The following is a 108546-nucleotide window of genomic DNA, read 5'->3' on the forward strand; positions in this document are numbered from 1 at the left end:
TGTGAGTGCTAGTGTGTGTATGGACACAATGGTCATCACCCCTCTTGCTGTACCAAAGTATGAAGCACTTCTCAGAGTCAGAGGTCTTAAACGTTAGGCCCTAATTGGAGCAGAGTGTAGTCCTCTTCCTCCCACCCTATCCTATCCTAGTGTAACAGTATAAGTTTAAACCATCCCCTCGCCCATACCCGGGCGCGAACCAGGGACCCTCTGCACACATCAACAACAGTCACCCTCGAAGCATCGTTACCCATCGCTCCACAAAAGCCGCGGCCCTTGCAGAGCAAGGGGAACTACTACTTCAAGGTCTCAGAGCAAGTGACGTCACCGATTGAAACGCTATTTAGCGCACACCGCTAACTAAGCTAGCCGTTTCACATCCGTTACACTAGCACTGGAGATGCTGTATACAGAGTACAGGGCCGTGGTGTCAGCTTCCAGTCCAACAGGCACATGGCACACTGGCTGCATCTATCGATCTATCAAGGACACACACACACATACACACAATGTTACTTGATTGAAACCTACTGCACTGAAAACCCTGTGTTGTTAGATAATGTGATATAGGATATTGCTGGAGTGTTGCCCAGGCAGGATGTCTGGTTCCCACAAATGCTCCATGTTGCACTTTCTGTCTGAAAGCGAGATCAGTTGTCAGCCTCGGGGTTCGTTTAAGTTCAAGACTCCATTGTGTTTTATAGGAGTCAATGATTCAAATCAAACGTCATTTAAAGTGCATTTAAAATCACAACACGCGTTACAGAAGTAAAAGCAGACAGGAGCAGTGAAAGGGATGCATGAAAGAACATAAAAAACACAAAGGATGTCGAAAACAATCCAATCCAAGGTGTGACAGTGGTGTGAACTACCTTGATTCAACACCTGAGTGAGCCAACTCATCCAGCATGCAACAGTAGATAGGATGGAATGTGATGAAAATGAGTCATCGTTATCAACAAGAAGTGTAGGAAAGTAATCAATACTTCACAGTTTCTGTTGGGCAATCATTTTTGGTAACAGTAGTAGCCCTAACCCTACCTTCATGTCCACATTCTATTTTCACTGGCCACGAGTGTATGGACACAATGGTCATCTCCACTCTTGCCGTGTCAGAGGATGAAGCACTTATCAGACGCCTTGATAGTTAGACCTGAGATGGAGCAGAGTGTGGCCCTCCTCCCGCCCTATCCTATAGAGCTGGGCCTGAGAGTACAGCAGTGGAGGCTGCTGAGGGGAGGACTGCTCGTAATAGTGGCTGGAATGGAGTGGTATCAAATATATTTTGTAGTACCATTCCATGGACTCCATTCCAGCCATTATTATGAGCCATCCTCCCGTCAGCAGCCTCCACTGGAGTACAGGTCCGTGGTGTCAGCTTCCAGTCCAACCAGCACATGGCCTGACTGGCTGAATCTCTCTATCTGTCAAGGACACACAGCACATGGCCTGACTGGCTGCATCTCTCTATCTGTCAAGGACACACACGCACAAAACATTCTACTGTCCAGCAGAAAACAAAATAATCACTCTCTAGGACCTACAGTGTAGACTACCGCTACCCCTGTGTTTTTAGATAATGTGATACAGGATACGGCTTGAGTGTTGCTCAGTCAGGATGTTTGGTTCTTTAATGTTCTGTTGTACTCTGTCTGAGAGAGACATATCCATTGTGATAGGAGCCACTGATTCATAGATGTGACAGTGAACGCCTTGATTCAGCAACCAAATAATCCAGCATGCAGCAGTAGATGTAATGGAAATGAGTCGTCATTATCAACATGAAGTGTAGGAATGTAATTAATACTTACAGTTTCTGTTGGGCAAGAATTTTCAGTAACAGTAGTAACACTAACCCTAGTTAAACCCTAACCCTAGCATCAACCCTAACACTAACCCTAGCTTCATGTCCACATCCCAGTTCAACACTAACCTTAGATTCATGTCCACATCCTAGTTCAACCCTAACCCTAGCTTCATGTCCACATCCCAGTTCAATCCTAACCCTAGCTTCATGTCCACATCCCAGTTCAACCCTAACCCTAGCTTCATGTCCACATCCTAGTTCAACCCTAACCCTAGCTTCATGTCCACATCCCAGTTCAATCCTAACCCTAGCTTCATGTCCACATCCCAGTTCAACCCTAACCCTAGCCTCAACCCTAACACTAACCCTAGCTTCATGTCCACATCCTAGCATCAACCCTAACCCTAGATTCATGTCCACATCCTAGTTCAAACCAAACCCTAGCCTCAACCCTAACACTAACCCTAGTTAAACCCTAACTCTAGCTTCATGTCCACATCCTAGTTAAACCCTAACACTAACCCTAGTTTCATGTCCACATCCCAGTTCAACACTAACCTTAGATTCATGTCCACATCCCAGTTCAACACTAACCTTAGATTCATGTCCACATCCTAGTTCAACCCTAACCCTAGCTTCATGTCCACATCCCAGTTCAATCCTAACCCTAGCTTCATGTCCACATCCCAGTTCAACCCTAACCCTAGCTTCATGTCCACATCCTAGTTCAACCCTAACCCTAGCTTCATGTCCACATCCCAGTTCAATCCTAACCCTAGCTTCATGTCCACATCCCAGTTCAACCTTAACCCTAGCCTCAACCCTAACACTAACCCTAGCTTCATGTCCACATCCTAGTATCAACCCTAACACTAACCCTAGTTAAACCCTAACTCTAGCTTCATGTCCACATCCTAGTTAAACCCTAACACTAACCCTAGTTTCATGTCCACATCCCAGTTCAACACTAACCTTAGATTCATGTCCACATCCCAGTTCAACACTAACCTTAGATTCATGTCCACATCCTAGTTCAACCCTAACCCTAGCTTCATGTCCACATCCCAGTTCAATCCTAACCCTAGCTTCATGTCCACATCCCAGTTCAACCCTAACCCTAGCTTCATGTCCACATCCTAGTTCAACCCTAACCCTAGCTTCATGTCCACATCCCAGTTCAATCCTAACCCTAGCTTCATGTCCACATCCCAGTTCAACCCTAACCCTAGCCTCAACCCTAACACTAACCCTAGCTTCATGTCCACATCCTAGTATCAACCCTAACCCTAGCCTCAACCCTAACACTAACCCTAGTTAAACCCTAACTCTAGCTTCATGTCCACATCCTAGTTAAACCCTAACACTAACCCTAGTTTCATGTCCACATCCCAGTTCAACACTAACCTTAGATTCATGTCCACATCCCAGTTCAACCCTAACCCTAGCATCAACCCTAACACTAACCCTAGATTCATGTCCACATCCCAGTTCAACCCTAACCCTAGCATCAACCCTAACACTAACCCTAGATTCATGTCCACATCCTAGTTCAACACTAACCCTAGCCTCAACCCTAACACTAACCCTAGGTTCATGTCCACATCCTAGTTCAAAACTAACCCTAGCCTCAACCCTAACCCTAGTTAAACCATAACCCTAGCTTCATGTCCACATCCTAGCATCAACCCTAACCCTAGATTCATGTCCACATCCTAGTTCAAACTTAACCCTAGCCTCAACCCTAACACTAACCCTAGGTTCATGTCCACATCCTAGTTCAACACTAACCCTAGCCTCAAACCTAACCCTAGTTAAACCATAACCCTAGCTTCATGTCCACATCCTAGTTAAACCCTAACCCTAGCCTCAACCCTAACACTAACCCTAGTTAAACCCTAACCCTAGCATCAACCCTAACACTAACCCTAGCTTCATGTCCACATCCCAGTTCAACACTAACCTTAGATTCATGTCCACATCCTAGTTCAACCCTAAACCTAGCTTCATGTCCACATCCCAGTTCAATCCTAACCCTAGCTTCATGTCCACATCCCAGTTCAACCCTAACCTCAACCCTAACCCTAACCCTAGCTTCATGTCCACATCCCAGTTCAACCCTAACACTAACCCTAGTTAAACCCTAACCCTAGCCTCAACCCTAACACTAACCCTAGTTCAACCCTAACCCTAGCCTCAACCCTAACCCTAGCTTCATGTCCACATCCTAGTTCAACCTTAACCCTAAGCTTCATGTCCACATCCTAGTTCAACACTAACCCTAGATTCATGTCCACATCCTAATTCAAACCTAACCCTAGCCTCAACCCTAACACTAACCCTAGCTTCATGTCCACATCCCAGTTCAACACTAACCATAGATTAATGTACACATCCCAGTTCAAGCCTAACCGTAGCCTCAACACTAACCCTACAACATAGTTACTATGGATACCTTAACAGGAAGTGTCAGTCAGGGAGTTGACCCACATCCACTTCCTGCTCACCTATGTTCCTTCCAGAAGAAGTCAGAATATAATGTAGTTTACAATGACAGGAAGTCACAACTATCGTAAACCATGTTTAGTTTGATAACTTAAAGGAAGTCAAGGCCATAGAGTACATTGTATAGTGAACATTTCCACTTAATAAGTTACATATTTGACCACCCATATCTAAATTGGAATAGGATGGAAGATAGTTTATTGCCCATGAACAAAAGATGACAGGGATTTGCTCTGACAATGATTAACTCAGTACACAAGTATTTCTGTTACTACTATTTGTTCTTCTTCAGTCATGCCATGCTGTATGTAGGTAGGTAATTAACGTGCCTCTTTCTATGTCAGTCTGTATACATTTATATGTAGGTAAGGAATTAACATACACTAATTCATACACTTGTCTCTGTCATGTTAGTCTTGTGTATTTATGTATGTATTTACACTACATGATCAAATTATGTGGACACCTGCTCATCGAACATCTCATTCCAAAATCATGGGCATTAATATGGAGTTTGTCCCCCCTTTGCTGCTATAACAGCCTCCACTCTTCTGGGAAAGCTTTCCACTAGATGTTGGAACATTGCTGCGGGGACTTGCTTCCATTCAGCCACAAGAGCATTAGTGAGGTCGGGCACTGATGTTGGGCGATTAGGCCTGGCTTGCAGTTGGCACCCCAATTCATCCTAAAGCTGTAGGATGGGGTTGAGGACAGGGCTCTGTGCAGGCCAGTCAAGTTATTCCACATCATTCTCGACAAACCATTTCTGTATGGACCTCGCTTTGTGCACGGGGGCATTGTCATGCTGAAACAGGAAAGGGCTTTCCCAAAACTTTTGCCATAAAGTTGGAAGCACAGAATCGTCTAGAATGTCATTGTATGCTGTAGCGTTAAGATTTTCCTTCACTGGAATTAAAGGGCCTAGCCCTAACCATGAAAAACAGCCCCAGACCATTATTCCTCCTCCACCAAACTTTACAGTTGGCACTAGGCACTGGGGCAGGTAGCGTTCTCCTGGCATCCGCCAAACCCATATTCGTCCGTAACACTGGCAGATGGTGAAGCGTGATTCATCACTCCAGAGAACGCGTTTCCACTGCTCCAGAGTCCAAATTTGGCGGGCTTTACACCACTCCAGTGGACACTTGGCATTGCGCATGGTGATCTTAGGCTTGTGTGTGGCTACTCGGCCATGGAAACCCATTTCATGAAGCTCCAGACGAACAGTTCTTGTGCTGACGTTTCTTCCAGAGGCAGTTTGGAACTCGATAGTGAGTATTGCAACCAAGGACAGATGATTTTTACACGCTTCAGCACTCTGCGGTCCCGTTCTGTGAGCTTGTGTGGCCTACCACTTCGTGGCTGAGCTGTTGTTGCTGCTAGACATTTCCACTTCACAATAACAGGACTTACAGCTGACTGAGGCAGCTCTAGCAGGGCAACAAACTGACTTGTTGGAAAGGTGGCATCCTATGATGGTGCCACGTTGAAAGTCACTGAGCTCTTCAGTAAGGCCATTCTACTGCCAATGTTTGTCTATGAAGATTGCATGACTGTGTGCTTGATTTTATACACCTGTCAGCAACGGGTGTGGCTGAAATAGCAGAATCCACTAATTTGGAGGGGTGTCCACATACAAACATACTTTTGTATATATAATTGTATGTACAGTATGTGTGCGTATGTGTATAAACATATATTTATACACAGTTACACATACACTCGTCTCTGTTTTTCAACAAAAGACGGGCCGCCCCTAGGTGGTAAAGGTAAGCAACAATACATCTGCCATGAGGATCCTCAACACGGGGACCCCTCAAAGGTGCATGCTTAGTCCCCTCCTGTACTCCATGTTCACCCACGACTGCATGGCCAAGCACGACTCCAACACCCTCATTAAGTTTGCGGACGACGCAACGGTGGTACGCCGGATCACCGACAATGATGAGACAGCCTATAGGGAGAAGGTTAGAGACCTAGCAGTGTTGTTCCAGGAAGACAACCTTTCCCTCAACTTGATCAAGACAAAGGAGTTGATTGTGGACTATAGGAAAAGGAGGGCAGAGCTCGCCCCCATTCTCATTGACGGGGCTGTAGTGGAGCAGGTCTCGAGCTTCAAGTTCCTTGGTGTCCACATCACCAACAAACTATCATGACAGTCGTGAAGAGGGCACGACAATGCCTATTCCCCCTCAGGAGACTGAAAAGATTTGGCATGGGTCCTCAGATCCTCAAAAATGTCTACAGCGGCACCATCGAGAGCATCTTGACTGGTTGCATCACCCACCGCCTGGTATGGCAACTGCTTGGCATCTGACTACATGGCGCTACAGAGGGTAGTGCGTAAGGCCCAGTACATCTGCTGAACAGTTAATCAAATGGCTACACGGACTATTTGCATTGACTGGGCTTTTTTTACGCTGCTGCAACTCGCTGTTTGTTATTTATGCAGAGTCACTTTACCCCTACCTACATGTATATATTACCTCAATTACCTTGACTAACCTGTACCCCCGCACATTGACTTGGTACCGGTACCCCTTGTATATAGCCTCGTTATTGATGTTTTATTGTGTTACTTTCTTAAACTTTCATTAAGTAAACATTTTCAAAACTGCATTGTTGGTTAAGGGCTTGCAAGTAAGCAATTCACTAAGGTTGTATTCGGCGCATGCGACAAAACATTTCATATGGTTTTTATGTCAATCTGTCTGTGTATAAGGGATGCATTTATAGGTATAGAAGGAGGAGCATGTCAGTCTTTCAACGTACAGTATGTTGGATGTTGCAGGAGGAGCTACACATGAGAAGAGTAAAATAGGTTAAGATTATGGCTGGGCTCTGTTGGCAACCCACTACTATATGTATGGTGATATACAGTTACAGTGCCTTGCGAAAGTATTCGGCCCCCTTGAACTTTGCGAGCTTTTGCCACATTTCAGGCTTCAAACATAAAGATATAAAACTGTATTTTTTTGTGAAGAATCAACAACAAGTGGGACACAATCATGAAGTGGAACGACATTTATTGGATATTTCAAACTTTTTTAACAAATCAAAAACTGAAAAATTGGGCCTGCAAAATTATTCAGCCCCTTTACTTTCAGTGCAGCAAACTCTCTCCAGAAGTTCAGTGAGGATCTCTGAATGATCCAATGTTGACCTAAATGACTAATGATGATAAATACAATCCACCTGTGTGTAATCAAGTCTCCGTATAAATGCACCTGCACTGTGATAGTCTCAGAGGTCCGTTAAAAGCGCAGAGAGCATCATGAAGAACAAGGAACACACCAGGCAGGTCCGAGATACTGTTGTGAAGAAGTTTAAAGCCGGATTTGGATACAAACAGATTTCCCAAGCTTTAAACATCCCAAGGAGCACTGTGCAAGCGATAATATTGAAATGGAAGGAGTATCAGACCACTGCAAATCTACCAAGACCTGGCCGTCCCTCTAAACGTTCAGCTCATACAAGGAGAAGACTGATCAGAGATGCAGCCAAGAGGCCCATGATCACTCTGGATGAACTGCAGAGATCTACAGCTGAGGTGGGAGACTCTGTCCATAGGACAACAATCAGTCGTATATTGCACAAATCTGGCCTTTATGGAAGAGTGGCAAGAAGAAAGCCATTTCTTAAAGATATCCATAAAAAGTGTCGTTTAAAGTTTGCCACAAGCCACCTGGGAGACACACCAAACATGTGGAAGAAGGTGCTCTGGTCAGATGAAACCAAAATTGAACTTTTTGGCAACAATGCAAAACGTTATGTTTGGCGTAAAAGCAACACAGCTCATCGCCCTGAACACACCATCCCCACTGTCAAACATGGTGGTGGCAGCATCATGGTTTGGGCCTGCTTTTCTTCAGCAGGGACAGGGAAGATGGTTAAAATTGATGGGAAGATGGATGGAGCCAAATACAGGACCATTCTGGAAGAAAACCTGATGGAGTCTGCAAAAGACCTGAGACTGGGACGGAGATTTGTCTTCCAACAAGACAATGATCCAAAACATAAAGCAAAATCTACAATGGAATGGTTCAAAAATAAACATATCCAGGTGTTAACAAGGCTTCCCCCTCTTACACGCACGCACACACGCGCACACACACACACCTCATGGAAAGATTTGCTCTGACACAAACATTCTACTGTATAAACATTAGATCCACCCCACATTCTTAGAATCTCTCTCTCCATTCCAATGGGCTTGCTCACAGACGACCTCTCGGTCTTTCCTTTATCCACTAGGGGTGTGTGGGACATGTCCTCTTGACATGTCATGTTTTTTGTGTTTGAATTCCTGGTGATTTTACAGTGGAGAGTTCCCAGAGTTCCATGTAATATATTCCAGGAAAATGTATGACTTTCCTCTAAACAACTAGAGGGGCTGGATAGAGGAGAGGAGGAGCGGAGAGACTAGGAGAGAGAAAAGGGGGGCAGGATTTCCATCATCCCTCGCTAGTCTTATTCCGGGAATCCCCAACCAGCCTCCAACCGATGATTGTACACCAAACTTGTGCATCAATACAGGCTGAATGGAGGGGACAACATGATGGCAGGAAACATAACATAAACATAATAACATAAAACGATTGTGTCAACAATGATTTTCATTTATTTTGTCCTTTCAGTTACTGAATCTGTGTAATACCAGATTTATATATAAATACCCACTAAATAGAAGAGTGACAACAATGTGGAGAATAGATATTGAATATACAGTGTATACAGTGCCTTGCGAAAGTATTCGGCCCCCTTGAACTTTGCGACCGTTTGCCACATTTCAGGCTTCAAACATAAAGATATAAAACTGTATTTTTTTGTGAAGAATCAACAACAAGTGGGACACAATCATGAAGTGGAACGACATTTATTGGATATTTCAAACTTTTTTAACAAATCAAAAACTGAAAAATTGGGCGTGCAAAATTATTCAGCCCCCTTAAGTTAATACTTTGTAGCGCCACCTTTTGCTGCGATTACAGCTGTAAAACCCATCAGGTTTTCTTCCAGAATGGTCCTGTATTTGGCTCCATCCATCTTCCCATCAATTTTAACCATCTTCCCTGTCCCTGCTGAAGAAAAGCAGGCCCAAACCATGATGCTGCCACCACCATGTTTGACAGTGGGGATGGTGTGTTCAGAGTGATGAGCTGTGTTGCTTTTACGCCAAACATAACATTTTGCATTGTTGCCAAAAAGTTCAATTTTGGTTTCATCTGACCAGAGCACCTTCTTCCACATGTTTGGTGTGTCTCCCAGGTGGCTTGTGGCAAACTTTAAACGACACTTTTTATGGATATCTTTAAGAAATGGCTTTCTTCTTGCCACTCTTCCATAAAGGCCAGATGTGTGCAATATACGACTGATTGTTGTCCTATGGACAGAGTCTCCCACCTCAGCTGTAGATCTCTGCAGTTCATCCAGAGTGATCATGGGCCTCTTGGCTGCATCTCTGATCAGTCTTCTCCTTGTATGAGCTGAAAGTTTAGAGGGACGGCCAGGTCTTGGTAGATTTGCAGTGGTCTGATACTCCTTCCATTTCAATATTATCGCTTGCACAGTGCTCCTTGGGATGTTTAAAGCTTGGGAAATCTTTTTGTATCCAAATCCGGCTTTAAACTTCTTCACAACAGTATCTCGGACCTGCCTGGTGTGTTCCTTGTTCTTCATGATGCTCTCTGCGCTTTTAACGGACCTCTGAGACTATCACAGTGCAGGTGCATTTATACGGAGACTTGATTACACACAGGTGGATTGTATTTATCATCATTAGTCATTTAGGTCAACATTGGATCATTCAGAGATCCTCACTGAACTTCTGGAGAGAGTTTGCTGCACTGAAAGTAAAGGGGCTGAATAATTTTGCACGCCTAATTTTTCAGTTTTTGATTTGTTAAAAAAGTTTGAAATATCCAATAAATGTCGTTCCACTTCATGATTGTGTCCCACTTGTTGTTGATTCTTCACAAAAAGATACAGTTTTATATCTTTATGTTTGAAGCCTGAAATGTGGCAAAAGGTCACAAAGTTCAAGGGGGCCGAATACTTTCGCAAGGCACTGTATACATAGATAGATATGATAGCTAATGAGATTTAAAGGGAGCTTCTACGTGTGATATCCCTCCCACTCTGTCTGCTGGGATCTCCTGTTTGGCAGTCTGCGTGTTGCAGGAGGCCAGTGGGCAGAGCTGGGAAGATCGTCAGCTGATGTGGCGCACCTGGGCAGGCTTGGCCTGCAGGCTATAAATGGTTGACACATCAGCCAACTCTCGGTCTTCCCTGACTGGCAGGCCAAGCCTGCCTTTAGTTTATATTGGTCTGTTTCACTGATCCTACAGACGTCCACAGTATGTTACATTTTTGTATTTCTTATTATTTCGTTGAATAAATGTATTCCTTTTTGCATTTAAGTCCCGTGTGGTCTCCCTTTGTTGTTACGAACTACGAGTCAGGTTGTAATGCAAGTTACTAAATCTGTTTCAAACTGTCTGTCACACCCGTGGGAGTCAAGGCATCTTGCTCAACAACCCAAATACCTCAGTTACATCAGCCAATAGGACTCCTATAAGGAGTAGCCTGTTCACTCTAGTCAAACATCACATAGAGCAAATAATTTATGATCCACAAGACTTATGTTTTGCAATATTTATTAAGCCTTACATTTGTTTTGCAAATCTGCCCACGTTGCTTACTTAGAGAAACTAGGCTACATACAGGATGTGGTAGAAATGATGAACATTTGAATACAGATAGCATGCTGCCATTGGCTCAGGATAGACTTGACAGTATATAAAGTAGTGTCTAGTTGATTTCGATAGTTTAAAATGTTCCATTCATTTAATACATTTTCCAAAACAAAAGTCTGTCTAGGTGAAGTTGAACTTTCTGCTGTGAGAAAGAGCCTTCGATTCAAGGGGGAGCTGCTATTATTTCTATTCAAATTGATTCCAGTGCAAGAGAATGGTTATTGGATTCTCAGACCGGTTTTGATATGGAATAGAATGTGACCGCTTACATCATAACTGTTATCTTGTGTAAATGGCACATTGTTCATGGGAGTAACATTGAAACTGTACAATTGTATTGTGTAACCGTTTTGAAATACTTTTCAATGGCCAAGAACATACCACTGAAGCTTAGATTGACACAGCTGCCGAAGGCTTCTAGTGAGTTTCCTAATATTGGACTTCTTGAAACTATCTTGCAAATTCTCTGCAAAGCATTTGGCAATGATTTCACTACTGAATAGGGCATTTTCTTATGTAAGACTTACAATAGGCTTCATGTATGTTTCAACAAAGACACATTCCTACATGTACAGTAAAATAGCTTATTGTTGTTATTGTATAACACTTAAAAAATGTAATGTGATTTTACCTCCACCAAACTTTACCCAGGTGGTAAATTCTATATCTTGAATTCATCCTGTTTAACTTTATTAAATATTTAACTTCTTGTTTTTAATTCTTCTTCTTCATGAACACAACAGAAAAACACAAGCTTTTCTTTTGCACATGATTTGTGTACATGTGCCAGCCACAAGACCACAACAATAGTGCCCTGCCTCTCACTCCCTGAGTGTAAAACATCAATGGGAACGTCCTAGACTAGAGAGTGGTATTTTATGGGAAGGAATTCTGAAGGCCTCTGTCTCTCCATTTGTCTCAGGGGAGAGATCAGATGACACGCACACAGGAGAGGGGCTGGAGATGCACACTCACCCTGCCCTCGCCCCTCCACACACACCCACCCCTCCAACACACCCGCAGAGAGAGCGAGAGAGAGAGAGAGAGAGAGAGAGAGAGAGAGAGAGAGAGCTTTTGTGAGTGTAATGTTTACTGTTTCTTTTTATAAACTCAGCAAAAAAAGAAATGTCCTCTCATTGTCAACTGCGTTTATTTTCAGAAAACTTAACGTGTTAATATTTGTATGAACATAAGATTCAACAACTGAGACATAAAATGAACAAGTTCCACAGACATATGACTAACAGAAATGGAATATGTGTCCCTGAACAAAGGGGGGTGGGGGTCAAAATCAAAAGTAACAGTCAGTATCTGCTGCATTAAGTACTGCAGTGCAGCTCCTCCTCATGGACTGCACCAGATTTGTCAGTTCTTGCTGTGAGATGTTACCCCACTCTTCCACCAAGGCACCTGCAAGTTCCCAGACATTTCTGGGTGGAACTGCCCTAGCCCTCACCCTCCGAGCCAACATGTCCCAGACATGCTCAATGGGATTGAGACCCAGGCTTTTCACTGACATTCCTGTCTTGCAGGAAATCACGCACAGAACGAGCAGTATGGCTGGTGACATTGTCATGCTGGAGGGTCATGTCAGGATGAGCCTGCAGAAAGGGTACCACATGAGGGAGGAGGATGTCTTCCCTGTAACGCACAGCGTTGAGATTGCCTGCAATGACAACAAGCTGTCCGATGATGCTGTGACACACTGCCCCAGACCATGACGGACCCTCTACCTCCAAATCGATCCCGCTCCAGAGTACAGGCCTCGGTGTAACGCTCATTCCTTCGACGATAAACGCGAGTCCGACAATCACCTCTGGTGAGACAAAACCACGACTTGTCAGTGAAGAGCACTTTTTGCCAGTCCTGTCTGGTCCAGCAACGGTAGGTTTGTGCCCTTTGGGGACGTTGTTGCCGGTGATGTCTGGTGAGGACCTGCCTTACAACAGGCCTACAAGCCCTCAGTCCAGCCTCTCTCAGCCTATTGCAAACAGTCTGAGCACTGATGGAGGGATTGTGCATTCCTGGTGTAACTCGGGCAGTTGTTGTTGCCATCCTGTACCTGTCCCGCAGGTGTGATGTTCGGATGTACCGATCCTGTGCAGGTGTTGTTACACGTGGTCTGCCACTGCGAGGATGATCAGCTGTCCGTCCTGTCTCCCTGTAGTGCTGTCTTAGGCGTCTCACAATACAGACATTGCAATTTATTGCCCTGGCCACATGAGCAGGAACCCTGGGCATCTTTCTTTTGGTGTTTTTCAGAGTCATTAGAAAGGCCTCTTTAGTGTCCTAAGTTTTCCTAACTGTGACCTTAATTGCCTATCGTCTGTAAGCTGTTAGTGCCTTAACGACCGTTCCACAGGTGCATGTTCATTAATTGTTTATGGTTCATTGAACAAGCATGAGAAACAGCCTTTACAATTTATTTTATCTTTATTTAACTAGGCAAGTCAGTTCAGAACAAATTCTTATTTTCAATGACGGCCTAGGAACACTGGGTTGACTGCCTTGTTCAGGGGCAGAACAACAGATTTTTACCTTGTCAGCTCAGGGATTCGATCTTGCAACCAAGATCTAGCCTGGGCTAGCCGCTAGGCTACCTGCCGCCCCGAGCTACAATAAAGATCTGTGAAGTTATTTGGATTTTTACAAATTATCTTTGAAAACAGGGTCCTGAAAAAGGGACGTTTCTTTTTTTGTTGAGTTGAGTTTATTTCACTTTTATCTACTTCACTTGCTTTGGCAATGTTAACATATATTTCCCATGACAATAAAGCCCTTAAATTGAAATTGAAGGTAGGGCCAGGCTAGGCAAGACAGGGAAGCCAGCCCATCCAGATAATGATAACAGTAACATTGTGGTTGGGTGACTCTTTCTTTCTCTTCCTCTCTGTCAGTGACTGCTGTAGCTCCACCCCTGCGGTGCTGATGTCGAATTTCAAATATCACACCACTCTGCTGATCCCGCCCACTTGTAGGACCACATAGAAATAGTCAGAAGTGACTCAAAAAAATCTAATATTTCTCCCTGGCACTAGACCTAGACACAGGCGCACAGTAAATCTTCTCTATATACCCAAACAACAGTCATTCGTTTATCCCAGTTTGTTTTAGCTGTGACTGCAACATCCACAAATATATAGAAGCATCTCTCAGTTGAGTTGAACTAGTGCTGTTCAGTAGGCTAGCTGTCAAACATTTTGCGTGCCGGGTGGTCGATATTAGACCAAGAAGAAACACTTCGAATTGCGTGGAAGCCCAAAGGAGAAAAGATGCTACCGACTCGTGTGGGAATCACCGGGGTGACAGCATGTTGCCTGGTGTTGCTTTCCCACTGTTTTGCTCCTACAGGTAAGGATGTGAAGTCAATTGTATCATGCAAGATGCTTATGATGCGTATTTTTGGGGATGACTCCGGCTGAGTGCAGAGCGGGTTTTGCCCTTGGGATTCTCTGGTCTAAACGATCTGACATGGAATTTGACATCTTTAAATTACTTATAACATGACATAGTTGTCAATTGCCTATATTTCAGTGATCTTTTTATTTTATGTCTGACATGGAATTGCAAATGCAACCGTGCTCCTTACATAGAATAAATGGCTAAATTGACATTTTCTGAATTAATTTCTGTTTTGGTGCTTACAATACCAGTCGAATGTTCAATTAAACCAATGTTTATACCCTCGTGTCCTAGGCTGAACTAATAGTGGGTTTAGTGCGCTGGAAGGGGGCATGTTCTTGACATTGAGAGTCAAGCGCTAACAGCTTTTCAAGACATTTTCCTTTTCAAAGGCGATTAAAGATGAACTTAACCTATAATTTTCGTTGACAATATGTTTATCAATAAAAGTTCAAATGTATCTATTTCGTCCGTATGAACGGAAGCTACGCTCGGGAAGTCGATTGGCTGTTCTTCAAATAGTATGTAGCCGCGAGCCAATCCGAATGAGAAATAGGCTCGTCACATCCGGTAGGTCCATATGTCAAAGCTGTCTGGTTTTACCTGTGGGCTTGACGTGTTGGAGGAAAAAGACGATTGTCACCGAGAAAGGGCGCGGCAAAAGGGCGTCTAGCCCAGCTTCTTTACCGTGTGGCAAGAGGTTATTTAGCCCAGCTTCTGTGCCATGTATGGAGGAAATATAACTTGGTTTTATTTTACACCTGAAGGATAGACTATTTTGCTACAAAATTCTGATTGTTGCAGACCTTCTTGATCACTAATTTTATGCATTTGTAGGTTAGATGTAGCTTAATGTCAAAATACATTCTCAATTGGCATTTAAAATCATAGCTTTTGTCATCAACAATGAAATGTAATAGGCTTATTAATAGATGCATGTTATGAGGATATGTTTATCACCTCAAGCAAAGTCTGCTTCCTTCTTTAGATGTCTTGATATGATAAAAATCCACCAACTTCCTTCACCTTTACTTCTGTGGCCCCCAACCAGCAACCCACAGTAGGAACTAAACACACTATCACACAACTCACATGTCCATTAACTTATTTGCTAACATTATTACAATGTATTACATTGTATTGTATTGCAATGCATTAACAGCAGTCGAGGCAAATTCCTTATTGGTTTCAGTAGGTAGGCTAAGGGTGAACTTACCGGCCTCTAGGTTAATATTGTGTTGTGTATTAGTCTAGTTGTGGCTCCATTCTGCCACCCCGTTCTACTGTTATCCCTCAATTTTTAAGGTTGCATCCCAAATGGCAACATATTTCCTTTAAAGTGCACTACTTTTGACCAGAGCCCTATGGGACTATGCCATTTGCGATGCAGACTAACTCCTGCTCCCAGGGATTTGAAGATTAGAACTTCCATCCAATGTTTATAGTTCAAGGTATTCATTAATGTAGCGATTAAATCTGCTGCTGACATGTGCAGAGTGTGTATGTCCATGTGTGTGTGTGTGTGTGTGTGTGTGTGGGGCCCCCAACAGTAGGTCAGCTGTTACTGTATGTGTGGGGCCCCAGCAGTACTGTAGGTCTGCTGCTACTGTATGTGTGGGGCCCCAGCAGTACTGTAGGTCTGCTGTTACTGTATGTGTGGGGCCCCAACAGTAGATCTGCCGTTACTGTATGTGTGGAGCCCCAACAGTAGGTCTGCCGTTACTGTATGTGTGGGGCCCCAGCAGTAGGTCTGCTGTTACTGTATGTGTGGGGCCCCAACAGTAGGTCTGCCGTTACTGTATGTGTGGGGCCCCAGCAGTAGGTCTGCTGTTACTGTATGTGTGGGGCGCCAGCAGTAGGTCTGCTATTATTGTATGTATGGGGCCCCAACAGTAGGTCTGCCGTTATTGTATGTGTGGGACCTCAGCAGTACTGTAGGTCTGCTGTTACTGTATATATGGGGCCCCAACAGTAGATCTGCCGTTACTGTATGTGTGGAGCCCCAACAGTAGGTCTGCTGTTACTGTATGTGTGGGGCCCTAGCAGTAGGTCTGCTGTTACTGTATGTGTGGAGCCCCAACAGTAGGTCTGCTGTTACTGTATGTGTGGGGCCCCAGCAGTAGGTCTGCTGTTACTGTATGTGTGGGGCCCCAGCAGTAGGTCTGCTGTTACTGTATATGTGGGGCCCCAGCAGTAGGTCTGCTGTTACTGTATATGTGGGGCCCCAACAGTAGATCTGCCGTTACTGTATGTGTGGGGCCCCAGCAGTAGGTCTGCTGTTACTGTATATGTGGGGCCCCAACAGTAGGTCTGCCGTTACTGTATGTGTGGAGCCCCAACAGTAGGTCTGCTGTTACTGTATGTGTGGAGCCCCAACAGTAGGTCTGCTGTTACTGTATATGTGGGGCCCCAACAGTAGGTCTGCCGTTACTGTATGTGTGGGGCCCCAGCAGTAGGTCTGCTGTTACTGTATATGTGGGGCCCCAACAGTAGATCTGCCGTTACTGTATGTGTGGGGCCCTAGCAGTAGGTCTGCTGTTACTGTATGTGTGGGGCCCCAGCAGTAGGTCTGCTGTTACTGTATATGTGGAGCCCCAACAGTAGGTCTGCTGTTACTGTATGTGTGGGGCCCCAGCAGTAGGTCTGCTGTTACTGTATATGTGGGGCCCCAACAGTAGGTCTGCTGTTACTGTATGTGTGGAGCCCCAGCAGTAGGTCTGCTGTTACTGTATATGTGGGGCCCCAACAGTAGGTCTGCTGTTACTGTATGTGTGGAGCCCCAAGGGGCTGTATTAGTTGACACCATGGAGAATAATGGGAAAATCCCTGTAGAGTTGCATCAGTGGTTCTAGAATAGAATAGATTCTAGAATAATCCCCATATGAATCATGCAGCCCCAAGAGCATCTGATAGGAGAATGTACATCATGCGATGCCTAACACACCAGATCTCTCAATCAGTCACCAGTGGCATGCAAAAACACCCTTAATAACCTCACAATGAAGTTCCAAGTGGAATTGGATGAACTAGTATAAACCAAGTGCAGTTAGATGAACTAGTATATGCCCAATGCAGTTAGATTAACTAGTATAAGCCGAATGCAGTTGGATGAACGAGTTTAAACCAAAAATGCAGTTATCTGAACTAGTACAGACTGAGTTCTGTTGGTTTAGCATCTTGACAGATGACCATCAGTGCACATGTCATCTAGTTCTAAATGAATCTGTAGCTATGGAAAGACCAAGCCCTGACCTTTGGCAAGATTTGTGTTTACATACAAACACTTTTCTCGACGTGGGTGTGTGTTTGCCAAAACAAGCAGAAATGCATAGGCAAACTAACTTAAAGAAACAAGCCTGTCACACACAATGACAAGGGCGTTGATGAGGACTCCAATATTAGCCTCAACTTTGACCTATATGGACCGTCCTCCTGTTGTCATCCAGTGTAGCCTTTCATACACTTCAACTAAAGCTGCAGAGACGGTTGGTGTTGCTGTTGACTTACAGTTGGATTCATTCATCTTAAGATAGCTAGGTGGGACAACCACAAATCTCAGTCATAGTAAGTACGTTTTTCTTCAATAAAAGGAGCTATCAGCAAAGTCAGAGCTAGTAAGGCGGAGGAGTTACGTGCTAGTGTTGTTGGATTACTTAAGATACTCTTTGAAGAGGTAGGGTTTCAGATGGTTTTCTGAAGATGGGCAGGGACTCTGATGTCCTAGCTTCAGGGGGAAGATGGTTCCACCATTGGGGTGTTAGGACAGAGAAGAGCTTTGACTGGGCTGAGGGGGAGCTGCCCTCCTGTAGGGGTGGGAGGGCCAAGAGACCAGAGGTGGCAGAACGGAGTACTCGGGTTGGGGTGTAGGGTTTGCGCCTAGCCTGAAGGTAGGGAGGGGCAGTTCCTCTTGCTGCTCCGTAGGAAAGTACCATGGTCTTGTAGTGGATGCGAGCGTCGACTGGAAGCCAGTGTGGAGTGGACTGGAAGTCAGTGTGGAGTGGACTGGAAGTCAGTGTGGAGTGGACTGGAAGCCAGTGTGGAGTGGACTGGAAGCCAGTGTGGAGTGGACTGGAAGCCAGTGTGGAGTGGACTGGAAGCCAGTGTGGAGTGGACTGGAAGCCAGTGTGGAGTGGATTGGAAGCCAGTGTGGAGTGGACTGGAAGCCAGTGTGGAGTGGACTGGAAGTCAGTGTGGAGTGGACTGGAAGCCAGTGTGGAGTGGACTGGAAGCCAGTGTGGAGTGGACTGGAAGCCAGTGTGGAGTGTGCGGAGGAGAAGGGGTGACATGGGAGAACTTGAGAAGGTTGAACACCAGGCAGGCTGCAGCTTTCCAGTTCAAATATATAACAGGTTACATGGAGGACATTTGGGGCTATTGGAAAGTCCATTGCAGACTAGGGGCTGGTGTTTAGTGAGCACGTTCTTTCTCTTCCATCTGTAGCATCAGTGTTGAAGGACCTTACATGGTCAAGTTGTCATCAAGCAGGCAGGCAGTGTTTATTAATAGAACCTGATGGAGATTGGGAGGTGGGGACTCTCTCTATAAAATGTTTCTCACTCTCTTTTTCTCTCTCTCTCTTTTCTCCCGCTCTCTCTTTCTGTCCCTCTAACTTCCTCTCTTTTTCTCTCTCCTTCACTGTCTCTTTCTATCTCTCTCGCTCTGCCTCTCCTCGCTCAGCAGCACGGCTAGATCAAGGTGATTTCCGTTGTATGTAGGAAACCATATGAAGGTCTATTCAGGTCGTGGTGTAACTTGGTCATGATGCTAACCTTTTGAAGACAGTAGGCGTACATTACAAGAAGTGAGCTCAGTCTGTCTGCCAATAGGGCTTCCTGTATTTAACAGTGAGCCAGCAGCAGTGGATAGGTCCTTACGGGAAATTGGCCGCATCCAACAAGCACCTAACTACATTAAGGCCCTGTCCGGATGGCAGCTGTGGTCAGCTGTGTGTCTCTGCTAAAGGTGTGCGGGTCAGCTGTTTATTCACCAACACCCGCCCGCAATTGCTAATAAGCCATCCACAACCGCCAGATCCATTGTAATTCTGAGGCCCACACCCAACCCTAACCCACACAAAATGGAAAATGCCCTATAAGCTACAGTCAAAGACGGCAGAAGATTTTTTGACATCAGTTTGACCAGTTGTAAGGAAAAAGAAAGCTGTGAAAATGACCGGACCCAACGTGTTTCTGATAAAATGTGCATCGAAGCCCAACTGAAATCTTATGTCGTTCAAATCAAATCAAAGTTTATTTGTCACGTGCGCCGAATACAACAGATGTAGACCTTACAGTGAAATTCTAACTTACAGGCTCTAACCAACAGTGCAAAAAAGGTATTAGGTGAACAATGGGTAGATGAAGAAATAAAACAACAGTAAAAAGACAGTGAAAAACAGTGGCGAGGCTACATACAGTGGCGAGGCGAGGCTATAAAAGTAGCGAGGCTACATACAGTGGCGAGGCTATAAAAGTAGCGAGGCTACATACAGTAGTGAGGCTATAAAAGTAGCGAGGCTACATACAGACACCGGTTAGTCAGGCTGATTGAGGTAGTATGTACATGTAGAAATGGTTAAAGTGACTATGCATATATGATGAACAGAGAGTAACAGTAGCATAAAAGAGGGGTTGGCGGGTGGCAGGACACAATGCAGATAGACAGCCCGGTTAGCCAATGTGCGGGAGCACTGGTTAGTCGGGCCAATTGAGGTAGTATGTACATATGTACATGAATGTATAGTTAAAGTGACTGTGCATATATGATAAACAGAGAGTAGCAGCAGTGTAAAGGAGGGGGGGCACACAATGCAAATAGTCTGGGTAGCCATTTGATTACCTGTTCAGGAGTCAAAAAATATTGAAATACTATCAGATTGTATGATAAGGACAGCACCTCTACAGACGGTATCTAACGGAGCAATGCATTCTCAACAAATCATATGTCTCCACTCCTGTTCCCAAGTCTAAGTTTAGCCTACATTTGGTTTATAATTTACCTGCAAGAAAGGCTACATTCTGCAGGAGTTATTATTAAGGCTGTGTGAGAGGTTATAGACCTACAGTCAGTGTCCAGATTTCAGTTTCCATTTAACCCATCTGAACAGTAGGCTACAGTTCCTGTGACATAGGCCTATTTTAAGTCCCGTCTTGTGACGGTCAAATGTGTATAGTGTCTCACAATCACACAGAACATAGCCAGCACTGCTATCCTCCTCTTTCACCACATCTTTCCCAAACATTTCTTTTCAGGCCCTCCCTTCTCTTCATTTTCAACTCTCCTTTTGCAGCTTTTGTCTTATTGAATGAAATTTCAACCATGTCCGTAACTTTTTCTGCCTGATTCCCGAAAGCATTTGGCGATTGGCTGTGTAGGCTATTTGGAGTGCAGCTAGGCCCGAAAGCTTAGCCTTCTGCACTAATGCCAGATAGCCTACAATAATAAAATAAGAAGCCCAAGAAGCCTGTTGATAGAAATTGCACTAGAATTATACATTGATGGATATTTTGAAGGTATTGTTTCTCTTTATTTAACCTGCCTGCCACACACATCCTCCAATATTTAATGACCATGAACCCGTCTGCCCCGCGGATATAACTGTGGGACTGCGGGTTATGAGTCAACCCCCTCATCACTAGTCTCTGCCTCGCTCTGTCTATTAGTCTCTGCCTCACTCTGTCTATTTGTCTCTGCCTCGCTCCGTCTATTTGTCTCTCCCTCTCCTCCCCCGTGGGTCAAATTGTGTGGGGATGGCATCAGGCATAGGAAGGAGAATGGAAATCAGGTGACTTGCCGGTAATTCCATTTGCAAGACAGACATGCGGGCGGGCGGACAGACATGCGGGCGGGCGGACAGACATGCGGGCGGGCAGGCAGGCAGGCAGGCAGAGACACCTAAGAATGTGCTGATTGGTGAATAAGGAAGGTTGCTTATAATGGCTTTTTGGTTCTTAGAATCTGCGATTATTATGCAACAGTTTACAGGCTGCATGCAGAGCTAGTTTGAATGTGATCTGTTGTAACTAATGAAAAGTACCCTGCTGGTAAAACTGTGTAGATTTGTTAAAGTAACGTTAAACTCGAAATACAACAGGATTTCCCCACTCACTTTGTCTGAAGTTGATTCCCCAAGACAATTATTTTCTGGAGTAATTGTGAAGAAAACCAATGCAATACAATACAACTATTATCCCTCAAGGAAACGCGTCAGAGAAATCACCCCATATTTGTTATCTTGATTTAGTTTAGTCACAACCTCAAAGACAAATGAAATGCCCATATGGTGACTCACTGCACATACAGTAACCGTACAGACAGTAGGCGGACTGCATTAAGTGGGCCCATAAGGAAGTTAAGTAGACAGGAACCAAACTTCTATTTTATGATTGTTTGTTTAATAATAATTAACTGTAACATGAACAGTGTGACACAAACAAACTTCCTCCGTCTTCTGTGCTTAGTTACTACGCCAAGTGCATGGCTTAGTTATCGACCAATGATGCGCACGACACGCCCACAAATACACTCTGACTTCACGACACGCCCACAAATACACTCTGACGTCACGACACGCCCACAAATACACTGACGTCACGGCACGCACACAAATACACTCTGACGTCACGACACGCACACAAATACACTCTGACGTCACGACACGCCCACAAATACACTCTGACATCACGACACGCACACAAATACACTCTGACATCACGACACACACACAAATACACTCTGACATCACGACACGCACACAAATACACTGACATCACGACACGCACACAAATACACTCTGACATCACGACACGCCCACAAATACACTCTGACGTCACGACACGCCCACAAATACACTGACGTCACGACACGCCCACAAATACACTCTGACGTCACGACACGCCCACAAATACACTCTGACGTCACGACACTCCCACACTGGGAGAGAGGGCTATGTATAGCTACGGCGTGGCCCAACCTTTCCAGCCAGATGGTTTTGGGTTCAAACGTAAGCTAGACTTGGCCTCTGTCGTTGATAACGTCTCACATTCAAAGCTAGTCAATGGAAAGAGGTTTCCATTCAGAACTGCTGGGCTTTTTTTTTTTAAATGTAAGATAAATGACTTACAACATCCTGGGAAAATAACTCTCACCCACTGCATTTCAATTAGAGACTAAGTTGAATACAGTACAAGTCCTCTATTACCCAATGTATATCTAATCGTATAGGCTACAAAGAGAGAGTGCAGTACAGTATCTTGGGAAGGGAGATTTGTGACCCAGAGAGAGAATAGTAGACATAGTTGTGACGTACAGTCTAACATACTGTACACACAGATGCCTTTTGAGTGAGTACAGTGGGCTATGCTGCTGGAGGTTGAGCGTCTTGTGACCTAGAGAGAGAATGGTAGAGAGAACACAGTATGCAACTTGAGAGGCTTGTGACCCATTTGTAGATGATGGGACAGAAGATTAGCAGGAGAGAAAATTAAAACACAGACAGAGAAATAGGGGAGAGAGGAGATGAGAGGGGAGAGACAGAGAGAGAGAAAGGGGGAGGGGAGACAGAGAGGATCATGGAAAGAGAGAGAGAGAGGCAGAGTGCGTGTCGGGGCCAAGTAACGTCTCCGTTTTCACTTGAGAGTATAAGTCTCAGGGCGGGCTAACAGTCAGCCGGCCTCGTAAATGTATCACCACTCTCTCCAAGAACAGCTGGAATAGGATGGGGGGGAAACTATTCCTGGAACCTCCACATCTGGTAGTGTGTGTGTGGGGGGGGACCGTGTGTGTGGGACTGTGTGTGTGTGTGGGACTGTGTGTGTGTGTGGGACTGTGTGTGTGTGTGGGACTGTGTGTGTGTGGGACTGTGTGTGTGTGTGTGTGTGTGTGTGTGGGACTGTGTGTGTGTGGGGGACTGTGTGTGTGTGTGTGTGTGTGTGTGTGTGTGTGTGAGGGACTGTGTGTGTGTGAGGGACTGTGTGTGTGTGAGGGACTGTGTGTGTGTGTGGGGGGGACTGTGTGTGTGTGGGACTGTGTGTGTGTTGGGTTCACTGGAAACAGCCACAGTCTTGGCGGTTACAGTGCCTGTGTAATTAAGCATTTGAGGCGAGGGGTTCAGCAGTCGTTTTTTTCCATGAAAAGCCCTGATTGATCAAGTCAGGCCAACATTTCTCAATACAAGATCGTCTTATGATATTACAGTCCCACATCTCTACAGGAAGATGTGAGCATTGGTGACATCACATGCCAATAGACGGAGCAAGCAACCTCTATCTTCTGAATCTACTTCACTAACTCTCTGTGTAGCAACCGACTTTACGACTTGAGTCATGCTGGTGTAGCCGCGGTTACTACTACAAGTGTCAACATTTGACAGCTTGAGTTCAGAAGATTCCTGGTGTTGTGTCCGGTTGTGCCCCACCTCCCCCTGTTGCTCTCACTAGTGCTCTTGTTATGAGTATTTTGGAGGAATGTTCCTCAAGGGCCAATCAGCAGCGGGTGGTGTGATTATGACTCCTCCCCCCTTCCATTGTCTTAAAGAGACAGCCTCAGGCTCTGACTCATACTCTGTTGCCTCAGGCACAGTGGAATTTGACAGTGGAGGGAGATAATCTGATTTAGTGACCGAGACCTTGCAGAATATTGAAGGCTCCATGCTAGCTTTACCTGATGGCTCTCACTTCCTTGTTGAAGACAACTTCACTTTGATTGGTCAGATGAGTTCAATGAGGTTGTGACCTCAGCAACCCAAAATAAACTGGGCCGTTTTGGGGTTAAATCTCATTTCACTGCTGAATAGGCTAGTCAAACAGTAACGTGGTATTCATTCATAGGCCTACTGGCAGAAACTATAAGTGAGGAAAAAAATGTATTTCCTTGCTCAAGTCTGTACAGTAGGTCTATAAGTTGTTTAACTTTCCCTTACCGGATGCTGTATATGTGGGCCAATGGTGTGTGCGTGTGAGTTGACACTTGTGTGTGTTCTGTTTCGGCAACATCTTGTCCTACACTAATTTCCTTCATTTGAAGGTTTACATGAGAAACGCACAAACAGTAGTTGCCAAGCAACAGTCTTGAGTACATAACAAAATGGCCGTCAAGTTCTCACTGTCTGCTGAAAGACCATGAGATACAGTAGCTCCAGTGTGTGAACGATAAGAGATATAAGTCTCTCCCATGGGGAAACTCCTTCACTTCCTGTTTAGAAATGCTCCATATTGTAGTCTTTTTTTTACCTCATATCCTGTTCCTTTATCTTTGGACTCTCACTACTGTAGTTCTTATCACACATAATTGCTGGTCCCAGAGGGGCACTACAAAACATTGTAGAGGATGTGTTCTTCTCACCAACAACTAGATATAATCCCAATCTTAATGGCCGTCAGATGACTGCCCTCTGTTGTCAGCGAGCGTTGTTGAACATGAACTAACCGAGGGAAGTTACTTAGTTAAATGTTAGTTAACATCCGTCACTACTACAGACCTATTCTATCCTCTGCGTGAGCCTAATGTTACGTGGTACTAGTGTCGCATGACAGAAAATATGTATAATTAATTATTGCCCTGTATTGTAAAAAGTTACTGAATCTGTATCAAATACACTCTGTTAAACTGTCTACCTTGTATATTATATTTGTACTACCTTGTGTATATTTTAGGCCGACATTGTAAATAAGAATTTGTTCTTGACTGACTTGCCTAATTAAATAAATAAAACAATTAGTTTTTTAAATTACACTAGTATAGATCTATAAAAGATGAAATGTGTCCTGTCTGTCAATCATTTACAGTTATCCTGGGTTTTTCTTCCCCTAGATGCTGCGTATACATGTGGGACAAGTCAGTTCAGGTGTGGCAACGGGAAATGTATCACCAGCCGGTGGGTGTGTGACGGAGGTGATGACTGTGGTGACGGAACTGACGAGCTGCCAGCCGCCTGCGGTGAGTAACTGACTCTTCCTCCTCTTTTACTCTTCTTCTCTCTCCTCTTTCTTTTCATACTCTTCTTCCTCATCCTTCGTCCTCTTCTTCCTCATCCTCGTCCTCCTCCTCTTCAGATAAGATAGAACTGATAAGATGTGTCACACAGACTCTAATGTCTCTATCTGTTCATGTCTCTCTATGTCTCCAGAGGCTAAGACCTGCCTGCCCACTGAGTTCAGCTGCGGAGGCCCACTGAACAAGTGTATCTCCGGAACGTGGCACTGTGATGGCAAAGCTGACTGTGACAATGGAGCTGATGAGAAGAGCTGTGGTAAGATAACAGTACGGATGTAGGATCTTAATTTGACCATCCTGTTGCAGGAGAACTTTCCTGCAATGCAGAACATTTAACATTTGTAGTGTATTTGAAGTTTAAGAAGGCTTATGAAGTTCGTAAATTTCCACTTTGAAATTTGACTCAAAATGTCCATTAATTATAATCCACGTAATAATTCACATTTCCGGTTGCTGCAGGATTATTTTCCTTCTGAAGCAAACTGTCTCAAATGAAGATCCTACATATTTACATTCACTAGTCTAGTCCAATAGTGTATATGCTGTAGCCAACTCTTGTATCGTTGTCATACCTGATTACACTGCAGTCATCACCATACTGAAGACAAACTGTTCTGTTCAACACTGATTACCTCTGTAGTTAGTGCATGATGATGTGATAAGACTCCAGTTTGTAATCACTAACTGGTACTATCACCACATGACTCTGGTCCTTGTGTCTACTCTGCACCCATTGAACCCTTAGACAAAACCCTCTCATTCTTTTAGTGACAACCACATTATTTACAGATATAATAACATCCTAAAGGCACAATAGAGTACAAATACTGTCACCCAGTCCCAAACCTTCCATATCCCTAACCCTCTAGCCCTCGCTCTCCCTTCCTCAATCCAGCCGCAAAGAACTGCACCGACAACGAGTTCCGCTGCTCCAACGGTCAGTGCATCGCCGTCTCCTTCGTGTGCGACAAGGACAACGACTGTTCCGATGGTTCTGACGAGACTTCCTGTCCCACCGCCACCTGCGGTCCCAACGCCTTCCAGTGTAACAACACTGTGTGTGTCCCGCGTCTCTGGGCCTGCGACGGTGACGCCGATTGTGCCGACGGTTCAGACGAGTGGCCCCAGAACTGTGGCGGGAGGGACACCAAACCGACAACAAAGCCCTGTGGGCCACATGAATTCCACTGTGGGAGTGGGGAGTGTATCCATAGGAGTTGGAGCTGTGATGGAGGCAAGGACTGTCAGGATAATTCAGATGAAACCAACTGCAGTGAGTGGAAGGGTTTTTGACAATATTCAACTCTGCTTCTGTCCTTTCTCTCTGAATTTTTTTTTTTTCAAAGACAGAAATATGCTTATTTAGTTAAGCGTTTACAAAAACAAATGTTCATCTTCCAATATATACTGTATGAACAGATACTATACTGTATGAACAGATACTATACTGTATAAACAGATACTAAACTAAGGGACTCCTAAGAGAAAATCCCAATCACTCTTTCTTTATCTGTCCATCTGTCTTGTTGTATTGTTTATCTAACCTCTCTCTCTCTCTCTGTCTCTCTCTCTCTCTCTCTCGGTAGGTCGGCCCACTTGCCAGCCAGATGAGTTTCAGTGTAATGATGGCTCCTGTATCCATGGTAGCCGTCAGTGTGACCGCCAGTTTGACTGCAGGGATCTGAGTGATGAGATTGACTGCAAGAGCGGTGAGGCTCAGCCCTAATGGACACACACACACACACACACACACTCTCCCTATAGCTGTACTATATGTCTAATAATATTCTCTTCTTTCTTATTCTCCCCCCAGTGGATGCGTGTGAGGGCCCGAATAACTTCAGGTGTAAGAGTGGGGAGTGCATCACCGTGGACAAGGTGTGCAACAGGCAGAAAGACTGCCGAGACATGTCCGACGAACCTATCAGAGAGTGTGGTGAGTTGGAACCGTAGAGATATTCTGTGTCCCAAATGGCACCCTAATCCCTGTTTCGCCCACTACTTTTGACCCTGGGCCCATAGGGAACTCCCTTTACACCCACATACCATTCAGTGGAAAACAGAGGAGAGAGACCACATCCCAGCTAGGGAAATATGATGGAGACAGCTAGCCAAGTGGTTCAGGCCAGTCTGGTCTGGCCAAACTAGTTAGTGGTTGTAAAGAGTGAGGTGACTGGTTTAGTCTTGCCTAAGGGAAAAGGCTGTCATCATGGACATTGAGGATGATGGTTGTTCCTTATAGTTTTCTAGATAGATATATTTCTTCTAACTGATTTCCGGTCTGATTCTGCAGGCAACAACGAGTGTTTGACCAATAACGGCGGTTGCTCTCACACCTGTACCGACCTGAAGATTGGCTTCAATTGCTCCTGTCCTGCTGGGTACAGTCTGGGGAAGGACAACAGGAAATGTGAAGGTGTGCGGAAATAAATGTTAATATGGCACTGAGGCTCTGAACTCAGATCAGAAGATTGTAATGGCTGAGCTCTAAGTCACTATAGTGACGAGTGCCAGATAAGATCGCAGGACATTGGATTTGGATCAAATCACACTATGAATTGCCACAACTGACTCCTGACCCTATCTTCTGACCTCTAACTCTGTTTTCCTCCTCCTGTAGACATTGATGAGTGTGCTGACCCAGACACCTGTACCCAGATCTGTGTGAACATCCTGGGAAGTTACAAGTGTGAGTGTGAGGAGGGCTATGAACTGGACCCCAAGACCAAGACCTGCAAGGCTGCCACAGGTACGTGTGAGATGGAGGGTCACACTAGCTAAGCTACATTCCGACAGCCACCCCAGCATACCACTTAGAATGGATGCTTGACAGATTGCTTGCTAGTGTGGATATATGAACAGAGCCTTGGGAGCAATTCTGATATAGTCTGAACAAATCAAAGCAAAGAAGAGGTTTCGGTAGCTTCTCTGAGGCCTCATTATTAAACAACTTTTTAAATGTGATGTAAACAGTTAGGTAAAGTGGCAGACTTGAGGTCGAAATCTAAAACTTTCTAAATCTAATTGTATGTCTTCCAGGTACTGTCCCCTACCTGTTGTTCACCAACCGCCACGAGGTGAGGAAGATGACTCTGGACCGTAGCGAGTACGTCCCTCTCATCCCCAGACTAAAGAACGTGGTGGCCCTGGACATGGACATGCCTGGACACAAGATCTTCTGGTCTGACCTGTACCACAGGAAGATCTACAGGTGAGGACCTGCTGGGGGAAGGTGTGTGTGTGTGTGTAAACAGACAATATACAGTATTTGTTAGTTAACAAACATCTATTTTGTCCTGCACCCTACCCCAGCGCCGACATGAACTTGGCAGGGAACTCCTCCCACCACAACGTGGTGATTGACAGCCAGATGGAGGCGCCGGAGTGCCTGGCCGTCGACTGGATTCACGGTAACATCTATTGGACGGACAGTGTGCTCCAGACCATCTCCGTGGCAACCACGGACGGAACACGGCGAAAGACACTGATCAGCGAAGGACTGGAGAAACCAAGAAGCATCGTGGTGGACCCAGCCAATAAGTAAGAAACTTGGGATTTGATTGATTGATTTTATTAACCTTGTTTGGGTCATAGCCTACTGATCTGTTTATCAGTATCATGCTCAATAGGGCGTTGACTGCCAGGAAAACCAAAAAGATAAATCTTCGACAGGATTCTTTTGTTGTCGAACATATTGGAATAATTGAATGAGTGAGGATCTCTTTCGCAACAAGAAACATGGCAGAAGCTCAACGTGTCCGTGTGTGTGTGTGTGTGTGTGATTTTCTCTAAAGACCTCCAGATGTTGTGCTGAAGTGTGTTCGAGGTAGGAGTTTTGACTGACGGTACTGTGTCTGTTTCCAGCTTCATGTACTGGACTGACTGGGGCGACGAGGCCAAGATCGAGAAGAGTGGGCTGAACGGAGCCGACCGCGTCGCCTTGGTAACGGACAACATCAAGTGGCCTAACGGCATCACTCTTGGTAAGAAGAGTCCACTGATTGGACACTGCAATATAGTGATGTGTGATTGGGCACATTGTAATTTGCTGTCTCGCGTGATTCTTATACTGGTATACAGAACAGTTGAGATGTTGTGATGTGTTATTGTTGGAAGTTCTATCATTCTGTAGGTGTACATTATTTACATTCAAATAATCTGCCTCGTTATCAGGCGTGGAAGCATTGTTTATAAGTGAATGATTACACAGTTGGATTTCTCTAACGCTCCCTGCCTCTGGAACAGACATGGTTAACCAGCGTCTGTACTGGGTGGACTCTAAGATGCACACCGTCTCCAGCATCGGCGTAAACGGAGAAGGACGACACACACTCATCTACAACGAGGACAAGCTGGCTCACCCCCTCTCTCTCGCCGTCTTCGAGGTAAATAGTGATGGAATGTGGACATTAAGGTCTCCCTAACCTGAGTTCCATCTGGGGTATAGTTATGGAGTTATGGACAGGTCCTAGAGGAATTGTAGGAAGGGAAAGGGAGACTTAACTGAACCAGTAGAGTCCAGTCCATGTGGGCAATGGTTACAATCCAACCTCAGAACCTCCTCTAGGTCCCTGGGTCGAGCACCATGGTCTCCCCCCTCTACCCTGGCTGTGGCCCCAGAACCTCCTTTAGGTCCCTGGGTCGAGCACCATGGTCTCCCCCCTCCAGCCCACACCAACCTGACTGTGGTAGCTTTAATTAAAGGGGATTTCCAGGTTGAGTCTTATACACCAGCCCGGTTCATGAGTTTAGCCATGCAGCTAGCCAGCTTTAGCTGTATTACAGAAATCCATCCATGTAGCTGCTGAATGGAGACCAAACTGATCTTACAGTATCCAGGTCATAGGAGGTTAATAAGCCCCATATCTGAAACTGTTGGTTTCCACCAGATACATTAAGTCTTTGTTTGTGGATGGATTTGTAAGTACGCTATGTACTGACTATGATATGCTATGTACTGACTATGTACAGTTGGTTAACATTAAGTACTGTATGTACTGACTATGTACAGTTGGTTAACTTTGTGTACAGTATGTACTGACTATGTACAGTTGGTTAACTTTAAGTACTGTATGTACTGACTATGTACAGTTGGTTAACTTTGTACTGTATGTACTGACTATGTACAGTTGGTTAACTTTAAGTACTGTATGTACTGACTATGCACTGACTATGTACAGTTGGTTAACTTTAAGTACTGTATGTACTGACTATGTACTGACTATGTACAGTTGGTTAACTTTAAGTACTGTATGTACTGACTATGTACAGTTGGTTAACTTTGTACTGTATGTACTGACTATGTACAGTTGGTTAACTTTAAGTACTGTATGTACTGACTATGCACTGACTATGTACAGTTGGTTAACTTTGTGTACTGTATGTACTGACTATGTACAGTTGGTTAACTTTGTGTACTGTATGTACTGACTATGTACAGTTGGTTAACTTTGTGTACTGTATGTACTGACTATGTACAGTTGGTTAACTTTGTGTACTGTATGTACTGACTATGTACAGTTGGTTAACTTTGTGTACAGTATGTACTGACTATGTACAGTTGGTTAACTTTGTACTGTATGTACTGACTATGTACTGACTATGTACAGTTGGTTAACTTTAAGTACTGTATGTACTGACTATGTACTGACTATGTACAGTTGGTTAACTTTAAGTACTGTATGTACTGACTATGCACTGACTATGTACAGTTGGTTAACTTTAAGTACTGTATGTACTGACTATGTACTGACTATGTACAGTTGGTTAACTTTGTGTACTGTATGTACTGACTATGTACAGTTGGTTAACTTTGTGTACTGTATGTACTGACTATGTACAGTTGGTTAACTTTGTGTACTGTATGTACTGACTATGTACAGTTGGTTAACTTTGTGTACTGTATGTACTGACTATGTACAGTTGGTTAACTTTAAGTACTGTATGTACTGACTATGTACTGACTATGTACAGTTGGTTAACTTTGTGTACTGTATGTACTGACTATGTACAGTTGGTTAACTTTGTGTACTGTGTGTACTGACTATGTACAGTTGGTTAACTTTGTATACTGTATGTACTGACTATGTACAGTTGGTTAACTTTGTGTACTGTATGTACTGACTATGTACAGTTGGTTAACTTTAAGTACTGTATGTACTGACTATGTACAGTTGGTTAACTTTGTGTACTGTATGTACTGACTATGTACAGTTGGTTAACTTTGTGTACTGTATGTACTGACTATGTACAGTTGGTTAACTTTAAGTACTGTATGTACTGACTATGTACAGTTGGTTAACTTTGTGTACTGTATGTACTGACTATGTACAGTTGGTTAACTTTAAGTACTGTATGTACTGACTATGTACAGTTGGTTAACTTTGTGGACTGTATGTACTGACTATGTACAGTTGGTTAACATTAAGTACTGTATGTACTGACTATGTACTGACTATGTACAGTTGGTTAACTTTGTGTACTGTATGTACTGACTATGTACAGTTGGTTAACTTTAAGTACTGTATGTACTGACTATGTACAGTTGGTTAACTTTGTGTACTGTATGTACTGACTATGTACAGTTGGTTAACTTTGTGTACTGACTATGTACAGTTGGTTAACATTAAGTACTGTATGTACTGACTATGTACAGTTGGTTAACATTAAGTACTGTATGTACTGACTATGTACAGTTGGTTAACATTAAGTACTGTATGTACTGACTATGTACAGTTGGTTAACTTTGTGTACTGTATGTACTGACTATGTACAGTTGGTTAACTTTGTGTACTGTATGTACTGACTATGTACAGTTGGTTAACATTAAGTACTGTATGTACTGACTATGTACATTTGGTTAACATTAAGTACTGTATGTACTGACTATGTACAGTTGGTTAACATTAAGTACTGTATGTACTGACTATGTACAGTTGGTTAACATTAAGTACTGTATGTACTGACTATGTACAGTTGGTTAACCTAGTTTTTCTTCCTGTCTCTCTTTTTTTCTGGTTTCTCTCATTTGTTTCACAGGAGAAAGTATTCTGGACCGACATGGGCGACAGAGCGGTCATGAGCGCCAACCGCCTGACAGGAAATGACATCACTGTACTGGCGGAGGACCTGATGCAGCCAGAGGACATCATTGTATACCACAACCTCAAGCAGCCCATCGGTATGGCAACGCACGCTTTTTAAAAACATAACAAATCTTACATGAATAACTGTAATTAACTTTAAAAGCTGAATCTAACACTCACTCTCACGCTTCTCTCTCTCTCTCCTATAGGAAAGAACTGGTGCACAGACAAAAACTTTGTGAATGGAGGTTGTGAGTTCCTATGTCTACCTGCTCCCCAGATCAACCAACACTCCCCCAAATACACCTGTGCCTGTCCTGATCACATGACCCTCGGCCTGGACATGAGGAAGTGTGTGGCAGGTATGTGTTTTCCTCTGTCGAACCCTATGGAACTTTAGAGGAGAAGGTGCAACTACTGCCTTTTATACCCCTTTCCTGCAGTCAAATGACCAGATCGCCCACCTCATGGGTGGAATGTTATTCATATTTTCATCATTAAAATCTGTTTAAGACCAAATATTTTGTAGTTAAAAGCTAGTTCAAAAGCCAGTGGATGTCAAAGTGTTAGTGTTTATCCTCATACTCACTGTTCATGGTCATTGAACCTTTTCTCAAACTAACTGACACGTTCTTGTGTGTCTAACCTTTGGTGACCTTTAACCCCGTCTCTTATCTCAACAGCTCCAACAACTACCGCTCCCTCCACCACTCCCAAAATTGCAGCTCCCATCCCTACCAGGGCCCCAACCAAACAGCCAGCTGGCCCCACTTCCACCACAACTACAACTACCACAACTACCTCCTCCGCCCGCCGGGTCCAGCCTCAGGACCCTGATAGGTCCGCGACCACTCACAGTCCACAGGAAACTGCGGTCACAGGTCAAAGTGGCTATGTTGCCATGCCCAAAGTAGCTGAGGCATCACACCATACTGTGCTCTACATTGTCTTACCTATCAGTGAGTATTTTACCTTGTAGTATCAGCATAATGTCTAGTGCACTGATAAATACAGTAGTACTGTAGTAACCTACTCTCTGTTTATGTATTGACTTACGTGTTGATATACACTGAGTGTACAAAACATTAGGAACACCTGCTCTTTCCATGAGACTGACCAGGTGAACGCTATGATCCCTTATTGATGTTGTGTGTTAAATCCACTTCAATCAGTGTAGATGAAGGGGAGGAGACAAGCCTTGAGACATTTGAGACATGGATTGTCTACGTGTGCCATTCAGAGGGTGAATGGGCAAGACAAATGTTTAAGTGCTTTGAACGGGGTATGGTAGTAGGTGCCAGGTGCACCGGTTTGAGTGTGTCAAGAACTGCAACGCTGCTGGGTTTTTGACTCTCAACCGTTTTCCATGTGTATTAAGAATGATCCACTAACCAAAGGACATCCAGCCAACTTGACACAACTGTGGGAAGCATTAGAGTCAACATGGGCCAGCCTCCCTGTGGAACGCTTTCGACACCTTGTAGGGTCAATGCCCGACAAATTGAGGCTGTTCTGAGGGCAAAGGGGGGTGTAACTCAATATTAGGAAGGTGTTTCTAATGTTTTGTACACTCAGTAAAACACATATCATTGTAAAAGTTAAACTGGCTTTACCTACCATACTCTATCAACAACAACAATTACAACAACAAGAACTGAACTTTGACCCACTATCTCCTCTCTCCAGTGATGATGTGCCTGGTGCTGTTTGGTGCAGTGTTACTATGGAGACACTGGAGGCTGAAGAACACCAACACCATCCACTTTGACAACCCCGTGTACCAGAAGACCACAGAGGACGAGTTGCACATCTGTAGAAACCACAGCCAGGACGGATACACCTACCCACAGGTACTGTCACCTAGCAACCCACCAAGCAACCTAGTCACTGTCTTATTACTTATGTAGACTACACGTGTCACCAGGGTTAGAGTTCATTCCATTTAAATTCTCATACTGTGTTAAGATCAATTCCATTTCGATTAAGTGAAATAATGGGATGAATTGCCCATTGTTTTCCTATGTGGAGTTGCAATCCACTTGACCCCAATCCTGCAGGTGTTCTGCAGTGGCTAATAGAAAGCATGTGACCGTTGATTATGGTATAACCTATGAAATACTGCATGTAGTGGTTTTCAGTGTTGTGTGACTTTGTGTTTATGGTTATTTTCTGTCTCCCCTCACAGAGACAGATGGTGAGCCTGGAAGAAGACCTGGCATGACTAGTAGAAGAAGAAGAACAAGTGGATATGAAGAATTGTATTTAAAGAGAGATTTTTTTGTTTGAAAAAGTGACAAACATAAACCGATGGAGGTCATTTTAACCCTAATGCTACTGACACGTCCTTTCCAATCCTATGATGATGACCTCATCTCGATGACCTAAGTTCCTGGCTTCCTGTTCCGAAGATTCCGTTCCGACCTCAACACTGTGCTGCCATCCAAGACGAAGAAGAAGGAAAAAAGAAACTCAGAAAGAATAACTTGGTTGCCATGGAAACCCACCCCCAAAAAAAGGAATGGAAGAAGAAGAAACATAGACAAACGGAATCACACAGAAAATGACTTGGTAGCGTTGTGGTCTCGAACACAACCCTGAAGAGAAAAAAACATCTGGGGGCCATTTTGTCAAACATCGGAAGGACTTGAAAATGAAAGACACAGTAAATGCACAGTTGGACTGTAGTCGTCCGTTCTTTCATAATGTAAGAGTTCTTACCTAGGTGGCCTGGTCCCAAATGTATGTATTTTAGGCTAACTCCTCGTCAGAGAGAAGAATAAATGTCTAAGCACATAATGTACAGATTTGGTACCAGGCCAGGTCCTGGACCTCGGCTCTTTGACACAAGGAAGTTCAAAATGACAACCATCTAACACAGCTTCAACTTTGTTTGTTTTTGTTACATATCACTTAGCAGCTCTTTTGTAAATGAGTGTACATTTGGCTACTTACTGTAAAATAGGCAAACTTTTGTTCTAATGTTGCATAAGATTGTGCATAGCACTGTACAGAAGACGTCCTACACTTCCAACCCATTTGATTCTTGAGTTCAGTTTGATCCCACTTCCTTTGTCAGCCTGACGAAAGCACTAGAAAACACAATTAGCACGACATGAAGGATCTGTTGAAGATTGTGGGTTTAAAACAGGCTGCAGTCAAAAAGCTGTCTTGTCATATCTTTTGAAGGTTGAAAACAGTACCTAGTTTGTATGTTTATGGTGTACTTAACAATGGACATTGAGACCTCTGGATGGCCTTACCATCTGACATTGACACATGCACGTGCCTAGTCACTTAGCACCAAACATCACCACATCTTAAAGTGGAGACTTTCCCAGGGGGGACATTGAACTATGGTGTGACACTACTCTGAGCTGAAACGTGTGAGTTGTCGGCCCTACTCTGAGCTGAAACGTGTGAGTTGTCAGCCCTACTCTGAGCTGAAACGTGTGAGTTGTCGGCCCTACTCTGAGCTGAAACGTGTGAGTTGTCGGCACTAATCAGAGCTGAAACTTTTGAGTTGTCATTGGTCTCTTTACATATTGGTGCCTTTGCTATCATCAATGCAAGCATTTCTATACTCACTCCACTAATGTGTGTAATGTCTAGTGACGTACATGTTCTTACGGTATGTGGTATACAGTGTCTAGAAGAGCCCAAATGCCTTATGACCTCCTTTCACTACAGTCAACTATAGCTGACATGATAGTTCTCTTGCCTTGGCACGTGCAGCAGACATTGTCTCTTGGTAAATATGATCTTATAGCCCCTGTCAACTGTTGCCTTAGACAAGTTAGTGAGTTGAGTTGTTGCCTTATTGCCTTCTATCTGGTTATGGCTTTACACGCCTTGTGCATTTTCGATATATTCCAATTTGTGCATCAACAAGTTACATCCAAATCAATAAATCGATGAGCATTGTTTTTGTGGCCAATTTTAAAGATGTCTGAATGCCTGTAGCTGAAGGCTAGTTGAAGACCAGCAGCTGAAGGCCAGCAGCTGAAGGCCAGCAGCTGAAGGCTAGTTGAAGGCCAGCAGCTGAAGGCCAGCAGCTGAAGACTAGTTGAAGGCCAGCAGCTGAAGGCTAGTTGAAGACCAGCAGCTGAATGCTAGTTGAAGGCCAGCAGCTGAATGCTAGTTGAAGACCAGCAGCTGAAGGCTAGTTGAAGGCCAGTAGTTGAATGCTAGTTGAAGGCCAGCAGCTGAAGGCTAGTTGAAGGCCAGCAGCTGAAGGCTAGTTGAAGACCAGCAGCTGAAGGCTAGTTGAAGACCAGCAGCTGAAGGCTAGTTGAAGGCCAGCAGCTGAATGCTAGTTGAAGACCAGCAGCTGAAGGCTAGTTGAAGACCAGCAGCTGAAGGCTAGTTGAAGACCAGCAGCTGAAGGCTAGTTGAAGACAAGCAGCTGAAGGCTAGTTGAAGACAAGCAGCTGAAGGCTAGTTGAAGACCAGCAGCTGAAGGCTAGTTGAAGACCAGCAGCTGAAGGCTAGTTGAAGGCCAGTAGTTGAAGGCCAGTAGCTGAAGGCTAGTTGAAGGCCAGTAGCTGAAGGCTAGTTGAAGGCCAGTAGCTGAAGGCTAGTTGAAGGCCAGTAGCTGAAGGCTAGTTGAAGGCCAGTAGCTGAAGGCTAGTTGAAGGCCAGTAGCTGAAGGCTAGTTGAAGGCCAGTAGCTGAAAGCTAGTTGAAGGCCAGTAGCTGAAGGCTAGTTGAAGGCCAGTAGCTGAAGGCTAGTTGAAGGCCAGCAGCTGAAGGCTAGTTGAAGGCCAATAGTTGAATGCTAGTTGAAGGCCAGCAGCTGAAGGCTAGTTGAAGGCCAATAGTTGAATGCTAGTTGAAGGCCAGTAGCTGAAGGCTAGTTGAAGGCCAGTAGCTGAAGGCTAGTTGAAGGCCAGCAGCTGAAGGCTAGTTGAAGGCCAGCAGCTGAAGGCTAGTTGAAGGCCAATAGTTGAATGCTAGTTGAAGGCCAACTAAAAGCCACTGGTTTATGTCTGTATGCTGCTCACTGTTCTAAAGAGTTAAGCCATGAAGAAAACACCTTCCGTTTGATTTTTTTATTGAGGTGGAAAGCTGACAAAATAAATTATGGTGAATGATGTTGAATGACATCCTGGTATGATATGACGATACTAATTATTATTTTTGAGAATATGTATATAGTTTGTATTGTTTCTGTAAATACTACATCCTCAGTTCGCTGTGGTATCACCCTGTTGATTTTGTACATTTTAAAACGTGAAAAATATGTTGTACATATTACAGATTTGTTTTATTTATTTATATGTATAAATATCTTGATTGGATGTTTAATTTTCCTAAGCTCTCGTGTCTACTGTGAATGGTTACACAGCTGTTAATATTGTCCCATCATCATAACCAACCAACCAATGTTCATTGTCTTGATTCATTATCCATTGAATCATTATCTTGGTTGTGTGAATGACACTGCTGGTTCTGAACAACAGTGTAACGTTCAGATCCATATATAGACATACATCTATGGTTCAGGTGAAGTTGATGTTTGTTCTGTTATATGGTTATGTTTTCATTCACAGCTGATTGAAGATCTTACATTTTATAGACTAAATTGTCCCCGTTGTGCAGTGTTTTATGACCTCAGTTGTGGTGTGTAAAGCACAATGTTGTGTATCACCCTAAGATGTACGAGTCCACAGGACAGAGCACCAACCGCAGCTTGCCTGTTACATGCAAATTGCTCTTCTTGTTGAGTCTTAATTTTCCTGTTCAGAGAATCCAATCTCAAAGTGACCATTGTATAGTTTGTGTTGTGATTATTTTGTTTAATAAAAGATAAATAATGATCAAGTTTTATCTGTCACGGCTCTTTCGTCCCACTGCACAGATACTGTCTTCCTTGTACGGCTGTGTCATCGTTAGAACAAAAAAAACACACAACCTGTACTTAACGTTCTAGCCTCTGAACATACTGTATTACTCATCCCGTTCCTGATAACGGTGGGAAGCCAATCTAATAAGGCTTTTTGATGTAGGCTTTCAGTTCTACTGTTTATTCGGGGCGAAGGCCTAAGCTACAACTTATTTTTGTTCTCGGTCAGTTGTTGTTAATGTTTCATACAGTTGTTTTTTGTGCTCAGTATTGTATTCAGTCTCTCCGACATCATCTCCTTCCCGTCAGTGTGTTTCACAAAGCCAGTGTAAGTCCAGCTTTTGTTATCACGTGTCAAGGTGAAGATGTATTTGTAACAAGGAAATTAGCACATTTTGGAAAGTCATAAGGCCCTCAGAAAGAACCCTCCAGTCAAGAATGACAACTGTACTGTACGTGTAATATCATGCTCCTGAAAGCCTCAAACTGGATAGCTAGGGATAAACTCATATTATACTCACTGCAGTATTACAGGGTATTTCAGTAACCTCACTGAAATGGGTTATTTAGGACAACTACAGTGTGGAGAGATTGATGAATGTGCACATTGTCGCGTTTCATGTTCTCTTTTAAAGTGGTTCATTGGGAACCACCCAAAGTGTACAGTTGGTCTTCACTTTCAAAGGGAAACACCATGACTTTGCAATGATGGTTTGATTCAAGTTACAGTACATTGGATTCCCTGAGTCATCACTTGTCTTTGCAATGGAAAATGTGATAGGTAAGGGTGTATTCCAGGGTGTATACACTCTGTGTATAAAGGTGTTTCTTTTAACTCGGGGTTTGTGAGGAATTGCCAGTAGACCTACAAATCTAAGTGTGTACTTCAGATAATAAAATGCATAATGTGATACAAAGTTGTGGAGATCAGACAACAAAAAAGTTGGATTGATCTGGCTGTGAGACTACCCATACATTTCCCCCGGAACATGGAATTACACACATGGGTGAGTTCTAGAGTCTAACTGTAGAACTGTCTGTAGTGCAGATGGTCTCAAATACAGACACACCCAAACAAACTACAGACAACATCCTGTCATCATTTAACATCATCCATAATTCATCCATAATGATGGGTCTTCCCTCTATCCTCCCACTCTTCCCTCTATACACCAGAGACTCAATCAGCACTCTACTTGCATAATGGAACAGAGAGAGAGTTCCGGAACAGAGGGATTAAGATGTGGAATCAACCACCATAGTGAGTTGTGGGAAGTTGTGGGAAGAGAATCTACACTTATAGCCCTCTACTGAAATCAGAAGAGAACTCTGCAACATTACAGTCTTTGGTTCAAGATTGCTTTAACAGCTGGAGACGTTTGCGTGGAAACTAAACCAGAGAGGGAGCAGGGATTGGACAAACAAAGATCACACCACCAGTGGCGTGTATTCATGGATACCCAGGGGAGCCAGGCTTCCCCAAAAATGTACAGATTATTTATTTATTTTCAAATAATTAATCTTTCTTCTCTCTGGGTTTCATAATTTTCCTTCAATTCTGGCTGAATGTATCCCGGAGAAAGCATCTGAGTGGGCGAAACAGCGCCCCTCTGTCTCTGTATGTGTAGGCCATCTATCTCATGCTGTTTGGTCCAAAAGGGTATAACATTATTGCCGCCCGTAGCGTTGAATGCAAGGGAAGCCAGTGAGCATTTGGCCTCCCTTGACCCCCAAACAAGTGTCAAGGGAAGCCAGTTTGGATTTGGCATTACTCCTATCAAATTCATCGAGAGCATACGTCATTGACAGAAACAACTTGAATTGTAGCTAGCTAGAATAGTCTGTTTCCTAAATTAGCCATGGATGGAGATAGGGATACTTAATTCTCTGTACTGGCAAATTATTATAATTGCGATTCTGATCTCACCATAAATTCATACATTGTGTCCCTGGCCTGAGAGGATGGAAGTTCAGCATGTAGCTAGTAGGTTAATGTTAACCAGCTGGCCTGGCGCATCATTGCCCATGAAAGGAAGTCAGGATAGTGAGCATTTTAGCCAGGTAGGCTAGGACAACAAAATATATGGTACTGTATGACAGAGTCACAGACCATTTAGGAAAAATGAAAGAAAGGAGGATGGCATTGGCATTTGTCTACAAGTAGGGTGAGTCAAAACACACACACACACACACACATTTACTGTAGTTTACATTGATTGGACTAAATGTTTTTGGTATATTTTAGTTGTCACTGTATTAGATTAAGCATAGGTGGTTAGATGATGTTGAAATGTTGAAGTTGAAATGGTGCTGGAATAGTGGAGGCAGCACTCGTCGTGGTTCTAAACTCTTCGTGGTTCTAAATCAATAGTTCCGAAAATGCCGGAAACATGAACTTGCTTGAAAATTTAAATAAAATAAAAAAAGTCTTCATATTTTCAAACAGTACATTTATATTTTCCAACGGGGCTATACATTTGGGTGAGGTTTTTTCTTGCCTGAGTAGCCTCGTTTCACTGCCAAAAATACAATTAAACCATCTAGTGTTCAGCGAAATAACAACACAATGTCAAATACAGGTAGCCTAGTCAAATAATTAATATCCAATCACATTAACCGTTTCTCTCTTGCAAGAAACCTTCACTCTTGCTCAGACATTTAGAAATGAAACATGACAATTTGAAAAATAAGCCACGGGAGTTTTTTGAGTGAGAATAAAGATGACTTTCAAGTAGTAAGACATGTATAAAAGCAACAGATACCATTAATAAGAAGGGGCTAGAAGCGTTTTATATGGTGAGCTACCGAGTGGCTAGGACAGGCAAGCCCCATACTATTTATGACTGGGGGAATGCTGGGGGAAAAGGCCAAAAAAACTATACAGACAATGTCTTCATCCAACAACACTGTTTCACGATGCATCAGTGACATGGCAAGAGATGTTTTGAAACAATTACTGCTTTGCATACAAGCCAGTGAATTCTATGCGTTACAGCTGGATGAGTCAACAGACCTGGCGGGCCTGGCACAGTTTCTGGTATATGTCCGTTAGGTTTATGGGGGGTCAAATAAGGAAGACATCCTCTTTCTGCAAACCACTGGAAACCAGGACAACAGGAGAGAATATGTTTAAAGTACTGCACAGCTTTGTGACGTCAAATGAATGTTGGTGGTCAAGATGTGTTGGTATCTGAACTGATGGGGCAAAAGCCATGACAGGGAGACATAGGGAAGTGGTAAAGTGTGTGCAAGCAGTTGCTCTCGACCCCACTTGGGTACACTGCAGCATCCACCGAGAGGCTCTTGCTGCCAAGGGAATGCCTGATAGCATGAAAGACGATAGCTTGGATAGCTTGGACACTACAGTGAAAATGGTTAACTTTGTTAAAGCAAGGCCCCTGAACTCTCGTGTATTTTCTGCATTATGCAATGATATGGGCAGCAACAATGTAACGCTTTTACAACATACAAAAGTCTGCTGGCTATCAAGGAGCTCTTCTCTTTCTGCATTAACAAGGACAACACACAGGTCTTTCCATCATTGTATGATTTTTTTTTGTGTGCAAATGAACTCAAGCTTACGGACAATGTCAAATGTGATATAGCGAAGCACCTGAGTGAGCTGGGTGAGCAATTACGCAGGTACTTTCCCGAAACGGACGACACAAACAACTGGATTGGTTATCCCTTTCATGCCCTGCCTCCAGTCCACTTACCGATATCTGAACAAGACAGCCTCATCGAAACATTTTATTTAATCAGAAACTGCTAGATTTCTGGGTAGGGCTGCGCTCAGAGTGTCCTGCCTTGACAAATCGCGCTGTTAAGACACTGATGGCCTTTGCAACCACACACCTATGTGAGAGTGGATTCTCGGCCCTCACTAGCATGAAAACTAAATACAGGCACAGACTGTGTGTGGAAAATGATTTAAGACTGAGACTCTCTCCAATACAAACCAACATTGCAGAGTTATGTTCATCCTTTCTAACACACCCTTCTCATTAACCTGTGGTGAGTTATTCACAATTTTTGATGTACAAATAAGGTTTTATATGTAAGATGGCTTAATAAAAGAGCAAAATGATTGATTATTATTATATTATTATTTGTGCCCTGCTCCTATAAGAGCTCTTTGTCACTTCCCACGAGCCGGGTTGTGACAGAATCTAACCCTCATTCTCATGTTTAATAAATGTATTGTATAGTGTGTGTGTGGCAGGCTTACAATGATGGCGAAAAAACAATATTTGAGAGTGCGCTGACCCTGGTGCTAGAGGGGGTACAGCTGAAGGTTGAATGTTTGAAGGGGTACGGGACTATAATACGTTTGGGAACCACTGCTGTAGGTGATGTAACTGTTTGTTACAGGCAATATGTTTTGTGGACTTCACAGGACAGAGGTTGCTCTTCGGTTTTGTGGTGAAACAAAGGTGTGGTTGAATTTATTCTGCCACTGTGTCTTCTTATTGGCTTTAGGCCTGTATATATCTATCTATCTATCTATCTATCTATCTATCTATATATATATATATATATATATATATATATATATATATATATATATATATATATATATATATATATATATCACGGTGTCAAGGCATATGAACTAACAGGTTATAGAGCAAACAACGCAATTATCAAAACACATAGGGTGTAATATGGCTTTTGTTCTGGCTTCCCCAGTTATTTTGCCCACAAACCGCTACTGCACACTCCTCAGTGACAGTGTCATTGACAAGCAAAAAGGCACACCATTAAGAGTAATTGACAAGAATGTTCACTTTAGGGGCTGGTCATAGCTAGGCGATACTTAAAAGAGTCCAGTTATACCAGTCCTTCAAATAGACCAAGGCCTGTCCTTCATACAGACACCAGCGTCGATCAATCAACCCCCAACCTGGGGCCGAATGTGTCAAGCGTCTCAGAGTAGGAGTGGTGTTCTAGGATCAGGTCCCCTCTTGTCAATTTAATCCTACTAAATCTCTACAAGGCTAAACTCATCCTTGATCAGCTCTCCTGCTCCGAGACTCTTTGTGAATACTGCCACTGGTCCCCCGTCCATCTTATTCATTCACAGCACTCCTGCTCTGAGACATCTGATACATTGTACATACAGCCCCTTATCTCCTTCCTAGACACAAGAGAGAATGCTTCTATATACTGTAGACAAAGCCAAGGGCTTGGATCCCATTACGGCAGGCAAAATTATGGAGATTCGTTTCATTTGACCCAATACTCTCTCTCACTCCCTAACACAATCTTGTCTGCATGGTACGTCCTAGTACTAACCCTGACTGATAGCAATGTTGCAATGTTTCCTCTCTTTTCTCTCACTATAGTCAAAAGATATGACACATGTACGTCAGTATGATCCATTTGAAGTCATCAAGGTATGCTATTATATCACATTTTACGATATACAGTGCCTTGCAAAAGTATTCAGACCCCTTGGACTTCTTCACACTTTATTGTGTTACAAAATGGGATTCAAATTAATTTCATCGCTCCATTCCAGCCATTATTATGAGTCATCCTCCCCTCAGCAGCCTCCACTGCTGTAATGTCAAAGTGAAAGAAAAATGCTTAATATAAATTAAATAACAAAATATAGTCGTTGCTTAAGTGTTCAGCTCACCAATACATGTTAGAAACACATTTGACATCTATTACAGCTGTGAGTCTTCTTTGGTAAGTCTATAAGCGCTTTGCACACCTGAATTGTGCAATATTTGCCCATTATTATTTTCAACATTCTTAAATATGTAGGGGATCATGTCTAGACAACCATTTTCAGGACTTGCCATAGATTTTCAAGCAGATTTAAGTCAAAACTGTAACTCGGCCACTTTCACTGTCTTCTTGTTAAAAAACTCCAGTGTAGATTTGGCCATGTGTTTTAGGTTATCGTTCTGCTGAAAGGTGAATTCATTTCCCAGTGTCTTGTGGAAGGCAGACTGAACCAGGCTTCCCTCTAGGATTTTGCCTTTGATTAGCTCCATTCAGTTTCTTTTTATCCTGAAGATCTTCCCAGTCCTTAACAATTACAAGCATACCTATAACCTGATGCAGCCACCACTATGCTTGAAAATATGGAGAGTGGTAATCAGTAATGTGTTGTATTGGATTTGCCCCAAACATAACACTTTGTATTCAGGACAAAAATAACATTTCTATGCCACATTTTTTAGCAGTATTACTTTAGTGCCTTGTTGCAAACAGGATGCATGTTTTGGCATATTTTTATTATGTACAAGCTCCCTTCTTTTCACTCTGTCATTTAGGTTAGTGTTGTGGAGTAACTACAATGTTGTTGATCCTTCCTCAGTTTTCCCCTATCACAGCCATTAAACTCTGTAACTGTCTTAGTCAACATTGGCCTCATGGTGAAATCTCTGAGCAGTTTCCTTCCTCTCCGGCAACTGAGTTAGGAAGGACGCCTGTATATTTGTAGTGACTGGGTGTATTGATACACCATCCAAAGTGTAATTAATAACTTCACCATGCTCAAAGGGATATTAAATGTCTGATTTTTTTTTACCCATCTACCAATAGGAGCTTTTCATTTTTGATTAATTTGTCAAAATTTTGAAAGAAAAAAAACAATTCCACATTTACATTATGGGGTTTTGTGTATAGGCCAGTGACCAAAAACATCTCTATTTAATCCATTTTAAATTCAGGTTGTAACACAACAAAATGTGGAAAAAGTCAAGGGCTGTGAATACTTTTTGAAGGCACTCTATCTACCTAAATTACTTTGTACCCCTAGACATCGACTCTGTACTGGTACCCTGTGTACTGGTACCCAGTCATTGTGTATTTATTCCTTGTGTTATTATTTGTCTATTATTTTTCTCTCTGCATTTTTGGGAAGGGCTCGTAAGTACACATTTCACTGTTAGTCTACACCTGTTGTTTACAAAGTTTACATTTGATTTGAATGGTATCTAGCTTACTTATATAAATTATATATAGGTGAGCTATGCAGGAAGTGAATGAATAGATTCGTCTATGAGCTGTGATGTCGTTATCCACTCCTCAAGGACAGACCTGGGGCCTGTTGCACAAAAGTAGAATTAAGACATCCGGGATAAATGACTCAGCTGAGCTCAATGAAGCCAAAACATGTGCGTCCAGGCTTAATTGGTTGCACAAAGACCAAGCCAGGATGAGCAGACACGGATTCATTAAGCCAGGTGAAACCAATCCTGGATAGGTGCGCGCTCACGGCTCACTCAAATAGACCCCGCCACAGATCACAGATTAACTGATTTACCATGGCAACTAGAGCCGCGTACTTTTCCCCGTCGGAAGCACAAATCCTCATGGAGGCATACGAGGAGGTAAAAGATATAATTAAGAAGAAAGGCAACACCGCCACAGTGATAAAGCAAAGAGAAAAAGCGTGGCAAAGTATTGCAGACCGCCTGAATGCGTAAGTAGTGCACAATTACACACTCACCGCTCCGCTGAAACATCACAATTACAATTCAAATATTTAATTCACATCTCCAAAAATGCAGTTGTACTGTAATTATGAAACGGTTAATTTTTTTTATTGAAATGCACTGCAGATATGAGTGAAATTGTGTAAAGTAACTCCATCACACTGTATAAAGCTATGATAAAATTTTTGATATTTTTACTGAAAACAAGACAAAAATACCAAGTAATTTTTTGCAGTGTGACTCCATTAAGTGTGTGTGTGTGTGTGTGTGTGTGTGTGTGTGTGTGTGTGTGTAGATTAAACATGAACGGGCCAAAACGGACATGGCAGCAGGTCAAAATCAAATACAAGAACATTCTGCAGAATGGTATGGTCCCTGACTAATATTTAACAAAGCACAAGCATATATTGTACCCAGAAGGTGCCTGCTCACACATTGTCTGTACTGTTTTAGCAGTGAAAAAGAATACCCACAGACAAGGCACGGGTGGTGGGTCACCAAAGGCTGACCTTACCCCAGCAGAGGACATGGCCTTGGAGCTAAATAAAGGCAGGCCCGTCTTAGAGGGGATCCCTGGGGGGAAAGAGACGAGCATAGGTTCCTCCCAAGATGCCACCCGCTTCATTCAAGGTATGTCCTTCCATCTCTACATGGGATACAACCACATTCATATTGAATCAATTTGGACTGTCTGACTTTGGTTTACCTATTGCCTTGCAGTGTCTGGCAGCACTGTGTTCCTGTTAGAGCCACCAGCACAAGCACCAGACGATGCTGATCCAGTGAGTACTCCATCAAAGGCATACTGTAGGCCTGGCATGTCTTGTCTACTAGCTTCAATATGAATCCGATTAAATGTGATAGGGTGAAGGCCCCAGTGCAGCAGCAACAGCACATGATGGAGACGATGATGAGGAGGAGACCATCTCTCTGGATTCCAGAAGGCATGAGGTATCATGTTAAGACTGTGAAAGTACTATTTACTCTACAATGGTGAGGAGTCCTCATCAAAATCAAAAAATCTAATTTCTTTTACAGGACCCAGATGCTATACAGTGGGAAAACCAGCCTGGCAACATAGTGCGTATTAATAAAAGGACACCACATCCTGCCAAATTCCAGCTGCGCTAATTGTATTGTGTTCACAGAGCTCACAAGCTATCAGAAAGTTGTATGGCAACCACCTCCGGTGCCAAATAGAACTGGCAGACATAGACATTCAGTACAAGAAGAAAAAGATGGAAAATCTTGCACTGGAGTTCGAAATAAAAAAGAGGACAATTAGGAAACTGGACCTTGAAATAAAAAAACTTGAGAGGGAGGTGAGATATGCCTTCAATGTACACTGTACGAACCACCCTTGCTGTCTCTGCCTGGCCGGTTCCCCTCTTTCCACTGGGATTCTCTGCCTCTAACCCTATTACAGGGGCTGAGTCACTGGCTTTACTGGGGCTCTCTCATGCCGTCCCTGGAGGAGGTGCGTCACCTGAGTGGGTTGAGTCACTGATGTGGTCATCCTGTCTGGGTTGGCGCTCCCCCCCCCCCCCTTAAGTTGTGCCGTGGCGGAGGTCTTTGTGGGCTATACTCAGCCTTGTCTCAGGATGGTAAGTTGGTGGTTGAAGATATCCCTCTAGTGGTGTGGGGGCTGTGCTTTGGCAAAGTGGGTGGGGTTATATCCTTCCTGTTTGGCCCTGTCCGGGGGTGTCCTCGGAGTGGGCCACAGTGTCTCCTGACCCCTCCTGTCTCAGCCTCCAGTATTTATGCTGCAGTAGTTTATGTGTCGGGGGGCTAGGGTCAGTTTGTTATATCTGGAGTACTTCTCCTGTCCTATTCGGTGTCCTGTGTGAATCTAAGTGTGCGTTCTCTAATTCTCTCCTTCTCTCTTTCTCTCTCTCGGAGGACCTGAGCCCTAGGACCATGCCCCAGGACTACCTGACATGATGACTCCTTGCTGTCCCCAGTCCACCTGGCTGTGCTGCTGCTCCAGTTTCAACTGTTCTGCCTTATTATTATTCGACCATGCTGATCATTTATGAACATTTGAACATCTTGGCCATGTTCTGTTATAATCTCCACCCGGCACAGCCAGAAGAGGACTGGCCATCCCACATATGCTCTCTCTAATTCTCTCTTTCTTTCTCTCTCTCGGAGGACCTGAGCCCTAGGACCATGCCCCAGGACTACCTGACATGATGACTCCTTGCTGTCCCCAGTCCACCTGACTGTGCTGCTGCTCCAGTTTCAACTATTCTGCCTTATTATTATTCGACCATGCTGGTCATTTATGAACATTTGAACATCTTGACCATGTTTTGTTATAATCTCCACCCGGCACAGCCAGAAGAGGACTGGCCACCCCACATAGCCTGGTTCCTCTCTAGGTTTCTTCCTAGGTTTTGGCCTTTCTAGGGAGTTTTTCCTAGCCACCGTGCTTCTTCACCTGCATTGCTTGCTGTTTGGGGTTTTAGGCTGGGTTTCTGTACAGCACTTTGAGATATCAGCTGATGTACGAAGGGCTATATAAAATAAATTTGATATGCTAACTGTAACACAAATGTATTAATCATTATTTTTCTTTCCTCCCCCAGCTCCAAGAAGATGACACAGCTCAAAATAAAAATTAGGTATATTCTCGTAAAGTCAAGTGAGCCATGACATATGAGCTCTTATTGTGAGCACACAGGACGGTGGCATCTTTCTAAGGTTTTTTTTATTTTCCCAGCAATCAGTACAACCAAGTCATCGTTATAAGGCATCGCCCTCTTTTGCCCAGCCCCCCCAGCACCAGGTGTGGCCACTAGCCTATATGAAGGCCCAAAATTGTGTGTTCCTTTCTGCTCTGACAATGGCATGCCCATTCGTGCGAGATGTGGTGGATGAAGAAGCACTTGTGCTGAGGAGAGCCTTCAGGTGAGAAAGGGTCTTCAGGGACCGGTTGGACCCACTGGCCTTCCCTGATGACCATCTATATGAAAGATACAGGTTTTCTGCAGATGGCATCAGGTATCTATGCAGACTACTGGGTCCCAGGATTAAGCACCGCACTGCACGGAGCCATGCACTGAGTGTGGAGCAAATGGTTTGTGTGGCCTTGCGCTTTTTTGCTAGTGGAGCCTTCCTGTACTCAGTGGGGGATGCAGAACAGCTGAACAAGGCCACAATTTGCCGCACAATAAGGAGTGTGTGTCTGGCTATCAAAGCATTAGCAGATGTCTTCATCTCCTTCCCTGGCCACAGAAGACTCTGTGACATCAAAGAGGAGTTCTATAGGATTGCAGGTAAGAGGATCTACAAATTACAGGACAACTGTTAACACATAGTAGGATACTCATTACTTTGTGTGACAGGTTTCCCCAATGTCATTGGTGCAGTGGACTGCACACACATAAGGATAAAAGCCCCCTCAGGTGCCCATGAGGCCGATTTTGTGAATAGGAAATCCTTTCACAGCATTAATGTTCAGGTGAACATAACTTTTTGATATTGTCCATTGACGAACACTCTGCATTGCCAGTGATGTGCATTGATTGGTGTAATATTCCTCATCTTATGATTTCAGATGGTCTGCAATGCTGACTGTGTGATCAGCAATGTTGTGGCAAAATGGCCTGGCTCAGTCCATGACTCCAGAATCTTTCGGGCCTCTGAAATCTATCAGTGCCTATCACAAGGTAAGCCACACAACCCCTATTTATAACCATCATGGCTGTGTCAAGAATATCACTGTGTTTATGAGGTAGTAATGATGAGATTTTGTGTTGACAGGTGAATTCTCTGGTGTGTTGCTGGGAGACAGGGGGTATGGCTGCCAGCCTTTTCTCCTGACACCTTTCACAGACCCCCAGGAAGCACAGCAGGCCTACAACCATGCCCATGCCAGGACCAGGGCCAGAGTTGAAATGACCTTTGGCCTCCTGAAGGCACGCTTTCACTGCCTTCACAAATTAAGGGTCAGCCCTGTTAGGGCATGTGATATTACTGTGGCTTGTGCTGTCCTCCACAATGTGGCCTGCCTGAGGAAGGAGAGGGCCCCCAGAGTGCCACCAGCCATGGACTGGGACAATCCGGCAATCTTCCCTGATGACGACAGTGGTCGGCTGCTGAGGGACCAATATGTGTTGAATTATTTTAGTTAGTATGTGTGCTTTCAATTTTGGTTAAATATGTCCTGCGGTGGCAGAGGAATTTGGTTTTTTTTGGGTTCGTTTTTTGACGAATTTGGCCTCTTATGATGTTTGTGCGGTATACTGTGTGTAATACAAGGCTGCAGGGAGGCTACTGCATCCATTCATTTGTCTGTTCAGTTGATGTGTATGGATTTGTCCTGCATTTATTTTAGTGTGCAGACATGCAGGGTGTGTTATACACATTCAAAGGTCTGTATATGTATCATTTTGTATAATATGCTTAGATTCTGTGCTTTCCATCTTGTAGAGTCACTGTGACTTCAGTTTTGAAAGGAGCTGATGGTTTACCTGCTTTGTTTTGTCCTTATTCAATAAAGGAACATAATGTTACACATTGTGTTTTTATATTCATATGGAATGTGTATTTGTTTATATGACAGAGTACTAGGGCCACACTGAAGAAAAAGGATAAAGTCATAAATTTATGAGGCTGGTTCTTTCTGCAGAAAAGCTACATATTGTTTTTACAGTTTTGATACTTATGACAATGTGATACTTAATATTCTGGCACATCAGCATGTCTTTGTTTATGAAACCATACTGAAGTACAATTTCACGAAATGCCCCACATCTGTCATTTTAACAACTGTCCTCCTTTAAAACAACTGGTTACAATATTATGACTTGTGTTTTTTTCCCCTCTGTGGCCCTAATATTCTAGCATTTTATATATAGCCTTATAGTCTATGGGAAACTGTAAATTATCTAATGATAGCAACATCATCTAAAAATCATTTTTATCCAAAATCATTGAAATGAATGATCACAAACGTTTAAATAACAGTGGGTCTAGTTATATGTGATAACAATGTATAGTGAGCAGTGAAATAACTATTGGTTTCCATTTGTGGTGACTGCTGACTGACATTAGGGATGAGATTAAATAGATCCTGGAATTTAGCCTGGTCTGGAGCAGGCTAGCTCCACAGAATAAATCTCCATGGTAATTTATACCATAACATATCCTCCTGCCCCCTATCCATCTTTAGTGCAACCGGATTACGGATCAATTGAGCCAGGATCACCAAGATATCCTGGCTTAATCCCTTATCCTAGTTTTGTGCAACAGGCCCCTGTTCTCTATCAATGAATAACATCTGACAGGAACTTGCATCCACATTCCTTAGTAGGAGTGGTCTACACGTGGAGTCTACCTAGACAGCCAGGAACTAGCATCCACATTCCTTAGTAGGAGTGGTCTACACATGGAGTCTATCCAGACAGCCAGGAACTAGCATCCACATTCCTTAGTAGGAGTGGTCTACACGTGGAGTCTACCTAGACAGCCAGGAACATCCAATGGATAGAGAATTACATAGGATCGCCTTGTCATCCTCGTGATATTTCTGTCAGGTTTTTGTGCGGTACCTATGCATGGGCAAACAGTTTGCCAACATTTATAATAATGTATGCCATTTAGCAGACACCTTTACTTAAAGTGGGTTATAACAAGTGATTGCATACATTTTTGTACTGGTGGCCCCAGGAGGCCCCAGTGGGACATTCAGTACAGTTTTACTGTAGATCAAAAGTCTTCTGATAAATCTTTGGATTCAACATATAATTGCAATACAAAGCTGGAGGTGCAATTCTGGGGTTGTTTTTTTTAGCCTAACCTTCACTCCCCTTCGTTAGATGCAGTATGTTGTATGGAAGCTAAGCTATAATAGTGTTATGGGTAAAGTGATGCCTGCAGGTAAAACGTGTGAATGTGCAGAGCAATGGAAATTATACAGGGTCTGTATCCACATACACTCCATCAGCATCACTGTTGACAGATGCACATAGCTATCGCCCTTTATAGCCATTCAAATGAGTCTAGATCCACAGTGTGCTAGACCCCTATGGCTTTAAGACACACCCTGAAACACAGGTGACAAACAATGTTTGTCCCCAGGGGATAGGCTCATAGACACTATCTCCTGCATTGTCACCTCACCTGACTATTTACATATTGCCATTCCGCCATCTCCCATTGGCCAGCGATGTCACAAAGGGGCGGGGTCAGAACATCACACCACTGTGACAGTCTACGAGAGGGAGTGTCTTGTGACATGAGAACAGGAAGTCACTTCAGGAACAGGAACAACAGGTCACTAGCCAGTTTACCAAACAGAACACAGTGGTACTGGCTGTACTGGTCTGGTGATAAGCAATAACAATAGTCTCTGTCTCAGAGACCCAAAGACACCAGCCACTACCCAGAGCAATGCTTCCTCTCAGGCTGCAGGGGAGGATACACTGTGAAACACACTGCTGCACTCAAACACACCCAGACACATGTAGGCCAACTAGTCATAGGCCAACTAGTCGTAGGCCAACTAGTCGTAGGCCAACTAGTCATAGGCCAACTAGTCGTAGGCCAACTAGTCGTAGGCCAACTAGTCGTAGGCCAACTAGTCGTAGGCCAACTAGTCGTAGGCCAACTAGTCATAGGCCAACTAGTCGTAGGACAAATAGTCGTAGGCCAACTAGTCGTAGGCCAACTAGTCACTAGTAGTTCTACCATCGATATGTTCAGTGGTGGCTCTACACTGTTGATAAATTGGTAGGAGTGAGAGTAAGACTGGTCAAGAGCATCACCACTTAGCTGGTCCATTACATTTCTCCATATGCCCCGGTCAGGCCTGTACATACCATGGTGAAGTCTGAGGGTTAAATGAACTGAGCTTGTGATGGTTTGACCCATCATGTGAAGGGGAGATGATTTGACCGGCACAGGTGTTCTTAACTAGGTCATGACAATAGCAGCTGCGTCAATGTGTCGTCTGTTGTGTATGTCTACCTCTTTACGGCACTCAGCAGTGCACTGAAGGAACAATAGAATGTACAGTCATATCGATCCACTAGATGGCCAAGCTGCAAAGTCGTAAAAATGTATGGATTTGTTTTTGCTTTTTAAAATCTTAATTTAAAGTAAGGGTTAGGCATAAGTTTACCAATGTGGTTAAGGTTAGGTTTAAAATCAGATTTAAAATCAGTCGTTGGAGGGCAATTTGGGTCACGGTCAATTTCTCATTTGGGTCTTGAGATGATAAAGTTTAAGAACCCCTGGGATAGATAGTAGCAAGAAGCTACTGTTGAACAGTTTAACTTGTTGACCTACTGTATAGTAAAAACTAGAGAGGTAGAGGAAAAGTCATTTGTTTCCCTTGGAGTCTATCTGACCTACAAGTCATTTGTTTCCTTTGAAGTCTGTCTGACCTACAAGTCATTTGTTTCCCTTGGAGTCTGTCTGACCTACAAGTCATTTGTTTCCTTTGAAGTCTGTCTGACCTACAAGTCATTTGTTCCTTGGAGTCTGTCTGACCTACAAGTAATTTGTTTCCCTTGGAGTCTGTCTGAACTACAAGTCATTTGTTTCCCTTGGAGTCTGTCTGAACTACAAGTCATTTGTTTCCCTTGGAGTCTGTCTGACCTACAAGTCATTTGTTTCCCTTGGAGTCTGTCTGACCTACAAGTCATTTGTTTCCTTTGAAGTCTGTCTGACCTACAAGTCATTTGTTTCCCTTGGAGTCTGTCTGAACTACAAGTCATTTGTTTCCCTTGGAGTCTGTCTGACCTACAAGTCATTTGTTTCCCTTGGAGTCTGTCTGACCTACAAGTCATTTGTTTCCCTTGGAGTCTGTCTGAACTACAAGTCATTTGTTTCCCTTGGAGTCTGTCTGACCTACAAGTCATTTGTTTCCCTTGAAGTCTGTCTGACCTACAAGTAATTTGTTTCCCTTGGAGTCTGTCTGACCTACAAGTCATTTGTTTCCCTTGGAGTCTGTCTGAACTACAAGTCATTTGTTTCCCTTGGAGTCTGTCTGAACTACAAGTCATTTGTTTCCCTTGGAGTCTGTCTGACCTACAAGTAATTTGTTTCGTTTGGAGTCTGTCTGAACTACAAGTCATTTGTTCCTTGGAGTCTGTCTGACCTACAAGTCATTTGTTTCCCTTGGAGTCTGTCTGACCTACAAGTCATTTGTTTCCCTTGGAGTCTGTCTGAACTACAAGTAATTTGTTTCCCTTGGAGTCTGTCTGAACTACAAGTCATTTGTTTCCCTTGGAGTCTGTCTGACCTACAAGTAATTTGTTTCGTTTGGAGTCTGTCTGACCTACAAGTCATTTGAAGTCTGTCTGAACTACAAGTCATTTGTTTCCTTGGAGTCTGTCTGACCTACAAGTCATTTGTTTCGTTTGGAGTCTGTCTGACCTACAAGTCATTTGTTTCGTTTGGAGTCTGTCTGACCTACAAAGCGTTTCCATATGTTATTGTTGGACCTCCAAGTACCCCATATGGGGGATATGGGAAGGCTACTGCAGTCAGTCAAGCCTGCATCTCAAATGGCACCCTATTCCCTATATAGTGCACTACTTTTGACAAGTAGTGCACACTGTATGGAATAGGGTGCCATTTGAGACACATCCTAAAGCTGCAGCGGAGATGGCCTTTCCTTCTGGCTTCACATCCAGGCCACAACAACAGGGGAGGAAGAAGAGGTCCGATTAAGAATCGTGGGGTTGATGTTGATGTTTACATTTTTCACTCTCTTCCTGTAGGCCATGCTTGATTTGGAGTGTGGGGGTGATTTTTTCAAGTTTCAAATCAAACATTGGTGGAGGATGCTAAACTTTGATTTGGATAAACTGTCATCTTTGCTCGTCACCCATAACGTCACCTGTTTTTAGACACATTTTGTCCAAAAACAGGTCAAGTTAAGGGTGGCTGGAAAAGATGGCAGCAGACCTGCACTAACTGACTAAAACAAACAGTGTGTGTGTCTGAAAGGTACACAAAGCATTCCTTAGTTTGCATGTCACCCATTGGCCCACATCTGACCCTTTATTATTTGATAGCCAGGCCACAGCCTTTGTGAATGTAGCATGTGTGTTTCACCAAGGCGATGCTGTCTAGTTTACAGCTCCAGTAGGTCTACAAATTCTCCTATCTGTGGGTTGGATATGGCTACTTCAAGCTGGTGCAAACAAAGCTTTTGGACAAAATGAGCAATACACTGACTGAGATTGACACATGTCCCAACCCTCCCATAACATACACAACTCCTACATGGAAGTCTGTTGTTGGCCATGGCCTTCCTATAGACTAAATACACACACACACACACACACACAGCTTTCCTACAGAGAGGAGAGGAAGAGAGAGGAAGGGAGATGTAGGGCACCAAGCCGCCTACAGAGGGACTGAGGCCCCAGTGGGGAAGGAGGCGAGTTGCCTTGTAAAGTAAGGGTTATAACAGATTAAGAAGCTGTAAAGGGAGTGCACATGACAAATCCAGATCTGGGTTCAAGTAGTATTCCATTACTTTAGCTGGGCTTGATTGAGCTCGACTGGCACAGTGAATGGATCCAATGGAATAGTCCCAAAAGTCCAAACTAATTCTGTCCATCTGTCATCTTTATGCAGGCACAATAAAACACTCAGAGTACACACACACACACATATATATACATACACACACATATATATATATATATATATAAAGATGAATACTATTTGAACCCAGGTCTAGACTAATCCTTATAGGCCTTTGTAAAGATGTCCAGATAAAGAGACCAGTAAACGCTGAAAGGCCTGGGGTTTTGTAATGAAATAATAAAGTGTCAGATCATTTTGGGTGGGTTTGACTTTGAGGAGAAACATGTGAGTTTGTTGTTAGCCAGTTCTTTGCAAGATTCCAAAAGTGACGTCAGAGCAAAAAATATCACTGCATTAACTTACAAAACATCTTGACAGACATAATGCCTGTTAAAAGTCAAGGTCACCAGGTCAAAATAAATCTAATTGGGAAAAGCTCCAGCCATCTAAAGTAAATTCTAGATATGTGAAGCAGAAAATATATTTTTTATTTTAAATTCAAGATCACATGAAACTGTTATCAGCAGGCCAGGCCTACAGACCATAGAGTCTATAGACTGTATGGCAGTGGAGGCTGCTGAGGGGAGGACTGCTCATAATAATGTCTTGAACCATGTGTTTGATATATTTGATACCATTCCACTTATACAACTCCAACCATTACCTCGAGCCTGTCCTCCCCAATTAAGGTTCCACCAGCCTCCTGTGCTGTATGGTACAGAATCGATCGGTGGATTTTTGCAATCGTTACTTATCTAATGTACGTCTGCCATCTTGTGGAAGTCGTGAGTATATTGCGCTAAAAGTTCCAACATGCATTTCTGGATCTATTGCACCATCTCGCGAAATAATCGAGCAGTGCGTCCAGGCCAATTTTTTTTCCATACAGGTGAGTGCGATGCTGTTAATGTTTTACCTGGAGGCCCGTGACGTCAGATCTGACGTGTCCCTTCAAGAAAAGGAACCGTGGAAGCCATGAGTACATTTATACCCATTTAGACTACTTTACTGGCGAAAGGAAACGCTTAAAATTTAAGCGGACAAGCGTGTAGTGTTTGAAATACTTGCGGAGTGATCCATTTGGTGCTGATAATGTCTGCCTCCGCTGTCTTCGTTCTGGACTTGAAAGGAAAGGTAAGATCACTTCTCATTTTGATTGTTGCCATTGATAACGCTATAAACAATGTCAGTTTTAGCTTGACTTGACCTTAACTCGCTTTTGTTTGGGATTGAAATCGAGTTTGTTCAACGTTTGCTCTTGCCATTAAACATTAATAGATAGCCACGTCGTTAAAGATTAATTCGTTGCCTGTGACAGTTCCATTCAAGCCTTGCACAAGTCACTTCCGGACACAAGCGGATAAAAACAGGTCATAAGGCCAGTGGCTGCATCCTTTTTAGACTTGACAAATTCTTATACCAGGTGTTATGAAAAAAGCTGCCACAAAAAAATTACATATCATTTCCAAACATGAAAGTGAATATAGTAAGTGAGTCAAAGTTGCCTGGCACCTGTCATCTTGTGTACATTGTAGAAGGATAGTGCCAAGATTAACACATTATAAATCACATGTGGTTGGGCAGGCAACACAGTACTTACTTCCTGTTATAAACAGAAGAGAATGCTCTATTCAGGTTTCTTATCCTGTGAGAGATTCAGTATAGCCTGAATCTCTCACAGCTAGAGGTGTAATTTGATAAAAAGATTCCACCCCTCTACAATAGGCCTAGAAGTCATGGGAGGGGAAAGAGGACATGGTTTCAGGTGGCACAACAGCAAGAGGTTGTATTAGGCTACATGCAAATTAGTAGGCCAAGGCAACCATATTCAGCAGCCGGGCCGATTATGTTCGAGGGGCCAGAACATAATTATAATAATAAAGCCAAAAAGACATATTTGAATTCCTTGATTACATTAAGACACGATCATTAAAGTAAACTCAATTTTAGCTGAATTCTTGTTGATTTTAGTCTTTTTTTTTAAACAAAAACTAAAATCCTAAAAAATATATATTATATGTTGATTTTACTAAAAAACAATATCACTTGGGACGGTTTTGGGCCGCCTGTTGCCGAACCCCTGGCCTAGGCTGACACAACAACTGACAAGCCACAATAACCACCGTTATAAGCCTGTAGCATGGTACTACTGTACACTTAGACTTTGTAGGCACTGCAACATCTTGATTGAATGACAGGTGTAGCTCTGGAGCCCAATCTCAGCCATCTGATCTCTTGCCAAGGCAAAGAGTTGTCAAGCCCTTATGTTCGTCCTTCATTTAGCATTCCTTAGATATGGAATTGATGGAACATGTACAGGACTCAACATGAAATATTGTGTAACGTTTATGAGACCTCTTCGCCTGACACATCCAGAAGGTTGCTGGAATAATGATCTCTAGTTCTACTCTTCCCATATCTGCTCTACATTACATTGCCTCATCACCTCTCTCACCCGTTGACCTCTATGTTACATTACCTCATTACCTCTCTCACCCGTTGACCTCTAGTAGGACTATGAGTTTTTTTAGTCACGTCACATGCTTAGGAAAAACTCAGGTGCCTTAAGGGTGACCTTTCACCCATATAGGTTATTGTTTTTCTTTCCCTATTAATTTCCCCTCTTACCCTGCAGGTGCTCATATGTCGGAACTACAAGGGCGACGTGGACATGGCTGAGATTGACCATTTCCTGCCTTTGCTCATGACACAGGAAGAGGAGGGGCTTACCTGTCCAATCATGTCGCACGGCAACGTTCATTTCCTGTGGATCAAGCACACCAACCTGTACTGTATCCTTATAATGATTTTAGTCGCTAGCCAGCTAAAAGTTAATCATTACCATTTTGTAGCCTGTATAAATCATGTTAGCTTTACTAATGAGATGCTAGTCAAACCTACACAAAGACAAATATGTATTTTTCCCTAGAGTAAAGATGATAATAAACTTCTTAAACATATTACACTAGGACCTTAGAATAGGCCTGTGTGTTCTATCTACCTTGACGCTCTCACAGTGGTGGCCACTACCAACAAGAACTCCAACGCCTCTCTGGTCTATGCCTTCCTCTATAAAGTGGTTGAGGTGAGTCAGAGGTCTGTCTGTGCTGTCTTAACAACTCCATTGCTGTCATTTTCACCCCAATGGCTGAGTCAGAAGTGTTTCTCACTACCAAAAGACCTGCATAATGTGTCTACTGGTTTCTCCCTACCCATTTGACATAACATGATCATAATTCACATATTATTACTGAGGCTGCCAATCGATGTTGTGTTGTTTCCAGGTGTTCACAGAGTACTTTACAGAGTTGGAGGAGGAGAGCATACAGGACAACTTTGTGGTGGTCTATGAGCTACTGGACGAGCTCATGGACTTTGGCTTCCCCCAGACCACCGACAGCAAGATCCTGCAGGAGTGAGTGACACCCGCTCACTTACTTACTTGCTTATGGCTGTCCTTCGATGATGACGCTGCTCCCAATTGTGGGGAGTTGCGTCAGTGCCACTGCATGTGGCTGTGCAGGCCAATTCGAGACCCGCGTGGTTTGCCACATGAGGGGCAGGTGAATTCTCCACCTCAGAGGGCTATACTGGTGGTGTCGTTGTGCAAGACGTTTCGATTCTCCTCTCTGGGATTGTGTCCTGGAGGTGTGTGACACCCAGGCGGAAGGTGGGGCGCCAGGTATGGCAGTTGGTTGTCAGGCTCTCCGCTTCAGGAAGGTCTTGCTGTGGTCCTTGATGCACTTCTTCTGCCCCTTGGCAGACCTCAGTCCATTCTTCAGCTGACCATAAAGGATCTGCAGAGGAAGGCGGTGGGGGAGCCTGCCAATCACAACACACACTGATACACATGTTCTCTGTTACAATATAGTCAATTAGTCATACATGTGTACTGGGTAAATGGAGAGAATGGACTGAGTATGGTTGAGTATGGCGCTTCTAACGCCAGAGTAGTGAGTTCGATTCCCAGGACCACCCATACATAAAATGTATGCGCGCATGATTGAAAGTCGCTTTGGATAAAAGCATCTGCTAAATGGCATATTTATTATTATTATAAAGATGCAGCTTTAATAGACAGATACTGGTTCTAGACCTAACACCATAAAGTAAGGACAAGTTTTGGGACTTCTGAAAGTCCAATCAGACTGATCTCCATACTGTATGTCTACTACAGGTACATTGACTTTTATCTTGACTTAGCCTGATTCCAGATCTGTATGTGCTGTCTTGTCAATTCCTGGTCCTTGTAATTCATTGTCTTACAAAACAGATCTGAGATCAAGCTACTGATGTCCATACTGGCTGTCTCTCCAGGTACATCACGCAGGAGGGCACCAAGCTGGAGGTGGCTAAGACTAAGGTTCCCACCACTGTCACCAACGCTGTGTCCTGGAGGTCAGAGGGCATCAAGTACAAGAAGAATGAGGTCTTCATCGATGTCATCGAGTCCATCAACTTACTGGTGAGTGGTTTACCATAAGGATGTTGGGTTTGATACATGCAATTCGGCAATTAATTTTCTTGTGTTTCGGCAATATCAATAATTGTCATAATTGGTTTTGTGTATATAATGCTTTAATCTCCATAGGAAAATATTGATCACTGAAAATACCAATAACCTTTGCTTTCTGAATAATTGATTAATTTAATTGATTAAAGCTGGAATCCTTAATTGGTGGAACTGTCACGCCTGTTTGCGATATTACAACAACAAAGAAGTTACGGGAACCAACACAGTTTTGTCCCTCAGACATCACTGCACGCGCAAACAGCAGAATATATAGGCCTACTGCAGTTGTTTTCCCCTGCTGCCGGGTGCTCCTCTCTGCCGTATCTCCTCAACAAAACAAAAACAATACCGAAGATCCTGGGGTGAACACTGATGCTGTTTCCCCTAGTGTGGATTTGATCTTTAATTGACTGAGCATTCTCTCAACAAATCAACTAGCTACTGTATAAAAAGTCTCCATCAGAGGTTGACCTCTGTGTCATGCGTTGACCTCAGGTGAATGCCAATGGCAGTGTGATGAGCAGTGACATCGTGGGCACTGTCAAGCTGAAGACCATGCTGTCTGGCATGCCTGAGCTGAGACTGGGACTCAATGACCGAGCGCTGTTCGCCCTCACTGGCCGTATGTACAATACACACACAGGCTAGCAGTGAACACACACACACACACACACACACAGTCACTGCTTCTCAGATGCAATTGCATTTTAGATGTTGATGAAAATGAGTGTGTGTGTTCAGGAGACAAAGGGAAGACTGTAACGATGGAGGACGTTAAGTTTCACCAGTGTGTTCGTCTGTCCCGTTTCGAGAGTGACCGCACCATCTCCTTCATCCCTCCTGACGGAGAGTCTGAACTCATGTCCTACCGCATCAACACTCACGTGAGTTACCTTTAATACATTCATATTGTATCTCTGAAAATGTACATGACCTCCCTAAAATACCCTCATCCCTCCCTCATACAGTTTCACCCTTCCATTGCACTGTTACTGTACTGAAATCAATACTTGAGTGAGCTGTAAGCCCTGTCTGTATCAAGTCCAGTGGTGTAGTGGAGGGTAAACACTTCATGCACCATTTTTTATTTTGCGTGTGCACTTACCCACATTTTTCGGGGAAAATGCATTGAAAGTAATGGGAGTATTACTTGACTCACCGCGAACGGCGATCAGCATTTACCCACCTATTTTCCTACCACTACATCACTGATAAAGTAGTATAATGGCTTTCCAGTGGACGGTAGAACTAACTACATTCTGTATCCCTACAGGTGAAGCCTCTGATATGGATTGAGTCTGTCATCGAGAAGTTCTCTCACAGTCGAGTCGAGATCATGGTTAAGGTAGTGTTATAGGAACACTTAGTGTATGAATCTATTAATTGTCCTATGCTACAGTTGCCTTTCTCTAATTCCATAGGCTAAAGGTCAGTTCAAGAAGCAGTCAGTAGCCAACAACGTGGAGGTGCGGGTTCCTGTCCCCAGTGACGCTGACTCCCCCAAGTTTAAGACCAGTACAGGCCACGCTAAATACGTCCCTGAGAAGAACCTGGCTGTGTGGACTATCAAGTCCTTCCCTGTAAGTGTTTCATCCAAGCAGCACTTCTGTCTCCAGCCGTTCTTCCCTGTCGACGAAACTCAAGGCCAAATATATAGAGCCATTTTTTTGTTTACAAGCAAACGTCCCGTCCGAGTGAAGCGCGCGCATCTTCGCAACAAAAAGCTCTGTAAGCAGGATAGATAACCCTGATGTCGGGACCTTGACCAACTTAACAGTGAGAGAGTGATGACCATGAAAACACGTCGGCCAGGAAATGGGTCAACAATGAACCCTAGAATTTAGAACATTAAGGCTCCTGACCTGGAAAAACTCCAGCCTCTTTTTCTGGTCAGGACACATCATCAGAATGAAAAACTCAGGGCCCTATATGAACCATCTCACTCTTTCTGTAATTTTTCTCTCTGTATCTCTCCGCCTCCCTCTCTCGCTTTCTTTTTCTCCCTCTCTGTCTGTCTGTCTGTCTCCAGGGCGGTAAGGAGTTTCTGATGCGGGCCAGCTTTGGCCTGCCCAGTGTGGAGAATGATGAGATGGAGGGCAAACCTCCCATCACTGTCAACTTTGAGATTCCATACTTCACAGTGTCAGGGATACAGGTGAGCTGTGTGTGTGCTCCCGCCTGTGAGTATACTGTATTGACCTTTGAAAACAAGCTTATGCGGAACCAAAGTGGTAACATACTTAGCATAAACTAGCATAGGCTACAAGTTCCTCATTTGGTTAGGCAAAACAAATGATCCATTATATCAAGTTACACTGATCTCTCTCCTCTGTCATTCTATGCCTCAAGGTGCGGTACATGAAAATTATAGAGAAGAGTGGTTACCAGGCCTTGCCCTGGGTCAGATACATCACACAAAGTGGAGGTAGGACTGCCATGCTCTTTAGATATAGCTTACTCATTAATAGCAATAAAAGAGACCCATCATGTATTCATAGAGGGAGAGAAATTTAAGGAAATTTAAGGAAAAAAGTATTTTTACTCTTTAAAATTAGAACTAGTATTTATCCTATAGTATTTTTATTGTTCTATTTTCTTTCATTTAGATTACCAACTACGGAGTAACTTCTAAACCATGGTGGCTAACTTCTTCCTTTGCTTCCAGAGATCATTGTTCAATTTAATTGCACACTAAAAAAAGGAAAATGTCTTTGAATTTCATTGAAATGCTCTACTTAATAATGTTACTGTATAAAATTGTTTGTGATTTTAACTTTTATGTCATGCAATGTAATTTGAGATTTTAATTGCTTTACTCATTGTCTCTTAGATTGTTAAATGTTTATATTAAACTATAGCCTTGAAATACGTAATGGGGGTGTTTTTCTTGTGTATTATTACATTTAATGAACAAAACATTTTAGCTATGAATGTATTGTTTTATATCATCCAAAATGCTAGCTGCTATTTTAGCCAAAGTATATACAATCCCATATCAAACGTTTTTCACACCCATTGGCGCGTTTTAATGACACAACTGTCAATCGCGGGCATTTGAGAATGATTTCTTCAATAACCCGCCTTTTTTTCTACATGACTTTGGAGACTTACTATCAAATGTCTGACTTTGGACATTTACTATAACATTTTAGAAATGTGAATGAATGTACTTTGAAAACGTCCGCAAAATTGCCCGCCTTCTACGCTATGGCTTCTCATTGGTCGACTCAACTGTTACCGCAGTGATACTGTAGCAACCAGTGACTGTATGGTGGCAACCAAGTCCTTACTCCACCCACCTCGCCATTCAACGCGCTGATTGGTCGAGATACGTTCTGTCCAATGTTTGTAAATGTTGGTTGGGTAAACGGTAACGTAGTTCTCAGCGCGCAAATTAAAGGTCCTGCAGCCTTCAAAGTTATTCAACATTTACCTGCTGTGATTTATTTCAAAAGTATCTCGAAAAAAGGACAGAAAAGAAGAGCCTGTAACGGTCGGGATCATTTCAAAACAGACAAGGTAACTAACTACCTTTTCATATGAGTTTTGATTCCCCTTTGAGACTGCTAGCTACTAGCTAGCATTCTTATCCTATCCTACTAGCTAGAATTGGGCTCCATAATTTCGAAGAAATAACGTTGTGAAGTGTGTGTAATATATATATATATATATAATATGTATTTTTTTCTCACTATAATGTGTTAGTTGAACTACTTGCAACTAGCTTGCTAACGTTTGCTGGTTGGGGATAAATGATAGTGAGCTAGCTAACGAGACGAACTGGCTAGCGTTGATAGACTAGAACAGTTGATTACAATTAGATACTGGGTAGCTACTCATCTAGCTATTTCTGCTATTCATATTTTAGGGAGAAAATATAGAAATCCGTCCACAATGGTCCTGAGTCAGAGTGATGCGGCCAAGAGCCTGACCGCTGCCGCAGCCAAGGGAAATACGGACGAGGTCAGGAGGATGCTAGGGCCGGAATGCAGAGTGCACCCCGATACTGTCAATCAATTTGGAAAGACCGCTCTACAGGTAACCAACTTCCTCATTGAACTTTCATTGTGTCCTAGCCTGTAATATTTCGACTCAAACTGTGTTGGCTTTGAATGTAGTATAGGTAGCTAACTAAGTCTGTGTGAGAGGGAGACAACAACAGAGCTGTCAGCCCATGGTTGCTTCCTCAGAATGGTTTCTTATACCTTGTTTGAATGAAATGCAGTGAAAACCAGAGTTTAACCATTTTCTTTGAAGCATTAAGTAACAACCTTGTCTATTGCTCATTAATAGCTAAAGTGTTGGACAACAGTTCTGACAAATATACCTAACCTAGCTACTTATATCCTTTGTAATTACCCTACATACAATTAAATTGTTACAATCCCATGAACTCTCTCCCACTAGGCCTATATCAAACACTGCATCATGTGATGAATAACATTTGATAACGCCCTCTAACGTCAAGTCTCCTTCTGTTCTCCCTAGGTGATGATGATGGGCAACTCCAACGTGGCCAGCTTACTGTTGGAGCACGGAGCCGACCCAAATATCACAGACCGGCGAGGAGTCTCACCGGCACATGATGCGGCACGCACTGGCTTCGTGGACACACTCCGGGTTCTGGTGGAGTTCGGCGCGTCAGTCAACAGGCCAGACCACACCGGCACCCTACCCATCCACATCGCTGTCCGAGAGGGCTACCGGGACGTCATTGAGTTCCTTGCACCTCTCTCCAACCTGAAACACCCCAACACCAGTGGAGAGACAGCTGTTGACCTCGCCCGAGCCTCATCATCATGTACACCGGACGTGGTAGAGCTTCTAGAGAGACAGCTGGAGTCTAAAGTGTTCTCTCACTCCCCACCTCTCCCTCTTTAGGAGTTAGATGGACTCTACCACCAACCCCCCCACCCCCTCTCTATGCCAAATTGGATGGTTCATAGACTCCCCTTCTACACTCTCCTCTCAAAACCTGGTGACTTGAATTCATTGATGTAAAGTATGATTTTTAGTAACTGGTCGAGGTTGACTTGTGTTTACCGTCCTGTTTTGGCAGCTTATGGAAGAATAAGTATGGTGGACATTATTTGGACACCATTTTTGCACAGAGCAAAGCACCTTTTGATGGTAAATTTGACCTCTTCCCCCCTTTGATTCAGGAGTGCACACTTGTACATGGCTTTATTATTGAGTGTTTGTGATGACTTATATTGCATTATTATTCCTCATTGTGAAGGAAATTGAACTGTTTGTGATTTTTTTCCAAACTTTGATATTTTGACTTGACATGGTGTATCCCATGATGACTGCATTGCATGGTAGTTGTGTTTATCTTTGAAAACTTGTCTTTTATTAGGCATATTTAGAATTTTTGGGAATTTTACATGTATTTATTTATTGAAAATATTCATATGAACTTTTTGTAAATAGCTACATTGTCGGTTTTGTTTTTTTGAGATGTTATTTATATACAAATACTATTGAAAATGAAAAAATTAAGTATTCATTCCTTCTTGGAAGACTGAAGCACAAAATAAAGTGTTTAACTTGACCTTTTTTGTTTCTATTCTATGGGACTTGGCTAAAGAGTTACTGTTGGTAAAATAGCAACAACAGGTTATACAATTAGAATTATGTCTGACTTAAAATTCAGAATCTTGATCAAAAGAATCTTCTATATTATTACAAGCATGAAGTCCATATTCAAGAATGTGAGGACAAGTGCAGTTCTCTATTGTGGACACAGGAGGTCACTATCCAACTAGAGTTGAGGAGCCAAGAAGGGAGGCAAACCCATAGAGATGGAGGACTTTTCTTTAGATCTGTGTCATTATAGCTCTGTGATAGGGAAAGGGGGGTACCTAGTCAGTTGTCCAACTGAATGTATTCAACTAAAATGTGTCTTCCGCATTTAACCCAACCCCTCTGAATCAGAGAGGTGTGGGGGGCTGCCGTAATCGACATCCAAGGTGCCCGGGGAACAGTGGGTTAACTGCCTTGCTCAGAGGCAGAATGACAGATTTTTACCTTGTCAGCTTGCGGATTCGATCCAGCAATCTTCCGGTTACTGGCCCAACACTCTAACCACTAGGCTACCTGTGGCAGCGCTTCTTTAAAATGGTGGGAGCCCTCAATGGCAATGTTCACGCTGAAACGGATTATATCCATGAGTCTTCTGTATCTCTACGGGCAAACCTGACTAGGTGCAGGTGTCCCCATAACACTTTTGAGATAACGGGGTGGTTTTGTGCAATTTCAAGAACCTTCACAAATTCATATGATTATAGACAGAAAATGTTTTAAGGCTTAAGAGTCTTTTCTTCATGACTGTCATACCTTTCTATCGTAAACCCAATCAGTTGTGTTATTCATCTATTGTATTGGCATTTCTAAAAAAAACATCTTACATGAGACCTTTTGACACTGCATTCTCTTAACTCTGGGCTAAGTGCAATGTGAATGTGGTTACAGCGATAGTACACTTCTAGATCGAGTACTTTACCTAAGGTAACATTGTCCATTGTATTCTGTTTTGCACTCATGAGTGTTAACTCCAAGGTGAGTCAACAAGGACATTTCTAATGACTCCACGATGGAATGTACTACACAGAGAAAACACAAAGGTAACGGCAGATACCTGGACATACACTCACGGGCGCATGCACACAGGGATGAATGAAGGCCCTGTTTGGTTAAGAGCTGTCCAGGCAGTTTACCCAAGTCCAGGCATAGAAGGGCACATAGAAAGGCACTGCCTGGCACAATGGATGTGTTGTTTTCCTACAGTGTGTGCCACAAGCCAAAATTCACCTAACAAAACATCCTTATCACTTGTTCTCTTGAGAATGGGGGGAAATAATCTGATCCTAGACCTGTGCCTATGGGTAACCTGTATTTGGGGTTGAAATAGTGCTTAAGCAGTATGGTGACATAATGATAATGTTATGATAACAATGGCCTTTCCTAGTCTGGCTACCAGTAGGTTAAGCTATCATTCCACTCCTTGCAACTCCTTGTCATGCTAAACCATCTTTGCCATATGACACAGAGAACAAGGAGTGGAATGTTAGAGAAACAGACTGGTACCCATGCTAGACCTTTCCATCATACCGGTTCAATTTCTGTATATTTAGCATGCATGATGAAGTAATATAATGAGTCATTATGAGCTTATCACATCTGTTAGGATAGGAAACATTGACACAGTTCCTGCCTCCCAGATATAGCCTGGTCCCAGATCTGTGTGTGCCGTCTTGCCAACGCCTATGGTCATTATCACGCCAATGACCATAGGCATTAACAACACAGCACAATCAGATCTGGAACCAGGCTATCCCAGATATACAACACGCTGAGTAACTTAAATCACACAATTGGTAAACATTTCTCAAGTTTGCTGGAATTAAATTATATTGCTGGGAGGCAAATACAGGAAGTATCTTAGAGGAGATGAGATCAACTCCTATTTGTGTAAATATTGCATTAGGATGACCAGACCTGTTGGCTGGTACACACCGAAACAAACATAACATGATACGCATTGAGACTTCTGCTCGTGCTCTACTTGCTAAGCAGCACAGTTTAGAGTCAACACCCAACCTATTACTCCTTCCAGGAACAATCCCTAGCCCCTCCTGTGTAGATCTGATAGTGATTTGTTAGGTGTAAACAATACAGTAAGAACTCCACCCAGCCTATCAAAAGGCCAGAAGACGCAATTACCATACTTTGTGCACCTATCGAATTCTATCAGCTCTACCGGAGTGTCTGGCCCAGAGGTTAGGGCTCCGTTAGGGCTTGTCTATGGCTCTGTCTCGGGGGTTATTAAACTGGGTTGTGTCTGACTAATCCTGGACATCATTTCCAAACTCCAGATCAACCTTTAACTGACACTACTGCCTGAAAGGGAAAGGAAATGATTGGCAGAGTAGAGTGGGACGTGCGTGTGTGTGCATGTGCATACCAAGGACACACTGGTGTGACAAACAGTGCTGTCTGCACACCTTTGGAAATTTCCACTGGCTGCTCTCTCTCTCTATCCACTCCCCCACCTTCCAACCTAGCCTACTCCCTTACTGTAGCTCCAGCATGAACAGGGAAGTGCAGTTTCCCCCCATTGGCCTTGTCTGTGATTGTGAGTGTGTGGGCTGGCCTGTGTGATTAGGTATTACTGAGGTATGTATGTTCCTGGCTTGGCTGATATGAACGCTTGTTATGGAGACAAAAGGCAGGGCAAGACTGGGCTCCTTCTACAGGAGGAGAAACACAACACACTGACAATAGGAACGCTTTGGTGTTTGTGTGTTAACATGGCTGTGTCTGACCCAGTCCATTGTGGCATTGTGCAGTAACTTGCATCTGTAAATATAATCAGATCTATGGCCTGATGCCTTTTGTACATGTCTGTGTGTTCTAAACTGCCCCCTGATACCTCCTAGCAGTGTTGTAGTACTCCAGTCTAGGACTGTGACTCGACTTGGACTCAACCAGTGGGGAATTGGACTTGGACTCGACCAGTAGTGACTGTCAGAAAAAGTATCTTGCTGCATAATTGAACATACTTTACTAGCTACAACAGCAAATGTTAGAGAGCTGTGTTATCTAGTTATCCTTACAATGTGAAACATATTAACAGATTTGACATTTAAACATTTTTTGAACTGCAGCTTTTAGCAATACCAAGGGACTCGTGACTCAACTCGTGACTCGAGTATAAAGAACTTGCAGTCAAGGTTTAGTGACTTGACTACATCCCTGCCTTCTAGTACTATCACTATAGTATAATACTTTAGTAAGGTATGCAACCTGTTGAAAGAGCTGAGTCCTCATACTGATACAGTATTACTGCAGTATAGTACTGTCAGCTGACTCCTCATACTGCTACAGTATTACTACAGTATAGTACTGTCAGCTGACTCTTCATACTGCTACAGTATTACTACAGTATAGTACTGTCAGCTGACTCCTCATACTGATACAGTATTACTGCAGTATAGTACTGTCAGCTGACTCCTCATACTGCTACAGTATTACTGCAGTATAGTACTGTCAGCTGAGTCCTCATACTGATACAGTATTACTGCAGTATAGTACTGTCAGCTGACTCCTCATACTGCTACAGTATTACTACAGTATAGTACTGTCAGCTGACTCCTCATACTGCTACAGTATTACTACAGTATAGTACTGTCAGCTGACTCCTCATACTGATACAGTATTACTGCAGTATAGTACTGTCAGCTGACTCCTCATACTGCTACAGTATTACTACAGTATAGTACTGTCAGCTGACTCCTCATACTGATACAGTAGTACTCCAGTATAGTACTGTCAGCTGACTCCTCATACTGATACAGTATAGTACTGTCAGCTGACTCCTCATACTGCTACAGTATTACTGCAGTATAGTACTGTCAGCTGACTCCTCATACTGATACAGTATTACTACAGTATAGTACTGTCAGCTGAGTCCTCATACTGCTACAGTATTACTACAGTATAGTACTGTCAGCTGACTCCTCATACTGCTACAGTATTACTACAGTATAGTACTGTCAGCTGACTCCTCATACTGCTACAGTATTACTACAGTATAGTACTGTCAGCTGACTCCTCATACTGATACAGTAGTACTCCAGTATAGTACTGTCAGCTGACTCCTCATACTGATACAGTATAGTACTGTCAGCTGACTCCTCATACTGCTACAGTATTACTGCAGTATAGTACTGTCAGCTGACTCCTCATACTGATACAGTATTACTACAGTATAGTACTGTCAGCTGACTCCTCATACTGCTACAGTATTACTCCAGTATAGTACTGTCAGCTGACTCCTCATACTGCTACAGTATTACTACAGTATAGTACTGTCAGCTGACTCCTCATACTGCTACAGTATTACTACAGTATAGTACTGTCAGCTGACTCCTCATACTGATACAGTATTACTACAGTATAGTACTGTCAGCTGACTCCTCATACTGATACAGTATTACTCCAGTATAGTACTGTCAGCTGACTCCTCATACTGATACAGTATAGTACTGTCAGCTGACTCCTCATACTGCTACAGTATTACTGCAGTATAGTACTGTCAGCTGACTCCTCATACTGATACAGTATTACTACAGTATAGTACTGTCAGCTGACTCCTCATACTGCTACAGTATTACTCCAGTATAGTACTGTCAGCTGACTCCTCATACTGCTACAGTATTACTACAGTATAGTACTGTCAGCTGACTCCTCATACTGCTACAGTATTACTACAGTATAGTACTGTCAGCTGACTCCTCATACTGCTACAGTATTACTCCAGTATAGTACTGTCAGCTGACTCCTCATACTGATACAGTATTACTACAGTATAGTACTGTCAGCTGACTCCTCATACTGCTACAGTATTACTCCAGTATAGTACTGTCAGCTGACTCCTCATACTGCTACAGTATTACTCCAGTATAGTACTGTCAGCTGACTCCTCATACTGCTACAGTATTACTACAGAATAGTACTGTGTACAACCCTTTACAGTGCTGACCTTAGATTCAGCCCTCGTTTATTTCTTAACGTTGGTTGTGTGACTCACAAGCTGAAAATGTAGTCAAAAAAGGGATGACAACAACAAAGGAATAAGGAAGCTTCACTTGGGTCCACGTCATTCACTCATTACAGGTGGATTGTAAAAACGTTGTGAAATACATTTGTGCATTGCCTACCAGTGTCATCATTGTGTTGTTGTGGTGTACTACATTGTAAAATAACACGTTTCACTTTGTGAATGCACTGCAGTGTATCATAATGAAGCTTACAGTATTACTGTATATGATTCGCTAGTTGAATTGGCCTCCATCTAGTTTCAACTGATATGCATAAAACACAATGAAAAACATTCATTCAATGAGTTACTCTCCAAGTCACTCAGTTAATGTGGGAAAAGGTCAAACTCCCAAGGCACCGGCATTGAAAAGATTTCACTCTGCGTTTGTCACATCTCCATGACAGTGGTACAAGAACCCTTTGTGCTGTATGAAACAACCAGTTGAACAGGATACAGGATCCCCATCCCTTTTCCCCTCTGGCTGGATGCAACTGAAGTTCTCTCTTTAGAGATCTCAGAAATATATGATTCCTCTAGCCGTACACCACTAATCTAGCAGGTAAATAAATTGAACAAGAGAGGTATAATCTTTGAGAAGAGAGAAACTGATACTTAGATGTTTCCCTCCCACTACCTTGTATCATGTGTGTTCATATCACCCTCCATCCTTTCTATGGCATAAAACAGTAACTCACTTTGCCAGTTTATCTCTGTAAACCTAAGGCTCTAATCAATCCATATCATGGAAATTCAGAGTTAGTGGAGGCTGCATTCACGGTAAACTTTGCATTGGTCAGCTCAATTGGGAATAACCTTTACAGTATTTCTAGTGTGCAATACACTTCAGTGATACAGATTGAATAGTGCCCTTAACAAGCCTGCAAGACAGCCTTCATGAGCAACGATGTCCAAGCCACCAGCAAGTTAAATGAACAAAGAGAATCATCATATGACATACGCTTTAAGGATGACATTTCATCAAGGACAATTTGATAGACATCTTTGTATTAAAAAACATGTTTAAAAGTACAGTCATGGCAATAAGTAGGTGAACATGATTTAAAGAGGATTTGACCAAAATATATTATATTTGCTAATTATTCTATTGCTATACTGTATGTCCCTCCAAAAGGTCCTTTCTTGAACCTTATATGCTACGGTATGTCCATAGTTCCATCCTTACATGTCCTCTCGTACTTTTGGGCTCTTATTTGCCTTTAAAAAAGCGAATCCCTCTTGTCCTCACAACTGCAAACCCAACCAGAGGTCCAATCCTTTCCCACGGAGCTGACATCTCTGACCAATCAAGTGCAACCAAACCTGACCCTTTAGCCTATCTCTCAATTGTTGTCAGCGGCCTATGCACCAGGAGGAGTAAAAAGCCCTTTAAAGTAAGCAAAGTAACTGTCTCTCAACTGTCTTTCATCCTGCTCCGTACATCCGACGGCAGTAGATCCAGCAGGTTGTCCTCTACCACAAGATTACTGGTCTTCAAAAGGGGACAGTCCCCTATCTCCGGCGGTAGAGAGTCTAGTCTGTTCCCCTTGAGCTCCAGGTGCACTAGCTGGGCCAAGTTAGCCACCCTGGGGCTAAGCGAGAGCAGGCAGTTGTTTCCCAACGCCAGAGTCTTGAGCCTCTTGCAGGAGAACAGCTCCTCCGGCAGCTGTTCCAGGGAGTTAAAGGCTGCTGAGAAGAACTGGAGACTCTGGAGTATCCCTACCTCGGCTGGTAGCGACGTAAGCTGGTTGTGGGACAGGTTCAAGTGCCGGAGCTTGGTGCAGTAGAAGAGACGTGACGGAAGTTTCCGGAGCTTGTTCCAACTGACGTTCAGCGTCTCTAAGGACTTCAGCTTAGCAATGTGCTCAGGGATGTAGGTGATGCCGTTGTGCCAGAGACGAAGAGTTACCAGGCGCCGGCAATGTTGTAGACTCAAGATCTCCTCTACTGTCGTCAGCTTGTTTTCCTTCAGGTCCAGTTCCTGCAGGCTTGACAGGCTGAAGACCGCGCTGGGGATGCGCTCCAGCTCACATCCTATCAGCTCCAGAGAGGCCAGGTTGGTCAACTTCTTTAGGCTGCTGAAGGCTTGTAGTTTGAGGCCCTCATTATAGATGCAGAGACGCTGGAGGTTGACTGCCACATCCCCAACACTCGGAGGGATCTTGGTTAGGCGGCTGCGAAGCGTCAGGACTCTTAGAGCTTTGAGTTCTCTCAGGGAGTCTAAGGTTGCACTGCGGGAGAGTTCGTGGGTCAAAGTGCCACTCAGGTGGAGCTCTTCGAGACTCTGAAGTGTGTACATCCACATTGGTACCTGCTCCAGTCCTTCAAAGGCTAGCCGGAGGACCTTGAGGTTCTCTCTGAGGTGGGTCAGGGCAGCCAGCTGGAGCTTGGCAGGGCAGTGGATGAGGGACAGCTCCTGGAGAGAACCTAGCTGGATTACACTGGATGAAATAGTCACGTTGTTTAGCAGCTCCAGTTTGAGAGATTCCACTTCAGGGACATCGAAGACGGTGTCGGGGAGACCCGGGAGCATGAAGAGATGGAGTTCCTGACGGTTGTCGGCGTTCCGGGAGAGGCGTCCCCGCAGCTTCTTGCCGGGCCACTCGTGGTTGAGGTTGACCTGGCGAAGACGGCTCTCGCTGACCTCGGAGAGGAAGACGGCGAAGCGTTTGGAGTAGAGCGCATCATACTGGTCGCTGAGATGGAGGAGGAACGCAAAGTCATTCTTGACGTCTGGGATGTCGTTGATACCCGTCTCCAGCCTAACATGCTCAAAGGAGTACTCTTTAAGAGGTCGATGGAAGAGCCAATAGAGGGTGTAGATGCACAGAAGACCGTAGACTCCCACAAAGCAGATGTAACAGTAGCACAGCTTGGAGAAGAGGTGGGCTTTGGTGTGGTTGCAGCAGTAGATTTCGAAGCCGGTCAGCTCCGGAGGAACTGAGCAACGAACTACAATCTCAATGTTGGGGACCAATGCAGCGCTGTAACAGGTGATGAGGACGAACTTGAAGACCTTGAGGGAGGTCTGGAGAACGTACATCAGATAGAGCAGATCCGCCTCCTCCACATGCGTTCTGAACTTCTTCACCTTCTCGAACAGAGCTTTAGCCTGCTCCCCTTCCTTCCTGTCCAAGAGTGAATCCGCTGGCTGTAGTTCCGGGTTCTTCTTCTCTGGATTTGACTTGATGGACGACTGCCGGAGAAGTCCCACCATCTCCTCCTCCGCCCCTGGCTCACTGTCCGGCGAGGCAGCGAACGCCGATGCCATCGACTTCGAAATGGTGTTCTTCCTCCATATCACCATCTTTTCCTCGCCACGCTCCTCAGACACCTCACTCAGCGCCCGGGTGGTCCATGGCGAGTCGAAACACTTCCCCAGGATGGTGACAAAGATCTCGATCTTGGATGACGTCCCAGGGAACTTGAACCAGAAGCTGCTGGCCACCATGAAGATCAATGTGTGGATTACCACCAGGTAGGGGAAGTACTTGCCGTACCAGTGCACGGCTCGTTCGTAGCAGTAATGGTTGACGAAGATGTACTGGTGGATGTCAAGGTTGTTCTTGCGTCCGTACACCTCCCGGATGATAGGGCTGTAAAATAAGAATTTGGATAGTCCCTCTGTAGATGCTGTACAGACTATCAGTAACATTTCAACGAACTATCTACTGACCTCGCTCTAACCCAAAAACTATACTCTAAACGTAAACCTTATTCTAAACCTAACCCTAACCTTAGCAAGAAGTTGCTTATCAACAGATCCAAACTATCCAAATAGACATGTGTATTTTTGCTTTATTTGGCCACCAGATTTCCCACCTTAGGAGCTAGGATTCTAACCTCTACCTCTAGGCTACCTACCTGACGGGCTTGACTAAGGTATGGTGCTCCCATGTCTCGTTCTCGCCGTGGCTGCGGATGTGGCTGCAATCGATGGCCTCTGGAGTTGAGCTGGAGAAATGGCTGGGAAGGCAGGAGATCTTCTCCTGGGTGAGCTATGATGGAGAGAGGGAGGGAAAAAGAGAAAGAGAAGAAGAGTGAGTGCTATTGGAAAGATTAGGCAATGGAACAACTTGCAGAGTAGCCACCTACATAACATAAGGCTTAGATTTTTGGGATCTATTTCTTTCCTGTTCCAGTTGATATCTAACAGACATGGGTTCAAATAGTATTTGTTTTCTTTCAAATACCGTTTGAACCCAGGTGTGATATCAACCAATGATTAGGATCGTGTGATGAGAAGATGACATACTAACTACGGAGTTAGTGACCTGATTCCAGGGGAAACATTGGTCGATTTAGCAGCGGCAGTGCTAAATGCATATAGGGAAAACACTAGTTAATGTGTCTCTCTTTTCCCTTCCCACTTGGAGGTCACCACCACTGATAAGAATGCTTTGTTACGTGGCAGGAGGAGATTTAAACAGGACACACTAATCAAATCTAAAATGTTTTCATTATCCAGGGCCAAATGCTTTCTATATGGGATTGTACATTAATTTACTTTTTAAGTTGTCCTCACATATCACTAATAACAGGTAAACTTATTCAGGTAAAAGTATATTTCATTTATATAAAGTAAGTAATGCCAAGTATTTTTATTTCATATACTGTAGGCACTCCTATTCTTATCGCTACAGGCTACACACCGACAACATCTGTCAAGATCCAACAGTTCCATTAGGTGCTTACATTCAGCTGTTGCAATGATGCCCCGGGGGCTAATCTGCTATGTGCTTTAAAGACGCACTCCAGCTATCTTTTGAATTTTTCCTGTTGAAAAACAATATCCCAAGAATAAATACAGTAATATACACACACTTAAAGGTAAAAAAATTAAATGTTTTGAACAAAATAGTATTTTTTTTTGGACAAAACTGCAAACTTCAATAATTACCCTGACTGATGTCATCGGCCTCCATAGCCTCAAGAAGTAAAGGTGCTGAGGGTGCTACAGCACCCACTGATAAATCACAACAAAAAACGACAAATATTCTAAGAAAAATACCCCCCCTCCGATTAGAACGGTGCCTTACGAATGCTTGACTTTCTCAGGTGGGTCAGCCTGAATTTAAAATGGATTAAATTGAGATTGTTTGGTCACTAGCCTACACACAATACTCCATGTCAAAGTGGAATTATTTTATTTTTCTTACAAATGAAGTAAAAATGAAACTCTGAAATGTCTTGAGTCAATAAGCATTCAAACCCTTTGTTATGGCAAGCCTAAATAAATTCAGGAGTACACATCTGCTTAACAAGTCACATAACTCACATGGACTCACTCTGTGTGCAATAATAGTGTTTAACATGATTTTGGAATGACTACCTCATCTCTGTGCCCCACACATCCAATTATCTCTAAGGTCCCTCAGTCGTGCAGTGAATTTCAAACACAGATTCAACCATAAAGACCAGGGAGGTTTTCCAATGCCTCACAAAGAAGGGCACCTATTGGTAGATGGGTAAAAATAAAATAAAAAACAAACATTGAATATCTCTTTGAGCATGGTGATGTTATTAATTACACTTTGGATGGTGTATCAATACACCTAGTCACTACAAAGATACAGGCCTCCTTCCTAACTCAGTTGCCGGAGAAGAAGGAAACCATGAGGCCAATGGTGACTTTAAAACAGTTAGAGTTTAATGGCTGTGGTAGAAAACTGAGGATGGATCAACAACATTGTAGTTACTCCACAATACTAACCTAAATGACAGAGTGACAAGAAGGAAGCCTGTGCAGAATATAAATATTCCAAAACATGCATCTGTTTTGCAACAAGGCACTAAAGTAAAACTGCAAATAAAATGGAAAAGCAATACACTTTTTGTCCTGAATACAAATTGTTATGTTTGGGACAAATTCAATACAACACATTACTGAGTACCACTCTCCATATTTTCAAGCATAGTGGTGGCTGCATCATGTTATGGGTAAACTTGTAATTGTTAAGGACGGGGGATTTTTCAGGATACAAATTAAATGGAGCTAAGCACAGGCAAAACCCTAGAGGAAAGCCTGGTTCAGTCTGCTTTCCACCAGGCACTGGGAGATGTATTCACCTTTCAGCAGGGCAATAACCTAAAACACAAGGCCAACTCTACACTGGAGTTGCTTACCAAGAAGACAGTGAATGTTCCAGTTTTGACTTAAATCTACTCTTCGTTCAATGAAAATGTATACCTTCATTGGTGATTAGTTTGTTTGAGTTTAGTCTTACCTGTAAGGTGCATCCGAACACTCCGATCATGAGCATGGCGATACATAGGTATTCCGAGAACACATCCCACCATGGCTTTAGAACCCGGAACTCAGGGTTCTGTGATGAGGCAAAGTTCCGGAACTCAGTTACTGGTATCATCCTGATCACTGTAGCAAAGTGAGGAAGAAGAGAATGCAGAAATAATGACGAAGTGACCAGTTGAGGATTAAACCAAAAATAAGCATATCATAAGCAACATAATGTATGGCTTTAGTTATAGTCACTATATTACAAAATATCCATGTTTAAGGTTATAGTAAGCCTGCCCCACATTAGAAGATGCAGGTTGACGTTTACTGTCATGAATTTTGTCCTGGAGGCAGAACCGAACGATTTCTGCTATATGGGCAAGCTGTAAAGTCAAAATTGACTATATTGCAAAAATGAGCTTTTTGGTCTGTATTTAAAGTTAGGGTTAGGGAGTAGGGTTAGCAGTGTGGTCAAGGTTAGGGTTAAAATCAGATTTTATGTCTTTGTGGCTGTGCCTACAGGGTGCCCCCGTATCTGTGCGTTAGAGACCTCTCTAGCACCCAGGAAGCTCCGATTCAAACTCTCATTCACCAACTCTGCAAGAGTTATAATGTCGAAATTTGTTTGTTACTCACCAAAGAGTTTCGCTGAGCGACTATCTTCTTCTAAGTAAACATTTACAAGCAACCTTTTTTGCAATTGCATACCGGCCGTAACGGGAGTAAATGAAGATAGTTGCTCAGTGAAAATTTGATGAGTAACGAACGTGGTCAATTTATTAGGTACACCCATCGAGTATTGGGTCGGGCCCCGCTTTGCCTCCAAACGGCCTGACTTTTTCGGTGCATGGCGTTCAATTGTTGCTCAATTGCTATCAAGGGACCTAACATTTGTCAGGAAGAAATTCCCCACACCAGTACACCACCGCCACCAGCCTGTACCGTTGATACCAGGCAGGATGGGGCCATTTTATTTGTCGCACCATTTTCTGTAAACTCTAGACAGTGTCATGCGTGAAAACCCCAGGATGGCGGACGTTTCTGAGATACTGGATCCGGTGCGCCTGGCACCAACGATCATACCACACTCAAAGTTGCTTAGGTCACTCGTTTTGCCCATTCTAATGTTCAATCGGACAGTAACTGAATGCCTCGAATGCCTGTCTGCCTGCTTTATACAGCAAGCCAAGGTCCCGTGACTAACCTCCAGGGTAAGATTCATGACACTAAATGCCAATTTGCTTAGAAAACTCATCTGACACAAAGACTGGATTATAAGCAACCTGATAATAACCTATAATTTAGGAAGAAAGATTTATTTTGTGTTTTCAAAAGGGGTTGGGGAGGGAATAGAATATATTTATCCTGAGGTGTCTCCTACAGTATCTATGAGCCTTGCATGGGAAAACGAGGGGCCGGCCTGTAGCCGGAACTGTAGTCCAAAGTGGCCAAAGTACACTGAACAAAAACATAAACGCAACATGTAAAGTGTTGGTCCCATGTTTCATGAGCTGAAATAAAAGATCCCAGAAATGTTCCTTTGCAATAAAGGCTTATTTCTCTCAAATTTTGTGCACAAATTTCTTTACATCCCTGTTAGTGGGCATTTCTCCTTTGCCAAGACAATCCATCCACCTGATAGGTGAGGCATATCAAGAAGCTGATTAAACCTGTGTGCACACAGGTGCACCGTGTGCTGGGGACAATAAAAGGCCACTCTAAAATGTGCAGTACACAATTCCTAGAAGCTGAAAATGTCCCAGTTCTTCCATGGCCTGCATAAACACCAAACATTTCACCCATTGAGCATGTTTGGGATACTCTGGATCAACGTGTACGACAGCGTGTTCCAGTTCCCGTTAATATCCAGCAACTTCGTTCAGCCATTGAAGAGGAGTGGGACAACATTCCACAGGCCACAATCAATAGACTGATCAACTCTATGTGAAGGAGATGTGTCGCACTGCATGAGGCAAATGGTGGTCACACCATATACTGACTGGTTTTCTTATTTGTTTTTTATTTATTTAACTAGGCAAGATCTACATCCCTGCCTTTTTAAAAGGTATCTGTGAACAACAGATGTATATCTGCATTCCCAGTCATGTAAAATTCATAGATTAGGGCCTAATGAATTTATTTCAATTGACTGATTTCCTTAAATGAACTGTAACTCAGTAAAACCTTTAAAATTGTTGCATGTTGTGTTTATATTTTTGTTCGGTATAGTATGACAAGACAACAATGGCTGATCAACAGAGAGGTCTCTAAGGAAAGTGATACAGTTGAGGTAATCATATCTTGGGTGTTTTAAATTCAAGAGGTTCATGACCATTTCACAACAGGCTTAGTAGTTTTGTCTCCCTCGTGTCAGTGTATTTAAAGCAAATAGCCTAGCTAATGACTGAGAATGCAACTATTTCATTCTGAAAACTTTACTTATATTGACCAAAACCATAAACATTTCAACATGCTTTGTGAAAGTAGCCTACACTTTTATAGGGTAGCCTGCCTATAACTTATCCTATATTTTTTAAAAACGGACACTTTATGACTCATGTATTACATACAGTACACTACACAATGAATCAGGAAAACACAGCTTATTGCACGAGACAATTTATTTCACAGTTCGTTATGGCTCCTGCCATTCCTTGTGAGAAAAGCATCTGTCAGACAAAATTTAATACACAATTTTCGTTTACAAAAGTATAGGTTTAGACTATGAGTTCACATAATATATTTTCAAAACAATTAATGAGAGTTATTTTTTAAGTTCAAATGTATGAAATAAAAATAATACGTTTAAAGAACCAACAGTTCTCAAATATTTCTGATATGAATTGTTTCAGAGCGGGCAATTTACCTGAGCTCGTGCGAGATCCACGGGGGGGTAGTCCGCGAGTTGCCCTCCTAACAAAAAGTATCAGAACTCTGACCCATCGCTGCCAGTCAGGTCAATTGGCTATTGAGGCGGGGAAATACTTATTGTTTTCGGCTTTTAGTCGATGACAACATGGACCCAAGTTTAAGTTTGAGATAGTTGTTTGAGTGTGAGGTGTCGTACAGTAGCCTACCACGCCACACAGGATTGTCGAAGTCCATACAGGTAATGCAAGCCTTCCGCCTCCTAAAATACGTACGACGCATCGACGCTTAATCTTCCTTTGACTGGCCCACCCAGTGACAGTGTGGCAAAAAAAAAATCTACGGATGTGTCTATTTTTTGCTTACATAGGCTATTAAATAGGAATGTCACCTTGACATTGATCTAGAATGAAGAGAAGTGCATCATCATTATTATTCAGCATTTTTTGTTTCTTTATTGGTCTGTATAGTCATTTATATAACTCAACTGCATACTTTTCAATGGAGCCGAGTTGCGGGTCGGCAGAGTGTACCTCCGACTACATTGAGTCAGTATCAGTCGATACTTGAAAGAAATGCCCATTCTGTAATGTGTACCTTGTAACTGTTTGGCCTGTGTAACTGCGTTATTTTCTTTGGGTGCTGCAACCAGTAGTTTTTAAAAATAAAAATAGCATTTTACGCGACCTCCACCAAGGGAGCCATTGTTAACAGAGAAGGAACATCTTAGTTTTGGCAGGGGATGCATAGAATGCCATTTTTTTTTAAATAAAAAACTATGGATTGCAACACCCACTGACAACTCTATAACAATCAGGACAAGCACACGTACACAGCGTTAAATAATGTATCTTTATAAAATGATCCATAAGACTGGCAGTGCATGCTTGAAGTGGCAAACTTCGAACTCTATTGGATTTCGCGGTGCAATTTGACAGGCATCACATAAAATGCTATTTTTTTGCAAAAACTATAGATTGCAGCACCCAATAACAATAACGCAGATAACTATGTGCAATGCCAAGCGTCGACTGGAGTGGTGTAAAGCTTGCCTCCAATGGACTCTTGAGCAGTGTTCTCTGGAGTGATCACTCTTCCACATCTGGCAGTACTACTGACGAATCTGGTTTTGGCAGATGCCAGGAGAACGCTACCTGCCCCAATGCATAGTGCTAACTGTAAAGTTTGGTGGATGAGGAATAATGGTCCGGGGCTGTTTTTCATGGTTCGGGTTAGGCCCTTTAGTTCCACTGAAGGGAAATCTTAATGCTACAGCATACAATTACATTCTAGATGATTATGTGCTTCCAACTTTATGGCAACAGTTTAGGGAAGGCCCTTTCCTGTTACAGCATGACCATGCCCCCGTGCACAAAGCGAGGTCCATACAGAAATGGTTTGTCGAGATCTGTGTGGAAGAACTTGACTGGCCTCAACCCCATCAAACACTTTTGGGATGAAATGGAACGCTGAGTGCAAGCCCGGCCTAATTGCCCAACATCAGTGTCGAACCTCACTAATGCTCGTGGCTGAATGGAAGCAAGTCCCAACAGCAATGTTCCAACATCTGAAAGCCTTCCCAGAAGAGTGGAGTGTAGCAACAAATGGGGGTACAAACTTCATATTCATTCCCATGATTTTGGAATGAGATGTTCGACGAGCAGGTGTCCCCATACTTTTGGTCATGTAGTGTATATGGAGTTGAGTTTAGGCTACTTATCTAAATCTACTGTAGCCCAGTCCCTATTTTGCATTCCGCTGCCAGATTCACCAAGGGAATGTGAAATGTCAAGTCATTATGAATGGCCAGTACTTACAATTAATTACTTGGTTTACAGCCTACAGCTATTATAAAATAAGAAATAATATTTAACAAATATGAAACAAACCCTTAATAGTAAAATATGTTAACTATTATTTTAATATTGCAAATTTAATCAAAAATCCACATCATCAATGTTATCATCAATAACTTGTGATATCGTGGACATCTGGTGGTATGACGAAAATCTGTGTTTAGGCGCCATCTTGTGGCAACGTGATGCAGACCACAGAGTTTCTAAACCCAGAGGTGCAATATTGCGAGACTTCTGGGAACGCTTGTGAAGCAGACCATGCCGGAGTTTGGCGTTAGAGAAGTCAATTAGAGAAGTGGAAAAAGTATTCCTTGGTTGTAAACGTTTTCGAAACTGAAAGGCACAACCGAGATTCGAGACAGTGGCTGAGTAGCTTAAGTAGCTGAGCATGTTATGACTAACCTCCTGAAAGTGACAAACTGACAAGTTCTAATTTTCGTCAAAAACAACAATATATCGACGGCATGCCTTTGATTTGACGCGAGACGACCGTTAGAACCGATTACGTGTCTCTGCGCATGATCTTAGCCAGCCAAAGTCGCCATGACATCGCCTAGGAGCGTGATCGGGGATTTCTATTGGAGAAGCAGTTTCTGCCCATCGTCGTACTGTACTGTCTTTGTGCAGACACTCCCTGATCAGGGCCCGGTTTCCCGAAAGTATCGTAAGGCCAAGTTCATCGATGGTTCTAACGAACCGGATCCAGGTGCCGTTCTCTCAATGCTAATTGGAGTATTGCTAAACTAGGCTCAGATCACCCTCTTCATTTTGATTGAAAAGGCAAAAACGTATCCTATAATCAGCACTTCTAAATCAGACTGTGTGAATATGAGCCCAGAACTGGGATTTCGACAAAGGAACATATGCCACTGTTAAAATAAACATATTTTAATATACAATGTGTTTTGTACAGTGTTTGTTTGCTGAAAAATGTACAAAGCATTTCTTTAAATATTCTATTTCTTTAACTACTAAGAAGAGGAAAAAAGTCCCTTTCAAAAGAGGCAACCTTTCTTTACAAATGTAGGCATTCAACAGGCATGCCTAAATACAATGCATGCTTCTCATTAGCAGGAAAACAATATCAGAGTCCAATTGTAATACAAAGTCGTAGTCAGTCAAAGCAAACAAGAAAAAAAGGACAAAATTAATAAATAAAAAACCTCAGGTCTTAAATTCTTCTGTACAAGACTCCATTGGAATATAATATCAATGTATAAAACATCACTTAAAAAAACCTTTGTAGTTTAATTAAACCGCTGTTACAAATACATTTCTTTAAGTAGCCTGTACTAAATAGCACTCTATTCCCAATTTAGTTTTGGCAGGCTCCGGCCCACTGACATTCCTTCTCCATCGAGAGAGCAGCGGAATTCAATTCAGTACGAGTCATTAGGAAATATTTAGTGCACTACTCTTGATAAGGGCCCATAGGGCTCTGGTCAAAAGTAGTGCACGACATAGGGAATAGGGTGCCATTTGGGATTCCGTCCTTTTCTCCTCATCGTCCCATTTAGTGACATTATCAAATGTGACTTAATGCACAACAATGGTCACTTGACCCGTGGTTTGGGCAGATGTGTGTACGAGTGTTAAAACCCAAAAGCAATCGCAGGGGGGAGATTGGAGATATATTTGTGTGCAATGTTTGAAAATTAATTGACACTTCTTTTGTCCTTATGGGCGGTCCTTGTGAGTTCCCTACTCTAAACACTTTTCAGTACATTCCCGTCCCATAAATTCTTTATGATTGGTTTGCGACGCTACTGAGCCGATTGTATCTAGACTCAGTCTTGGGGCTCTCTAGGCCTACTTCGACCACTGTAGGCTAAGTCTCCAACCCTTGGCCCAAGCACCAACGTGCTTTCTTGCCACCAGAGAGTGGTCTGTATACTGATGGTGGTAATCATGCCAGCAGGCATAGTAATGGCACTTATATAAGGAAAACCCTAAAATTCCCCATTTGTCCACAGACTTTGCCAAAAGTACTACAGATGTAGGATCTTTAATTTGAGCCAGTTTGCTACAGTAGGAAAATAATCCTTCAGCAACAGGAAATGTGAATTATGTGGATTATAATTAAGGGACATTTTTGTGTAGGGTTGATACATTTTTCGTTAGGTAAAATCAAATCTAAAATTTTCAGTGGAAAATTCAAACTATAGAAGCCTTTTTAAACCTTGAATACACTACAAGTTTGCATTTACTGCTGTTCCGGAAAATTCTCAGCAAAAGGTACTTTGTCTTACACTTTCTTGTTGTTTGAAGGTATGCAATTTTGTATATTTCTTCCCCTCCCCAAAATATTTGGTTTATCTGCACAGGCTGGTCTTGAAATAGAAAAAAAGTGACTACTAATTTAGTAGACAGAGGTTAGTTAGTAGCCTTTCAAATATATTGTACAGCCCTTTCTCCTCTTGGTGTAGACCAGGGAAACATTGGTCCAAGAGGGCGCTATAGTGCTACTGTGGTGGTATGGGATGGAGCACATAGAAGTAGATCTGAACAGATTAAACAATCTAGAACTCCTATTTCTTTGCCCATCTGCATTGTTATCACGGGAACAGTGAGTGAATCGACGTGCTAGATCATAAACTATATACAATTTATCATTAAACAACTTGTCACATATGACTGAAGTTGTGTGAAACCAACATGGCTAGGGAGGGCCTCTGCGATCTTGTGTTTTTCAGAAGACCTGTGTTTCTGTCTTCTATTCAAGGCGGGGGCGCTTTTGCATGGAAGACTGAAGAGGACTGAGCCAGGGATGGTGGAGAGCGTACGACTCAAGTCCCCTTGCCGAAGGCACCGTGTCTGGAGTTATGGTGCGATCCAGAGTCCCCTCCTGTCCCTGAACACCCCAAACTAACACCCTCACAACCGCCAGTGACCTCCGTCCTCTCATGCTTCAGACACTGGGCCAGGTCCTTTTGGCAGGGCTCCATGGTAACGGCCACGCCCACGCCACTGCGGCCCGACATCATGCGGGTCACCTCCGACCACGTGTCCGTCTCCGGGTCATAACACTCCACGCTGTCCAGGAACGTGTTCCCGTCATAACCTCCTGTAGAACGGAGGAGGAGAGGAGAAGCACTCTTTAGGGCATAGGATGGGATTTAAAACACTTTTATAACATATCGAGAATTGTATCTCAAATGTAAATAATAATACATGCATTTTATATAGTGCTTTTCATTACACGTTGAATCGCAAAGTTGCTTTTCAAAACAAAACAATTTAACAACAAAAAATGTAGGAGGATCTGGTAGTTATTGGGCGAAGGTCTTTCATCATGGGCAGTTCAGAAAGGTAGTATTATGGCCTGAGGAAGCATTGATGGAACAGCCAGGCAGGGAGGTAGAGACATCTGACAAGACAGGCCATGGAGCTCTTCATCAAGTACCTCGTTGTCTGTCGAAGTTCACAGCTCCTCCTCTCTAGATCAGGCTGGTAGCACCCACCTGGGTCATGCTTTGGGGACTGTAAAAGCGCAAATAAGACCACCACACCGCAGCAGTAGTCCTGAAAAGCACCCTGCGAGGCGAGCCTCTGCATCACCTCACACCGCTTCCCTCTAGGAGCCGGAGCAGGAGGCCTAAAAGTGCCCTACGAGGAGAGCCTCTGCATCACCTCACACCGCTTCCCTCTAGGAGCCGGAGCAGGAGGCCTAAAAGTGCCCTACGAGGAGAGCCTCTGCATCACCTCACACCGCTTCCCTCTAGGAGCCGGAGGCCTAAAAGCGCCCTACGAGGAGAGCCTCTGCATCACCTCACACCGCTTCCCTCTAGGAGCCGGAGCAGGAGGCCTAAAAGTGCCCTACGAGGAGAGCCTCTGCATCACCTCACACCGCTTCCCTCTAGGAGCAGGAGGCCTAAAAGTGCCCTACGAGGAGAGCCTCTGCATCACCTCACACCGCTTCCCTCTAGGAGCCGGAGCAGGAGGCCTAAAAGCCGATGCTGTCGACCAGGTGTTGCTGCTGTATCATTCAAATGGAGCTAGCTGCCAATTATAAACTGACTTGCCAATAATCAGTCCTGCAATTCCGTGAGACACCACCAGATAGGTCTCTCGACAAATGGTAAAAAATAAAATAAAAATGTAACAAAATAAATCAATAAATAAAACCAATAAGATATGCTTCTCTCTGTCACTTCGACACTGGAAAACTAAATGTGACCTAAACACTGTGGTACTAAATACTGCACATCATATGGGGGTTGATTCTGTCATAATGTATTAGCAAAAACAAAATGGGTATTTGGGGAGGACTCCGGGGCTTTGTTTACGGTGTTCAAAGAAAGAATTCTTAACCCCGAAGCAAATGACTCATAATTACGCTAAAGCATTGTTGCAGTAGAACCTGCTTTTACAATACCCACCCAGTACATAGATCTTCCCATGGTGCGCGGTGACCCCCAGGGCGGAGCGCCGGTGCCTCATGGAGGCTGCAAAGCTCCAGGTGTCAGTCTCAACGTCGTAGCGCTCCACTGTGTTCAGCTGGTTGGTGCCGTCGTAGCCCCCCATCACGTAGATACGGTTCCCCAGCGCACACACACCTGATATGGGTCAAAGTTCATTATTAGAAGGGCCTTCTTGACACAGGTAGGACTTTAGGCCTACTTGCAGGTTTCACTCTGAATCTCCACCCTTTACCCAGGAAAGTCCATTTAAAATCGATTTGAAAACATTGGATTTGTGCAAGCATGGCTGGAGAGTTTCCACCACATTCCTGTCCGTGCCTTAAGGGGCGTGTAAGTACATGTGTCGAGAGAAGGGTAGAGAATCAGAGCGTACATTCTGTCCCTTTGTTCCTCACCTGCCCCAGAGCGCACAGTGTTCATGGCAGCCATGCTCTTCCACTCATCCCTCTCTGGGTTATAACACTCTGAGGAGGAGAGGCGGTGTGTGCCGTCGAACCCGCCCACCGCGTACAGCAGCCGGTTGATGACCGCCACGCCCACCCCGATACGCCGTGTCAACATGGGGGCCACCAGGTGCCACTGGTCCCTGTCTGGGTCATACCTGAGGAGGGGAGAGACAGACACAGTCAGTCAAACACACCGACAAAACCTGCGGGGCAGGATAGAGACACGCCCACAAAATCAATCAACCAACTGGACTATATTTAGTGTGAGGTTGGAAAATCGTGACAAAATCATTTCTTCCTGGTTTATTTTTAGGCACAAACAACAAATACTTTCCTTGAGATAAAAAATAAAATACTGTATATAAACTCAGCAAAAAAATAAGTCCTCTCTGTCAACTGCGTTTGTTTTCAGCAAACTTAACATGTGTAAATGTTTGTATGAACATACCAAGATTCAACAACTGAGACATTAACTGAACAGGTTCCACAGACATGTGACTAATGTAATAATGTGTCCGTGAACAAAGGGGGGTTTGGCCACCAGCTGCATTAAATACTGCAGTGCATCTCCTCCACATGGACTGCACCAGATTTTCCAGTTCTTGCTGTGAGATGTTACCCCAATCTTCCACCAAGGCACCTGTAAGTTCCCAAACATTTCTGGGGGGGGGGGGGGGGTGGCCCTAGCCCTCACCCTCCGATCCAACATGTCCCAGATGTGCTCAATGAGATTGAGATCCGGGCTCTTCGTTGGCCATGGCCTACGATGACATTCCTGTCTTGCAGGAAATCATGCACAGAATGAGCAGTATGGCTGGTGACATTGTCATGCTGAGGGTCATGTCAGGATGAGCCTGCAGGAAGGGTACCACTTGAGGGAGGAGGATGTCTTCCCTTAAACGCACAGAGTTGAGATTGCCTGCAATGACAACAAGCTCAGTCCGACGATGCTGTGACACACCACCCCAGACCATGATGGACCCTCCACCTCCAAATCGATCCCGCTCCAGAGTACAAGCCTCGGTGTAACGCTCATTCCTTCGAGGATAAACACGATTCCAACCATCACCCCTGGTGAGACAAAACCGCGACTTGTCAGTGAAGAGCACTTTTTGATAGTCCTGTCTGGTCCAGCGATGGTGGGTTTGTGCCCATATGCGACATTGGTGTCTGGTGAGGACCTGCCTTAAAACAGCTGTACAAGCCCTCAGTCCAGCCTCTCTCAGCCTTTTGCAGACAGTCTGAGCACTGATGGAGGGATTGTGCATTCCTGGTGTAACTCGGGCAGTTGTTGTTGCCATCATGTACCTGTCCCGCAGGTGTGATGTTCGGATGTACCGATCCTGTGCAGGTGTTGTTACACGTGGTCTGTGCAGATGTTGTTACACGTGGTCTGCCACTGGGAGGATGATCAGCTGTCCGTCCTGTCTCCCTGTAGCGCTGTCTTAGGCGTTTCACAGTACGGACATTGCAATTTATTGCCCTGGCCACATCTGTAGTCCTCATGCCTACATTTGCAGCATGCCTAAGGCACGTTCAGCCAGATGAGCAGGAACCCTGGGCATCTTTCTTCTGGTGTTTTTCAGTCAGTAGAAAGGCCTCTTTAATGTCCTACGTTTTCATAACTGTGACCTTAATTGCCTTCCGTCTGTGAGCTGTTAGTGTCTTAACGACCGTTCCACAGGTGCATGTTCATGAATTGTTTATGGTTCATTGAACCAGCATGGGAAACAGTGTTTAAACCCTTTACAATGAAGATCTGTGAAGTTACTTGGATTTTTACAAATGATCTTTGAAAGACAGGGTCCTGAAAAAGGGACGTTTCTTTTTTTGCTGAGTTTACTTCCTTGTATAACATCACTTTGCTCCGTGCAGAAAAGAGCAAGTCCTATGGCGCAAAGGGCACTGTTCCAATCCTACATACCTAACCAATCATAACCCCAACCTAAGGACACAAAAAACACAACTCCCGCTCCCTTCATCAAACCTCCCAATCAGATCTCAGTTCTACGAACCTCTCCACGCTGTTATGATGAATACATCCATGCGACCCTCCGACAGCATAGATCATCCCGTCAATCACCCCCACTCCTATCCTGTTCCTGGGTACACTCATGGGAGCACAAGGCAACCAGCAGTTGTTCATGGGATTATAACAATCCAACGTGTTGGAGTCCATATTCCCGTCAGGAGCGTTGTTCCTTCCTCCGACAGCGTAGAACAGCCCAGAGATGACCACGGCAGCCAGGCCACTCCGGGGGACCTGAAGGTCAGCTAGCCTCAGCCAGGCCCCAGTACAGGGGTTGTAGGCTTCCAGATAGGACAGGGACTGACGGAAGTATCCCCCTGCCGTGTAGATGAGCTGGGGCACTTTGGGCGTGCGGCACGAGATCACCTAGGAGGACCACATAAATGTATCAATCAATTGATCCATCAGGAGATTACCTTGGAGACAAATACATTGGACATATATATATATATTTATATATCCCCTTTTTTCCCTCCCAATGTCAATTCCAATCTTGTCTCATCGCTGCCCAACGGGCTCTGGAGAGGCGAAAGGTCGATGACCCGCCAAACCACTCTCCTTAAGACCCGCCCGCTTAACCCGGAAGTCAGCTTCACCAATGTGTTGGAGGAAACACTTTTCACCTTACGACTGATGTCAGCCTGCAGGAGCCCGGCCCGCCACAAGGAGAGAGCGATGAGCCAAGTAAAACCCAAACCCTCCCCTAACCTAGACGACGCTGGGCAAATTGTGCGCCGCCCTATGGGACTCCCTGTCACGGCCGGTTGTGACACAGCCTGGGATTGAACCCGGGTCTGTAGTGACGCCTCAAGCACTGCGATGCAGTGCCTTAGACCGCTGCGCCACTCGGGAGGCCGGCTTTGTAGATTTTTTAAAACTTGATTTAATCAGGGTTCTTGGCATCAGTATTGGACGTTAAGTGCTAGATACAGCAGCAAGGCCATTGATGCACATCAGAAACAATGGAGGGTGAGGCTTTAGAACTTCAACTGTAAACAGGTTTTATTACCCAGAATACCAACCAACCATCTCACCTTGGTGGGCTTGTGGAGGGTGAGGTCCTGGAAGATCTGAGCCAGGTAGTCTTTACACTGGTCGTCCCACTCCAGAGACTGCAGCTGGGCTTGGAGGAAGTGTGGGGTGAGGGAGTGGCACCGCACGGCCTGGAGCAGGGCCTGGACGTAGGGCCGCCGGTTCTCCCGGTCGTACCGGACCCACGCCACACAAGCCTGAAAGACCACCGACTCACAGCGCACGTTGAGTTCGTCGCGGCTGATGAGAGTGACCAGCTGGCATTGGGAGAGGTTGAAGAACTCCTCCTGGGTCGCCACCTAAAGGTGAGAAGGAGGAGGAGGAGGCTGAATCACACCTTTGGTATTCATCTTATTATGACTCATGATCATTCTTTTGGTTGTGGGAGTGTGTGTGTGTGTGTGTGTGTGTGAGAGAGAGACAATCAGTGATCTTTGAAGAATATATAGGAGACATCTCTTCCTGTTAACCAGCCAGCCAACCAGCTCTTCCATGGTTACAGTTTCAGTCTGACTCCCTGTGAAGTCATGCAGACTGACTGCCTGTACATTGAACATACAGGTAAACCCCCATGAGCCCACACACAAAACTAACCCAACACACACTCACCTAACCCACTACCACACAATAGTAGGATTATTCATATTGAGGGCCAAAGAAAGAAAAGAAACGAAGATGGTGCACAGTAACAGCTGAGACTATTTGCTCAGTGATGACACACTGTGGTGCAGGTGGTGGTGCTCCACCCTAGCAAAGCCTTGACGTTTCCCTTAACTAAACACAGCAAGTCAGTTGAGGAAACGGACTCTGACTTTTCAAAGACACCAATTACAGGAAGAGACTACAGATCTGAGAAAAGCCATTCATCTGTTTAGCAGCTGAATGGCCTGACGGTGACGGTGACACTAACGATAATGTTGACTGAATGACTCATCCATATCAAATGAAGATAAGGAGAGACGCACAGTATCCGCTTGAATTATTTCAACTGATCGGAGTCAGGCGACGTGGTTATTTCCTGGGGGAACCCATAGGGCATATCGAAAGGTCAAGGAGCAAAGTGTCATGGTGAAACACTTCGTACCATCAACAGTGAGCATGCTCTGGATACTGGACTTTTCCAACTCGGGGGGAGAAAAGAGACTATCACTCTCTCCGAAGTGTGTACTTGTTCACTCCCCTCCCCTCCCCCACTCCCCATGAGTTTAAAGGGATTCTCTCTCTATGGTTTGGAGAATCGCAAAACCCAAAGAACGAGGTTAGGCAAAGCTGATCCTGAATCAGTTGTGAGGGGGTTAAAGTGATGAAGCTTGTTATTTACTTCCCCAGAGTCAGATGAACTCGTGGATAGCATTTTATGTCTCTGTGTCCAGTATGAAGGATATTAGAGGTCATAACATGCTTGTTAGCTTTGGCTTGCGAAACTACCTCCAACCCTGGGGAAGTAGATATTTGCAGAAGACAGTATCTACACCACATACCTGGCTGAAGTTCATGTAGATATATTCCCGAGCTTTCTGATGGAGCTCCGTGCAGCTGATCTGCTCGGCGAAGCTGGCTATGCCGATGGCGTTGCTAGGGTCCAGCTGCGTAACCAGGAAGTCGCAGCAGGCCTTAACCACACTGTCGATCTGGTACATGACGGCGCCGTTCATGACGTGAATCACACACTTCTCCCCAACAGAGATGCTGGCCGTGTAGGCAAACTCTATCAGCCTGCCCATCACCTGAGAGAGAGAAGGAGGGATGTGGAGAGAGAGAAGGAGGGATTTGCAGAGAGAGAAAGGAAGAGAAAAGATTGGAGATGGAGAGAAGAGATGGGACAGATGGAAAAGAGAGTGGAGGGCAGGTGAGAGAGAATGAGACGAGAGTAGTTAGAACAGTTAGAAGAGACAGGAAGACAGAAAGGGGTTGATTCAATTACATCATTATTGTTGCATGAGGTTCCAGACTGACACAATCTGCCTCAGTACTGAGGAACTACACAATCAAATAAAACCGATCGAATCAAATTGTATTTGTCACGTGCTGAATAGAACAAGTGTAGACTTCGCCGTGAAATGCTTAGTTACGAGCCCTTTCCCAACAATGCAGTTAAAAAGTAAGACAATTCGCAAATAAAAATAGTAACACAATAAATACTATCAAAGCCGTGGCAGTGTGGCACAGTTCTGAGTTAGCCTATGACACAGTTCTGAGTTAGCCTATGACAGAGAGCAGTCAGAGAGCTGCTGGTTTATCAGTTCCCTCATTAGTCAACATGGCTAATCCTGCACTCCGTGAGCTTGGAGTGTCTGCGTGTCTAAAGGCAGCGGCATGATTACGATCTCTCGGAGATAACTCAGCGGGGCTGGAACAAAGAAGCCAGCGATAAAAGCAGGTGTGTGTGTGTGTGTGCGAGGGCATATTTTTACCACTGAAATACAACTGTCTTTCTTATGGAGTCAGTCTTTTGCCCCTCGTAGGAAAACGTGGAGTGACTGCCTTCCTATCTTGAATGCAACGTGGATAATTACAACTGGGACTTCTAAAAGTCAGCTCTACCGACACGCCTGGATGAAAGGCAGCCTTCCCACCCTCCTACTTACGCAGGTCTCCCTCATCTACCCAGTCTTCACTACTATTACTCACATGAAAACGCAGTTGGTTTCCATAGAATTGGTTAACACTTTACTTTAGGCCAACAGCTAGAAAGGTTTATTACATGCCCGTGGCAAGTCTTATAAAATGTGTTGTAACACTCACCCGGGGGTGTATGCCCTCGATGGGCACCACCTCCATCCCACACTCCTTCAGGCCGTTGGTGAACATGGCTCTGAAGACCGGAGAGGACGATGCCAGCACCACCTGTAGACGTGAACTGTCAGCTTGATATCTCAAACATATCAGATGTATTAGTTTTCCCCTCCCCATTCAGACCACTCCCAGACAGTCCTATCAACATTCTTGCTTGAGAAATTGCTATTTGTTTATTTTTGACAATTTTAATTGAAAACAATCACAGTAAGGTCCTTAATTGTTACCCAGAAACGATTTGAGATAAATGTTTTAAAAAACAGCTGCATTGGAGCTTTAAAGATCGGAGTGCCAAACATAATTTTTTTTACTCCATCCATAGCATAACCGTTATTGACACAATGCTACACACCTTGTGTGCCACGAAGTCCACGGCCTCCAGGTCGTTGTAGCACACACGAAGCGTCACGTCGCACAGCTGGCCGTCCAGCCGCAGCTCGTTCATGATGGCGAAGGCGGCCGCCGTGTGGCTCTCCAGCGTGTAGCTGAAGACGCGGTGGCCGTTGCGCGTCGACGGCGTCACCACCGCCTTGCACTCCGTCGGGCACTCATTAGACATCCTGACTGACGAAGGATCCTTCCTGGTGCTTCTGTTGAAGCTGTGACAACAACTAAGAACAGTGTTGGGAGTGACTGCTGCCGGACATCCTTGCTCACTGAGGGACAAGGAGACACTAGGGAAATGTTGAAAACTGGAGGAGCTTTTGAGGGATTGTGGAAGGCTACGACCCTTTTCCTAGGGCCTCTGTTGTTTTTTTGGTTGAATGTATGTCTGTGACTGTAGAGTTCAGAGAGTACTAAATCGGCTTTCTTAGAAAGGTCCGAAAGACGGTTTCTTATCCCTTACTTCTTATTCTTCAATTCCAGCCATTGTGTCTATAAGAGTTTTTCGTACAGTCTTACTTATTCCACAAGCCCAGCCAGAGTGCACATTCAGGTGCTATTGTAAAACAACAAAAAAAAGACTTCTACATGAATTGCCAGTCATGGTTATGTATGTTATAACCAGGCCAATCGTAATCCACCACGATTTATGACATCAGTGTTCTAGATTCTCTCCCACCTGCCCTTGAGTAAACTTCTCTTCTCTTTCTCTTTTAATTAAAGGAACAGCAAGTATGGTCTTTTTGGCAGGAGGTATGCAGCGAGTCCGAAAAGACGCAGTAGGGAAATGACTGTTATTCACGTCCGCTTGTTGATAGGTTTTTCTCCTAAAGGGGAACTTTCTGAACAAAAGAGAGTCTGCAACAGTCAGAAAAACAGACAGATGTGTCTAGTACTCTGACATCTTCTCTCAATTCCAACTACCTGCGTATTCCTTTTTCGCTCTGAGGCCCAAAAAACAGACACTGATATACTACTGCATCTTCAATGGTGGTCATAATTATAAATCAGGACTTAGCTCATGGAGCTACACTTCTGCCAGGAGTTGGGTAGAAGAGGGACAAGGATAGGGTAGTAGAGGGGTGGAAACTCCTAAAACTCTGTAGAGGGAGAAAAAAAAGAGCAGGTGCCAAAAATGTCGTCAGCGTAAGCTAGCAGCCCTGAGGATTCAGGAATGAGGGGGGGGGGGGGGGGGAGCTCAGTTTAGTTTGGTTGATCAGTTGCTCCACTCTAGAAGCTTTCCCAGAAGTCGCCCCGCTCTGGAATCTCAAATTGCACTGTTGTATTTACTGGGAAGGTCTGGGCGCCGTTGGCAACTAGAAGAGAAGAGAGAAAAGACAGGACAGTTAGGTGTTAGGGTGGACAGGGTTTATCTAATAGTGATGGGGGAAAGAAATCAATACATTTTCATATCGGGATATACATTGATGATATATCGTACTGACAATATTTAAATAATATTTTTGAGCTAGTTGGCTGTACCTGCACCAAAATGTCAGTATCTTACCTTCATAGCTTGTTCACCATCTTCCTTTAATTTGTTTTTAGCACTGATTTCCATGTCTGATCAAAACAGAGTCTGGAGATAGAACTTTCATTTTCGAGAGTGATTTAGTATGTTCTACGACAAGCGAATGACTCAGCTAAATAACATTCCGAAGCCATCCAACCTCAATCACTCCAGTCAGAACAAAAGTGTCCTAGAACAGAAAGAGATACACAACATAGATAGATATACCTTTAAGGTATTCAAAGAGGATACAGTCACACCCATGGATCCTCTTGGGAGGGGTCACAGTTTCTCTTAGTCACTGTGACTAGAGTCAATGTGCTTTTAGACAACATCACAGCTCTAGGAGAGCTTGGGTGTCTCCACAGATTCCACACAAGGGAATGCAGAGTCCCTCCCCAGACCTGGGTTCAAATACCATTAGAAATAATTTCAAATATTGCATCTATGCTTGATTGAGCGTACCTGCGGCAATGGAACCAATAGAGATGTCTCAAAAGTGCAAACCCCACCCATCTGGCTCTTCAGGCAGACTAGAGCAAATGCTCAGCGTATTTGAAAGGTTTGTAAAAGAGTCTGAACCCAGCTCTGGCGGGGAGTGGGTAAGATAGCCCAACCACTAGTCGAGAGTCTGATCCGAGTGACGTACTTTCCTACTGAGGAAGACGGAGTGAGTGACTTAAATTAGGCCAGAATTGAATTAGTCATCGTGACTGAGTGTTTTTTTTTCTTCCCTGGACTGTCCTGTGACCAATCTGGCTACAGCAGTGGAGAGTAGGAAAATAACCTCACACACACACACACACACACACGAATAAGTAAGCTACAGGCTATACAGGTGTTAAGCCTGTTCGTTCACAACTAGGCCAATACACAAAAAAGTCACTATAGAGAGAGTCATAGTTACTCAGCAACAATTGTTATCGTGTTATTGCAGCTGCTCTGGCCTGAGTGGGTAACATAACTGCAATGTTACGTTTTGCACATAATGATTACCTGTACAAGCAGATAAGAGAACTGACTGGCTGAACTGAAGGGCTGGAGGACAAGTTCTGGCCTACCTGTTCTACATGCCTCCCAAATGGCACCCTATTCCCTATATAATGCACTACATTTGACCAGGGCCTATTGGACTCTAGTAGTAGTGCACTATGTAAACTCTTAGAAAAGAAGGTGCCACCTAGAACATAAAAGGGTTCTTCGACTGTCCCCATAAGAGAACACTTTGAAGAACCCTTGTTGGTTCCATGTATAACCATGTTGGGTTCCATGTATTGCCCTCTGTGGAAAGGGTTCTACATGGAACCCAAAAGTGTTCTACCTGGAACCAAAAACAGGTTATCTTATGAGGACAGCTGAATTAACCTTTTGGAACCATTTTTTTCCTAAAAGTGTAGGGAACAGGGTGCCATTTGGGCGCAGCCTTAGTTGTATGGTCTGCCTACCTACAGTTCTATCTAGGTAATTCTACTACCCTCCCTCTATATCACATGAAATCCTGTACAACTCACTGAAGTGAAACCAAGATTAGACTAATATTATGTGGTTGGACCATTCTCTGTAATGAAGACAATGCTTACATTGGACACTGTCTGATATATTATTACAGTGTGTGTAGGCCTAACTAAAGTCAAGTTGGGTCGTTCCTACAATGCAGTGCCTTTTGGACCTTGTAACTTTAGAAAAAAGTTCAGAAAAAGGACTTTTGACTTTCAGATAAACATATTGGTCAAGCTCAGGCACTTATTTTTTTTTTAACCGGTTAGGAGCATAATCCTAACAGGGTGGAAATGTTGAGCCTAAATTAGCCATCGCACTGTGAGTGAGCAAGATTGAGCTTAAATTACTTCTACATCAAACATATTTTAACATTTATGAGTTGGACATACAGACTAACATGAAACATGGACAAATAGATCCAAGTGAGTGTTTATATTTATTTAGCTTTGCGCTGTTGTTTTCTCACCAAATAAATGAAGGGGTTGTTTTCTTAAATGGAGAATTACAACAAACTAACGGGGTGAAAAGGGGATATCAGGGATACACAGACAATCTTTAATAAAATACAATAATCATGAAAAAAAACATTGTTGAGAGAATTTAACTAGGACTATAAAAAAATAAAGATTAATTATCTAGATTTATTGTGGAAGTTGATGAATAACACCCAGAGACATGGCAAAACACCTACATCCACTAAGAAAACAGTTCCAAATGCATTCAAATTCAGTTTCAATATCCATATTTAAGGTAAAAGGACACCTGACCTTATATTTAAATCGTTTTGGATTCCACATTTTACACTAAAGAAGAAGTGATACTTCCTGGGGTAAGAAAAGGCACTGCATTGCAGGAATGTATAGTTAGTTACCCATTATAGCTTAACGAGGAGATGTAGGAGTTCTAGCTTAACTAGGAAATATAGCTTAACGAGGAGATGTAGGAGTTCTAGCTTAACTATGAAATATAGCTTAACGAGGAGATGTAGGAGTTCTAGCTTAACTAGGAAATATAGCTTAACAAGGAGATGTAGGAGTTCTAGCTTAACTAGGAAATATAGCTTAACGAGGAGATGTAGGAGTTCTAGCTTAACGAGGAGATGTAGGAGTTCTAGCTTAACGAGGAGATGTAGGAGTTCTAGCTTAACGAGGAGATGTAGGAGTTCTAGCTTAACGAGGAGATGTAGGAGTTCTAGCTTAACGAGGAGATGTAGGAGTTCTAGCTTAACGAGGAGATGTAGGAGTTCTAGCTTAACGAGGAGATGTAGGAGTTCTAGCTTAACGAGGAGATGTAGGAGTTCTAGCTTAATGAGGAGATGTAGGAGTTCTAGCTTAACGAGGAGATGTAGGAGTTCTACCTAGATGTAGGATACACAGCAGCAGTAGTAGGCCTAGTGGTAAGTAGACCTATATTGTGTGTCTGTTGTGTGAAATCTCATGGAAGGCCTATCCCTCACAGTTTCTTGAGAAAGATATGTCACAGTTTAATAGTAGCCTGTTGCTCAACACTCACTCTGACAACTCACATAGTGTACTCATCATGGACGAACTCACCCCCTCAACTAGCGGAGTTTACTCAACGGTGATATATACGCCGAGTGCACAACACATTAAGAACACCTTAATATTGATTTGCCCTTCTGCCCTCAGAACAGCCGTAATTTGTCGAAGCATGGATTCTACAAAGGTGTCAAAAGTGTTCCACAGGATGCTGGCCCATGTTGACAAAACTGTGAGAAGCATTGGAGTCAAGTTGGCTGGATGTCCTTTGGGTGGTGGACCATTCTTAATACACACGGGAAACTGTTGAGCGTGAAAAACCCAACAGGGTTGCAGTTCATGACACAAACCTACTACCATACCCTGTTCAAAGGCACTTAAATATTTTGTCTTCCCCATTCACCCTCTGAATGTCACACATACACAATCCATGTCTCAATTGTCTCAAGGCTTAAAAATCCTTCTGGTCTTTAACCTTCATCTACACTGACTGAAGTGGATTTAACAAGCAGCATCAATACGGGATCATAGTTTTCACCTGGTCCATCTGTCATGGAAAGAGCAGGTGCTCTTGATGTTTTGTACACTCAGTGTACATCTCGATGGAGTTGAGTTGCGACAAGTGTAGGTGGACTCTAGGCTACCTCCAACTACATCGAGTCACCATCAGTCGATACTTGTAAAAATGTCAATTCTTTAATTGTTTCCTTGTACCTATGTTTGTTCTGTGTAGCTGCAAGCTTTTCGTGGTTTACTATCGAGTGAGTTTATTTATTTTTTTACAGGGACAGTGCACAGTTATCAACGTTTCAGTAAAAGTGCCGGTTTTAGCCAGCCGGCAAATGTTCAACCACAGTCACTGGGCAGGTTATTAAAAACAATTACAATAGAGACAATCATTGAGCAGTGAGCACACACAGAGCAACATAGGACAAGCAAGATGTAGCATACAGACAGAGCAACATAGGACAAGCAAGACGTAGCATACAGACAGAGCAACATAGGACAAGCAAGACGTAGCATACAGACAGAGCAACATAGGACAAGCAAGACGTAGCATACAGACAGAGCAACATAGGACAAGCAAGACATAGCATACAGACAGAGCAACATAGGACAAAAAGCAGCAAGGCAAAATTCATAAAAGCAACAAAGTGTTTCCACACCTCACAAGCTACAGACAACATGGAAAGTGGCAATATACATCTAGGGACCATGTTCACAAATCTGATTGACCTTTAGCCATGTATTCATACATTTTGTGAAAGTGTGATAGGTGGTGCAGTTATGTGTGTCTGATGGCAGTGTATTCCAGACATGGGAAGCTCTCACAGAGAAAGCGGATTTACTAAAGGTGCTTTTCCTTAAGGGAACTATACAGTCACCTCTCATGGCAGACCTTGTGGATCTGCTGCCATATGTTTAGGTTTTCTGTTTAACAAAAAAACTGAGTGAAATACTCAAATCTTTATTTTATTTATAAAAGTAGCATTTTACATGAACCCTGCCAAGGGAGCTATTTGTTAACTGATAAGGTGCAGCCCATCATGGCCGGACAGACTTTCAGTTTTGGAAGCGGACGTATTGAATGCAATTTTATCAAAATATTAATTCCAAATTCAACTGACAACTCTATAACAATCAGGACAAGCACAGGTACACAGTAAGCGTTAAAGAATGGATATTTATAAAAGTATCGTGTTGTGGTGCACGCTTGAAGTCGTAACTTCCTACTCCATCGAAAGACTGTCGATTACGGGGTGCAATTTGACAGACGTCACATAAAATGACGTTTTTAATCAAAAACAACAGATTTCAGCACCCAAAGAAAAGCCTGCAGTTAAAAAGGACAAACATGCGCCCCATTCACGTGCTAGTCGGAACTAGGAAACTCCACAATTTCTGACTTGCTAAATGGTTGTAGTTAAACACGTGCCTCGTTCAAGCAGTTAACAAGTTGGAAATGTCAGTTTCTTTGATAGGACTAGCACGAGAACGCAGCAATAGGTACAAGGGAAATCATTAAAGGGTTAGTTGACCCAAATTATAAAATGACAATGGTTTCCTTACCCTGTAAGCAGTCTATGGACAAGTTATGACAGCAATTCATGCTTTAGTTTAGTTTCCCTGGCACTGGTTCCACATTCCGCATTTTAGTATTTGTGGCACAAATCCCATTCACATCATGGGAAAATATCTCAAATTGATTGTGAAGCTCAACAAAGTCACTTATAAATAAATGATTTGAACATTATGCGCAGAAAAAGCTAATATCAGTCCCATGACTTGTGGTGGTACCATAGAAATAGAATGAATAGAACGGGCGTCCCCATTCAAGTCATAATGGGTGGACTGGCAGCAGTAGCTGTCGGTGCCATTTATGATGAGGGAGGACATTTTTTTTTTTATGAGCATAGCCTTATTTCTATTACAGCATATTGGATGACTGTCATTCACAGTCCATTCACCCAGCTCAATGTAACATTGATAGGTTTAGGTTACTACACGATACTCAAATTGTCCCTATACCCATCATGAGGTTGCTACACACTAGCCTATGAATGAAAGTTTACAACGTAGGGAGCACAAGTCGAGAGAAAATTTTGAATAATCAAGGTTCCAGACATTGACACATTCAATACCGCCTGCACTCTCTTGCCTGCATCTAGCTGATTTAGGGTGTAATAATTACTCCAACAGTTGCAAATGAGTTTCTATTGGAGAAATTCAGGTGTTTATCCCCATTTCGTTTGCTTCTGTTTAAGAAACGTTTTTCAACAGAATCGGCAGAATGAATACACCCCAAATCACACGCAAACACAGTTCACTTTCAAAGGAGCCACATACAATCAACATGATCACTTTGCTTGTTAATTCCTTCTCACATCTTTGCGCTCTCCTCCTCTCAATTTTCCCCCTTTGTTTGTGGACTTCAGTGCACAACACATCAGCAGTCTGTGACCAGGTGAAAAAACCTTTCCCAACCAAACCATCATAACCACTACACACAGCTTACATCTTTGTCATCATATTAGCAAACATCATACTCATAAACAACATAGCTACTAGAACTAACGCATATTAATCGCTACAAATCATGCAGTACAGTCAGCAAGCAGTTTAGAAGTTACACCTGCCGGCTCCAGTGGCAATAAATTAATCAAACCAAAAGCTTACCTTGACTTGGAAAAAAGTTCCAATGTTGGATAGCCATAGCCTGCTAGCTAACATGGCATCACTCTCTGTTTGAGCTGTGTGCTTGAGTAGGCTAAACTATCTAGCTGCATTCGCTAACTAAGTAAGTGAAAGTGGAGAAAATACAACAAAATATAGCTAGCTCTCGCTTGCTTATTCATTTTTTAAGAAATTAATTTGTTCAAAACTGTTCAACTATTGTCTTTCTCTTTGAGTCAACTACTCACCACATTTTATGCACTGCAGTGTTAGCTAGCTGTAGTTTATGCTTCCAGTATCAGATTAATTATCTGATCCTTTGATTTGGTGGACAACAAGTCAGTTCATGCTTCAAGAGCTCTGATCGGATGAGGTCCTTCAACCTGAAGTTGTTACTGTGTAAATCTATGGAAGGGGGTGAGAACCATAAGTCTCCTAGGTTTTGTATTGAAGTCAATGTACCCAGAGGAGGACGGAAACTAGCTGTCCTCCGGTTACACCATGGCGCTACTCTACAGTGTGCTTTTGAGGCTACTGTCGACCTTCATTGCAAAACCTTGTGTTTTAATCCATTTTCGTGAATATATTTAGTGTTATCTAAAAAGGTTACCTTTAATGTTTCTCTATTTTTACGAAATTCACTCCTTTGAGGAGCCTCCACTAACTGTCACATGTTGAGTGTACCCATGCTTAGGTTTAAGATAGGAAGGTTAAGACAATGGAGTCACAATAATGCAAAGGGTCTACCGCTCTGAATCAACCATGGGACCAGCTCAAGCATAGTAGCTTCGCTGCTTAGGCAGAACGCAAGCGGTCTGAAGCAGATCATAAGGTTGGTGAAAAATTGCAATTGAAGCTAATGCAAGACAACAACAAAAACATCTAGCCAGCTAGTTAACGTGTAGGTTGAAGATTACAATGTTAAGACAACGGGGTTCTAATATCCCATAACTCTTTGCAATTCATGGGACCAGCTTTGTAAATTAGAAACTGCCCTCGTAGTCAATGTACGGCTACACACTTCTGGGCAGATCACGCTGGAAGCCTGTATGGAAGATATCCATATTACTGGGATTTACACTACAGATATCCCTCAACGGGCCTACAGTCCCCGGCCTAAAGTAGTCACTTTCTCCGCGCCAAATACGATAACGTTACTTCGCAGAGAACGACAATAGGTTTCAATTTTATGTACGACATGAGAGATACGCACATGCAACAAAGTAGACTACAAAATTGCTGGATTGTCTGGGGAAATCTGTATTGTTGCTTAATCGGAGTTAGACTAGTAACTCGATCCCATAACTTTCTCGCGCTTCTTAAATAATTAATTTAGACAGACATTTCACATTTGGATATATATTGACACTAGACGAACGACAAACCGATCGACTACCGGTAGCCTAACCTTTCCTAAACTATCTGAAACAATGCCCACCTGTATTAAGAACGAAGGCTTATTTCAAACAAGATTGATAGGCACTGGCAATGCGCCTTCGCCAGTGACTCATCTTATCGTGGACTGTAACTGACTGTGATGAGGGAGCAAATTACGGAACTGCGTGTACCAAAACATGACCCAGAAGTCAAGAGTCCCTTACGTAAACGGACATAAAGAAAGTGCTTACCGCGCAAATATATAGCACCATATGATTTTGCTACAGATTTCAGACAAAGGGATGGCGATCTCCCAACAAATAGGCTACAGTGATACATTTAGCTTGCTTGGTGAGTCACACTTGTAACTGTTATAGCTAAACACATTGAAGTGTTGGCATGCACGGACGTTAATACTTCACTACTCGTTCACAACAAATATGACCATTAGGCAACCAGTCGATGTACTATTAGGCTATAGCAACAAAACACCACGGCTATTAAAAGCAAACGCTGTGAAAAACATTGTCAGGCAATCAAAATTAGCTTCGCTGTCAGTAACTGCCTGGCATTATTGGTGTCGACTCGATTCGTGGGGGAAAAAAGGTTGCCGATTGGAATCGGAAACATCATTCATGAACATTAACATTCTCGCGACAAAATCACTAATATTATATATCTTCAAAATCAATCGTGATCTGCTTTCTTAATAGTAAAATAGACTCACATAGCTGAATAGTTCCATCGCTGTCTGTGCGCCACATAGGAACGGGGGAAAGCTGTAACTCACCATGACTAAGCATTGTACGAAACTGATTCTCACTGCCAAAATAAGAGTGGGCCTCAATACGAGTCTGCTGGCCTCCATAGACATGCATGAGCGGTGAACCGCGAGCGGAGGGAGGGGACTTTTACGGAAGAGGAGTTCTTAGAATAAAGGAAGCGGGACTAGTTCTGCGTCGTTCTAAACGCGCTTCTGACAATCAAATATTGACACAATTAGCCCAATTTTCTCAAAATATATATTAGAAAGCCGTATTCGACGAAATTGTACAATCTGTTAAATAAACGTGTGTGCACTTTACAGAAATAAGGAATAAAGCTTTGAATGAAGTGCTGGCAATGCACTTTTCAATAAAGCTGAGTTACAAGTTCACACAGAAACAAAGCACAGGGAAAACGGAATGAATCATAACAATAAGCTACAGTAGATTGAATGAATGGAGCTATCTTTTACACTGACAATGCATATTTTTCTTTGAATGAATGACGTCATTCTGAAATAGACAGCTGTTCAGTTGAATAGGCCTATATGAAAATATACATTTTGTTACATTCAACAACCCCATAATAACATATTATGATATGGCTCACCTGATATAGCTCACTTCATATTCCCATGGATTTGAACCTTTGTGTACATTTTCCATTCAATTTCACGATATCACGATATGATTATTGTACTGGACACGTAATATATACGGCTTGTTCCAGGTGCGGAAGGTGCTGACACATCAATACATATTGTTCTCCCCTGGGCAGTGTTCTGCCTAGAGAAAATACGTAATTCCAGCAAGTACTGTAAATTCCAGAACGGAGCCACAAGGTGGCACTAAAAGCTTAGTTTGTTATGCTGGGCACACAATACACTTACCCCATTTCCTTGTCCCAAATATTTTATTCCTCGCATCCACAACCCCAAGACGTGGGTGCTCGCATTACACAATTATTTCCTAGTTGATCCTGCCTGGTGTTCTACAGAGTGAATTGGCGGTTGTTATTGTCTAATTGCGTTGTAGCACATGCTCATACTACGTTTGCAGACAATGAAAGATCAGCTATGGAAAATCAGATTTCCAACATTTTGATGCCATATTTACAATTATATAAAATACACTACATTACCAAAGTATGTGAACACCGTGACACTTGCTTGTCAAACATCTCATTCCAAAATCATTGGCATTAATATGGAGTTGGTCCCCCCTTTACTGCTATCACTGCCTTCACCCTTCAGGGAAGGCTTTCCACTAGATGTTGGAACATTGCTGCGGGACTTGCTTCCGTTGAGCAATAAGAGCATTAGGGAGGTCGAGCGATTAGGCCTGGCTTGCAGTCAGCGTTCTAATTCATCATTAAGGTGTTCGATGGGATTGAGGTCAGGGCTCTGTAAAGGCCAGTCAAGTTCTTCCACACCGATCTCGACAAACAATGTCTGTATGGACCTCTCTTTGCACAGAGGCATTGTCAGGCTGAAACAGTAAAGGGCCTTCCTCAAACTGTTGCCACAAAATTGGAAGCACAGAATAGTCTAGAATGTCTTTGTATGCTGTAGCGTTAACATTTCCCTTCACTGGAACTAAGGGGCCTAGCTTGAACTTTGAAAAACAGCCCCAGACCATTATTCTTCCTCCACCAAAATGTACCGTTGGCACTATGCAATCGGGCAGGTAGCGTTCTCCTGGCATCCACGAAACCCAGATTCATCTGTCGGACCTTGATGGTGAAGCGTGATTCATCACTCCAGAGAGCGTGTTTCCACTGCTCCAGAGTCCAATGGCGGCTTTTGACTGGTACTGTATATCTAGCCTATATATAGGAAGAGAAGTTTAGGCCTAGCTCCAGAGAGAGCTATGCTACATGCTACGACACCAATGCATTTCTTTATGTCAGATGGCTATTGCATCTGCTATACAGATATAGACATACAGAAGGAGGCAAATTCTTACATTTTTTATTATAATATTTTGTATAAAGATAAGCATAATATTGTTAGATTATAGGAGTAACTCTAGTAGGCCTGAAACATTCTTCCTCACCTCAAGTTCAACTGTCGGTGTCAGTTGAAGCGCCTTTATATCACACTGCCTTTATATCATAGGCTTGCAGTGGCTAAAGCTTAATAATAGCCACTCCAAACCTTCACAAACATTTCTAAACTTTATTAGGGAAATGTCAAAAGTAAGTCAAGCCATTGTTTATAGGGGAAATACAAGCAGGCTGTTGTACTGCGGCAAACACAGCATTATAGTGGGAACTTAATTTGGCCAAAGAAAATGGCTCAACAGAATTAAACAAAACACTTGCAGGTTTAACTGGTTTAAACCTTCACAACATTTTTGAACAGGCTATATTGCAGCAATTACCAACAAAGACAAGTGCCTACTATACCCAAAAATGACAGAAATAGGCTAATGTTACATGTTTTACAACAGACCTACTTATGACCTATCTAAACTAAATACAGAGCACACAATTAAAAAGACAGATTGAATTGAATTTAGCCAATGAAAATGTCTCAACAGAATTAAACAAAACAGGTTTAGCATATTTAAATAACTGGCTTTGATTCATGAATAGGCTTACAATAATATCAATGACATACAATAATAATAATGATAATCAAACAAATTATTATAAATAATGTAACTTCCAAAATATCCTCCTACCTGAATAGGGAGTTGCGCAGTAGCCTGTATTACTCCCATCTTAGTCCACCCCAATATTAAAACTTATATTAAATTCCCCTTGTTGGCTTTTCACTATAGGTATACTCTTTTCCCTCTAACTTTTGTTCTACTTCAATGAAAAATGCCTCCATCTTGACAATCAACAGTAGCCGAGGCCAAGGCTCCTCTGCTGCTCTCTCTCCTCAGCAGTAGGCGCACCTGCGAGCAAGGTGTGAGAGAATGGTGCTGAAGAGCACATTTGGGGGTGTAGGCTATGATGCTTACAAAAAAACTGGAGCATTTTCCCATCAGAGTTGTGTTTCCACCAAATTGACTTGTTGCAGATGAAAATCTGAGTGTAAATACGTAATGCACATAAAAATACCTTTTGAGGTTCAATTCCCATGTACTGAATGCAAATACAAGCTAAATGGGTTTCCATTGCATTTTCAACTCCAGGCATACTGATGGTTTTGTCTAGCCAACAGCTGGCAGATACAGTGCAGCTATAGCCTACTACATGAGGAGATTATTAAGGACCAAAGTGCGAGATAATTTTTATTTGTCAAATGGCAAGCATCGATCATCATGTCACCAGAATAAGACCCTCGATATGTGTTAAAAGGAGCACCAACCTCGTCTCTGTGCACTTTCACCGCCCTGTGAAGGTCATAATAACTTATTTCATGATGTGTTGAAACATTTTCTCAGACTTGTAAGCTACTTTACTCGCAGGGTAAAGTAAAGGTAAAGGTTATCAATGTCAAGCCATTTTGAGGATGCTGGAGTTCTATTTTGGATGAGTGTGTGCATGCCTACAGGATACTGCCTACAGGATACTGCCTACAGGAGACTGCCTACATGATACTGCCTATAGGATACTGCCTACAGGATACTGCCTACAGGATACTGATACTGCCTACAGGATACTGCCTACAGGATACTGCCTACAGGATACTGCCTACAGGATACTGATACTGCCTACAGGAGACTTTTAAAGTAGCCTAATCATACTAAAGCATTGTGACTGGTTGTGTTTATGCCACATATAAAAGGTAATACGTTTTAAACGTGTATTTATAAATATTTAGGCTATTGTCAAAGCTAAAATACCACCTATGCAAGATCAACAATTCAACTTGCCCCTGCCTACCCAATGGCAGTTATTCCTCATGAATCCCTACAGATCTGATCAGGGGTGCAACTTTCACTGGGGAGGCATTTTTGTCCCCCCCCCCCAGTTTTATCAATGGAATGTGATATAACCCGGTGTGCTTTAGGACCATGCGGACGCCTCAGAGCGGTCAGGTAGGCTGTTTGGAGTGTTTATTCGACTGGATTTAAAGAAACAACAATTATGTCCATCCCACTTCTAAAACCAAAATTGCGCCTCTGGATCTGATAGATTCAGCTCTGCCTTACCACTGAGCTAATGTACAGCTAGGGACAGTTCCTTAAACTCTACAGTAAAGTGGGCTATCCCCAAAGTTGAGTGCTTACGCTCCCTCACCCTGAGCCTATAAACCCGGTGCCTTCTCAGGATTGTCAGGGCCAGAGCTTCAACTTCAGCACACTATGAGCGGGTCGACCTCCTCTGGGTTGGTTTAGCCCAGAGACACCCCTCTTACAACACCTACCAATGCACTCAGGTTCCTTTATTCCAGCCACTCGAGTTCCCGATATACTAATTAACCAGATGTTAAAAATCCTAAATGAATCAAGTCAATTTCAGACCCCTAGAGTAAAACAACATGCACTTGTATGACTCTTTGATGACACAGGGTTTCAGAACAATAAAGCAAGTTTATTCAAAATTCTGGAAACAGGCATAAAAATACCAAATTAATATCACCAATCAATGACAAGTGAAAATGAATCTCGGATTAAATTGATAGATGCCTCCGGCGCCCTTAACTAAACCCTTATTGGAGTGCCAATACATTGTCTTTTACAATGTCTTTTTGTCTTTTTTTGTCTTTTATTATGAGAAGCACAGTGTTTAATACCAAGAAAAACGTGTTCTTACCTTCTACAACTTATAAACATCTTTTTGTCTCCCCCCCAGGATGATCAGTCCATCAGTTGGTGTCTAAACAACTCTTAACACTTCTATCAATTAGGTAACCTAAACCTCAAAATCTATCTTCAACTAAATAGCTACAGAAAACATCTTCTTCCAGCCAGCAACATGTTCTTCTAGCAAGCTCAAAGAGAGTCGTACCTCTCCCTAAAATCTTGCCTCTTTTATACCATACTCCTCATCTTCTGCTAGCTCATCGTGGCTAACACCTGCCCCGATGACGCGTTCAGTGGTTGACACCTAATGTGGCCATTTCTCAAAAGGTGCTTTTTCAGCACCCACTAGCCCCCACCTTATCCTCGCCGAGGCAAGAGGTGCGCCTCCACAGGATGTCCCCCCCCACCCCCCTCCTTGCCTCCCCTGGCTGCTCTGACCTGGGGGTTTCCACCCTTAATATACTTCATTAACATTACCTTTTAAAACATTATTTTTTTAAACATGAACCTTTCTTATTCCCTTCTAACTTCACTCAATTCTAATCCTACTCCAGTCTAATTTATTACTCCAGTTATGTCTTGAACACCCAACATTTTAAATATCATTTATAACATTTAATCATGATCATATTTTATCTAACCTTGTCCTCCAAGCCTCTTCAACATAATCCAAATGTGCTGTACGTTGAAACAAACAACATTATAACATTATTAACCAGCTTACTACATTACCTTTATCGCCTTTAATCATTTTTCAACCTTTAACATTCAACCGTTAACATTCAAACTTTAACATTCAACATTCAATAATCATCTTAATAAATATCTGTACTATTTTTTTCTCCTTCTTCTTCTTCTTTAGAGTCCATGTCCATTTTCTTTAAATATTCCTTCTTCTTTATGCTCCGTGCGTGGGTGCAAGTGAAACTTCTTCCAGAGTGTGTGTGTGTTAGTGGGGCCTTCGTAGCCATGCTCTCTGTCACTAAAATGTCAAAGAAAACTAGGCCTTAGCCTGCTATTCTTCACAATATATTGAAGCGTTAGGTTCTAGGTGTGCAAGGAATAGCTCAGATTCGTGAGGAGGCAGAGCATGTGTTAAACTTTCCTGAATAACTGGGCCTGCCGGGAGCATATGTGGCCACAATATTATAGGATGACTTGGGAGAATGATGATCTGCAGCAGACAGCGCATTCAATATCAGAAGTACAAAATAAAGCCAGACTGGCCTGCTACTGTGCCTTTCTAGACCTTATCAACTGTCGAGAGTAGAACCACAACTGATCCAAATCAAATGAAACATTCAAATCACAGAGTAGGCTAGAATGTTGTACTCACTTGAAAACAATAATGCAATTATTCATTGTGTTATAGGCGAGTCTACACTCTTAGAGAAAAGGGGTTCCAAAAGGGTTCTTTGGCTGTAGGACAAAACAACTCTTTTTGGTTT

The 108546-nt window shown here is 43.3% G+C and overlaps 6 protein-coding genes across 13 annotated transcripts; 4 read left to right on the forward strand and 2 right to left on the reverse strand.

Annotated features, from left to right (window-relative positions):
* Window positions 1-13956: 13956 nt before the first annotated feature.
* LOC110485636 (low-density lipoprotein receptor) lies at window positions 13957-38362 on the forward strand. The gene is made up of 17 exons (XM_090195644.1): window positions 13957-14415; window positions 25276-25401; window positions 25592-25714; window positions 26354-26731; window positions 27045-27167; window positions 27272-27394; window positions 27752-27874; window positions 28079-28207; window positions 28498-28669; window positions 28771-28998; window positions 29323-29441; window positions 29704-29843; window positions 32497-32638; window positions 32753-32905; window positions 33227-33502; window positions 34230-34393; window positions 34729-38362. Exons 1-17 carry the CDS (start codon window positions 14337-14339, stop codon window positions 34762-34764), a joined length of 2634 nt encoding a protein of 877 aa, XP_090051770.1. The 5' UTR covers window positions 13957-14336; the 3' UTR covers window positions 34765-38362.
* Window positions 38363-45438: 7076 nt separating this feature from the next.
* LOC149978764 (uncharacterized) lies at window positions 45439-49301 on the forward strand. Of its 2 annotated transcripts, XR_016485731.1 has the most exons (7): window positions 45439-46204; window positions 46292-46468; window positions 46559-46620; window positions 46703-46789; window positions 46877-47160; window positions 48427-48462; window positions 48561-49301. XR_016485731.1 is itself a non-coding variant. In XM_090195645.1 (6 exons), exons 1-4 carry the CDS (start codon window positions 46366-46368, stop codon window positions 46967-46969), a joined length of 345 nt encoding a protein of 114 aa, XP_090051771.1. In that variant the 5' UTR covers window positions 46271-46365; the 3' UTR covers window positions 46970-47160; window positions 48427-48462; window positions 48561-49301. The 2 variants fall into 2 exon arrangements, 1 of the variants encoding a protein (XP_090051771.1); XM_090195645.1 differs by lacking the exon at window positions 45439-46204 and having other exon boundaries at window positions 46271-46468.
* A 6986-nt stretch (window positions 49302-56287) lies between these two features.
* Window positions 56288-62773, forward strand: LOC110485639 (AP-1 complex subunit mu-2). The gene is made up of 12 exons (XM_090195646.1): window positions 56288-56521; window positions 58023-58179; window positions 58405-58472; window positions 58672-58802; window positions 59705-59852; window positions 60396-60522; window positions 60642-60784; window positions 61174-61245; window positions 61322-61480; window positions 61930-62055; window positions 62250-62325; window positions 62507-62773. The coding sequence occupies exons 1-12, from the start codon at window positions 56480-56482 to the stop codon at window positions 62530-62532; spliced, it is 1275 nt and encodes a 424-aa protein (XP_090051772.1). The 5' UTR covers window positions 56288-56479; the 3' UTR covers window positions 62533-62773.
* A 431-nt stretch (window positions 62774-63204) lies between these two features.
* LOC110485641 (cyclin-dependent kinase 4 inhibitor D) lies at window positions 63205-65454 on the forward strand. Its single transcript, XM_036949275.2, has 3 exons — window positions 63205-63419; window positions 63769-63938; window positions 64389-65454. Exons 2-3 carry the CDS (start codon window positions 63795-63797, stop codon window positions 64779-64781), a joined length of 537 nt encoding a protein of 178 aa, XP_036805170.2. The 5' UTR covers window positions 63205-63419; window positions 63769-63794; the 3' UTR covers window positions 64782-65454.
* Window positions 65455-70531: 5077 nt separating this feature from the next.
* On the reverse strand, window positions 70532-80155 carry LOC110485337 (volume-regulated anion channel subunit LRRC8C). The gene is made up of 4 exons (XM_036949276.2): window positions 79608-80155; window positions 76731-76879; window positions 74368-74501; window positions 70532-74099 (listed from the first exon to the last, which is right to left on the reverse strand). Exons 2-4 carry the CDS (start codon window positions 76869-76871, stop codon window positions 71918-71920), a joined length of 2457 nt encoding a protein of 818 aa, XP_036805171.2. The 5' UTR covers window positions 76872-76879; window positions 79608-80155; the 3' UTR covers window positions 70532-71917.
* A 2182-nt stretch (window positions 80156-82337) lies between these two features.
* Window positions 82338-103186, reverse strand: keap1b (kelch-like ECH-associated protein 1b). Of its 7 annotated transcripts, none has more exons than XM_090195648.1 (10): window positions 102361-102480; window positions 94081-94273; window positions 92542-93889; window positions 92139-92240; window positions 90875-91120; window positions 89396-89692; window positions 88348-88727; window positions 86282-86487; window positions 85845-86021; window positions 82338-84529 (listed from the first exon to the last, which is right to left on the reverse strand). In XM_090195648.1, exons 3-10 carry the CDS (start codon window positions 92746-92748, stop codon window positions 84252-84254), a joined length of 1893 nt encoding a protein of 630 aa, XP_090051774.1. In that variant the 5' UTR covers window positions 92749-93889; window positions 94081-94273; window positions 102361-102480; the 3' UTR covers window positions 82338-84251. The 7 variants fall into 7 exon arrangements, with proteins under 7 accessions (XP_090051774.1, XP_090051776.1, XP_090051775.1 ...); XM_090195650.1 differs by lacking the exon at window positions 102361-102480 and adding an exon at window positions 101695-101792; XM_090195649.1 differs by lacking the exon at window positions 102361-102480 and adding an exon at window positions 94549-94686.
* Window positions 103187-108546: the final 5360 nt, after the last annotated feature.

This window comes from Oncorhynchus mykiss, chromosome 13 (assembly GCF_057628025.1).
Source record: "Oncorhynchus mykiss isolate SJ-2025 chromosome 13, ASM5762802v1, whole genome shotgun sequence".
NCBI classification, from domain to species: domain Eukaryota; kingdom Metazoa; phylum Chordata; class Actinopteri; order Salmoniformes; family Salmonidae; genus Oncorhynchus; species Oncorhynchus mykiss.

What these genes read in the sequence shown, in the direction of transcription:
- LOC110485639 (XM_090195646.1), top strand. Translation starts at nt 56,480, where the DNA reads ATGTCTGCCTCCGCTGTCTTCGTTCTGGACTTGAAAGGAAAG. An exon ending in TCCTCTATAAAGTGGTTGAG is followed by an intron (nt 58,473 to 58,671) that starts GTGAGTCAGAGG and finishes TGTTGTTTCCAG; the next exon opens with GTGTTCACAGAGTACTTTAC. An exon ending in GCTGTTCGCCCTCACTGGCC is followed by an intron (nt 60,523 to 60,641) that starts GTATGTACAATA and finishes GTGTGTGTTCAG; the next exon opens with GAGACAAAGGGAAGACTGTA.
- LOC110485636 (XM_090195644.1), top strand. Translation starts at nt 14,337, where the DNA reads ATGCTACCGACTCGTGTGGGAATCACCGGGGTGACAGCATGTTGCCTG. An exon ending in GGACAACAGGAAATGTGAAG is followed by an intron (nt 27,875 to 28,078) that starts GTGTGCGGAAAT and finishes CTCCTCCTGTAG; the next exon opens with ACATTGATGAGTGTGCTGAC. An exon ending in CTACATTGTCTTACCTATCA is followed by an intron (nt 33,503 to 34,229) that starts GTGAGTATTTTA and finishes TCCTCTCTCCAG; the next exon opens with TGATGATGTGCCTGGTGCTG.
- LOC110485337 (XM_036949276.2), bottom strand. Translation starts at nt 76,871, where the DNA reads ATGATACCAGTAACTGAGTTCCGGAACTTTGCCTCATCACAGAACCCT. An exon ending in TGTTCGGATGCACCTTACAG is followed by an intron (nt 74,502 to 76,730) that starts GTAAGACTAAAC and finishes TCTCCATCATAG; the next exon opens with CTCACCCAGGAGAAGATCTC. An exon ending in ACCTTAGTCAAGCCCGTCAG is followed by an intron (nt 74,100 to 74,367) that starts GTAGGTAGCCTA and finishes CTTATTTTACAG; the next exon opens with CCCTATCATCCGGGAGGTGT.
- LOC110485641 (XM_036949275.2), top strand. Translation starts at nt 63,795, where the DNA reads ATGGTCCTGAGTCAGAGTGATGCGGCCAAGAGCCTGACCGCTGCCGCA. An exon ending in TTGGAAAGACCGCTCTACAG is followed by an intron (nt 63,939 to 64,388) that starts GTAACCAACTTC and finishes TGTTCTCCCTAG; the next exon opens with GTGATGATGATGGGCAACTC.
- keap1b (XM_090195652.1), bottom strand. Translation starts at nt 92,748, where the DNA reads ATGTCTAATGAGTGCCCGACGGAGTGCAAGGCGGTGGTGACGCCGTCG. An exon ending in TCGAGGGCATACACCCCCGG is followed by an intron (nt 91,121 to 92,138) that starts GTGAGTGTTACA and finishes TCTCTCTCTCAG; the next exon opens with GTGATGGGCAGGCTGATAGA. An exon ending in CACTGTGCGCTCTGGGGCAG is followed by an intron (nt 86,022 to 86,281) that starts GTGAGGAACAAA and finishes GACCCATATCAG; the next exon opens with GTGTGTGTGCGCTGGGGAAC.
- LOC149978764 (XM_090195645.1), top strand. Translation starts at nt 46,366, where the DNA reads ATGGCCTTGGAGCTAAATAAAGGCAGGCCCGTCTTAGAGGGGATCCCT. An exon ending in TGCCACCCGCTTCATTCAAG is followed by an intron (nt 46,469 to 46,558) that starts GTATGTCCTTCC and finishes ATTGCCTTGCAG; the next exon opens with TGTCTGGCAGCACTGTGTTC. An exon ending in CACCAGACGATGCTGATCCA is followed by an intron (nt 46,621 to 46,702) that starts GTGAGTACTCCA and finishes TAAATGTGATAG; the next exon opens with GGTGAAGGCCCCAGTGCAGC.